The 144,179-nt window shown below is 41.0% G+C and overlaps 4 protein-coding genes and 2 long non-coding RNA genes across 6 annotated transcripts; 4 read left to right on the top strand and 2 right to left on the bottom strand.

The window, feature by feature from the left end:
• Positions 1–50,151: 50,151 nt before the first annotated feature.
• Positions 50,152–53,500, bottom strand: srek1ip1 (SREK1-interacting protein 1). Its single transcript, XM_020098277.2, has 5 exons — positions 53,324–53,500; positions 52,292–52,339; positions 52,043–52,201; positions 51,726–51,786; positions 50,152–51,328 (listed from the first exon to the last, which is right to left on the bottom strand). The coding sequence occupies exons 1-5, from the start codon at positions 53,334–53,336 to the stop codon at positions 51,055–51,057; spliced, it is 555 nt and encodes a 184-aa protein (XP_019953836.2). The 5' UTR covers positions 53,337–53,500; the 3' UTR covers positions 50,152–51,054.
• Positions 53,501–62,853: 9,353 nt separating this feature from the next.
• On the top strand, positions 62,854–74,669 carry alpi.1 (alkaline phosphatase, intestinal, tandem duplicate 1). Its single transcript, XM_020098313.2, has 11 exons — positions 62,854–64,413; positions 65,169–65,294; positions 67,216–67,331; positions 68,672–68,846; positions 69,450–69,622; positions 70,572–70,706; positions 70,791–70,866; positions 71,435–71,569; positions 71,872–72,063; positions 72,325–72,441; positions 73,450–74,669. The coding sequence occupies exons 1-11, from the start codon at positions 64,320–64,322 to the stop codon at positions 73,722–73,724; spliced, it is 1,614 nt and encodes a 537-aa protein (XP_019953872.2). The 5' UTR covers positions 62,854–64,319; the 3' UTR covers positions 73,725–74,669.
• Positions 74,670–76,295: 1,626 nt separating this feature from the next.
• On the top strand, positions 76,296–82,822 carry alpi.2 (alkaline phosphatase, intestinal, tandem duplicate 2). The gene is made up of 11 exons (XM_020098348.2): positions 76,296–76,405; positions 76,968–77,084; positions 78,459–78,574; positions 79,058–79,232; positions 79,495–79,667; positions 80,130–80,255; positions 80,341–80,410; positions 80,790–80,924; positions 81,141–81,332; positions 81,469–81,585; positions 82,150–82,822. Exons 1-11 carry the CDS (start codon positions 76,327–76,329, stop codon positions 82,413–82,415), a joined length of 1,566 nt encoding a protein of 521 aa, XP_019953907.1. The 5' UTR covers positions 76,296–76,326; the 3' UTR covers positions 82,416–82,822.
• Positions 82,823–84,081: 1,259 nt separating this feature from the next.
• On the top strand, positions 84,082–92,882 carry LOC109636674 (uncharacterized). The gene is made up of 9 exons (XM_020098547.2): positions 84,082–84,509; positions 85,371–85,523; positions 86,090–86,195; positions 86,411–86,534; positions 87,042–89,510; positions 90,012–90,183; positions 90,531–90,693; positions 90,777–90,909; positions 91,429–92,882. Exons 1-9 carry the CDS (start codon positions 84,439–84,441, stop codon positions 91,593–91,595), a joined length of 3,558 nt encoding a protein of 1,185 aa, XP_019954106.2. The 5' UTR covers positions 84,082–84,438; the 3' UTR covers positions 91,596–92,882.
• Positions 92,883–96,455: 3,573 nt separating this feature from the next.
• On the bottom strand, positions 96,456–123,390 carry LOC109636546 (uncharacterized). The gene is made up of 4 exons (XR_002203207.2): positions 123,107–123,390; positions 111,713–111,849; positions 101,349–101,446; positions 96,456–98,994 (listed from the first exon to the last, which is right to left on the bottom strand). It is a non-coding gene; the product is annotated as an uncharacterized lncRNA (long non-coding RNA).
• Positions 123,391–123,516: 126 nt separating this feature from the next.
• On the top strand, positions 123,517–137,525 carry LOC138407182 (uncharacterized). The gene is made up of 2 exons (XR_011240590.1): positions 123,517–123,742; positions 135,244–137,525. It is a non-coding gene; the product is annotated as an uncharacterized lncRNA (long non-coding RNA).
• The last annotated feature ends 6,654 nt before the right edge of the window (positions 137,526–144,179 follow it).

The raw sequence follows: 144,179 nt of genomic DNA, 5'->3' as shown, positions 1-144,179 counted from the left end.
GTCAGTCAGTCATGCTTGTCTTCGTCATGTGTGTGATCCAAGAGCCTCATCAGGGCAAGTCTTAGAATATCTTCAGGATCTGCAGGCATTACAGGACGCACTAATTTGTTCCATACAACCTTCGAAGTAGGAAATTTCTCGTCAGGCTTCCAATCTGCCTTCACTTAATTCTCAGGTAGGACTCCCTGTGGCTGCTATCCACTTGAATGCAAACAGACTTTAAACAAGTCTGATAGGTGTGTGTGTGTGTGCGTGTGTGTGCAGGCTTGTGCGTTTATTTTTATTATGATTAATCAAGCAAATCAACCTTTTTTTTTTCAAAAGACATCCTGGGAATCCTGAGGACAATTTCATATTACCACATGTTTAAGTTATGATCATAACTTTTGACAGTTCAAAAGAATTATTATTTGACCTGCCAGGTTGGTGGTGGGTGACCTCATGATACCTACGAGCCTCAGCTGCCATTGTTATGGAGAAGATAGACGAAGTAGTAAAATCTGAGAATTCGCCCACAGATTTATGGAGTTCGAATCTGAATGTGAAATGGATCAAACTGCCAATTTTCAATTTTGACATTAATTGTAAGAGTTCAATCTTTTGCTGTGCATTTTTCTTTCTTGCATGTATTCATATTTTATTTATATGTTAAACATTTTTGATATAAAAAAAACCCAACATTAATCTAAATCCTTTTTCTGCCCCAAGTAAATATTTTGAATATTCTTTTTCTGATGATTAAATATGAACCACTTAATACCCATCTATGCAGTGGGAGTACTCCACAACTCAAAAGCCAGAACTGTATGTTTTCCTCTGAAACCCTGGACACAAACAATAGAACCAGTTAAGTATAAAAAGGTAAAAGAAAATGTAATATATACAACTTCAGCAGTTGTCATTGTTAAAACAAACTTCCAGCTTCCACTAGTTAATGTCTGTTTCTATACTAGCCATTGAGCCAGGGTGATAACGTATGTCATTGGACCCTGAGGCAGATTTTCTGAAGGTGAAATATATTAAACTAAAATGGCGCATATATGAAATCTATTTCCCTCACATATGGAATCAACATGTTTCTCAATATGCATTTCATTCACACTCAGGTAACAGATCTATTTTAAGGCTCAGTTATAATCACACCCAGCCTTTCCCTGCATTACCTGCCCCCTCTGACATTTAACTCTTTATCAAGAAAAAATATTGCCCAACTCACGAGGCAGAAATGGCGACAAAGGAAACTAAATTATACCAAATGTGTACTTTAGATATGGATACTAACAGGAGATGACATGTCTAGGTGATGTCTACATATCGGGTTCCTGCTGTGGCAAGATGTAGGAGTCAACCCAAAGCTTGGCTGTAGGTTATATTTGCTTTCTGTGGTCATGAATAGGCCCTTTATTTTGTGTCTGTTCCATGGCAATCTTCACTCCACACAAAACATAAATTTGGTAGGTTTGGTACATGGTGTTTATGGGGAGGTCATTCACTTGTGTGACATTAGCTCATTAATATTGCAGAGATGTTCACAAACAGTAAGTCTGCATATCTGTTTTTATTCATACCCTAACTGAAATAGCACCAATTGGGAAGTATTCTCACTCTGAAAGCGCCCGGGGATTTCCTCAACTCTCTACTCATTTCCAGCAGCCCCCCTAAAATATACAACTACTGCTCTTTGCTCATTATGTGCTCGACAAGGGGTGCCTCCTTGTTGGATTTTCCACTTCTGGTGCTGAAAAACAACCCGTACTTGCAAATGCTTGAATATTTTTGAACGAATGGGAGAGTGTAGGTCCAGGTCTGGTGGCATTTGACAGGCTTCCACTGCTCTGTGTTTACATGTTCCAGTGGCACTTACTTTAGATAAGGGAGGGCTGGGTAAAAGAGGGAAAAAAGACACCCACACTGCAGTTTGTTAAATGTTAGCATTCTTTCCACGCACCTTCGTGCAGTGTTTGGCTCATACCTGCCATTTGTTTATGATAGAGTCAGCAGTTTAGTTCATTTAACAGGGGATTCCGTTTCCCCCTGCAAATGGTTTCTGTTAAACTGTGTTTGCACTTTGGACAGTTGTTATTTAGTCCAGCGGGGTTTCCCACGATTTGCATGCAAGGAACCGAAATTTGCATGGAAATCAAAATGCACAGTGTTTTCCTTACCTGATATGACGCACAACTCCACATAAAGACTTTTTGTCATAAAGCTGTGTAGAATTTGCGTATCAAACAGGCTGCAGAGTAACACATGCAGTGACCTGACGTTCACATTGCCCCCGACTCAGCTCTGCAACGTAAGTGTGAATGCCAGTGGTAGAGCCGGTGTAGGATTTCTTATATTTCCTTGTCAGCAGTGAATAAAATAAACATAATGGCTATCGAACTTGGCAGCTTTTAGCCGGCATTGACTTCAGCTGCTGTAGAGCATGGTGGCTTTCTGATGAAGCTCTAACCTGACGTATTGGTTTTTATCAGTTTGCTGCCCGCCAGCTGTGGAAGCCTCTTTGTCTCAACCCCGGTCTTTAATGAGCAACAGTGGCATTGAGGAAACAATGAATCATGCTTTTAATTGATGTCTTTTATGGAGGACTGAAATGCGTGTTTCTTTATTGGTTCAGCGCACAGAAACCGTTGAAATGAATCGTCTGTACATAGACATACACTGTACATTTGTGGGGAAAACATAGGACACAGTCATTTTCGTGCTTGGGTCACTCACTATAACCACAAGATATTTTAACAACAAAAAATAGGTTCTGAATAACAAATACCGACAAGGCAAATTCCCCTTGGTGTGAAGTCTGTAGTGCTTTTTAATTGATACCAGTACTTTCTTTCTTAATAACCCATCTGAGATTAGAAGCAGCCTTGATGGAATCACCCTTTGGCTTCCAAGGGAAAGAATTTGCTGGTTTGAAATCTGTTTTTGATACGGGAAGACAAATAATCAGGTCATTAACAGTAACCATAAAGTGTGTCGGAAATTTGAGCAAAACACATGGAAAAAGCTGATTGTTGTAAGACTGGAGGTAGCTGTGTGGCAAAGAAGCTCTTAAAACAAATTAAGCTTCTATAAATAGTGTAAGGTTGAAAACAGAAAAAAGGTAGAAAAACAAGTATAGTAGGTTTATTTTCTTGAAGTTGAATTTCAAGATATACATTGAATATGTCACAGTGATCACAAAATGTAATATTTTTTTAATTCTACCTTGTTGCTTTCAGCTATTTCTGGACCTGATTGAGTGAGTAACAGACACAATGTGACAGGGGTTTGGTTTCTCCTGCCCTTTGTTCAGCTTGTATCTTTAAGATTGCAGCATGGCAGGTCACGATAAAGGCTCTGAATAAGTTGATCCTCCCTTGTGCTCATTATTCCTCCATCCATAGCACAAAGTCTCAGAAGGTCCCGGGTGTGAACAGACTCGGCGAGAGGACAAAGCTCTAATGGGCCACAAGGTTGTTATCTGCTTGAGCCACTTCCTTCAGACTCACAAGGTCGTCTGTTGTTTAGCTTTCAACCCCAATATCCTGTTAAAAGGATTTGGTGACTGAGCATTACTACTTCTTGTGACGACACACAGGAGCCATTTTTGTTATGATTTTTTGGGGGGTAAATAAGCAGTGGTTCGTCATTTCCACTCCTGAACCACAGGGTTTCAAAAAACAAAATTAGATTTTCTTTAAATGAAATATCCTCCATCGGGGACAAGTTGCCATCTGTCGTTACAAAAATGATGATAGCAACATACAGATTGCTTTACCTCATTTTGCAGTCGGATCCAATGTATTTTAGAGAAACCACACTCGTAAATCTTCAGCAAAATGGATACGAATGGCAGTTTGGAATACATCCCTGCAATATCTTCTGATAGGATCCTGTGCCTGAACAAAAAAAAGGAAAGAAAAAGAAAAAACAACACATATGCACATTATCAGGACATGATAGCATCAGGCATCTGCTGACTGTGTTACTGAATGGAACCTATTACCATCTAAGAAAAAGAGTTCCATTGATTAACTATGGATTACACAACAGATAGTTACAGCCAAGCTATCTGAGTTTTCACATCCACATTAAAGACTGTTTTTGTTTTGAAGACACAAACAGGCAAATACAAGCAGAAGGAACAACATTTTTCTGTTAAGTGATCATTTATTAGATAATAATGATAGAATGAAAAAAACTATTGTAACTGTAAAGGTCATGTGTCTGATTCATGCAGCCCACATCCACATGTGCATGTTGCTTGATTTCCTACCATCACAGCCTCTTTCATAGGCTACTGGAACAAACTTTCAAGGATCAATAAAGGCTTTAGTGCATATGTATTGTGTATTTAGAAAGCAGACCACCACTGTTATAACACACTGATCCAACAGGCGGTCCAAAAGGGACTTTAAATACAGCCCCAGAAATACCCACTAAATCTGGCATCATATAGTTTAACAGTAGGCAAAGCATTTCTTTCCTCATGGGGAGGATTTTAACAGACCTTTATTAAACTGATAAAACTCAGACACCACTTCATTATGGCCACTTGAAGTCTGCTCTGTTTGCAGTGAAGGAGGCACGCACACATTATGCTGTTAAAATTAATTTACCAAAACATTTGAATGTGATCTGGGTTAATTTCCTTTTAAGAAAGGGTTCTCCCTGCTGTGGCATTTGCCACTTTTTAAATCAAAACCATTGTACCTGTAAAACTCTGAGACTTCTCTGGTCGTGGTTTTCACAGTGAGTTGTTATAGTGTTGGTTGATGTGCTAATGCACAGGAAAAAGGGGAGTCCTGGGCAGGTTTTCAAGCAGTTACGGGGTAAGTTTCCATTTGGATTCCAGGAGGCGACTGTTTATGGTGGTGTTTCCTTGTGAGCCTGTAGTACTGCCGCACCACTTGTTTTGTTTTGTTTTTGTTCTGGATATTGGAAAGAGTGTGTTTCCAACATAGACGAGCCATGCCAAAGACCCCTTGATGATGCCTTGTCCTGCAAAACCACTCCCAGATGCTTAGCGAGTTTTACGAATATACACTTTTCCTCATTATTTGGGCCTTAACTTGTTTGGCACAACACCGGCTATGTTCACTAAAGTACATAAATGAGTACGTTTTAATTATATAATGTGGGAAAGTCAGAACCTTCAGATATTGGCTCCACTTCAAAGATTGTGAACAGAACAATGTCATACAGAGCGTATGTGAAATGAGTGATGCTAGTAAAGGAAAACAATACATGTTAGTACCATTCTAAGTGGAAATTGCACACACTCCTAGACATCGGCTGCCTTACTATGGGATATGGGTTAAAATGTGAAAAAATGTCACAAAGTTAAAGAAGGCGCCGTGGGTTCTTGGCCCATGAAATCCGTTCTGTAGTTTTGGATAAATCCTGCTGACGAACAAACAAACAAACACAGACAGACGAGGAAAAACATAACCTTAAACATACCACCTTCTCTTTTTTTTATGAAAACAAACACATTTCAGCATTTCTGTATAATTAAGGATGCCTTTCCACAAATCACAGTATCTCACTCACCAAATTAGAGTGAATTTAAAGTGATCAGTTTGGGAAAGTGAAAGTGTGTTTTTTGCCTCAGGCAGCAGTTTTTTTTAAATGATTTGTGACGGTAATAAAAGTGATTTTCATTCTGTCACTAACATGTTTTTATGGGTGCATATCCAGCAGCCTCTTTATGTTTCATTCTCTCTTTAAATCACATACACTGTAATACTTTAGCCTGCACTTGTACAGCTTTTTGTCGTCATTGTGCCCCTAATGTTTGTCATTTAAGAATGCAGTGTTCAGACTTTCAGCTGAAAAGCCTCTGATAACCAGATTCTATGATATATGTCATTTTAAAACTGTATCTTCCGGAATTCAGGTCTCAGACAAACAAAATCATCAATACCATTGTGTAAGTCCTCATGTTTTCTATTTCTGTATGTACTGTCTCAAATTAGGGTCAATACGAGAGGTCAAATAAATCTGCATGGGAAATCAAAGCTGTGATTGTGTAGAGTTTTTGTATTTGTTGTTGAAGTTACACTTAAAAGTTATTTTGAGACCTGTATTCAGGTTTAATTGATGAGGCTATGGACAATAATGTTATACATTTAATGTGTATGTATTCTTGCCATTGCCCAATCGGCTTTTCATCTGTAACCTCAAACTCAGTATCTTTGCAGAACCTCAACAGTGTATTCAAACTGCCTTTTTTGTTGGTACAGATACAAATATATATTTTTTACAGGTTTATAAAGACAGATTCTAACTACAAACCTTAGAATTATTTGCGAATATCACTTTTCAAGTTCAAAATCCTTCTCAACATGATTTGAGCTCATAGTCATAAACAAATCTTTCAAATAAAATTCAGATACATTTTCTATTGCGCTATAATGATAAGCAAATGTTGTGCATGTGAAATATTACACGATGTTAAGTCTGAAAACAAAATCAGCCTTTTTGTGTTTGTGCAAAAACCTGTTGGGTGCAGTTTCTGCCGTTTAGAAACCATCTTTGTGATAACTTGTTCAAGGTGGAGTCAGTTCAGCTCAAGCTCTCCATCATGGCCCGCATCATTACGCTGTTTGATCTCACCTCTAATGCGGCGCTGTGTTGTGTGTCTCCCGACATGTACGGGGAACTGGGACCTTCACAACAAACAGGTGATTAGCATCGGAGGGGAAACAAATAGCGGACCTGATTCAGAACCAGCGCTCCTGCCTTATGGGGAAGATTACTGGCATGTGGGGCCAATTGGCTGACAATGGCCCAGTCCAGGGTTTGAAGGGCAGATGATTGCTGACAGATGGGAGCCTCTGAGTCCAAGAAGAAAGCAATCAGGTGGGAGAGGAGGACGGGGATGTGGGGGGTCGATGGGAGGAGGGCAGCACCGTGGTTGCTACCGGGTGGATGAAAGTATGGTATGATGTCAGCCTGACTCAGCGTACACATCCACACTTACCGAGGCCTTAAGCTAGGCTGATGTAATGTGGGGCAGGGTTATGTTGAGCTGTGGGGGGTGTAAGGGTCACGAGGAGCAACTGAACTGGATAACTGTAGACGGGCGCCACCAGAAGCTGCCTAGCTTAAAGGGTAAGCATGCTATCAGGTGAGGCCATCTTTTAGAGCTTCCTTCTGGTGGTGCTGCAACATCTGTTGCCTGTTGTTTACTTTGATCACTGTTTTCCTCAATTTATTTACTCTTTTTCAAGCAGAAAAGGTTACTTCATTTGGACAAATGTCTGGGTTTAGTGTCGGCTTGTTTACCCAGTCAGTCAGGATCGTACACTTCTGATAACCCACAGCTGCAGTACTATCTGTGAACATGATCCTGTTTACATGTGTCCTTCATCAGACGTTTTAAAAAAAAAGAATAAATACAACAAGAACCCGACAAGTTTTTACAATGTCATGTGAATTAAAGTTTTCAAGTTTAGTTTTTCTTGAAAAGTGATTGGCAAAAGGAGAATTATAGGAATATGGTCTAGTGCAATCATGACACAGAAGAGATTATAAAAAAAAAAGTGACAAAATAAAAGAGTAATTACACTCATATGTCAGCTTGTATAAATATTTATTAGAGTAACTAAATGTAGGAGGATTGGGGTTGGGATGAGTTTTGTCGGATTAAATCTCTGACCACTAAACCCAGAATCAAGATCTCTGACCGACCAGTGGCACCAAATGACTAAAAGGAGGCAAAATATGGCTCCGTGGTTTGTTAGTATTGTTGAGGAGCATCAGTGAGAAAAGGTTTCAAGACCTGTTGAGATTTAATGTGGCTGAAAGTTCTATTATATAAGTGAACTACTTAGTGTGACTGTTCATTTGTTTTAGATCAGAAACATGGACTGATGGGAATGCTGACATTTGACTGATGTGGTTTCTTGTCGGGATGTGGAATGTGACGACCCATTACAGCAAGGTTTTTTATCATATGGACCTCACTGCTTTCTACCACATGGCACTGACGCATGAATGTGTTAATTCCGGACATGAGGAAGACTCCAAACAGACAAGCTGTTGTCTAAAAGAGGGCGTTTGTTGTAGTTGTCCCCTTGCCTGAGTAAGTTATCACCAGGTCCTTTGGTTTCCTCCCACAGTCCAAACACATCCAGCTTAGCTAATTGTAAACTGTAAAAAGGAGACTTGTGAGCGAATGTCTGTGACAGACTACCGACCTGTCCTGAGTTTACCTTGCTGCTGGGATTGGCTCCAGCCCACCAACCCTGTAAGGATAAGGAATAAAGATAATGGATGGATGAAGATTTGGTTTAAATTCTCTCAACACTTTGGGGATTTTTTTTCATTCTGACACATGAGAACAACAACTGACCACATGCTTACGATGCCCAGTCAACAGTGACGAAACATGGAGCTTCTGGGAAATGCGACATGGAAGCAAATGCAATTACAGTTTGAGATGCAGCTATAATTAAACATTTCCAAGGGAGTGGCCGTACACCTGGAATGCCTCCCGAGTGGAAGTAACACTGAGCGTCTCATCAGCATGGCGCCATAATGATTTTAACACTGGCCTTTATTCCGGCTGTTACCATAGCAGAGTCTGGATCCATACAGCTGGCAATTACTTTAGAGACAGAGACAGACCAGAATAGATAGAGTGCGAGAGACGGAGAGAAAGTGAGATAGCTTGATAGAGGACGTGACACACAGGAAGGCAGTGGAGAGAGAGACAGGCAGTCTAACCAACCTTCAGGTGTCAGGATATGGATTCCTGCCAGGGGTGGAAACAGTAATGACTATTTTCTATTCAAGAAAATGAGCTTTAATTTGTAAAATATTGTGTAAGTAATTTAAAAGCTGCTGCGTTAGTGTTTAACCAAAGACACACATGATTACATAATTACAGGATTTCAATTTGACAATGATGGAGAGTTTCAGCTAAAGCCCACTGATTAAATAGTATAAAATAAACTTAATAAACCTCATTCAATTCTTATACTGGCTCACTTATCTAATGGGTGGTTGAACCTCCCTGTCCACTCAATTTAAAATGTATCATGTTGATGTAAAACAATATTTTATTTAAACATATAAAACAAGTAAATACCGATGACACAACGTATTGATCCTGAACATTGAAAGATATACTACAAAAGTATTTGTACTCATTCACTTAGTTATTCCACATAGAATCATTTTTGCATCATTCTGCTCTGTTGCTCAGAACACAAGGAAAAGATGAAGTCATTTCACACAGTTACTCCAGCATAAACATGTGCTGTGATTTTCAGGTGTTCTCTATCAGACAAACTTCAACCATTGATCATTTTAACAGTTAATTTTCCCATAATGCCACTCTGATCTTTAAAAAGATAAAAAAATTCCACCAAAATGGCCGAAAAAAGAAAATCTTTTTGTTAGTGTTACGACACAAAAATAGTCATATACAGTGAAGTATGGCCCACTTCCCTCCACCATTTCCTTCGGCGCCACCACTTTCATTTATCAAAAAACCAGAAGATGTCCAACAGCAATAATTTGAGAGATTCACATAAATGTATTTTTAGAACATGATTATGGCAGTTGGTACACATTTTCCACCGAGTGAAGGGGGTCTGCACTTTGCAAAATGTTTCTTTTTCTTTGCACAAAAATGTGACCGTATTCCAACTGCCTCGCACAGGACTCGCTGGCCCTGCTGTTCTGTAGCTGAGCAACATGCAAACACACAAAGCTTCATTTGTAAAGCAGACGGATCAGTTATATGATACCCTTCCACTTCAGTCATGGTCTGGGCTCCTGGTTTTCTTATGCATTGCAGTGGGGAAAAAAATGGAAAATATGAATTCAATTTACTGTATTTTTCAGCTTTTCTGCATCTGAAAATAACTTTCCATTCATCGTGCCACCATATTTTTAGCATCTAGTTGTCACTTTCCAATTAATTCTCAGCTGGAATTGAACAAACCATAGAAATGTGCCTCCCCATTTCAGTTTAGGCTGATGTAATTCACAAATTTAATGGGCAGAACCACTGGTTTTAACATTTTACATGCACGTGTGAATCAGGTAAAGTGGTTTTCCTGTATTATATTGGCTGCGTGATCAGCTTTCAGTCAAATATGGTCAGCTGTACAACAATAGCCTCATTTTTTTTAAAAACAACTCTAATTTTCATAATGATAACATTTATCAAAGGTTATGCCAGAGGAAAATTAGAAAACAAAAACAAAAAAATCTTTTTTTTACCTTGCACAGGTAGGAAACAGGTATTTATGGTTATGATAGATGGATAGATTATATGTGAGAGTGCTCAAGAAAGGCAGACTGAATGTACAGTGATACTTGATTTGGAACCTGCAGCAAATGATTCATGTAAATGGTTTTACAGCTATATCTACAGCGCAACTGCAAATTTGAAAGGATTAATTTTATCATCAGCTGAGGCATTTTAAAGACAGAGCAGTGACAAGAGAGACAAAAAAATTGCTTCTTGGAAAAACACTATAGACCCCAAAGAAGCATTGATACTTTCATTCTATCATTGTACTTATTGAAAGCAAAATTATTTTTTTTTAAAGATGTCAGGATGTCGGGAGGTTGTGCACATTATCCAAGCGGCCGTGCACTTGCAGTAGTGTTTGATCTTTTGAGGAAAGGAAACATTACCTCAGTCATTCAGCAGAAAAAATACAGACTCTGGTCAGTTGTTTACATTTGATTTTTCACTGAAAAGGTGAAGAAAAGAGAGAGAGAGAGAGATTGTGGTTGAAAGAAAATGTGGAAGGGGGCTCAGATGAACTAATATTTCAGTAAATGTAAAATCAGCTGGGTTTATTTTAAAGCAGCCCTCTATTTTTGTAGTAATTTGCGCTGCTCATTTCATAATGTTAGTCTTGGAGCCGGCTCGGTGAGAGAGCAGAGCCGTGTTAGATTAGCCATCTGCGCAGTGTAAACACAGACCCATTCCGCTCGGAGAAAATAGAGTGCAAAGATGAGATGGCGTTAGCGCTATCTTGTTAATGCCACATGTAGGATCAACCCCATTACTGTACTCCACATTCACACATCACGCTGAGAGAAGCAATAGACACAGGATGCCCTGCACGACTACCAGCGACTATAATTAAATCATATGTGCGTACCTACGTATGTCCGGGCTCGGCCACATCAAAACAGAACGAACCTTCTCTGCTATGAGAACCTGATGAGCACATGGCGAGGGCGTTGTCCGGGGAAGAAAAAACCCAGAGTTTTCTCAGAGCCTTCTGGGTTTGTAGAGCTGCGTTTTAGGTGGTCCTGCGGAAAGTCAGGCACCGGAGGGCTCTCGGGGTCTGTACAGTGTTGAACCCCCCTCCGCCCCCCGGCCCTGGTGTAAAGGCTAAATGTTATTTTTCTCTCCTTTCTCTCCCTCGTTATTCAACTTGTTTTCTCTCACAGTTCCCTTAATGAGACACCGTAGAACGCCGGGCCACGGCTGGAGCTCATGTATTGAGTCGGTGTCTTTGATGAAGTAAAAGAGTCTTTGTTGAAATTTAACATCTCTGCCGTGATGTAAGACAACGCTGCAGTAGGTTGGGTTTCGTTTTATAATGGGATTACAGCTTTGTATGTTGTACGAAGGCCTCGGGTTCCCAGCTCGGTAACCAAAGACCAAATTAGGGTGCAGCAGGGTGACTACGAGTTCAGCAAAGGTTACACATTAAGGTTTCCATTGTGGAAGTACTCTTGAGCACGACAACAGCAGACTTCCTCATTATTACATCCCTCTGGATAAGCACAAAATGTGGACATACAACAATATGAGATGGTTATCGTGAAATGTAGCAGAAAGTGCTTTAAAGTCTCCTCGTGCTCTCTCGTGTAATATGAGATGAGCGAGCAGCCATGAAAAATCTCTTCATTTCCTCTTTTCTTCCTCTCACACTCGGGGAACTTTGAAGTCTGAGTCCATCTTGCTGACACAATGTCCTTTCCAGCCAGGAAAGGGAGGGGTTTCATTGTTTCTCAGACTGTATATAAAGTTCAATATCAGAGACTGAGGTTTCCTATTTATTTTTTTACTCCAACCTATATTTTAAGAGGCACCTTGGTTAATGTATTCATACTTACATGGGAAGTCATGCATGGATGCTGATGTGCAAGTTCCATGTCGGCTCATGTTAGGGTCAATATGTCATAAAATTAGAGATATGATGCAGGTAGCATTAGAATTACTGCCCATGTAACCACACATCTGCAAATTTGTGAGGAACCTTTTTGTTTGTATAAGAGTTATCTGCTTCTCAAATATGAATGGAAGATTTACTGACTTTTCACAGGACAGTGGCTATTCTCAGATTTTTGGCACATTTTTTGTTTCCAAATTTAGAGGCTGGAGCCTTCAGAGACAAAGCCCGTCCAGTTAAACTGAACCAAAATGTATGAGAAGGTCATAGGAGTGTAATAAACATTTGAAATGTTTGACTTCATGAGAAAGTAGGAGCACCTGAGAGCAGCAGCATAGTCGATGAGGGCAGACCACTTGTGTTCTGAACTTCAGAAAATATCTGGGAATTTTGGTCCGTACGTTTTCCGGAGTTTGTCCTTCACATATGAAGAACACAGCAGGATATTGTCCACATCAGACACGTTCTCAACAGCAGGAAAATGTCCGTAACGTTCAGACGATGGTCTGGCACCTGGGTAGAGCATAAGGAAGATATAAAGCATGGTCATGTCACTGGGACAAGGAGCTCAATAAAAACAAGACGCATTGCTATGTCACAAAACAAGTCACTATGGTGTTTTATTTATTATCATGACATAATTTAGACAAACCTTCCTGAGTCATTGCGTACTTAATCTAAAAATGTGGTCATGTTTAACAGGATTTAATTTTTCATCACAAGCATACATCACTTTCTCTGTATTTGCATGGACTGCGAAGCACTTGCCAGAAACCTACACAGCGGAGTAGACAACATCATTCTTCCACTCTGGAAGAATATGATTATTTGATTTCATGTAGCAAACACATTGCAGAAAATTTGCCATATCATGTTTCTCCTTGACTGCACTTTCCTCCTAAACAGGTTAAGTCATTTCATTTGTTTGTGTCCATAGATCATCTTTATGCTGTGTTACTAGAGTGCACTGATTTTCTTTCACTCTGCCAGTTCCCCATGAGCTCATTCTAAGCTTGTTAAAAAGAGATGTTCCTTGTAAATAGTCTCTGAATATTTCCACTGTGGAATGACCCCACCAGAGATCACTGTGATCACACAGTGAGAGGACACCCAGTCAGGGGTTGGCCTGGTGACACAAACAGAGGAGAGGATTTGGTTTGCGCATAGAAAACTTTTTTTTATTATTATTATTTTGTGGATGCTGGTTAGCAACAGCGAGCAACAGTTTTCCTGGTTGGGTTCTTGTATACTGTTTCTAATATTTGTGCTGTGATGAGCTCAAGGGAGGAAACTGCGGGTAATTATCAATACAAGGTTGAATAATCACTGATAGTAAATTAAACCACAGCATTTGTTTTAAAGATTATACTGTGGATGACGTCTACAGTCGTCCAAGTCTTTAGTTACATAATGACTGATTTACTGATGATCTGTTTCACAGACTGAAAACATTGATTATTTACTTGGGGTTAACGTCACAGTATCACAGCCCATATCAGAAATAGACTGATGAGTTATCTCTGCTCATAGAAAATTGTGTTTTAAATACAGTAATATAATGACAAAAAATATATGCAGATTATCATCTTTAATAATAAATATATAAGTATCTTTTTATGTACATGATGAGAATTAAAAAAGTTAATCCCAAAGAAGTCCAAATGAGCTGTCTGTTTCTTCCAGTGTCTTCTTGATAGCTTTCCTGTGTTTTGTCATTATATTTGCCTGCAAGAAATTATTCATCCCCCTTTGGGCTTTTACTGATTGCAATCCATTGACACTACTTTTTCCATACTGTGTCTCACCACACCAAAGTGACACAAAAACACATAAAACAGTGGGGAAGAGTAAAGAAAAGGAGGGCGGTAAGAACAGAAAACAGAAAAGGATGGAACGATGGTGTCACACAGCCGATGGGACCCGTGGAGAGGCTTTCCTTCATCGCAGAGGCTGAATAATGACTCCGGCTGGTTCTTTTCATCACTTAATTACAGCCATTAACATCAGATTAATCATCATCATTCCTTTCAACACGAGGGAGACTATAGATGAAGATTAGCTGAATGTCATCTCATCACTGATGAAGTCTGACTAGTTTGTGGCAATGCTTCTCCTTCAAGTTCATTCTCTTGTATTTGATTCTTTTAGCTTCACTCATTTTAGAGAGAAGGGCAGGTTCAGGGAATGTCCACAACTAACACATGATTGAGATCTCACGTCTTCTTTTATTATTATTATTATTATTGTTATTATTATATATTGTTCATAAATTTTCTTCCAAGAAGGTTATGCTTTCACATGTGTCTATTGGTTATTTGTAGGACAATTAAGCTAAAACTACTTAACTGATTTCCAACCGATTGGTGTATGCTGGAATTTCTTTTCTTTCTTAACTATTTTTATAAATGACATATAAATGATAAAAGTTGTCAGACCTCTTCCCTTTTCTTTTATATTTCTACTGTAAGAACTAGAGAACCATGTCTAGGATTGTTCTGCATTGACAGAGGTGCATTATCTATAGAGTGCCAATCTATTTCTTCTTTAGTCAATGAGAACTAATCTTGAGTATTAGGTTTCACCTCTTGCATCATGTCCTGTAGTTTCTGAAAAACCCCATGTTCTTTCATCCTTCCTTACTGATTTCCTCTTTGCATGTGACCCAGGTATCTCATACTAACACAGTTGCCAGGGTGACACAGGTGACCGTAAAGGACAGCAGGACATCTTTCTGCTACTTGTGCATGCAAAAGCACTTGTGCATCCTCTCTCACCAGGTCAGTTTGGGCCACATTTCATTCTGTCTGGAGTCAAACCCTACATTCCGAGCCGTAGCCATTGTAAATCAAACCTTGACTATTTTGTAGAAAGGCTTTGTCCTCTCCATGTAAGACGTTTACCTTAACCTTATGCACTGAAAAAAAGAGACAGTGTAGGTGGCTCAGATATGACTCCACTTCTGGAAACGCAGCTGCAGTTTAAAGGGAGACAAGGAACTGTTAGCAAAATGGGAAACACTTACGTACCATCATGTGGCTGCTGGTGCAAGATCTGAGAGTCACTGCTTCAGCCTCCTCCACTTAAGTATACTGAAGTGCTGCAGCACATTCAAAGAGAGATTTGTGTAAGGGATCATATTCTGGAGATTGACATCGAACTGCATCATATGAAGGTGCAAGTTGCTTTTCGTTGTAAACCTCATTCGTGTGAATGAGCATAAATGCAACGGTAATGTTACTGTCACACACTTGAGGGTCTCCCTCTCTGCAAATAGTAGTGAATGGAAATGGAGCACCAGTGAAAGGAGCATGCATAATTAGCCTATTTACATAAATGTTCATATTTGTTTTTTCAGTGTGATTATGTAAGACTCCCATCTCAGCAAAGTTTAGTTGTCCACTTAACCTTCTTAGCCTCAGGCAACCCCTCATCCAAATTTGATATGACGTTGCTGTTTCTTACTCAAACACCTGTCGACTGTATTTTATAATATCACAGCAGACATGAGGTGTTACATCAAAAATGTTATATTTTTCACCAGACTGAGGACGCTTTCACAAATCATCTGACAAATGATCTGATGATGTGAGAGATGTCTCTGCCAACCCATGCAAAACCTTAGGTGTGTACACTGGGATCTGTTACACACCACCCGTGAACCCCAGATGCACAAACACAGACACAGTAATGTGATCCGCCATCTTTTCCCCACTAGGCGGATTTATGCACATAAATCATTTCCTACCCTGTGTTTTGGGGGATTTATAGCAATAATAGGCCATCTCTGCCATTCCCATCCTGTTCCCTCAGTGTAGTCCCTGGGAAAAACCTCACAGGTCTTAACTTTTGGTCACATTGGGTTCTCACTTGCAACGTTACCTTTTCTTAACCTCATGGCCCCCAAACCTAATCTATGTGTCTATGAAGTTACCTGACTAATCTAATCTCAGAGAGCTTTGAAACTGCGGCAGGCCCGTGTAACAATGTTTTGGAACATGTCCATATGACCCCTTTCTGCTGTTTGATCGTGTTGGTTTTACTGAGAGGGCCGGCTGGTAAAACATGGAGACTGCTTGTACAATAATATCGCCACTGTCACATTTAATAGATTTCTTGGTTGTGTGTCTCAATTGCAGCTGTGTGGTTCATCACTGATTTGTCTATGGTAGAGGAACTAGGGATGTGTAATGTGGCAGTTTCAAACAATAATGATGAAAAGATTTTGCAGTTTTTTCTGATTTTCAGTCAGATTATGAAAATACCATGCCATGTTGATTTGTTAATGCATGGTGCTACTACTACTTCTACTACTACTACTAATAATAATAATAATATTATAATCACTCCAACATTTAATGGGTTCTTCCTTGGGTCATGCCCCACCCCTCTGCAAGATTTCACAGTATTTTTTGTGTAATCCTGCAAAGTAACACTCATTGTCATCGTTGTAGGTAATAGTAATAATCTTTATTTATAGAGCACTTTTAAATGCTTCACTAAGCAACAATCAAGAAAGTTATATTTGTTCAAAAGACTGCTCAAAGAAAACAAATATTAAAAAGTAAGACAAAGGTAAAATCACTAAATCAAAATTTGGTAAAATCATGAGAGGCTTTAAATGTGTGTCTGTGAAGGGACCCTGAGATGATTATTCCAGGGTTTCCATTGTTCCAGTGACTCTGGGTCCTGACTGCAAATGCACTGGCACTCTGGATTTCAAGGTACAACCTGGTGGGTAAGGTACTAAAAAGGTCACATGTACACATTATGGAGATAGGCCTCGAACAGCCCTTAATGTAATCAATAAATCTAAAATCTAAAAGTCTGGCAGCTGAGTTCTGTAAAGTTTGGAGTCACTCAATATATTTTGGTTCAGGCAGGGCAGCTAATGTAGTGTGTTGAACATCTATCATACAAACTGCTGTTACAAAATGACTTGAGCAAAGGGCAATTGTCTCATTTAATTTAACTTTTGAGCTGAACATTTGTTAAATAAAGCTGCATTTTTTTCAGTGTGCTTGGACATCTGCTGAAATGTGTGTTGTTCTTGAATAAAACACACACAGTTTCTGAGAAGTAGCTTTGTAAAAGCAGCCACACTTTTAATATAATTAGGTAAAAGTACCTTAGACAGAAAACAGATCAGCCACAGGTTTTCAGTTGTAAATAATCCATTTTTGAACATGGTTTACTACACAAACGCATTTTTATAAGCATGAGATTGAATTTACTTCTGAAGTGATGTGAAAGTACATACTCTTACAAGAAACAGACACCTTGATTTGATGAACCTATTATTGTGACGCACAACTTAACCGATGCTGGTCATCGGCTGGGACGTTAGTCAGCCACTGCTGCACATTCCCACTGGTTCGAGACGTCAAACTCAAATTTCATTCTTGACAACAAAACTTTCCCAAAGACAGTGAACAGTAACTGTCCATGCAACATATAAAGCTGTTTAAACATTCATACATCAACAATACTTTACTCTGTCAAATCTCAAACCATTGAACACCTCAGCATATTTACAAATGGTTATTTACAGTATACCCTCAGCTCACCAAGTGCAAGTACAACACCTTTGTAGATTGTTAACTGTAGTTGTTGATTTATGTGCATGGTGGCGCACACCAGAATTTACATAATTACCGTTGGTGCATGCCATTGCTTTGGCTGGTCGTGCAGTTAACTTTTTTTTTCTGCCATCTTTTCTGTCCATCTTCACATACATCTCTAGGACCCCTCAATGATAAAGCATGGAGATTTGCAGATTGCTCCTGGAGGGAGAGTGCAGACCATGGAAAAACCTCTGAGTCAAGAGAAACACACAAGAGAAACACTGTTGACTTTTCCCGATGGTGCAGTTGTATTTTCCTCAGAGGTGACACCTATCATTTTGGAGATGAGTGTAGTTATGACAGGAGAAGGCCTCATGCTAACATGTTGGGGCATGCAATGACCAATCTGTCGAGCATATCAGTGGTTAAAGTCAAGAACAACCTGTACTTGGGAAAGACAAATAAGGAACAATGTCTAAATTGTGGCCTTGTAGCTCTGTGTATCTTATTCAAATTATCTAATTACATTCATTCAATTGCTCAGGTTTTTAGTGATGCTAGCCAGTCAGGTACAGGAACAGGTACTCCGTGGTGCAGAGTTTGTCTGAATCTGCCTGTAATAAATGTAATTTTACTCTAAATGTACTGTTTGGTTGACCTGCCGAACTTAGTGAACCGAACTCCTATTTCTTAGTGCCTCGAACCTGACTTTATTTAGCTGACATTCGAATTTAATCTCCAAACTATGGCTGGTGCTCAGTGACTTGCTTGGATGCATGTGGCTGTGGATGGACTCATTGACATTAGTAGGGAGCAAACATGAACTCCTTGGCATTAGGTCACCCTGCTCCCTGACGTGGGGAAGACGCAGCCGTCTGAGCCATAAATATGGTAATGATGGATAACATCATCCTCGAGAGGTGGAGCCCATCAGGGTTCACTCCTTTTTATGACCATCATAAATGGATACTGCATACTCATTTCCCATGAAGCACCTGTATATTAGGTCTTGTGGAGCTGTGCTGGTCTAATATCATATGGCATTTTTTTCTTAGTTTGTCCTGGGGAAAGGTTTTTGCTGAGCAAGCAATAACTTCCGCAGCACTTTTGATTGCTTCATAGTCATACCTGCACACTCTTTGGGGCACTAAGGAACTAGTACAGTGCCCAACGACGATGAAGAAAGGTGTTTGTTTTCCCCAAACTTAGCTGAAATGTCCAAGTGAGGGTCTCAATTAGTACAAGTGTGGATATCCAAACCTTGAATAAGAATCCTCTTTTCAGTAATTTACCCCCATCATCAAATACATTTGCTCCCATTCACAACTGCAACAGTAGTTGTGTAGGGAAAAGCTTTGACTAGACAAGAATTATTGAGTGTGGATGATGATGGACTGTAAGAAACAACTCACATGGGACACAGGTTGGTCGTCCTTGTGCAGAGTACATCAATATATTTCAGAAAAAAGCATAGGTGTGCGTCAAGAACCATGCATCTTGTGTTTTAATAGCATCAAGTGTTTATGGGTCTGCTGGATTTGTGCCCAGCTCAGGTGTGAGATAATTTATTATATATGTATTTGGCCAGAAATGTGGTAATTAATCTGTTAATTTCACTCCTCTCTTGAGATAAATGATGATTGTTGAACATGATTGTTGAATTCAAGCCAGTGGATGTATAACTCTTTCTGCACCTAGCTAGGTGAGTCTTTTTACAGTAGCATAAAAGGATAGAAGCAGGTCTGTGTGCTGCAGATAATCTCTCGCTGATTGATGCTGTGCTTTTGTTTAGGAACAGGATTCACTTTGATTAAACACACTTCATGATACTTACAAACACCATAGTGCAGTGTGTGCTGTCAGAGATCCAGATGATGATGTGCACCTGATTACTTCTTTGTCCTTGTGAGTTATGGTACCATCTGTTTTGAATGTCAGTGAGACCTTTTATATACGATGATCCATGAAACTAGAAGACAAAAAAATGGGTTTTGGCTTGCCGTTCCTTCTCCACAGCAAAACAGAATAGACATTGCCGTGCCCTTCTGAAGTGAGGAGCTATCACCAAAGTAGTTGGAGAGGTATTTTGGTTTAGCCACTCAATGACATCATCGAGGAGTGCACCCTCGTTAGCAAAAGTGAGGGAGAGCAATTAGCCAGTGCAATTAACCTTTAAAAGGCTGCCTATGTGGAATGAGCAAGGATGAATAATAGTCAAGTCCCAGGTATAAATCCAAGGCATTGCCATCCAAAGATCCTCCCCAGAGACGGCTGAGGTAAATGGGTGCAAGGGCATCATGCAGGAGCCTGGTGAGTCAGGAGTAGGAGAGATTGCTAACTCATACTTTGGCATGAGCAAAATTAGCATAGATAATTGCCTTTCCTCCTCTCCTTCTCTGTCTGTTCAAGTGATGCACTTCTATTACACCTTGCAGTTCTGTATAAGCGGGAGAGCATTGGGGGTATTGTCTTAAAGCCAACAGTGGAGGTAGTCACAGTGCTGAAATTATTTCTGTGCATTAACACACGTAACACTGATTCTGATTAAATGTGCACAGAGTTAGCATTGTATCGGCTTGTATGACAATTGGTCTTCTTAGAAGTAACATAGCAGGAACTCTGTATAAATGGAGCTTTAGTTTTCTGTGACAGGTCTAGTTTGGATTTCCTTACAATCAACACAGAGCTGTCATTAATTAGACAATTACTTTGAGAGTGATCGAAGGTTAGCATTCACCGTCCGAGGAATACTCCATGAAGTTGTTCAGTGGGAAAACAATCGAATATCTTTCTCTGAGACAAATTCAAATTCCATCTTAATATATGTAAAATGTGGTATTAAAAAGTGTCAGATGAACCACCCACCTTTAATAACACTTTGTGAAATGAATTGTCTGAAGATTCAGAAAAGGTGTTGTCCCCAGAGAGCATACATCACTCCCACAATGCCTTGCACTGACAAATGGGACAGTGGTATGCCGTCACAGTGACGTCAAAGAGGTTCTGCTTGTGTGGAGAGTGCAGAGCCTGTGTGTGTTTTGTGTATGATAAGGGTCACTGTGCATTGTTGGTCAGGCATTAACCTCCCACATCCATGTCAGCTGCTGCCACCCACCTGCTTGATTACTCAAGGACAAAGGATGGATGTATGTAAATATGTGAGGCTTTAGTCTGCGAGGATAAGCTGGGATACAATGAGGATTCCCTTATTTCTTTAATTTATATTGTTTGTGGATTTTTTGTTACAACATTACAATAACACAATAGTTTAACCATATGTTTCCTACTTGAGGCATATCTTACCTTTTATCTCGCAAGAGATTAAATAAAAAATACATCTAATACTTTTTTTAAAGTGTAGGTATAGATCGATGAGGATCATGCAAACCAAAGCCGACATTTCAATCCACGTCATATATATAGTGCCACAATTGCTATAATGGATGTGTGATTGCACTTTATACAGGAATCAATAATGCAAATTTAAGAGCTGCATATATATTATTGTATATACTTGCAGCAGACTACAGCGGCACGTCTTCAACAGAGCTACCAGAAAATATTACTACAGCCCAATCACATTGCCGTGTGAGGAGGTGTGAAGGAAAGAACAATAACTCAAATTATTCTCGATGATTGGTTTTGCATGCGTTGGCATCCACCGAGACAAACTATTGTTCCTGTTTGAGGGCAGGCTGGCTGCGGTACACGTAAGTGTCTATTTATAAGTATGATGAAATGCAAATGACCCACAGCGAAGATCTCCTGTTTAAAAGTGACTTTGCCTTCCCACACACACACCTTCACAAAGTAGCACATGAAACTTTCCTGCTGAAATTTCACACAAATTTGTAGCTACACAAAGTTTTACGGTGTGTTGACTGAAACCTGGAGTGTGTCCTCAGATGTCATGCTGTACTATATTTCACACTGTTAGGGCATAAACCGTTTTCCACGAGAAAGTCTAATGTTTAACAGTTGTGCTGCGGCCGCCAAGTTCCTGGTTTGGTTTAATGACTTTTGGATGGGGCGACTGCATTTTTGGAAGGTGCAAAGGTGTGAATTACTGATTGGAACATCCATTTGCTTCTATCTGATGATGGTGATGCTCAAAGCTAATGGAGACAGACATAAATATCTTGATGTAATGGGTTGCTCATAAATGCCATGAACATTAAGTATGATGATTTATTTGTTTTTAATTGAAGATACTGGTAAACCAAACAGGTGCCTGTCAACACGTTAGCACAAATCAACGTGGAGACTTTGTTTTGTCTGTCATTAAAGGACGCTGGCTGCAGAAATGAAAAAAAACAAATGAGACTTCTCTTTCACTGGGCATTTTAGTATTTTTTAGATCTGTACATGCTCATGTGCTACGTGAGTGTGTGCGGGTGCTTTTATTGAGTTGCAGTTTGTGTGTGTCTGAGCTGTTTTTGAGTGATCCATACAAGATTTTCCTTTTCTTCCTAATCAACCTTAAGTGCTCCTCATCAAATCTGTTTTCAGAATTGCAAGCTCTGCCAAAAGAGATGCGGGATAACGCACGTACCATAATCTTTTCAAAAACAACAGTGAAATGCCTTAATCTCCTCTGCAGTGTTAAAGCAACAACTACAGACGTTATCGACACTGTTTGATTTCCTGCCAGTTAGTATGAAACCCCAGCTGAAGCAAGTGTATCCCCTCAGACAGAAAATAGTCGATGAAGATAGCGGCAGTCTAGAGGCCACACACTCTCTTTCTCCTCTGTAGATATTGGCTTATGCTTAAGTATGCAACTAGATTGTAGTGAATAATATTGTGAAATATTAATAATAGTTGAAACTTGTAAGTCGGAGCTTGAGAAAACACAACACCGACCAGATGCCAGGAGTGGCTGTAGGTAAAGCTTCAGTTACTCACATTAGTAGATGACTTTTGAGGGGTACATGTTTTGAAGTCTGCTTCAAACAGATGCAAGCCATTACGGCACAACTGGTACACTGATTACCCCACAACACACACTCTCCACACTCACACACAAACAAAAAACACACACACACACACACACACACATTCTGACCTCCCTTGTTTCTTTAAAACACCATTATGAAACCACCTCATCAGGGACCGCCTGCACCCACTGTAGATAAAGTACACTGGAGGTAAGGGTATCCTTATAGTTAGAGGACAGAGCTTGTAACTTCAGTTTAGACACTTTAAAATCAGACACGATGAATCTGAAGTATGGGATCTTCTATAACAACAATATAATACAATATACAATATGATAGACATCCGTACCACTGCTGTGGGAGGCAACAATTTGGATGCAGATGCATTATGGACAGGCTGGTTGTGGATTTAGAGGCGTTCAGAACATGCATGTATGACTCATCGTCAACAAATGACCTGACTTTGCTGCATCACTATTGTCACTGAATGAATCAGTAGGTTCTAGCTGTAGAGCTCCACTCACTGGTGACAGAGAGCACCATTGTACACTGTTGTCAAGTCAGTTTAGATAAATGCCACCAAATCATATTAGAATCCGGGATCATTTCGTGTGGTCGGTCTAGACCGTGGTCAATATTTCATAGGGTTTGTGTTGGAGGGTTGCCAAATGCAAGTTTCACATGGAAATCTAACACTGATAATAACACTTGTAACGATAATTGTAGCAGTGGGTGTTGAGCAGGATCAGGGCACTAGGTGGTTTACCATCGCAGATCCAGACTCTGCAGCTACGGAGGCAGAAAGCACAAAGCAACACTAGGAGAGAAGATGTACAGTTAGAAGTATGCATTCAATGGCTATGAATGTGCACAGATAAAAAGAAGGAGAGAGGAGCTTGGTGCATCATGTGGAGGCCTATAACAGCATAGAGAGAGAACTCTGGTGGCTCAAAACTCTGCCTCCCAATCTTATTGTTGGTACTCAAGAAACCACAAATGTTCAAGTGTCCTAGCTCTCTTCTAGATTTTACAGGGAGCCAATGTTTTGAAGCGAACATTAGACATATATGACCCAAGTCCTAGAGGTTTGGGTCATCTGAAAATAAGGAATCACAATTATTCTGCCTAAAAGAAACAAATCTTGCTGAGACAGGATGTGCTTGATTTTTGCCCAAGAAACAAAGGTGAAAAACAGTCCTTGGAGTTTGTTCTATATGGGAATGAAGAAAAATCCATAATTCATAATCCATCTGGTTTACCATCTGCATAAAGTGTTTAATATTATTTCCAAAGGCAGCGTACAGAAGGTGAAAAGAACTGGTCCAAGTACAGAACTTTGAGAAACTCTGTGTCTAACCTTTGCATTACATGAATGTACATAACAGGTACAATCAGACAAAACAGACCTAAACACTTTTGTTATTACTGCCAATTAATCTCTGGGATGGTTGAAGGTATCACATTTAGCATTGAGATCCAACAAGGAAAGTACAGAGAAAGATGATACACAGTACACTTTAGTGTTTGTTTAATATATTTGTCTCTATGTTTTCCAGGGTGTGTTCTAAATCTAAATGTGGTTCCTCTTTTAGGAATTACTTGTTATGTAATGAGCCTCCTCATTGTAAGAAAATAAAAGGTCAGAGTGTATTCAGATTGTCTTGGGTTCTGATGAAGGCCTTTGTGAATTATGATTTAGATAATGAGATAAATAGACAGACGTTTTGGTCTTTCTTCAAAAATAATTTTTCAGAAACATAATTTTTTGTGACAAGCAAGCAAACCCAAATGCTAATGCCAGAATTGATCTTTAAGCAATCAACATTAATTATGGAAATGCAACTTTTTAATTTCACAAATGAAAGGAAACTTTATTCTCTTCTCCTCTGCAAGCATTTTATTAAAGGTACCAGATGGCTGATATTTACAGCATAAGGACGACTCTGATAGCCTCAGGTATATTCTCAGTCTTGGAAAAGTATATGAAATTGACCTTTAAACATCTCTCAGTGGTTGTCTAAACTTTCCAGCTTTCATTTTACCCATATGATGATCCCTGGCCATCTGGCAGCAGATTAGACTAAACCAGAACATGGCCTGCAGTACCAAACATTGTTTACCCCAGGTCTCACAGCGGCATCCTTTCGGAAAACCTGTTTGTTGAGCTACACATATTACAAGCAAGATTTAAATGTGTTTGTATTAAATACAAATGTAAATAACTTACAAAACACAGCTTTTTTCCACTTAACCAGAAAGTACATTTTTCTTTTCAACTATAAAACTCTATAGAACTATAGTTAAGAACTTTTAAATGTATATCTTAGTGACTGCTATCTTTAAACAATGCAGGGACAGCATGCGGTAGGTGATAAAATATTTGTCACATGGACAGGCAAGCGAACAGAGAGAGCGGCACAGGGCCTCTCGAAAGATGCATTAACAGAACAGCCCTTGAGAGCTCTAAGTGGTTTCCTTTGAAAATTGAATCCTAACTTTGTTCTTTTAGTTCTACAACTATTACTGAATTGATCTTTGACAAAAGATGTTTGATGTGGCTCCCTATGAACATGAGAAGCCTGGGTGTTCTTATGATTGTAGTCTAAAAATGATAAGGGGTTTTGTCACCTGTAACCAGGAGGACGGGACGTGTTGTTGGTAGCTCGGCTGCTGTTGATTGAGAGTGAAATCACTCAGATCTTTGAGGACGATTGCGGCAAGAGATGAAGAGAGAGTAAAAGAGGTGCACAGGGACGGAGCTAGCAAGAGTACACCAGTGACCCTTGGCTGAGCTCTCCTACCCACAACTTGCACCGGCGGAAATGGGGGAGGGTGGGGGTGCAGTCACAAAAACTGCAGTAACGCTGAAGAGGGGAAGAGAGGGGAAGAGAGGGGAACAGAGTGAAAGCGAGCGAGAAGCCACAGGCAGGGGAAATAGAAACAGAAGGGAGGGGTGGAAACAGAGAGAGCAGGAGCGATTAGGGGTTCAGGTTTACCAAAACATGACTTAAGCAATTAACTGTGAACAGCGTAGTCAAGGTCATCGACAAAGGGCTAAAGAGCGGTTCCTGACGGCAAAGCCACTGCAAATTAATTTAAGACACTGCATCCGATTGGCTCACTGTGTGTTCCAGGTGCCACATTTGCCTCGCTAAAAATGTTCAAATCTTTGGCGGCAGCCCTGTGAAAGAATTCTTAAAGAGGAAGTGTGGAAAGTATGAGATCATGGCGCGCTATCCTTCGTCTTTCCTCTCAATGGCAGAATGAATGCATTTTCCTTCAGTTCCTTAGAGTGCTCAGAGTCCAGACCTACAGCGATAATCTGAGAGTTCTAAGCCAATCTGATCCTATCTGCCCAGATTTTAATTGGTTTACATTTGTTAAATTTGTTTTTTCTTTCTTAGCTCTCCACTTTTTCTTCTTGGGCGCTTATTAAATATCCAGCAGCTACAAGTACAGTTAGCGTCATAGTTAACCAATAAAGCCTAATGGACAATACATATGTAATTGGTATATGATATTTTCAAGAAATGCTTTCATATAGTTTCACACTATATAGTAAACGTATGTTTAAGTCTGTTATTTTACCGTTTAAGATTCATCACAACCTCCGCTCCCCCGAGATATCGACATGTGTTGCACCCACGTTGCACGCTTCCATCTCGTCAGTGCATGAGAGGCACATAGTGTTTGCATCATTTTCTCCATGATGTAAAATGCCCAGTTTTATTTTCCAACACTGCATGTCTGTCTTTAAGTGGGTCACTGATTGATTTTTATAAGATGACATCTTCAGTTACTTTCATCTCGTGTTCAAGTGCCAGCCAGTATACAGCAATTTTACACTAGTCCCTCTAAACCACCAGAGGTACTCCTGGGAATCCCATCAGGAGCGCAAAGTATATATGACCTGCGTGACTCAGGCCACTTTTACAAATGACATCAAGATTGCATTTTCTTTCTCTACCCTCATGATCACTCAAGTTGTATGATTGACAGGCAAATGAAATGTAAATGTAAACTCTGGGTAAATCCAACAGCCCAAATCATTCTCCTCTTTTAACGAAGTAGTGGTTCGTCACTGTCAGACTCCATTTGAACCTCTGGTAAACAGATTTCAAGTGTCCATGTGAGCGTGGATTAACTTTACATATGAGTCAAGGCGGAAAAAGGGTCGGGAAAGCTTTGTTTCACTTGGCCCTACCCGTCTGTCCCAACAGGTATTGGGACAGCCTACCACTACACGTGAACAACAAAACGAAGGTGAAGGGGTAGGCCCAAGGGGTGAAATGCGATTGGGCCTTAATCTCCTCCAGAAGAAACAGAATTTTGAGTTTGAGGTGGACTCCCAATAACTTATGACATAATCAGTATTCATAATGCTGTAATGAAGAATTCAAGATGACATATAAAATCTAATTCAAATCGAACAGCCTGTGATGGGAAATTTTAACATGTTTGCAGCAGCGGTGTCTGTTCAAAGTGAAAACTTTACTGCCTTTCCACATCACACATTTTTGTCAAATGTCTCTTTTTTAACACTTTGACTTAAACTAGACCCTCCACTAGTTTTAGAAGGTGCTGTCAGTAACGTGCCATCATTCATTGTGCTACAGTTCAGTTAGAACCATGATTTGTGTCATAACATCTGTCAGTGTCACTTTGTGCTCCCTTCAGAAATAAGTGTTTGAGCCATTCTTCATGATGAGAGATGAGATTTCTCCCACTGTACATTTCAGTATCACCTGCTGCACTGCCTTGAAAGGGGAGCTCCTGCCACTTGTTAGTGTGATGTCAACATGGACCGAGGCATGGAAAGTATAACTGCACGGATTTACGTGATTAATTTAACCTCAAGGCAGCCGCCATTTTACCATGATGGTCAGACAGAGATAAAATATGAATTACTAATGTTACTAAAGCTCTATGAATACTTGGGTTGCCCAGATCACATGTGACTTTGTCGACATATTTAACCTCAGTGTTTATGTGATGGGAACTCAACATTATCAGAAATGAATAGAAGAGGAGTTAACGCTCATATTTGACTTCCGTACCAACAGGTTGTCTTGCTCCTGCAGTGCTGCATCTGGACTCCATTATCACAGGATTGTTTAGTAAATTGTTTAACACATCATTAAAGCAATGGCTGTAAAAATATGACGCGCTGACCTTCTCTCTATGCTTTCATTTTTTCCACGTTCAACCTATTTAAAATGCCATCAGAGCATTTAATTTTCTTTCTTTTTGTCCAAGTGGTGTTAAAAACTTAACAAAATAATTATTTGCCTGAATGTCAACAAGTTTTTTATAGTTTGATTAACATATAGTAAAATTAAACCATTGTGCTCAACCCAGTAAACTACCATGTTAATTGAACTTGTATAGCAACTGATGTCACAGATGGAAATGTAAAATCAGATCTCGAGGTTTTATCGTCTGAAGTTAACATATTTCACCCAGGTCAGTTCATTCACGTCCTGGGTCTGTGTGAATCATTATGTGTCGACGGGTCATACCTTCACGCTGAAAAAGCCAGATGTATTTTTTATTTTTCTTAGGGAAGTAAAGCAGCATAATAACAGGTTCATGTGTACAATAAACAAAAGCTTTCCAAGCGTGAAAAGACAGAGAGGGAGAAAGACGGAAAAAAGGCCTTTGAATCAGTGATCGATGAGGTGGCTTTATTTGACTTCAAAGACTTCCAGACCCGTTCAGGCCGAGTTTTGGCCGTCTTTTTGCTCTTTCAGTGGTTGAAGCGAAGCACGTGATGTGCCTCCGTCCTCGCTGGAAGCCTCCCCCTGCTGTTGCGAACAAAACAATCCAAACAATGCTACTTTCTCTCAGTCTGGCGCAACGTGTCAGTGGCTATTTCTCCCCATTCTCTGCATTTTCCCCCTTTTCCCTTCCTTTTTGGCATTCATTTTTATTGGCCGCCTTGTTTTGTACCCTGTGCCCAGCGGTCCTCAAGTAAAAGAAGCTGGGATTCTTTCCCCCGTTTCCTTTTGTGAAGAGGTGCGTGCTGGGAATATCTATGGCTACTCATATCAGAGGTCGAGCAAACCCTGCCTTTCCACTGCGTGGTTTTGGCATTTTTCTTTGTTGTTGGTCTGAGTGATGTGGAACATTGTGACTCAATCATGCAGCACCTAATTTGATCATGGAGCCTAACCTAGTTTTCATGTGCAAAAGTTCACTCTCTATAAGCACGTGGAAAAGGTGGAAGAGTGGGTTCCACCTCTAATTATGGCCGACCACTGCTAATAACCAGACGTGCTTTATGGGAGTGACAGATGAGAGCCCCGACTTATTAGTTAAACACTGACAACTGTGGGAATCTTTTTTGTTTTTTTGACTTACTGAGCTCATAGACACTTGACGGTGGGCATGGCTGATACTTGGTGGTATAGCATGATCCTTATAACGACAACCACCAGTCACAGTTTCCCACTCGGAACATGCAACATGGCTGACTTTTGTGCGAACATGTGAAGTGAAGTGAATAAACACATACCAGCCATCCCTACTTCCTCTTTCCAGGCTCACATCTACATTTGATATCTATTGCAGCCTATTTGTAACGTGACTCGATTGGACATACAGTGCATGGTCTGCTGCTCGACAAGTTTAGCTTTTCTCAACTTCTGCCTCACACAGAGCAAGAATCAGAATCCCAATGCATTGCAGTGCAAAGTGCTCTGTTACTGCTGAATCTCGGCCTGGAGGCTGAAATGTCCAGCAATGCAACACCTGACCCCTGCAGGAGGCTGCTGTAGAGGGAGAATTGTCAGTTTGAGCTTAAAAGGAGCCTCTGAGTACATATTGTGTGTCTAAGTTTACAGTGAGCAGTACACTGAGCCTCTATCACTGAGGTCAGTGTTGTGGCAGAGCCTGAACTCTCACATCGCTGTGGACCGGGCAGGACAAACACTTTCCCTGCAGGTATCAATCCAGTGCTGTATATTCACTATGCACCTTACACTTAACCTGCACTCTCCATCTCATCTTAACTGACAGGCTACATAATGCTGCAGTCATTTGTTCACACGTGTGTACATGCTGTTTATATTTGAGGCTATTTATTTCCATTGTATATATAATTTGTATTTATTTAATTATTAATCAATGTGATGATCATATAAGTGGATTTTTTCACACATCTCAAAATCACATCCGAAAGGTGTATGTTGAAGTAGGAGACGCTCTTTACTGCACTTTGCCCTAATACAAGGTCACTGACGAGAGAGCATCTGAATGAATTCAAGCAGAAATCTTAATGATAAACAGTAATAATGTTTTATTTTATTAAACTGAGTGACTTTTATCTAATGATTCCTGGGCAAAAATGATGAGCCATAACATAACAGCATAACATAATATAAAATAACTAGCAATATAGGTCTATTATTATTATCCTCCAATAAATAAACTTGTCCACATCTTAAATCACATAAGTCTTCTTCTTACTATGATACCACCTAAATGAATAAAGATAAAGACCTTGAGATCTCACTTCCTATTGATGGTTATCCTCTGATTACTCACTCCAGGGGGGTGTGTTACTGTTTTCCACGATGATTCACTGAACTGTGACCATTCAGGAACTGGGAGTGGCGTTACTTTAAGCAGTCTTCCTTGAAGTGATGAATTCAGGTAAAACAAACTTCATCATTCTTAAGTGTAAACAATGTGGACAATCCCCCGACCATCCTTTTCCTTTGACGATAAAAGAACATAATGAAACACAGTAATGCCGTCATTGCATCTGCAGACCCCAGTGACTAATGTTGCAGCAGCATTATTTGAGGGTTTTACATCACAAGCATGTTGTCAGGTTGAAATCTTAACTAACATCTCTTCAGTATGTTGTTTGCTTTTTAATGCAACAAAAAACGTCTTTGAATGGTTTAAATCAACATGTAACTCGTCTGGAACTTTCCCTTTTCACTTGTAGATTCCTTTGGTTAGTGGGAGAATTGTGTGTGTGTGTGTGTGTGTGTGTGTGTGTGTGTGTGTGTGTGTGTGTGTGTGTGTGTGTGTGTATGTGCGCACACCCCCTCTTCAGATGAGGAAATCTAGGGTGTTTTTTGGGTGCATATTTCACACTTAAAGGCTTTACAGAGGGGAATGCTAATTTCCCTGGCAACCTGAAGCCCGGGGCAGCAGTTCTGAGCACCATGCAGTAAGTGTGTGACTCAAAGCATACAGTATATAGCCTGCCTACAATATACGAAGCACTGTATGAATATATGTATAGTAATTATTGCATCCTAAGCACAGGTCCAAGATTTTACCCCTCAGAGCGTTTTGGAGCAAACAACTCAACTGGCATGTCAGGAATTGTCTTCCCCTGGGAATATTTCTTAATACTCTTTCTTATTCCATATGCTGCAAATCCAGGTAGTATGTGGACGAATGAAGCATTGATTTTATAAGGCCTGACAATCAACTGGGTATGACTGGTATTGTAAAGCTTTGACGATAACAAGAGTGGATATGCCTGTCTTTTTGTGTAGCCTATCAACACCCCCCCCACAGGCTGCATCGGAGTGGAGAGGTGGCGGGCAGCGGTCACAGTTCACTGGGTAACTGCAAACTTGCTGCTAGGCGTGGAGAGCCTTCAGAAGAGTCACAGAGATGATCCAAAGATTACAGGGACAACCGGTGTTGACGCCGCTGTCACCAAAACATAAAGAAGTAGCTGATAAACCTGCGACAAATGTTTCATCACTGTGCACATAACAACACACAGGTTGGTGTGTGAGCGTGTGTGTGTGTGTGTGTGTGTGTGCAGGTTTAAGTTTAAAGAACTGTTTTACAAATCAAGGTTGTGGAAAAAGTTGGCCTCACAAATGGAAAAGGAACCAGTTTTAAAATAGAACGTGGCCTGTATTTTATTTTATTTTTTGATGGCAATCAAAACAAATGCATGCTGATGGGCGGAATGTATGAGGTACCAGTCTGCTCTAGTATTTCACTATTTTGCTCTGACTCAAGTATCTCCTGCTATGGATACAGCATGGGCCAACTGAGCGCATATGGCATTGTATTGCAGTTCAGTGCAGTGAAGCTTAATATCATTCAACATCATTTTGACCCAAATCATTGGGAGAATTTTATCATACAAAATAGTGTTGGCACTGTTTCAGTAATGTGTCATTGAAATTATCATATTTTGTGCCACCTACATCATATTTTTGATAAACCATAATACCCAAATTAAAGGAAATGACTCATAAACTGTTTAATCACACCAATGGAATATATTAAACTCCAACCGACAACACGGAAATCAACTCTTCTCGAGGGCCTTCTCGACTCATCGACCAGTAGGGGATAACCCATCCGTCGTTTGCATTGTGGACGATGACACATAAAGGGTGGAGACAGGAAGCCCTAATGGGTGCAGCACACTTAAACAGGGATTTGTTTCCTGTCTTATTATTATCTGCACAGATGAGGCACACAGGAGTTCATAGAAGAATAGGGTTTTAGTTTGTGCTCAAACTGCTGCTTCTTCCCATTTTATTTTTTCCCTTTGCAAGTTATAGAGATTTGACGTTTTCTAATTAGTGTTCTGTTCGTCTCTTGTTGCTTCACTTCAGAGACCACAGGTGGCAGTTTAGTCTCAATAAATCAACCACACATCAACAACTTGTCAGGATGAAGTCATCATTTATTAGGTGAAAAATCTGTATCTGGGTATGAGGTTGGCACATACTGAGGGCTGTGGTTATAGAACACTTTCAGGGAGCAAAGTTCCTTCACTGTTCCCACAGCCTTGACGAGTGGGGCAGATTGCTTTGGTGTGGCTCACCATATGACATTTAGAAGCCTGTGCAGATATGAGAAGATTATTTTGTTTGGATTTACTTTCCTGCATTTCTTCTGCCACCCCTGACTTTCCACGGTGTCTCCTCCCTTCCTCATAAGGTTTCTCACTTCAAACTCCAATCGGCAGTCATTAATTTGACTTACGAGGGAATTATAGTTCAGCCAATTTTCTCAGACATTCCATGGAGCACGTGGCTGTTTGTCTGGCAGATGGTCTACATTTCCTCTTCTCTATTATATCACTTTTTATGCTGCACATTATCAGAGATTCATCCTCTACCATTGTTTATCTAGTGGTGGTGACACACTTTTCATTTCTGTTTCTGCACACAGCATTTGTTCTTCTGTCTGAGATACTGCAGTAACATGTTCTTAGGCTGACATTCCTCGTGGGGTGAAGCTGCACTGTCAGTGTATCATTTTAATGTTGATTTAAAGTCTGTCTTACGATGCTACACAGATGAACTCTCTGCACGGTATCTTGCCAAGTGCTGTTATTCAACCATACAAAGACAAGGTTAGCATCAACATTGTATGTGTCCTGAGGCCATTTCTTTGTCACTTCATGCACAAGAAATAACAATTAACTTGCAATAAACATACTGTATTCCCCCGTTTATTTTGTTATAGATAAATGCACCACGATGTAATTATACCTGGCAGAGAAATAGTGCAAAGAACAAGTTGTCCTCATTGTGGGCGGCGCCTCGTTGTGGTTTTTGATAGGTGTTCAATTTATCTGATGGTAAGAGACCAGCTTTTATATTTTTTAATCTGCTATTATTCTCGGCAGGTAAAGACGCGCCTGACAGGTTTACTGTTCATACATCAAAGTAAACGGTGTTACAAGGTCTTATCTCTGCATCTCAGTAGTTACTCCATAAATCAGGTGATCTGTTATCAAAGAGATCCCACAGACTACGCTGTGTATTGAACAGTTTCTCCTCTCTTGCCACTTTTGTTTTATTCTGTTTTATTTTCTCTTGCTCAATGATGGGTATGGGAAACGTCTTGTCATTTAAAGAATAAGCAGGTAAGCCAGTTTAAGCCCCAAGCATGGAATTATATAAAGTTTATTAATCAATTGTAAGTTCAGTTAAATGCATGAAAATATTAAATTGTTTTATAAGAACTTCTTTGCAAAAACACAAAGATCCAAACAGCTATTTCACATAGTTTTAACACCACAGAATAACAATATCATATTTAGACCTTCGGACTGAGGGGACGGCTTTTTCTCCGCCTATTTAGGACATCGACCAGAGGGATTGTCCAATAGCAGGCTTGCATCAGAAACTTGGCCTCGGGCCTCAGCGCAGGACGGAGTAACTCCTCTGAAGTTCCCGTAGCTTTCGTGTTAGAGCTTGAGTTTCCAGAGTTTGAGTGGAAAATGAGGCCTTTATCATGAAAAGGAGACCACACAAGAGCCGCATAGGTATTAAACTTTCCCACTAAAAGTTTATTGAGTTATTTTGGTTGCAATATTGCAATACCCAGCCCAGTGGGCCCCCCCAAAATAGAAACCAGTGTAGTAGTTTTAACATGAGATCCCACAATAAAACCAGCTCCCTGAAGCAGCAAAATACTGGGCAGGTAGTTGGGCATCCTCGGGATGTCTCACTTTGTAAAGAGGTCTTCATCATTCAGGAAGTACAGTCGATGGTGCACTGCAGGCCTGTGCATTGGCCGTTAGGCTACTGTATTTCTGCTGTCCTCCTAAGCTTTAACAGACCGCTGAGGCTTCTTTTCATGTTAGATCATTGGTCAGTCAAACCTTTGCCTGGTGAAGGAGCTAGAGGTCCTGTAAGGGTCAAAAAGCCAATGGGACCTGTAATAGATTACAGCCATGGACACTGGGGTACTGTACAGACATACTGAAAAATGATTCCCCTTTTCATTCTGAACTTGTGTCACTCACGTGTGGATTTATGTTTGGCTAAGAGCTAGCAGGCTCATTTGATGCGGCTAATGATGGGACAGCATTTGGGAATCAGCCGTCGCTTCCGGATGACAGTCATAGTAATGCACTGCTATAATTACACAGTGAACCCTTGATGAGTGCAATGCTATAACTACATCCGTCAGACTCAACAGTCATCATAACATAACTAATAACATCACCTGTCACACAAGGGGATTTCACAAGGGCATCAGCATCATTCACTCATCAGGATGGAAATCCTGGTCATCTTCAGCTTGTAGGCTTCTTATCCTTCTCTAGTAGGATAAAGGCTGTGAGACGAAGAAGAGAGAACATTAAAACCAAAGTATTATAGCATCTAACAGTGATGGTAAATGGTCTGTATTTGTACAGTACTTTTCTAGTCCTAATGACCACTCAAAGTGTTTTACAGTCACCCATTCACACACACATGCAGTGTGGGTTCAGTATCTTGCTAAGCACACTTTGGCATGCGGAATAAGGAAGATTGGGATCGAACAGCGACCTTCTGGTTAGAGGATGACCGCTCTAACCCATGAGCCACAGCTGCCCCGGTTTATATAGACGTACAGTAGTAGTGTATACTGTATTGCATGCAGCAGGAGATAGTCTTGGTGGCATGCAGGAGGCAGGACATGATTTATAAATTCAACTGCAGAAATCACATGTTTTTGTTTACAGCACAACACCAACGTTTGCCTTTATCACTTAAAGCACTAAAATCTCATTGTCTTTCTAAGATTTCATCTTTGTTGGGGTCCTCTACATGTATGACACCTCCTTTCATCCTAAGATATTTGTAATCTTATCGTTTTTTTCAGTCATCATCACCGCACCCATTTGCTCGTTGGGAATTTTTCTGCAGATTTTCTTGCTGTATTCTCACGTGGACATTTTATTAGGTCTCTGACGGGGAAAATTCCCAGAAAATGGAGCTTTACATTACGGAGCTTTACATTTCACGCTGTGTACTGCTGATGCCATAATTATTGTGCACTCTCCCAGGGTAGTAATGGAAAAGTCTTTGTTCCTTAGTGGGTAAGGTGGAAAGCTGGACAGATGTTAATGTCATGCTGAAAACAGAGGCCCTAGGTTAGTAAGATTAGAGAATTTGTGTGTAGTGGTTGGAGTTTGGTGGCTGGGTATCGTCAGTGAAAGGGTCGCTTGGCCCAGGAAGGTGAATCCTTCGAAGCAACAGTGAATCTGACAAATACGTGTATATTTCTCATGCAGCTGGAATTTCTGGAGGCCTTATTATTGTAAAGCCTTTAATTTTTTCAGTCTATTGGCAACACGGGTAATCTAGAATATTACATTAATGTTTTCGCAACTACAGTATCAAGCAAACACTCTGCAAAAACCATTACAGAGGGAGAGGGATTAAATATGTGCAGCACTTTTCCATCATGCTGACACAATATGCAATGGCTTAATTGTGGCAAACTTTAGCCGTTCCTGTGAACATCTCTGATTCCTGCAACATAAAGCTCCATTTAAAAGGTTTAAGTAGCGTGGGAGAGAGACTGATGCAATTAACTCATCCCGCGTATAGAAATACAGTGCCTAACACGGCTGTTACTGTTTGGAAACCAAAAATCATGGAGCAATCATCCAGGAAAGGTAATTAAAGTGCAAAATCTTGTATAAAAAAGCATATTCCAAGAGCTTTGTTTAAAGGCCCCTGCACATAAAAAGTTTCAATGGAGGGGGAGGGGCGTTTCAGCTTTGGACCCCAGCCCAGGCGCTTGTGAAAAGGCTTTGACCCAACTACAGTTGCTCCAGTCAGGGCCAGAGTGGGTTTTGCTTAAGGAACCTGAAAGGAATAAAAACAACCCAAAACAAACAGTTATAGTCAACGGCATGTTGCATTTCTGGAACAATTGAGTGGTTTCTTTAAGATAAGACATTCACACCAATACTTCATATCAGTGTGGAGCATTTGTGCAGCTATTGTGTCTCATTATTGACTAAAGTTAATGTACCTCTGTGATACACCTTATGAATTTCTGTATTTTTGCCATGTAGTGATTATTTAGTATTGAAGTCAGTCTGACCAGCTCACTGTGTTTGAGTGGACAGTGTGGAGCTGTTCTTCAGCACCAGGCCTTCTCATGCACAAAGATCCTTCCTCCACCTTCCTGTTGTTTCTTTGAGAATATCTGGAAAAAAGAAAATTAGTTTTGTGAGGATATAAATAGATAAACATATAAAACAATATTGATGACTATTTTGTGGGTATCTGATCCCATTACTGCAGGGGCATGATTTCCCATTAGTTTCTCTCTACATGAAATCTTGTACCTCTAATCTCTCCTTAATACCTATGTTGCATTCAAGCTTCTGACTTTAACTTGGTCATATCAACTGATTTTGTTTATTATATTATATAAGTTTTGCATTTTTGAAGTTATCACCTGCTTGAAGCCAATTTAGTTGACATTGACGTGTCGCAGGGCAGAAGTCTGCTCCTCCCTGTGATGAAGTCATTGTTTGCAGACACAGTCTGTTTGACTTTAATGTGCCCGAGTCTCCTTCAGTCACAACTTCCTCAGATATGACTCATGCGTCTGTCTTTGAAACTGGGACGATCACACACTCCAGGTCCTCAACCGGAACTTGTGTCAAGAGTTTCGAGAGCTATTGTGAATTTCCTGTCAATTGCAGAGATTAGTGCCCGTTCATAACATATTTATCCCTTTAATACGTCAATACTTCATCCAATTATCTAATTATCATCCTTTAATGTCCACGTCACTACTGTGTTATGATATTAATAATAATAACAGATCCTATTTGCCAGATACCTGACCAGAAAATACTACACTGTCAATTCAGAGGGATCGCTATATAAATACTTTTCTGTTCTTCGAAATAAGAAATGAAAGGGGTGTTTAATTTGAGTTCAAGACTTAAGTCTTCTAAATGGGATGGACAAAATATTAGGAACACCTCTCAGTTAAACCAGTTATTAGTTCAACCGCTCCCTAAATTAAATTTTCAATAAATAAATAGCTTTTTCAGAGATTAAACAGAAACTGTAAACTACAGTTACAATTACAGACAACTGGGCTATATTTCTATTATTATTATTAATATGACACCAAAATGTGGACATTAGTAATGATGATTTGAAGACTAAAGAATATTAAGCTATTCACAAAGCGCTGTGTGACTTTGTCTCTGTTCTGTGACCACAGCTTGGTTCTTCGTGTCCTCTGTTTGAACCACTCTCTTCATACTGACACAACTGTACCTACCTCCTGAACTGAGATCAGAGATTCTGTCAAAGGCCGACCAAGTTGTGCAGGTTTTCAGTTTGCTCAGTCTCACTGCTGGGAAACGATTCCCTCACCCGACTGCTTTGAAATCTACTTCAATCTATCAAACTGGGGGTCCAAAGGAAACAGGCTTAATCTTTTTGGTTCGAGCACCCCTCACTGAATACAAAGTTATCTTCAAAGTACGAGATCAAACTTTTGCTGTGGTCAAAATAATGACATCATCAATTTAAAACTGTTTAAATTGATTTTGAAAAGACAGGAATATGGAAGAAACTCAAGGTTGCCTGCTCGGGTTTCCAATTACCGTGACCTTTCCAAACCCTGACATCTCAGAAGATTAATCAACAATATATTCTGCTTTTGGATAAAACGTCCGCTCAAAATATAATTCAATTACTGTGCTGTTGCTTTGTTTTTTGTGTTTTTTTTACGTTCAGTGCGGCCTAAAGGGCAGACGTCAAGCTGAGGAGCAATGGAGTTTGTAGAAGTGCGTCCATTTTGGTCGTGACCCTCAGAGTTCAGACGTCCAACACAGTGCGTGACAGGAGGGTGACGGTCGACCTGGTGCTACAGAGAGTCAGACATTCAGAGACACACACACACACACACACACACCCGCAGGAGCCATCAATTACGCCAGTCCTTTTATTCAACCTTGCCTCCCCCCTATTTCTCCCATTTTCTTGCTTGCTTGCACTGCGGTTCAGTCCCTGATTCTATGGCAACAGAACCAGAATAGAGAATTAGAATTACGTCACTTCATATTGTTAATGGGACATTACATAAACAGCACCTGCTACACGTACAATTAAAGCAGTAGAGCAATAAAAATGGAAATGCCATTGATAAAGCTTTGGTCACAAGAGTTTAAACCGCCTGTCCACGGTTAAATTTTCCACTTTCCCCATAAATACTGTAAAGACATAAAGACAGAGAGACACAGCAGTTGGTTTCATTCTTGTTGAGTTGTTATTTGTAGTTACACTATCAGTATAACTCCGGAGATGGAAATGTTGGCCTGTTGGTTTGCTGCTCCACCACATAGCTCAGGCTGAAATATCTCAACTACTGGATGAATTGCCTTGAAATTTGTACAGTTCCTTAATTATGTATCTGCAAATTAATTATAATGAATATTAATCACAGTAACAACCAAGAAATAATAATTTTTAACTATTAAAATTGGGTCTACTGACTAACCTTTCTTATCATCACGCCTCCAGCTAATTTTTGCTTCTGCCCAAAATATTTCAGACTAAATATTTCAATTAATTGGGTTGCGATTACATTTTGTGCAGACATTCATGCCCCCTCAGGAAGATCTGTAATAACTTTGGAGAATCCTTAATTTTCCATTTGCACCATCATCAGCCCAAATTACTTTAATTAATCTAACAAACCTTCCCATCAACCTCTATTGGATTCTGTGTTTATGTTTTTGTTTTTGCTAATTAGCAAATGTTAGCGGGCTAATGAGCACAATTAAGATGAATGTTAGCTCTGCCGATGTGAACACAAGCGCAGCCTCCAAGCTCAGTGATGTTTTTAAGTCAAGTATTTTATTGAACCTGACCAAGTCTAGCATATTTTTGATGATTTACCTAATTCGCTCCATATTATAATTGAGAATCAACAGTAAGAACATTTTGTGATATTTTTGATTGCATGAGATTTTTTATATAACCCAATATTTGAGCATTCCCAATTATTGCAGATGAGAACACAAATAAATGCAACAATGTCATTCAGTGATAAATATTGTTATTTTGTCATATATGTGAAACAGATCTTGGTTGTTATGTAAGACTTAGATTCTTCAGGAGAACGCACCAGAATTCCCAGGGACATAAATTCTGATGCAGATTTCCTTCCCAAGCGATCAGCAGCTCACACAGCCAGTAGTGGTCAGCTATTTATGGAACAGTCAACAAGTACTCAATGAAAAATGACCGGACATTGCGTATAGATGATATTGGGTATTCAGTTCTGGCTTTTTCCCAGGGAGAGAACAGCAGGCTGTATTCTGAACTACTGCATAACTCAAAACCCCCACTGATGTAATTGGCCATAGCCGGAGCAGAGAGCGACATGCCCCTCTCCAGGCCATGACCAATCTCCTGCACAGATCAATCAAAGCAGCTCAACACTGGCTCTTTCAGCGCTAGGCCCACCCTGAACTGATGAATGACCTTGGCTACAGTATACACCCCCCCTCCCCCCTACACACACACAAATCTGTAGCACCAGTCTGACAAATACCTGCAACCGCTCCCCCACCCTTCAAATCGACAAGTCCAGTCTCATCGGTTCATGCTGAAGATAAAATAAGACAATTTGGAGGATGTTTTCGTCCAAAGCATTCACACATTAGAAGTAAAGAAATCTTTTCCCTCCGACAGCTGAAGATACTGATGCTAATAAAAACTTTGCAGTGGCAGCAGGCACACAAATTTGAAAGCAACCTCTTCTATGTCACTTAGAAGAGTCAGAGCAGCCGCGTCATGCAACATCCTCTGTCTGAATTACCTGAGTGACCTACATTTATTAATCAAATTGCTCCGGTCAGGATTTTAGAAATTAAGTTTTGACGTCATCAGAGACTTTGTTATGTTTTGAATCACTTTGTTAATCACATTGTTTATATTTCATTGATTCAGTTCAACTATTCAGTAGCACTTTGATATTCCAACAGAAAATAAGGTCAAACTCTTTTTTAAAACTGTTCTCTAGGGTGCCAGATTTACTCTCTTGTATCTATTTACTATTTTGTATATTAAAATGTTTTCCAACTAAAACATATCTTCTCAAAAATCTGGGATCATCTTATAAAATACCCTGGTATGTGAAGTAGCTTCCTGTGATGCATAGCTGCATTTCATTGGGCGACCTCTCACGCCTGCAGCAAATAAGGAGGGAGTGATGCAACACAATGTAAAGACCAACAAAGTCTTTTCATGGGGTGGAGTGGCAGAGGATACATGGTGATTCAGGACATTTAAGGACCTGCTCCTCTTGACTCCAGCAGATCTCTCTTACGCTGTCCATTATCAATGTGGGTCATTTATGTGCAAGACAACCACTTAGGATAAAAACCTGAACAGAAGCTCTCCTACCGACATGTAGAACAATTAGTACTATGGTAAAGACTTAGACTCAGTTAAGGAGGTTTTTGTACAGTATGAGAGTAATTCATCAAGTACTGCAGTATGTATGTACCAGGTATTGTTCAATTTAATAAAAAAAGTTCTTACTTAAAACTCTGTATTTACTGAATCAAAACAACATCTAAAATTATTGTATTAATAGATGATTCATCTTAGTTTTGAGAAAAGAAAAGAAATGTAATCAACAGAAAAGTAAGGTGGAGATCCTGCTGCAGCTTTACCATAAGAAGTGTTGTATATTGTCCTTGGTCCTTTTTAATACAATCATGAAATTACTTCTACTACTTCTCTGCACTAGTCGTGTGTGATAATTAGTTATATATGGTATTACCAGGGAAGTATAAATCAGAAATTCAACATTTAAATTGGACCATGCTTATGTTTGTAACATGCTGTAAGTTACATAAACACCAGAAATGATTAACTACTCGTAAAGGTTATTAACGATTTCATTTCTTTTGCAGTGGATCTTTATAGTCCACATGTTGTCCCTGGAAGTTGGACCTCTTTGAGTCTCTCTCTGTGTCTCTTATTTATCATCTGATCTCTCGTTCTCATTAGTTCTTGCTCTAGTCTTTCATGTTTCTTTTCTTCTCAGCTCTCATTATTATCTCTGTCTCTTTCACTCTCCTTTTCCTTTTCTCACTGTTGCAGTGAACTGCCTCTCCCATACGCTGCAGGCGTGGTTAGATCCGAACTCAAGAGGGACTTGCTGAGAAAACATCTCTGGTTACCACCATCTCTGTGGCTATGCTTCTTACCAATTTTTACAAGCGGTTCGTTTGAAGTCATGAATGAAAAATGACAATACCCTCACTCTGACCTAAAAAGCAGGTTGGTGGGAGCTTTTCACTGGCAATTAGAAACCTCATACAAGTGTTGAATGCAAGTTCTGGGTTGTATTCGACCTTCCTACTTATTTCTCTGCTCAATAGCATCATTCAAATATTTATAAAAGCTCACAAGAAAGAGCGGGGAGAGGCCTCTCAAGAATTACACTGGTATAAAGCTGCAAAGTTAAATCTGTATTATTTATCAAGCTAAAAGGTATCATGAGTATCAAAGAAAATATTGTGTAGCAGAAAAAAGGGATGCAATAGATATGGAATCTCACAGGTTGTGATGCTATCAGGACGTCAATCCTATCTACAAATGATTGAACCAAGAATCATACGATTGAATATCGTTAGCGTTACAGTGGTTGGGTTGCCTTTAAGTTTGCGAATGATATGAAACCTAATGGTTGCATCAACAGAATAATTGCTAAAGAGCCGAGGGCAGCACCCTGGGGCACACCACATTCAGGAACACCCAAATGGACCTTGTTGTGAATATGTTTCGTGTTGTCCTCTCCTCAATGATGACGGATAATTGATCCTATGACGAGATCATTTAGTCAACTGATACTTTGCTACTAGATGACACAATGTGATCTGGTACTTGTGCTTTTTTATCCGAGTTGTTTTTCCTCACACCTGGGATGGCTGTTGCTCAGGGGGTAGAGAGGGTTGTCCACTAATCAGAAGTTTGGTGGTTTGATCCCCAGCTTTTCCAGTGCCGCCCAAAGTGTTTTGAGTCTTATTTTTTGATACGAATGCAAAAAGCACTAAATAAATAAAGGCCATTTACAGAACCTGTATAGACAGTTATGTAGATCATGAGATGTTTAGGATTCAGGTAATATTTGAGTTGTGTTCTTTTCTCTTAATATCTATTTTCCACCCTCGACAATCAGGTGGAGGATAAAACCAGCTTTCTGTTTGGACCATGAAGACGTTCCAGCAGAGCTGCTCTCTGTGATACAGCAAAGAAAAAAGCTGAATTTGCTCATTAATTCTGAGAATATTAAGTCGCATTGATGTTCCTAAATGAACGTTAAGCTCGTCAAAGGCCTGAATGAATAATTGATCCTGTGAAAATAAAATAAAAAACACATTAAACAACCACAACACAGCTACACAGGACTTCTCTCTCAGTGCAGAATAGACTTCCCTCCTCTGTCTGTCTTTGCTTCTTTTTCTCTTTTCCAGTCTTACCAACACATACACAGACTATTACAGACGTCTGCTCATTTTGCCTTGGGAAGCTTTGGCAGTTTATGGGCCAGATACTGCACTTTAGAAGAAACTATTTGGTTCAGTCATGAAAGAACAGAAAAGCCTGACCATAAAACGCTGTTCACAAGGTCTTCTACCTTCAGGCAAATGGTCAGCATCATATCTAACAGTAATATCCTGATTTTGTAAAACCTATTTTCTATGTTTATATATCTTTCTCCCAGCGGCTTAGATGCTCACTTTCATGAGTGCATTTCCTGTTCCTTCACTCTGCTATTAACTGGAAAAATATACAAATAAGAGCTCAAATCATAATAACAAAAAACTAAAAGCTTCTCAAACACCTCAAGTATTAAATGCATGTTGAGTTTTCTATGTAGCACCACCAGAGGGCTCTCTTCAGGTGATGAGAAATTAAAAGTTATTGTCGCACTTTGCTTTTACTCTTATGAACTTATGTGTTCCTTAAAGTTCTATGGAATAGGTCTGTGTGGTATTTTGTGTTTTAATTCTATGAACCCAACATTGAGGTCAATTCCCATTTCATCATAAGTGTAATAAAATACCTCTAGGTAGAGGAGGAGTTGCTGGTTTGAAACCTGTAAAATGTCCACTTTGGAGATAATCTCGGGCAAGACACTTAGAGGCTATAAGGGCTCTTGAGAACTGCTGCGGAGAAGAAATGCTGTGAAGAAGAAGGGTTTCTGTTTTGTATCCCTCTATGAGCTGGAAAACTGTCTGGGGAAAATGAGTAACATGCTCTGCTCACTTAAAAACCACAGTTAAGGTGCCGCTAAGCAAGGCACTGAACGCTGCTGCTGCTTCAGCTGGGGTCAGAGGAGCTCGCAGGCCAGAACATAAAACTGAGATCTGCTTTATAAGAATAAGGTTCAGTTCATCTTCCCCATACAAGTTCAAAAATATCAAATGAACATTAGAACACATGCGGAATGTGCAAAAAAAAACAACTAACTTAACTTGGAGCAACAAACCAACAGACTTTGAACAAACATGTCAACATCTGTAACAAAAAAAGGTGATGACGTCTGTTCCTGTTTCACTTACGCTGAAGTTTTCCATCAAAAGACCAAAAAAAATGTCCAGTGACAATTCAAGAGAAGAAAAAATAACCATCTCAATCATGTTCAAGCCGTCACGTGTCCCCTCTGGCCCTGTTTGATGTCTCTCTCAAACAAAGGGACAGAAACCCCCCACAGAACAGAACAAAGGCACCAAACACTTTCCACATAAATGTGCAGTGGAAAGAACACTAAAACCGGAGTAAGAGTGAGCAGATGTGCTTGGGTTCGAGATGACACCATGTCGCTCGTCTTTGAAAAAGCCACATGTGTCTGATGTTGGGGACATGTAAAACGTCTATCGTCATTCGAGGAGAGGAAACGGTCTGTGGTGCTGAAGCTGCCGGGCCGTTGTGCTTTTCTTGATTTCCGCTGGTGAGCTGTCAGCAGTGTCACTCCTGCCACCTTCTGGATCTCTGTGGGACGAGTGGACTGGGTCAGAAAAGGAGGAAGAAGAAACAACAGGAGTCAACAGCCTCTTTGTGTGTGTTTAGTAGAATTAAACCAAAAGGTACAAATATTTGTATCAAGTGTGAGTGAGGTGTTTTCATTTCTTTAATTTTGTAAAGAATAAATAATAACAGAAAATATTTACAACTGATGTGTTGCCAGAAAAAGAGGAAATGAATTTAAATAACTCTTTCCCAGACTTAGAAATCACTGAGAGCACTCAGAGTTATTATACATTCATACTGCGATTCAATATGCAGCTCGTGTATCTCGCCAAAGGACACTTCAAAATGTGTAATGAATGAATCAGGGATCGAACCACCGACCGCCTCGTGAGTGGACATGCTTCCCTACGTCCTGAGCCACAGGCAGCAATTTGAAGAGGTAGAAGTTAGACTGAGTCAGTAAAAAAGTGTTAAAATACAAAATAAGGACTGCTGATGAATGCCATCTTGACCATGACATTTCATTTCTTTTTAATTTTAACCAAATATCAATAACAATATATGATGTAGATTGCACCTGTGTCACAACTATATGCAACTTTGCGAGACTTGCACTAAATAGTTGCAACATTTTATGGAGATTAAAGAAACATAAACTTTGAGGAAAAGGTTATTTTGACAACTTCAGAGATCTGAAGTGACATAGAATCATTAGATAAGAACATTATAGACACATGAAGAGCCTCTGTGAAATATAGTTGTTATTTTTTACTAACTCAATCTTGCCTTGAACTGTCGCAAAGTTTGTTAGAAAAGAAAGATTCAATCTTTTCTGTTGTGTGAAGAGAGATATCTGCTGATGCACGGTGCTGAAGCAATAAAACACAATGAAATGGTTCACTCATCTGTTTCATTACAGCCTGTGTTTGATTTACTGGATAAATATCATCTAAGTGAATCATTTCTATGCAAATATATGGTAACACTTTATATTAGGGAACACATATCAACCATTAACTAGTTGCTTACTAGCATGGATATTAGAGGCATATTAGCTCATTATAAAGCACTTATTAATCCCTTGTTCTTAATGACCTTATTCTGCAACTACTCCATTGAATAACAGTTTTCCCTCAATAACCTCCTAATTACTGCTTATTGATGGTAAGTAAGGAAGTTGTTGTACATGAATTACAATCAAGTGCTTGGATATGTTTACTTTGTGTGTTCCCTAATATAAAGTGTTACCAAATAAATGTAGAACAAAAATACATCACCTTCTCTTTATCATCAAACTTTTCTCTGGCCTTAAACTGTCCTGTCTTTTTAGTTGTCTCCACACTGTTCATTATTCCTCTAGCTATAAAAAAGTGATGTCTTTCAGTAGAATAGATTCTCAATCTCATCAAGACTAATCTGGAAAATGGTGGTCGGATCACATGATTTAGAAGTTGTACAGTAAGTAGAAAGGCATCAGAAGGCCTCATGATTTACAGGATCGGGGTCGACACATCCTGGGTTCTGACTGACCCATATTCCAGAGCCAGGAAACTTGTCCTCACCACCACCAGGTCCCGGTCCAACACAGGTTAGCTGCACAGGGCCAACTGACCGTGATCCAATGCGACCCTGCGCTAATTCCCCGGTGAAAGCCACCCAGCCAGTCCAGCGATGCCTCAAAACCTCAAGGTTTATATGAACAAGCTCCACTCTGAATGGGAACCCAGGAACTAGGCCGGTAATAACAGACCTCAGGAAAAAAGCTTTCGACCAAAGAGAGAGCGGTGAACAGAGACTCACCCCATTCGCCCCCTCGTTTTCTTTCCCTGCAGGTTTTGGGTGAATGTCGAACACGTTTCCTGTAAAGCTATGTCGTATTTATTACATCCTCCGTTTTTGATGGCTGGGGTCATGTAAGCCTGCTGTCTATTTATCCTAGAAGTTATTTACTACATTATGCCTGGTTTCAGGGCCAGGAGAGGAAGAAGCGGACGAAATCTAAGATGCAGGAACTAAATTGGTAGCAAATGTATAGCCTCCAACTTGCCCCTTGGCCCTAATGCGTTTTTCAAGTGCTCTGCTCAACGTGCTCCAAGATGCGGGGACGGCTTGCCTCTGAAATAATATTTCAACAGTGGTTACAGACGCAAAACCGGCGCCATCTCTCAGCTTGGGCTGTTCCCACCAAAGTGCAGCACAAGGGATTTGCATTTTTGTTTCTGGGAAGATATTCTGCTTTGCTGTGCGATGTTGGTGGTGGCCTTAAGGCTAAGAGGTAGGTTCATGACAAAGAGGTTGCAGGTTGGAGGGGCCTTTGAGCCAAGCATTTAACTGCATCTCCATCGGAGCTGTGGTTGTACTGAGCCGCCCTCAGGTTTAAGTTCAAGTTTAAAGCGTTTATTTTCATATATACAGTTCTCTACAATGAAAATCTTTTTTTGCCTTCCACTATGAATACTGTGTAAGAAAAATATGGAAATATAAATGTACAATAAATGAATGCATCTGTGTGAATATGAAAAGTGAATAAATGAAATGTAAAAAGCAGACGTCGCTGCAGAAGAAACCAGGCGGCCTGAAACTGAGCTGCTGAAGTATATGAACAAATTAAAAAACACACCTTGTGTTGATGAGAGATCATTTACCCTTATGGTATAGTCATTCTGGTCAGCCATTTTGCAAAATGGATTTGCACTAAGTTTGAGATAAGTGCCTCAAAGATGCTTGCGTTGAGGCTAAATCTCCTCCTCGCTGCCGCTAATCTCTCTGAAAGACGACTTTGACCGTCTCATTTTCATCTAAATGGCTCAGCGGAGAACCATTTGTGCTCCGTTCTCCTGCGGCGCAACAGGCTCAATAAAAGCCAATGAGCTGGTGAAAAGAGGAAAACCTCGTTGTTGTCGTACACAAACAGCATATGGTTTGCTCAGCGCGGCTGCACATGACGGCAATCCTTCGACTTCATTTGCTCCTCTGTATCGAGTTGTCCTCTCGCCATCTGGGCAATTATGAAGTTTCACACTCTCCAAGTTTCTTTTGTCAACACTTTACAGGAGCCTGATAAAAGTGAATCGCGCATGTGCACAGTGTTGATGTGATGTGCAACATGCAGGTAATGGGTCTGTTACTTCAGTATGAAAACCATTAAACTCATATAAATATTGGCACTTTACAGTTCACATGTTAACGAGAATAAACATTTCAATGATGAACTAAAACTACTCAAGAATCATTTTTCATTTTCTGATTTGGAAACTTCTTTTGTGCTTTGTCCTAAGCGAAGCTAACGATCTTAAAGCAGGAGTTTGAAATTTACAAATATTCCAGTATTCATCTCAGGGCGCCGCATAGAGACTGAGACATCAGTCCTCTACAGCGGCCCAGGTTCGATTCCAACCTGTGACCCTTTACTCTTGTCACCAATCCCCTCACACTTAATCTGTCCTATCAAATAAAGGCAAAAAATGCCAAAGAAAATATCTTGCAAAAATATATATCTTTGTGTCCATCTCATCATAGCTCAAGGAAATAATAATAATAATAATAATAATAGACTCAGGACCTTCGTCTAAGAATATTGATTTGAGCTAGTTGACAAAGAATATTCAACTATGTTTACATGTGGCATCGTTTCCTTAGTTGCTGTAAATTGCCATTATTGCATCTGATGCTGTCGCTCACCTCAGCAGTTGCAGAGCCACTGAGTTAGTTTGCTGGGGGCCAGTAAAGATCATGATAAGTAATGAGATCTTCTTCAAACAGATCAACTGTCTGTGAAGAGTTTTGAGGTTTGATGTCGTCTCACTGTGAATCTACCATCCCAGCGGCTCCTACAGTGATCAGACGTCACAAACTGAATTAACTGCTTGAATGTCTTCACCTATCGAGTTATCAAATATTTGCAATGATTTGTTTTATTATTGCACTATTTTTCTTATCTGCACTTGTATTGCTCCTTCCTTTGGTTTGATTGTTAAGTTCCAATTGTCTGTTTCACAGCAGGATTATGCAAAAAACTATACTGAACGGATTTGTGTGAAACGTCATCACTTTCTTTAACTTTATGAGATACTGTTATGAGTGTGTGCAATTTGGTGCTGCTAATAAAATAGATCAAGTGGATTTAAAAGTGATTTAATGAGGGGGTAGGCTCCACCAGCCGCTACCAACAATATGTAGCTCAAATAATGTGGAATTATTAGGGAAGCCACAGTTTATATTCATCCATCTATCTTTTGTTTTGTTCAATAATATAAAAAGAATGATCTCCCCTCCGGACCTTGAAGATATGAAGGAGCGGGATGTGTCTTGTCATGATGCCAGGCTCTGATCGGCAGCCATGCATGTAGCTGTCAAGATGTTGCAGATGCTTTAAGAGATATCCCCTTCCCCAAGGCAAAGTGAAATTAATGGCGCTATTATAAACACCTGTCACACAGCCCAGATCCAACAAAACACAAGGGCTTCCAAAAATCCTCAGTTTGTTCAAGGCACTGAGGTTCTTTTTGCTGTTTCATGTCTTGGCGGGGATGGATCTTCATATGGGTTGTGGCTCCTGCCTGTGGGCCAGCGTTGTGCCCACAAACCTGAGCAGAGCTGCAGGTTTTCATAGGAAGGGTTGCATGTGTAGCTTGGAATCGTTTGAAGTACGGTGAATGTGGGTCAACTGGGACATGGGACATAAACTCCAGTCTGTTTTTTTCCTGTTCTAACTGAATCTGGTCAACAAGACCTTTACTGCAGGTTTAACATGGACATCACATGACTGAAATCACATGACTTCATTAACGAGAGGGGTGGGTGACAAAAAGAAGCTCCGCATTGGAATTGCATGAAAAGGTCATTTTCTTAGTAATGTTTTAATAATCCTTGAGTTTGACATCCATGAGGTCAAGTTATTTGGGCTTTTTTTATGGCTAAGTGTTTCAGATGACCAAATTTTTTGGCATAAAGGAAACTCAAAGCTTTGCGATGTCTCCTCTGAGTGTGATATCTCCATTCTGTCTGCTGGTGTGGTTAGAAAACATGTTTTATGACATTCTTGCATGTGTCTTGCACGTGTACATACAGCGTATGACCATGTGACTCTGCCTGTGAGGACGCGATATGAAACACAACCTTCAGAATAAGTGAGATTAATGCTTGACTCAGGTGCCTGTTATGAGTCAGAAAGTCTTGTTGCTCAGAGACTTCTTCTGTTCGTGTTTATCTGTAAAAATCAAACTGGTGTCAGGAGCTTTCTGTCTCTCTTCATTCCACATCATCGTCAGAGATGAAGGCAGCAATGTGAGGAGCTCAGCCTCTGAATGTTCACACTGTGACCACTAGGTGGAGTAAAGATAATTACAGTGGATTTCATCATTGTGTCAAGGTCTCGAATAACTTGTTCAAAATAATTAAGTGTGAAGAAATAAAAAGAATCATGAACTTTATTTTGCTTGATTTCATAAGACGTTTGGATTGGACAATCAACAGTTGGGATCATACGAGAATTCTCTCACAACCTAATGCAACTTCATGCTGTAGAAAGAATGACATCACACCTCAGCATCTTTGCACTGAGGATCACTGTCTTCTCAGTCAGGTTATCACAGAATGTGTGTTGCTGCCCTCTGCTGGAAATATGACTGTATCTGCTGTCTGACCATGTAACGTTGCCATCAGACTTCTCTGGTGTCCTAATAACCACAATGCCTTTCTGCCGTGTCACCATTTATAATGACACAATTACCAATAAATTCACAACTTAAATCCAATAAAAGTTTGATAGAAATATACATTTAATTGAGTTCCTGAGGAGGACCAAAAAAAGAAAGACAAATTGTGGTAGATGGTGAACAGGAAATAAACAAGCTGCATAAAGAGACTTGGGTAAAATTCCCAAAGTCACCAAGCATTAATGTTTTGGAATGAACCCTTGAAATGTCCACGTGATTACAGTGTATAGTTGCTTATATTACAACATTCATTGACATTAACAGCAGCCACCTTGTCTGAGCAGGATCGTACAGAGTTTATTTGTACTATAAAACCATCTGAGCAAAAGTAAAGTCTAAACATGTAAAAACATTATTTTACATAAAGACAAATCTCTGATCTTTTATGTCATCATTAAACTGGCGTCAAGTGGTCAGTGCTTACAAAGAAATGGGCTCAATCGTTTTAATTTTCAAAATATCAGCCAGATATTTGTCACCGCGATCCTTCGCTAGAATCCCGTCAACCATAGATGTGGGAGTGGAATTATGTTTGACCTTTTAAAATGTCTTTGTGAAATTAAAATGAAGAATAAAGCAAGACATTGAATAAGAGACTGAAATACAAAAAGAACAGCATCCACAAGCGTAGAGCTTCAGCTTGACTTATTATGACAATTGATAACGCTGAAAATACTCAGTATTAGCACAATGAGCGACGCTGCAGCAAGTCACTGAAGATGACTCTGCACAAACACTGTATAATATAAAATGACAGTGGGTCTGCCTTGGGGAAGTTTTCATTAGCATGATGCGGCTACATTTGTGTGTTTTACAGCAGTGAACAGTGTCTTCTGTGAGATGTTCAAATCCCTAAAGAGAATGTTCAAAATTGTATGGTACAAGACTGGCTGCCTTATTTACACAACATGTCCGAACACCAGACGCTGCACAGGTACGTCGTCTCAGTCACTGTCTGAGGATTCACTGGAGCTGGAGGAAGAAGAAGAGGAGGAGGAGGAGGAGGATGAGGAGGAGGAGGAAGATGACGAGATCTTTGGTTTTCTGTTCTTCTGTCTTTTCTTGTGCTGCTTCGCGTGTTCCTTCTTGTTCTTTTTGCTTTTCTTCTTGTGGTCTTTCATTTTCTTTTTCTTCCTCTTCTCCTCTTTATCAGAGGAGGAGTCGGACTGGTCGCGTTTCTTCTTCTTCTTCGTGGTCTCATCACTCGATGAAGCAGACCTTGGGAGTGAAACAAAGTTTAAAGATCACAAACCTGTGTCTAATAAAATTACAGTTAAATACTATAAAACATATATTATTTATAGTAATAAACAATGAATATCATTGCCCAAAATGAGGGACTGACAAGTATTAACATGAGTTAAGACCTGTACAAAAATATATTTTATTCCTAGTCAGATAATTCTTGATTTAAAAATCAGTCAAGTACTTTCAGTAAAATAATCATCGACTAAATGTACATCTGCTTTAAATCTGTAAAGGCAGTCACGTCAGGTTAGTGCATCCATGTTGTTTCTATTGCCAGAGGACAATACAAGTATAGAAATGTTCAATGTTCAGTTTGGCTCAATGTGGACGAACGAACAGAAAAACTGCAGGACGGAAAAACAGTTACCTTTTTCTAGACTTTCTGTTTTTGCTCTTCTTCCGCTTGTGTCTCTCGTCATCATCTGGACCTAAAATGTTAAATTTGTATTCAGATCAGTCAAGATTCTTTTTACTTAGTATCTGCTCATAAATTAAAAAAGGCAAGTAACTCAACATTGAAAACAGGTACAGTATGCCCACTAACACTGCTGATCTATGTACATTCACCAACCACCTGATGAGTCCCACAGGATCTAAGTGTTTACTTTGCCTTTTAAAAATGCACACTATGCATGGTCCATTTTTTCGTGATTAAAAAAACAATTATGGGATTGAATTTCTTACGTCTGCGATGCTGGCTACTTCTCCCTTGCTTCTCATTCCGCTGAGCTGCAGGGGCGTCCTCTTCACTCTCCTCAGTACTGGTGCTGCTCACATCCAGAACTATGTCTTTCTGAGGGTCGACTCTGACAAAATTTCGGCATTCAAACGTTAAGTGGCCCGCTGGAGAAAATCAAAGCAGAGAAGAGAATGGATGAACAGCAAAGCATTTTTTCACTTTTGATGGGACTTGTGGGTCAAAGCTTTACTTACGATATCCACATTTCTTGCAGCCAGCTCTGATGTTGTCCTTGTTAGGACCTGTAAGTAAAGACATACAAGGAGAAATGTGTTAAGTATTTCAGTGTTTGTGTACATGTACAGGGACGTCCAATAACAAGACCATTTGATCACATGGAAACATTTCAGGCACTATTTATATTCTTATCTACAACACAATACTTCTGAATGGTCCCCTATTCATCCTCAAGCATGACAATGACCCCAACATGATTCCCTGAAGAGACACTGACACAACCTGAATGCAAAGTTCTCCAACACACACAGAACAACACTACTGTTAAGAGCTGGTGATGCTTCCGAGACTGAGATCACACCGGAGTTAGCTTCAGAATTAAAGCGTCACACCATCTGGCTCCTGCATACATTAAAGATCAGACCATTAAAGATCAGACCAGCAGGAGTGTGAGGTCCTCAGATCTGTTAGCTGCTGCTCTCTGCAGGAGACTGTCCCGTTCGATCTACGTCCTTTAGACTCGTTTTAAAAATCCTATAACTGCTCTAACCTATGAGTCACTGTAAGAAACCACACACACACACACACACACACACACACACACACACACATACACACACACACATACATACATACACACACACACACACAGAGAGACAGACAGACAGACAGACAGACAGAGACTTTTCACTATGACTCTTCTTTTTTCCGTGACTTTCTTTGTGTAGCATTTGGAACCTTGTTCAGATTTGCTCTACAGATGAAGAGATCACCAGGAGCATCGTTGTTGTTGTCATGACGCTGCCTCGCGTCTCTTTGTGCTACAACACTTTAGTTAAAGACTTTCACGAAACAACAAATACACCAGGTTGGAAACTCTTTATCTTTAATACCGTAGATAAACATCTACCAGTTGTCTGGTGTGTGTTAGCATAACGTTTAGCATAACGCCACTTGAATCCTCCATCAGATTTGCAGAGTAAAACAACGAGGGCGATGAATCTGAAGCTATGGACTAAGTTACAGAAGTGAAATATACGGTGACTTACCGGGAACAGCCATTGCATTGTCCAGTTTGAAGCCGGAGTTATAAACTTAGCGCGAATCTAAAGACCGTTCAAAAGTCCGCACACAAAATACCGTCGACCGGAAACATTAGTCAAACTATTGGGTTCCGCCGTCTTTTTCCGCTCCTTTCTCTTGGCGGGAAACCGCCTCACTGGTGTTTACCGCCCCCTACTGGACTGGAGCCGAAGGTCCCTGCAGTAAAACACTTTTTCAATAACTGATCATTTATTTATGAAATGGAAAAAAAAATATATATATATATAGCTAAAATGATATTAAATCAATTTAATTAAAGTAATAACCACATGTTTTCCATTCAAAACTCGTTCGATTAAAACACAGTCCTACAAGCAAATTATCTTTCCCCCTTATTTATTGAAAATATAAAACAGCTCACAACCTAGTAATCATTTGTAAACTTCTCACAGAACATGTTATTACATCAGAAAATGTGCTTTTATTCATAAAAGATTGTAAATAAATAAATAACTTGCCGATAACAATAGGGTAGATATGGTTAAATGTCAGGCATCTAATTCAGTGAGAAACATTTTATGTCCTCAAATAAATTGAAGTGCTTTTGTTTCTTTAAGGTCCAAACCTCCCACAATGGGGAGTTTTGCTGTGGTGCAGTGATAATAGGGATAGTCAAAGTAGACAATGGTAAAAGTAATACATAGGTAAACGTGCAATATAGGAGCAAGGAAGTACAAAATATACAATTAGAATATACAAAAGTTAATATAAACAGTGGAATGCACATTAGCCATTGAATTCCACAGATGAGAGTGAGTATTAAATGGATAATAAATATTTAAAAAAATAATATCAAAGACAGAAAGTCTACAAACTTTCTTCTTGACACATTGTAATCAATGTGTGAATCACTGATCCCGCCTTTCCGCCTTTAAATACGGAGTAGAAGTCATGATGGCGCCTCCCTGTGGAGAGATGGCCGCACAGCAGCTGGTCCATCAGCAGCTCTGTCTCCAAACAAACAGCTGATCTCAGACTCTTCTCTCCAGTGAACATCCGGTGAGTCCAACAGTCACTTCACTTCTTCTTCTTCTTCTTCCTCTTGACATTTGTTTGAGAAAATGTTTCACTAGTGGAGGGAAGGCTTTGTGTGTTTTATTGTTTGGATCTTAAAGAGGGTTCACTCTGCTCAAAGTCTGAGAAACAGAATGATTTGAACTGATTAGTGTGTTGTTTGTCCCAGATGTGTTATTGTCTTGTTAGTTAGTTGATCTCTGGTTTCTTTATTGTATCATTCAGACTTTTTCTTTTCTCACTACTTTATATTGTAATTCCGTGAAAAAGAAATGTTTGTTAATTCAACATGAAACATTTCTTTGTGGTTAAAGTTGATTAAACTTTAAAGAAAAGTTTCTACAGCATCTTTACAAGTTGAAAAAGAGTCTCTGAATCACTAAGGGTCATGTTTTATATTGAAATAACACGTAGTAAATATTCTGTGATTAGGCCGACAGCCTGCTGTAACTACTCAGGATTTTAAATTTAATGAGGATTGAACCATTGTTGAACAAAGAGACTCTTGTGTTTTACATAAAGCGTTATTTCACTGTGATGCGTTCAACTTCTCTGGATTTAGACGATAAAGATTCATTTTTATGAAATGTGGAAGTAAATCAGGAAGTCACTTTTGGAGGGAACCTGCAAAGGCCTCATCTCAAGGCCTCACCTGCAAAGAAAAACTCTCTCCCTGTCAGTTCAGTGAAGTATAATGTAAGTGATGTTGTGGTGCTACAAGAATAAAATGCAATTAAATGGATTGAGTGCTTGGAGTGTGCTTATTACAACAACAACAATGCAACAGGGGAGGCCTGTCAGACCGCTGCTCGACACATGGACGTACTGTGGCCTGTCTGGCAGACCTCCCCCAGATTATCAGGTCAGATTTCTGTTATCAGGTAAACTTCAGGGTAAACCAGCCCGGTTTAAAACGGAACAAATGAACGTGAACTAGTTCCTTTTTTGGAACCGTGAACTTAGTTTAAAAATTTGCTATGAATGTGAACTAGTTCATTTTCATCTGCATGAACTGAACTGTGAACTAGTTCTTTTTGAGTGTGAGCTGGCACAACAGGGGTTAATCTAAGGGTGCCACAGTCAGACGGGGGAGATGGAAAATGTGGACAGATGTGCGTCCCCCAGACATGTTCTCATCATCGTCTGTGACTGTGGCACAGACGCACAGAAGCAGACACAAACACAATTTAAATCTCTCTGTGACCATTCTGAGTGACTGTAACTTTTTTAGTTCAGGGGAGATCTTTTAGAAACCTGGTTCAGTTCTGCTTCAGCCACTGGAAGGTGAAAGAACACTTATATGAAAGACAGAACATTGTAAGATGATTAAATTACAATTCATTTACTATCAGTTGAAATAAATAGGCTGCAGCCACTGCTACAGTACAGAGGAGAAATCAATACAAGAGAAACCAATGGGACGATAACACACGTGATTTACAGTAGGTTTCAAGGCCAAGACAGAAAACTGCATAGCTCACTCACCCAGTTAACAGCATTTATAATTACATCAGTCATTAGTCTGTCAGTGGAAGAAATTCAAACCTCCAGACTGAGAGCGATGAGGGTTCCAGCTCCAGCTGCTAATTCACTGTATATATCACATTACATTCAAAGCAGTGTAATCTCAAACTGTTATTCCAGATGTTCTTCCACAAATCTGTCATGCTGTTTTCACACACACACACACACACACACACACACACACACACACACACACACACACACACACACACACACACACACACACACACACACACACACACACACACACGTCTCTGTCAGGTATAATCATCCAACTGGAAAACAATGCTTTCATTTATTCATCTACAAGGTTTTATTTCATTTGTCTTGTTCATGTCAAAATAGTTTTGAACTGGTGGTGTTTCCCCTGGTTTAGTTGTTCAGCTGTCTGCCCGTTCACAGAAGAGGAAGAGGTATCTTATATAATCAGAATGTGAGTATTGACACTAGAATAAGAAGGGAACTGAAATACTGTTCAATGGCTGCATTGTATGTATATTACTTTAACTTAAATTATGGTGGATGGCAAAGTGACTCTGGTTCATTGCCTGTATATAAACATGGACTACACAGCTCCACGTCCTCCCATTGGAGAAAAATGCAACTAAAACATCCTGGATACGTGTGCCACCATCTTGAACTTCTGACATGTGACCAGCAACATGATCACATCCACTAACATGGAGGAGGCTGGCATTATGACCTATACTGCAGCCTGCCACTAGGCGGTGATCAAGATGGTTTGGCTTTTGTCATCCATCTTTGCATAGTGATCTATCTCGATACGTTACGACGCCTGGAAACAAATCCAAAGTTATCAGGTTAATAAGCTCTGTGATTCAAGCCTCAGAATCATTCTAAACACTAAGCTACTTATTTCTCATGTATATTTTAAAACAATTTATATTTCAAATGTATATGGTCACAAAAACAAGGATTGGGCCTTTTAGAGGGGGGCTCTTATTGGGAGCTGCTGACAGGATGTCTGCACATATCACATGAAGCTCCCTGACAATGATAAGACCATAGTAAAACATTCACCAGTTTCTCTGCTGCTGCTATTTTCAATTCATTCTTATCCGAGCCACGTCTATCTTCTATTGGACCTCATGTTCCTTGACAGAAACAACGAAGGGGAGCTGTAATATCCAAGTATATGCAGTAAAATCCACTATATATATATAAAATTCTATAACTTTGACTGTGTACCTCATGAGAGATTTTGTTTAATCTTCTGTCTAAAGCATCGTCTTCAGCATGAGTCACTGAGCTTCTTAAGGAAAACATTTATTTTGTGGTTATTTGATACTAAAATCATAATTAGTTGCATGCAAAACATTTCAAATGAAAACAATTACACTTGACAGGGAGACATTCTTCCTCAGCGACAGAAACACACACAACCACTTAGTAAGTCAGGTGTTGAAGCTGTTGAACGCCACAAAGAAAAAACACCTAAACTGCAAAAAAAAGGTTCATTAGGTAGATGTGGTTTATTCTTACTCCATGATATTTACGAAATTCTCAAAACCGAGATGAATTATGGCCTTTACACACTAAGATCAAATCCTTACAAGATGGTTTCAGTAAAGTTTTGACAATGTGCGTATGAATAAAATTGAAAACAAAAGCTGGAAACAGTCTGTTCTCCTCTGGGATGCTCCACTGTCAATGAAATACGTAATGCATCTCCCTGTTTGCAGCTCTTACAGGAATTCATCTTCATCACTCATATGTTCATGTCGCCAACAGGATGTAAACTGTGGCCTCACACCAAGTTCTCTGGTGGTTCCTCAAACCTTTTTTTCTCAGCCTCAATGTTGTTGTCACCAAGTTTTATTTTGCCCCAACAAGCACATGGAGAAGTGGGCTGAGGGCCACAGGATGTTTGGGCACGAGGGATTGTTTTTCTATTTTCCCATAGAACAAGAAAAATGTTTTTGGTGGAATGTTTTAAGATGTTGAAATCATTGATGTTCATATTTCTAATGAGAAATAAACAAGAAGTGTCTTGAAGCCAGCCAGCCCATAGCAGTTCATCCTATTGGCAATCAAGTTGTTGAGGTATATCACAAAAAAAACAAAAAAATGCAATTAAGAAAAACAATGTGGGGGGAAGTTGTAGAAATCTCACAATCCACCCCAATCAAGTTGAGATATTTCAGTATTTAACAAGAAGGTTGAGCGAACACATTATTCAAGGCAACCTTTCTGTATCTGGAGCCAAAGGTTGTCAGGGCCTCAGAAAAAGAGACAGACACTGTTTTTGGGTGAGTTAAGGGTCCTGAGACTGAAAGATTAAAGATACAGTAACGTAACGTGTCCACGGTGCACACAGTTCCCTGGGTGTCTTGCCCAAGAAATGTCAAGTGCCTGGTTTATTGGTAATCCATGCATGAGCGTGTGACCTGAATGCTCAGTGTGTAAATGTAAATGAAACCTCTCTGAAGTCCCTGAGTGAGAGAAGCACTCCATCTCCCAGCGGTTGCACTCCTTGCACTGCTGACGGACTGTGTCTGGTCAGCACCTGGCGGACACTGAGGACGCTGCAGAGGATGTTTTTGGACAGAGGCCTGCTTAGGAAAATAAACCTACGTCTGACCTCAAGCGCCAGTCTCGGAGGCTCCTTGCCTCGCCACCTGACACGATGTTCTTCCCACAAGCACGAGCATCACACTTGGGTGGCCGTGCAGGGAGAGAGAACTCTCCTTTCGGAAGGAAAAACTAAAGCTATTAGGAAGAGGAGTAAGAGTCCGTATTTGTGCGACCATACCCCTTCATTTACTACCTTTAGTCTTCTTTTCCTTCCAGTCTGCCTACAATAAAAACGAATTAAGGAGTTTTATACATTTTCCTTTGGCATATTTGGCTATTTCCTACGTTTCTGCCTGGTCCTGTCAGGTGAGGCAAAGAGCAGCTGGAATGGATTTGTTTTGAATGATACCTCTGTACGCAATAGGAGTGTGGTTGCCCTCCCCCACCCTCTGTCTGCCCCCCCCCCCCCCCCCCCCCCCCACCTCCTTCCTCCCTCCTGGCTCTCTCGTTCTCCCGCCCTGAATCTCTCCATGCATGTGCGATGGCTTCTGTAATGAGGGCTCTTTGATGTGAAGGAGATCTGGGGTAAGCAGAGTGCTTAGTTGAGTGCAAGGCGAGGAATGCCAGGCAGGTAAAACAGTTTTCTCCCATCAGGCCACGCTGGACCATCCTGAATGCATCTATGTGGATTTCCATAATCCTGTTTCTCCGCCTAAACCTGGTTTTCATGCAACATTTCACTCATGAGTTTATTTCCACATCCTTGTCTTTGTAACGTACACCCTGTACACACTTGTGTTTCTCTCTGCATTCCTTAAACCCTTTGTCCCACTTTGACTCCTCTGAAACCAATTCAGACGTTTCCTGCAGCGAACTTAAAAGGCCTCAAACCCGTGTGAGCTGCTGACAGACGAGTGTCAAAGAGAGACAAACACTTTGAGGGGATGGATTGTGGAGGAAACAGATGGGCAGCGTGGGGAGGGAACCTGGTCCTGATGCTCTGTGATTTGATGGATATTTCTGATGCAAACCTGTGCTGGTGCAGATACGTGTGCCCCCCCCCCTCTCAAACAAAAGATCGAAAATAGTAGTGGTGGAAGGAAACAAATTTTTTTTTCCATCATTCATTTATTAGCTCTCTGGATACCTTGGAGGTGAGAAACTCCACTGGAGGCTCTTGCAGAAGGTGTGTGAATTAGACTGTTAGTCCATTAGCATTTGGAGGCTCAAGAAAGCAGGAGAAGAAGACGAAGAAGCAGTGGACAAAACTGTAACCTTGTTGGGAAGCAAAAGTCTTTCAGCTGAAGAGCTTCTGAGGCAAGATGATAGTGCTGATACATTTACTTCTCCTCACTGGATATGCCGCTGCAGGTGAGTCAGAATTTTGTGTTTGCCATGTTGCTCAGACTGAGAAAGAGGGCGAAGGTTACCCCGAAAGCCATAAGCAAAGTTCTGATGTGGTCGCTATGTGCCCATGAAAGCATTTTTTTATGACATGATGTCTATTGCAATATAGTCTTCAATGCTCACAGTAAAACTGGAGCTATGAGCCTGGATATGAGTTTACTGCAATTTACTTTTTTTTTTCCATGTCACAACTTGTAGGTTTGAAGTCAGACATAACAAACCATGCACAATTATAAGACATCACAGAGAGGCAGGAAGCATGTTTGCACAGATTTATACAAACACTTATACTTCTATTTAAGTCAGACATGAAAGTCTATCTCTGGAGTTTGCTCTTCACATGCGAACAAGGCAGCAAGAGACTTTGAGGTCAGACACTTTCACAACAACAACATGACAAGACGTCTCTGGAACGTTCAGGTGACGGGGGGGGTGCAGGAGACAGGATGTAACGTACAAATCCCTCTAAGGAGATCACGTTTTCTACAGCACATCAACACCAGCATCGGCCCTCATCACCAAAAGCTCTCTTACAAATCCTCGTCCTTAGACACACTATGTTTCTATCTTTCTAATACACATGAAACGTTACTTTTCTTTCGATATGTTCTCTGCTTTTTGCTAAACCAGTCTCTATAATTTACAATTTCACACAGACACACACACACACACACACACACACACACACACACACACACACACACACACACACACACACACACACACACACACACACACACACACACACACACACACACACACACACACACACACACACACACACACACTGCAACCTAATTAGGATAAACTGGGTCTAATTAAGTACAAAGAGGGGCCACTTCTCAGCTGCCAGACTGTTTGATGTTGAGGCAGCGATCTCTCACTGAAGCCGCTGCTGTGAGTTGCTGCCTTGAGTCGAGACGTGGGTCTCTCAGTGCTTCACTTCTAATTGTCCCCCAATTGAGTTGCATTCTGCCAGTAAAAATCTTTTATGACTGCCCTTTCAATCGCTCTGAGATGGGATCTTAGTCACTAGCGCTTTACACAAAGAGGACTTACATCATTTATGGACGCTCCTTAAATTGATCTGGATATATTCTTCATGCGTCTAATGGATGTCACTTTAGTTGCCTTTAGACATGCACTGGACTTTGCAGTTTGTCTGTATTTTCTCAGGAGGAGGTGCATGTGTGAACGCAATTGTCTGAGTGAGGAGTGGGGAGTGTTGATGAAGCTTGTTTCACGTGACAGACATATTAAGAAAATAAATATCTCTCTGTGAAAAAGCAGTGACACACACATAGAAGATAAAGACAGAGATGTCAAGAGAGTTACTTGTGGGGTTAATACGTCACTTCCTGCCTGTCTGCTGCACCCAGCTGCTCCACCTCTCCCCTGAATAATGCAGAGAATTTATTGCTGTTGTGAACGCGTCTGTGCAGAGAATCTCCTACTATGTTGTGCATGTGTGAAAGGCAAACTCTGGGTAGATACTGTAGCCAATTCTCTGGATTTTGCCCGCAGGTCGTGTCTGAAAACAGCTTCTGAGTGTGTGTTTGAGGGAAGGGGGCATACATATTGATGCTGAGGCCAAAATAGATCACAGGCATCATTGCAGACTTTGTTTTTGTTGCACCAGAACTGTCTCTGTTTTTATTGTCTCTAAGATCTGGCAGTCTCTCTGTCTCGTCCCTCTTTTTTTTCTTCCCACACTCAATGTCTGATGTTTTTTCTTTAACATGCCATCTCAAGCATCCACAACTTTCACCATCAATATCCTCAGCCCCATCGGTCCGTCCTCTATCTTTGTCAAATCTGAATAAATCCTGACAAAAGCCGTGAGGAAAAGGATTTTTTCTTTGAAAATGTGGCTGTGTGGTCTGGCACCACCCACATACATATCCTGACTTTGACAACCTGAACCTAAACATTTCCCTCTGTGAGTTGTAATCTAGACCCAAAATGGTAATGACTAACCACTGTAATTCACAGTATCCATAGGTTAAAGGATGTAAGGAGAGCAGAGTGGAGGGGAATAAAGTTTGTAATTTACATTTAGAAGAGGCAATGACTCAGGATCCAGATGCTGGAAAGACGGAGTGTGTGAAGAGTTGTGGGTCTAACTGTAGAAACCAGTGTATGATGCAATAAGCTTTAAAAATAGATCTGTTTAGGTTCTTTATAAATCAACCACATACAGTAGAGCAGCTCCTGAAAGTAACTTACCCATAAGAAGTCATGATTCTACACATATATAAACATATTCCTCCATTTTTAAAGTTAACTTACCATTATTTAGGCAGTGGACATATAGACAGGTGGTGAGAGGAGAGAGATTGATAATTATAAAAAATCCAGACTCAGGTTACAATCATGAATGCAGGGGAATGGTCTGCCAAGGTAAATTACATACCATCGCTTGCTGAGTGTGGGTTAGGGTTTATAAATTTCATCATAAGTTGAACTGCACGCAAAGTCATGCTGTGGATTAGCTGTGCAAAAGGAAGAGAATATTTTATTCGCCCTGTCTCTTGCACAGAATGGAATTGGAAGTTCGCTACTGATAAGCGTATGTGTGACCCTAAAAAGAGACTGTGATGACTCTTCAATGAGGCTATTAGCATATGACTTTCTGCCATTTTTCAATTAGTTTGACTTTTTTTCCATTTGAATTCAAACAAAAACAAAAATTGTTTGGATGGATTTTCTTCTGCTTCCTGCTCTCTCATCTGCTGTATTTCAAATATCCCACCAGAGGCCAGGGGAATATGTTGGGTTTATTTCTACCAGCACTTATCTCCTTATCCCTCCTGCATAGTCACGACTGTCATGCTTGGTGGGAAGAATAGATAAAATATGTATTTGGTGTCAACAGGAAATGTACCTGAGATGCACAATTGATTGTTTTTTTAAGATCAAGTTATATTCGATTTATACCTTTATCTTATTTTTTATTGTTTAGAGTTATTCGTACTGAATGTGTCGGGACTGAAATGTGCACGTATACATTGGGATTAGGTTCCTCAAACTCTTGTTTTGCATCTCTTTGTTTGTTTCATTGTCTAAATTCCCAGGAGTTCGCTACATTCCCATGAGCATCCAGGCTTGCCATATAATCAGCCCACAAAAGCGCCTAAGCACCTCTACGTAGGATGGATGATCCACGCTGAGACCTAAAACAGCCACCAGGTGTTTACACTTGTCATGCAGGAAACTAATTTGACTTTCCCAGCAGAAGTTAGACTTTCACTCGGAGGCAAACCCATAACAAATGGACAGACAGTCATGCCTCCACAAGTTTTCCTGCCCCAGCACTTTGCTGCTGGTATTTCCAGTTCATGTGGTGTGGGCCACATCATGTGAGGCCTCTTTAACCGGATTGCTGCTATGATTTTATTGCACTCTTGATTAGGCACATGTGACTAACTGCAAACCCCTGTTGGCAACGGGTGAGTGGTTCAGCGGAAAGCAAAGGTCCTCCACAGCACCGACTGGTAACGAGATTCAGCCTCGCGGGTTCACGAGGCCAGAGCCGTTTCCCCGGGAATTTGATTCTTCTGGTCGTGTGGAGCGAAGTTGGCTCCACTCAACTTATTTCACACATTAAGTGTTGTGTTTGCGTGGAGAGACATTTTTATTCTGCAGGCGGTCTCCACTACCTCACAAAGGAAAAATGCGAACACCGCTTCACTTCCCGTGGATCAACAGCCAAGTTGAGTTGGTGAGGGAGGGAAAATATTGGGGTCCTTCAAATGCAAAAAAAAAATCTGACGGTGGGGGGAGAATGGAAATATGACCATTTTCCTGACATGAAAAGCAGAGCACATCAAGACCCAATCATGATGTTCTCAAGAATAGGTTGGACCTGGTTCCATTTCCTCCCTTGGATGGTTTTTCCAGCGGATGGGGGGGAAAGAAATGGAAAGAGGCATGGTTATGATTTGTGTGTTATGGATGCCAACACAAATTGGGCAGCCATTTTTTTCCCCCTCTCTCCCTGTTAAAGAGGCTGCTGCATAAAAAAGACCTATTATTCATCTACCACATCAAAGGGACATTTACATTTCTATGCACACGTCAGACAGAAGAGGGAGAGCTAAATTAAAGGAACCTTTTAAAACAATAAAAGGGGGGTTGTGCACTTTCAGGAGTTGAAATGAGTAGAGGGGCTGCGATGCTACAGTGCTCTTGTGTGGTCTTTCGCTCGTGTGTCTCTCCCCTCGCGGCTCTTCCTCCTTCTCTCACATTCTCTCTTCCCCTCTTTTGTGGCTCTGAGCCTATGAGCTGTCGTGGGCCCTTCCTTACTACACACCCAGCGGGGCTTTAAAAAGGAAGGACTGGAGGTCTCAGCAGCCACACACACACTCTTCGCCTGTGCCTCCTGCCTGTCGGTCTCAACGTGCTGCTGTGAAAGCCGGCTGTGTCGACCTCTCCAGCCTCCACCGGTTACAGGGATTAGAGATGCAGAAGCCACAGTGCAGGGCCCCCAATCTCACGCTCATCCTCCTGTGCCCTATCCTGCTGGCAGTGGGCCGGGCTGCTGTGCAGAGCCAAGGTGAGGAGCTGACAAGAGTTATTAACTATTGATTATTAGCGGTGTGGATATTAGTAGCACTTTTGTGGGCAGACAAATGGACGCGCAGGGGGACATGAGCATGTGACCTCAACCTGGAAAAGGGTGAGTGTTTGAGGACAGGGCTGTGCTTGAGAAACGTCCGCTGCGGTGGCCCATGAGCACGGACTCAGGTGTGTATGTGGGATGGAGAGAGAGTGTTTGCGCAGATGCACAAAAGCGTGAGTGAGTATATTTTTTCCTGTGTCTACCTTTTTATGTAAACTGTGGGATGGACTGTTTGTCTTTCCTTTTTGTTATTGCCGAAGGAATGTTCCTCTTTGACTTCCTTCGCCGTGAGCCCCTCAGTGGGCATGAACAGACAGAAACCAAAGTGTCTTCTCGGTTGTGTTTTTCATTTTGACACTTTTTTGCTTTTCTAGCCAAAGGCAAAAATATTATTCAAAGTGTCAGAGAAAGGCAAAAAAGAGATGCCTGAGTGTGCAGGCGCCTATACTGACAACACTTGAATTGAATTGAGGCTTGTGCACCGGAGCTTCATTGCACACATGCAAACACCATGCACATACTAAGCAGTGTATATCATACACCTGCCTCATTCTCTACCTGCCTCTTATTATCTCTGAGATCCACTCATATCCGCCCACTCTCTCCCACACACTCACCTCACACCTCTCTCTCTCTCTCTCTCTCTCTCTCTGTGTGTGTGTGTGTGTGTGTGTGTTTTCATGGAGCAGCACGGTATGAACTTGAGAGGGAGCCAGCGTATTGGGATGCTCAGGCGAGAGCGACACTGGATGCTGCGCTGAAGCTCCACCCTCGGAATCACCAGGCCAAGAACATCATCCTGTTCCTGGGCGACGGTAGGTCACGCTATCGTTACTGAATCTCTTCCAGCAAACCACAACACTGTTGTTCTGAGTGTGGGTGAAGTTTGGACAGAAACAGTCACTTTCCGTCGCAGTGACAGCTCAATATGCAACACCGCTCAGATGTGGTGCGTTTTCTGTGCTCAGAATAGATTGATGGAAAGTGGCTTTCACAGTGGATTGTGTTTTTCTCTAAATTTGTAAAGATCAATGAGTCAGAGATCATCATAAAACTTTGCACAGCTTTTGTAAAAGGAAACATATGATCAGTTTTTCTTGTGTTACAAGAGGGTTTTTTAGATTTTTAGGCTTTATCGAGAGGGGGGGCAAGCGCTAAAACCAAGTGTTTCAGACAGAGACTGAAAAGAGGAGCTGCAGCAATGGACAGTTTGAGTAAAGTGAGGTTTTTTTAATCACAGCATATAAACCTTTTCCTTTAAAAGGCTTCACATAATTAAGTTTACATGGATTTGATAAGAAAAGCCTTCTTTTAACCATAAAAGTAACTTTTCTTTTACCAAGTATCCTGAATTTAAAGCTGAACTTATATAATAGAGTAAATGAAAGAGTGTAATTTAAAATCACACATGATTTTTAGCTGACTCAACGATTCTTAGATCTATGAGACGTAGTTCAGTTTTATCTTTACAGGTCCCTTTGAGTGCTCTGATTAATTTCAAAAGCAGCAGGCAGCTGTTTGGAGCAAACAAGTCTTGATAAACACTGTTCACCACCTGACAAGAACCAAACAACAGACAGTCATTCAGTATAGCTGGTTAATGCAGTGGAGCTGCAGCTTAAGCTTTGTCAGATATTTCCATCGGGAGTCAGTGGATTTCAAACCAAAACTAAAAAGTGGACAAATATTGGACTCAAATGAATACTAAAGTGAAGAAGTCATTTTTGTTCAGGGTGAGAATTTGTTAATCACGGTGACAATTAAGAGCAATTAGCAAAGATGCTGACATGCTCCATTCATACGGCGTAGTCTGGTGTTCATTGACTACAAAGGGACGATTGCCAGTCAGAGAACATTTCCATTTGGATTTGACGGGAAGATATTTCACATTGAATGTCACCATGTGATATATTTACAGCTGGTGAGGCATAAAACTAATTGTTGTTGGGAGAACTGTATGAATGCAGAGGGTGTTTTTTTTCTCCCCCGTTAACCACCAGAATATCTGCTTTAAATCAAACCTTCTGACTCAGGTTTCTGGGTGGTCGAGGCTGAGTTTTCTTTGTGCATCGCTTCTGTAATAATCTGCACAGAGCCTTTTCTCAGTTTTATGTGACTGTGATGTACAGGAACGGGTTAAGTGCATGACTTTAACACAGGCTCTGTCAGAGTAAACTGTTCAAATGTTTTTCAAAGTGATCAAAAGGCATGTACTTATACTTGTAGTTAATAGATGTGGTATAGTGACATAGCTGTATCTTTGTGTATGTTTTTATGTTCTCCAAATAGTGGTCTGAATATTTGCAGAGAAGAGTCGTTGTTGGCCTGTGTGAAGTTTTTGTTTGAAAGTGTGGTTCTCCTTCAAAACAGCTGCCATAACCGTCCTGCCCGTGTCCACATTCAGTCGACGTTAATGTCCCCGCCGTTCTTTGATTTTGTTTAGTCAGAGAGTCACTGAATCAATATTGTTCCTCAGTGTGGCAGTTACAGTCTGAGCTATTCAAACAAACACGTTTCTGGTTTGGATCATTATATTCACAGACAGGACAGACAGCAGTTGTCACTGCTCTGTGGGTTCAGACAAGTACAACCTACAAAAACAAATACGCAAATAGATGCTAAAACTGTTGCATCCCTAATAAATCATGTAATATGACTGTAGATTGAGATTGCAAAGCTAAAAAAAATTAATCCAAGCATATCTGGGACCTTCACCTGTAAATAATTTTCTCCCAGGGATGGGCGTGTCCACTGTGTCGGCAGCGCGGATCCTGCGAGGTCAGATGGAGGGCGGATCAGGGGAGGAGACAATGCTGGCCATGGACACCTTCCCATATGTGGCCTTGTCTAAGGTGACAACACAACACTTACCTGCTGATCATCACAGAGCCTGTAAGGTTTCATCATATAACCTTGGTGTGTTTTGAATTCATTTACATTTTTCAGAAGGAGGAGTATTTTATAATCATCGTCCTGTAATGGCACGATCATAGACTTTATATAAAGATGGACAGTGCATCTCCCACTGAATAAAAATGTATCTTATTAAGGCAACTTAGCACAAAAAACAACACTTGTACGATCAGTGTGATAAGAACTGCCTCAAATGACAGAAACATCCCATCCACCAACATGTAGGAAGCTGGGTTTATAACTTATACTTCAGCCAGCCAGCAGGGGGAAATCAAGAGGTTTTGGCTTCATTTCTGGGCGTGTTTATGTCATGCATCTTTATGTAAAGCTTGTTCATGCATTGGGTGGACCATTTGAAGCTTTACTGCTGAAAATTGTTATTGCTTTTCTTTTTTCTACCTAAAGAGACTGGCAGTACAGTTTGTTTAACATTTTTTACACCTTTTAATAGTGAAAACTTCTTCAACCACATTTCTCTACCACTGGATTAATATTAGCTAGCAAATTTTAAAGGGACTATATAAGGATAGAAAGGATAAAGCAGTAATTCTGCAGTTTTCACATTGCTCGTCAAAATACTGAAAACTAAATGAAAGCAGAGCAAAGTAACAAAGGCTCATTTCTTTGCCTCCTCACTCTGTAACCTTGCATGTATGCATAGAAGTCTTTGGACATTTCTGTGGCTGTTTGGTAAATCAGTAAAGTGTGACACGTGGAGGTGAAGGGTTGAAGCATTGAAGCGTGTCCATCTTTCACACGCTTTTTTTTCTGAACATGTCCGATCTTGCCTCATTCCATCCCTCTCTTTTTGTCTGAAATGAGCTTCGGGGGATTTAAGTAAATCAACACTTAGACCAAAAATGCTGACATTGTGGTAGAAACAGTGAAAACAGATTTAAAGTCATATAATCGTTGTATTGGTTCTCCTGACCAAGCAGAATCCAGTGTCTTCAGTTTCTCTCTGTTCTAACCTATAATCAAACAGGATTTTACGTTTACTTCATTCAAGGGAAATGCACAAGAAAACAGTTATTTTCCAGGAATGTCCTCCATCTGTTGTATGAGACCAGTTTTACATTAAATAACGGCAACAGCAGATTCTCTGAAACAATTTAAACAATAAAATTAGAAGTAATAGTCACCCTGCCACCTATAGAGTCTCCCTAGGTGCTCATCACCAAGCAAAAAACCAGAAAATGCATTTCAGTTTATCATAAAATGAAATATTAGAAACGTTTGAAGTCACTGTCCTGTCTTGATTTGTCTTTCTACTATGCAGACCTACAGTGTAGATAAGCAGGTCGCCGACAGCGCGAGCACAGCCACGGCCTACCACTGCGGCGTGAAGGCCAACGCCAAGACTGTGGGACTCAGCGCTAATGCGGTGGCCTACGAATGCAACACCACCTTCGGCAATGAAGTCTTCTCGGTATTACGACGGGCAAAGGCACAGGGTGAGGACAATAAACGGCTCGGCTAAGTAGTGGGTGTTCTGTGTAATTGAGAGGTGAATACGTCTGAATTACATTCTTATCTCAAGATACGCACTGGAATAAAACAATGCTCTGATAAACGTGTTCTCTGCTACCTGAGGATGACCACTCATGGTTCAATGTTCAGAACAGCTGACGTGGAATTATTATTTTACACTGACCGCATCACAACACATCATTTGCATGGGTATATCGATTCCTATGTGAAGTCATGTAAATGATTCCTGTGTAAAGGCACATTAGTGTCCATTATGTGACATATTATAATCACTGCTGCAGTATTATTGTAGGTGTTATGTTTTTGCTACATTACATGTAGAACTAAATTGTATTGATTCTTGTTGGGGTCACACACCACCCCTCCACAAAACTTCACGGAAATCAGTATTGTAGTTTTTGAGTAATTCTGATGACAAACAGACAAATAAACAAACCAACAGCAATGAAAGCACAACCTCCTAGGTGGAGGTAAAGAATAGTCAAATTTAAATAAACCTATTCACATTGTGATTAATTTACTGTGGACAATTTCATTCCTGATTTAAATGTTTGTGTCCGTTCCAGGTAAATCAGTTGGTATAGTCACCACCACCCGTGTCCAGCACGCCTCGCCGGCTGCTGCCTACGCTCACTCTGTCAGCCGCAGCTGGTACAGTGATGCCGATCTTCCTTACAGTGCTCGCCGACAGGGCTGTGTGGACATCGCCACGCAAATGGTCACCAACGTTGATATTGATGTACGTAAGAACAAATCTGTTTAGCACTTTTTAATTAATGTATTGCTACTGTATCATTCCAAAACCAGACGTATCTTTATCACTTGTTTGTTTTCAGATGGACGATCAGCTGTGGGATTTTATCTGACTTTATATTGCTTGGATGTAATTGAAGTGAGCGAGGGATTATCGGAATACAATTTAATTTCCAAAGTCCATGAGGACTTTGATCTGGTTAACTAGTAAAAGACTTCACAGGGCAGCTGTAGACAGAAAAAAATATCAAACCAAAGTAGGACAGAAATGTGCCAAGGATTAATATTAGATTTAGTCCAGCAAAACTTTATATATATATATATAAATTCATGAGTGTTCATCTTCTTTACAATAGGTTGTATGCACATTCAGCTACATGATGATATTATGTTATTCAAAAATATATATATTTGACAGCAAATTTAGAGAAGTTATAAAGTTATAAATCTACTTTAAAGCCTCACTGTTACTGTCACTGTTAATATTAAATAAACATATACAATACAACATATACTACATTGAATAAAACATGTAAAGTCAGAGAAACATAATTTGTGTACTGTTTCATGAAAGGTTCACGGTGTAATATTTAGGTGAAAGGGATCTATCAGCAGAAATTAAATATAAAATAATCCTAGTGATGTTTTCACTGGTGTGTTTCATCTAAATTGTAAAATTGTTGTTTTCTTTACTCTAGAATGAGCCATTTATATTTAAATACTTTAAATTTACGTCTGCAGCGGGTCCTCTCTGCAGAGGTCGACAGTATAAACACCTTTTGAGTTTTTATGACAAATGAAGGTACCACAGGTTCTCTTTCTTGTTTGGAAGGGGAGGGTTATGTGAGGGGTATCAGCTGCAACATGCAACTTCACTTAATTCTACACACTGAACCTTTAATGCAACATTCCATTGTGTCTGGTTTCCCTTTAAGGTGATTCTGGGCGGAGGGAGGATGTACATGACACCAAAAGGCACCCCAGACCCGGAGTATCCCACCTCCAACTCTCGAAAGGGTGACCGCAAAGACAAGAGGAACCTCATAGACACGTGGCTGAAGGCTAAGCCAGTAGGGTCATTCATTACTTCTATCAGCTATCTATAGTCTAAAGATAAGCACCCATAGACTTGTGTCCTCTGCTTCGTGTTTCAGAACAAGCGCTCGCACTATGTTTGGCACAGGAAGGAGTTTGACGAGATTAATGCTAAAACTACTGATCGGCTCATGGGTGGGTACATAGATGTGTTAACACACAATCAGGAGGTTGACAGCAGGTGAAAACACTCTGATAGTGTGTGTGTGTGTGTGTGTGTGTGTGTGTGTGTGTGCGCACTCAGTCTTATCTAAGTTACGAAATCTGCTCAAGGGCTTTGAAGTAACAGGTTTCCAGTTGTCATTTTTACAAGCATGTGAAGAACTCATGAAGGTGCACTGTAAAGTTACAGGAAACTTGTACTATCACCCCTCACCACAGCGATAACAATGTACATAACACAGATGCAGTTGCTGTTGTAATTTTTTTCAACATTATATTGCTTTCTTGTTATTTTTCCTGCATTTGAAAGTGTAATAATAGGCAGCAGTTTATTGTGGTAGGCTTTAGTCATTTAAACTTGATAAAAGGTACATATGTAAGTATATTTACTTTATTTTCCTCTTGCACTTGGCTTTAAGTATTGTGTTATTGCTCAATCTGTAGTTTATCTCTGCCCATCAACATTCCTGTTTGCTGATTTGTTTTTCTTCTTAATGCAACCACCAGATCAAACCTGTTTTTTCCTTCTCCATGGGTCCAGGTCTGTTTGAGCCAAAGGACATGAGGTTTGAGGTTTTCCGGAACAGCACACGAGACCCTTCCATTGTGGAGATGACGGAGAAGGCCATACAAATCCTCAGCAAGAATCCCAAAGGATACTTCCTGTTTGTGGAAGATGAGTAACACTGCATATGTATATTCATTAGCATTCCTACAACTCATTAACAACTCATCAAGCATGACATTATCAGCATCAGTAATAATCATGGCCTCAAAATAAAGATTTATACCTTTTGAAACTTGACTTTAGTTTTATGGCTCCAATATAAAGCATAAAGAGCGGTCATCACATTAATTAATCATTATCAGACGTATACACCATTTGGCTACTGTTAAAATTAGTCAAGTGAAGTTTTGTAAAGATCAAGTGTTTGTGGCCAGGTCTAATTCACTTGCTTTACATTGTGTCATATGAACGAGGGAGAATTGATCATGGTCATCATGACGGCATTGCAAAGCTGGCCCTGACAGAGGCAGTGATGTTTGACCAAGCCATTCAACGTGCTGCACAGCTGACCAGAGAATCTGATACACTGACTGTGGTTACCGCCGACCACTCCCACGTCTTCACCTTCGGTGGCAACACACCTCGAGGAAATCCCATCTTTGGTAAACCTAGCATGTTGTTTCGGATTCATGAAAATAGCATGAAGCATACGCATAAAAAATCCAGCTCAGAATCATGAAGCTTTTAGACATTTTAAAGTTTAAACAGCCCAGAATGACAAACTTTGAGATACTCATATATGCAGATGATACTTTAATACTGTAATATTCATGATTATTTAAGTTGCATGTTTCTTAAAAATGTCCGTTTTGTGATCATTACAACTGTCATTACTCACCTGTCCTGTCATTTTTGCTGTTCAGGTCTGGCACCAAAGAAAGCAGACGACAAAATGCCTTTCACCAGCATCCTGTATGCCAACGGCCCCGGTTATGTCCATGTAAATGGAACCAGAGGAAACATCTCAATGGTGGATTACTGTAAGCAATCAAACTAATGTCTTTCAGATGCAGCATTCATCTCTGCCGACGTGTGCACAGACAGCATGAACCGATGTGGTTAAGGCTGACTCATGCCTGCGTTTTTCTTTGGAAACCAAAGATGAAATATGATGTTTATGGCACCGTGTTGTCTTCTCCTCCACACACAGGCCTCATTGTGAACATGTTACTTTTAGAGGTTATTTGTGTTTCTTTGTGGAACACTGGACAGCAACGATCTGGTTCCTCCTTCTCTTGTTCTGCACGGTTTGCTTCAGTCATTGCAGTGAGGCAGTGTAGAGGAAATATATCTGTATACACACACACACACACACACACACACACACACACACACACACACACACACACACCCTGACCTCAAAGTCCAGACTTTGGTACTTTTGATTGGACTGGCCTCGCCTCACTTTATGTTTTTGGAACCATTAGTTGTGTCTAAAAGTGCACACTCATCCTATTTGGCCCTTTAAGTAAATGTGCATAAGTGAGATACACTCACCTTTAAAACTTTATGTATTCTTTTGGAAGTAGAATGGCACTCAGTGGAGCTCATACCTCTGCCAAGGCACAACAGTCCCCTTAAATACGATCAAGCTCCACTCAAATTTCACAGACTCATAGATATTAGTTCCCTAAATGTGCCAGATTTTCTCCATCTAGATCCATTAATTATTCCCTGGAAAAATTGCGAAAATGTTGAAAAACGCAATGTTAAAGAAAGTGAAAAGAAATTCCTGCATCTGCATCAGGATTGAATGGGTTCTTCCTTCACCCATACATGGTGGAAATTTGTTTTGGTAGTTTTTGCATTTTTTTGTTGGTTCATATATATAAAAACAAATATATGATTAATACTTCCGTAACTTGTGCACTGGGTTTCAGTCACATTAACATATATGATATTATGGTTAACATATTTAAGCAGTCGTTTTGTATGTACAGTTGATGATCCAAGCAGAGAGTTGAGAGTCTACACTTGTTTCCTTCCAGACGATGAAGAGTACATGCAGCAGGCCGCTGTACCGCTGGACGCAGAGACGCACGGCGGAGAGGATGTAGCGATCTATGCCAAAGGCCCAATGGCTCACCTGTTCCACGGGGTGAAAGAGCAAAACTACGTGGCACACGTCATGGCCTATGCCGCCTGTTTGGAGCCCTACACGAACTGTCCTCCTCACCCACACAACCACACCTCAACCGGCTGTGTGAACACACCCTCGAGCTTCCTGTTTGGCTTACTTGGCCTCATCTGGTTTTTCAGATGACCCTGAAACACACACGTCAAAGCCAACTGTTAAACATGTTGTAGGTATGCAGCAATACACAATGCACTTAACATTCACACACACATTTGCTGTAGACACACAGGCTGGCAGGAGTAAATATTTACGGTATAGCACTGTATGTGATACTGAAAAATATATAGGCCTATTCCTACGCATCCAAATACATGTGTACTCTACCATACAAGCGAACTGCAAGCTTAAACATGCATGTAGCATCTCTTTCCAAGTGCATACAAACAGGTAGACATTGTAGGTGAGATTAACATGCAAAGATTATGAAAATAATCACAATGTGCTAGTATTAATGTTGATGCTTATGCAAGCATTTCTTCAAGAAACACTCCATCAGCATTTCCAGTATTCTACTTTCAGAATTGCAACATGACTACTACCTTTCACTTGCTCGTACTTTCACTTGTTCTTGTTCTATCCCATTCCTATTTTTCAGCATGATCTGCCTGCTCAGAACTGTCCAACACTTGCAAGTAGCTAAAATTTTCTATTTCCACATGAATCTGAGGCTTCACTCAGAATAACTTGAAACAAACAAGCAGACTGAGGGCTCACTGTCCAGCTTGTGGACAGTTAGTACACACTCAGCAGTTATGAGATCCATCATCCCATGCCAAGCCAAGCTGCAACACCAACAGACCTTACAAGAACTCATCAGGATACTGTACCGCTCTTAGGCGGGGAAGACATGTAGAAGAGAAGATTTTTTTAAGTTTGTATCTTGACCTCATTGGCTCCAAATAGTAAATCTGGTTTTGTTCAGATTGTCTGCCTCTTGATACAGGATATAATCTATTTGGATTGTACATGAATGTATTTTGTATGCAAATCTTGTCAATGTATTTTTATACTGTTTCTTTTTGCAAATGTTAGTTATATATATGAATAAAAAACATTTTTTATTGATGAGTATTTCATCCAGTTCATTTAATAACACCTGTCTAACTAGTTTCCAAATAAAGAAAAAAACACAAAAGGCTTTTCTCAGGTAATTTTGAAGTCGGATTGAAAGTAAGCGCCCCAAAAGTGAAGCCAAATCATCTGTATCGCCCCCTAGTGGCTGGCTGGAGTGTAGGCAATAACACCGCCTCCCTTGTGCTAGCAAACCTGTTCTCACTGCACTGATTTTTGGTGTTAAATTTTCCCATAAATTTGGTTTATATTTACTGAAAACAGGATGGAATGTCATGAGTGACAGCTGAGACTGACCTGAAAAATTGGATGCAAAAGAATCCATGTAGCATTTAATGGATCAGCACTATATCAAACATTCAAGAAAACATTCTCACAAAATTCCTCAGAATTGACCTGGAAACCTGCACATACTTGCAACACAGTCTGATTTCTAATGACATATGTTTAATTTTGTCCTGTATGAAGCTTATTTTGTCCAAATCACTCTCCACTGAGTCCGTCTGGGGCCTTTCTCTTTTCATAAAGATATTTGCTATTAAAAAATGCTGATACTGAGAAAAAAAGGATGAATAAAAAAAAAGTTGTGACCTTGTGTTGGTCTGTCTGAACCACAAGGCCGTGCAGTTACCACACTATTGAAAACACCAGACAGATGTGGAGCCAGACCCACCTGTACACACACACAGATACATGTGTTATCAATTAATGCTGCCACAAATTCAAACAAGTGTTCAGTAGTAAAACTGCTCAGACATTAGCTAAACCCTGGCCAGTTCAAATAGGAGCTCTATGAGATGTGTATGACTGTAAAGTCACATGAGCACTTCTATAAAACACTGTTATCGTCATCATCATTAAATCATATTATATGATTTATAGTCGCCTTCACACAATAGTGATAGAAGCTGCTGTCGGTTAACATTCAACTGATAGTATTCCAGCTGTGTTGGCAAAAAGATAATTGCTTCATTGAATCAAAGTTAAGATGAATTATTAACAGGCCTCACTTGCACTTGAAACATATTCAATTTCCAAATAAAGATGGTATCATTTCTGATCAAGCCATTAAAAGCAATTAAAGATAACATTTGTTGGGAAAAACATTCGCTGTCAGCAAAGGGATTGTGGAGACAATTCATATCAATTCATCATATATCCCCAAACATGATATCATGCGACTTATAACTTTAGGAACTCTTATCACATGACACCTTTTTACTGACATATTACATAGGTGAATGCTATAAAGAGAATTTAAAGACTGATGTAGAGAATATTTTATGACAGTGCAGTTTATCTCTTCTCCTGTCCACTCAGTGTCTGTCAATGCAAACTGAGGACATCTTGTGTTTTCTGATTTGTGTGTCAGTGGTTTGGGTTTAGGTAAAGTTCAGCATTAAGCAAATTGAGGTTATTGTTAAGAAATGCTACAGGAATTGGATGCAGGTCCACCTACTGTCCCCAAAAGTGACCTGTCACAACACGTGTGTGTGTGTCAGTGTGTGTGTGTGTGTGTGTGTGTGTGTGTGTGTGTGTGTGTGTGTGTGTGTCTTCTCCCTTCATCTGACCTTTGCTCCTTGGATACGACTATAAAAGGAGCTTAGAGTGCTCCTGAACTCAGTGTCCTGTTTCGTCAATTTTATGTAAAGTCAACATGCTGGCTCAGAAGCACAAGCTCCTTTTTACTGGATTATTGATTTTCATCTCAGTGCCATGGACTTGGTGTGTTTCAGGTAAGGTTCTGTTGCACATTACTGCTGTTAATCATCTTTCAGAAACTAAGAAGCGCCTCTAGATTTCACATTAGAATTACACTGCTGTATTTTAGGACAGAAACGTAATACGTGGCATATATTATCATGTCAACTTTCATTTGAAGTAATGAAAGAGTTACCTGGTACAGCTGAGCAATTAGGTCTCCTTTTTTTATATTTTATTGATTGAAACAGAAATTAAACTGAGTTGAATCTGCTTGGAAACAATAAGTGAAGACAAATATTATAGTTTACATTACAAAGCCACTTACACACAAATAATATATCATGTAATGATAGGTAGTCATGACAACTTAAATCAGGGCACTTGAAAAATGCAAACCTCCACCAAGGCCAACGTCCTAACGCCATGTTAAGGAAAGGGAAGAAATATTCCTGGATCTTTCGATTCATTTCTTTTTGTGTAATCCTGCTAACTAACAAACAAAGGAGTTAATGAGAACATAACCTCTTTGGCAGAGGTGATAAGTCATTTAAAGGTTTGATATCTTAACATATGATGTGTTTTTGCTGCTCACAGAAGAAGAGCTCCATGCCAGCTACTGGAACAACAAAGGGTGGGAGGCTCTTCAAACCGCCATTAACATTCAGCCGAATAACCACCAGGCCAAGAACATCATCCTCTTCCTGGGGGATGGTGAGTCACCCATCAATTTAACATGCGTCTTTGAGTTGAGGAACATTTTTTGCTATTAGTCCAATTGGTTTGTTCAGGTGAGAGGAAGCCAATGAAGCTTGAAAGCGCAAGCCTCATCCTCATTGTGGCTGAGTTCACCGTCAGAGAATGAGACCACATTTTAAACCGAATGCACTATATGACCCTAAAAAGCAAGGGGTTATGGGTAGAAGGAGATGAGGGTTGACATCTGATCACCAGCAGTTACTGCTGCCTGGTAAGCCACACATTAGAAAATGAACCAAGGCTAAACCACAGTCCACACAATGCCTGCACGTGTCCTTAACTGATCTGAGCACAAAATAAAGGTCCAACTGCAGGGAAGAATTCAAATAAGTTCATCAAACTCAGCTGAAGCTTCAGAAACTTGTCTTCTTACTGCTCTTGAAACTGGATTTTTAATCTACTATTGTTGCTGAAATTTTTAAACTGGCGGAAGACTTCAAATTATGAGTAGTACCCTTTATATACAGTCTATGGTAGTACCTTGATAGTGTGATTTTTCCTGTGTAAACATGCGAAAATGAACCCACTCCAGTTTGGATAAAAGATTTTATCATCAACAAAGATGAGCTGATAATTCCTGATAAGATACTTCATGTGGCCGTGACCCCCAGACCCTTGAAAAAAGATAAAGTGATCACTGCTTTGAACTTCTGCCTCTTTCCTCTGTGATTGTACCTCAACATTTGGTAACACCGCACCAGAAATGACAGTTGCTTAGAGGCACTGTGGATTTGTGGTTGCAGCAGCCAACCTCACACATGCCGAAAGCAGCTCATGTAAGATTTTATCAGTGTTTTTGGATTGATGAGTAACATTTAACAACCTCTCGTGGAATGATTATGGTAAAACAAATTACAAAGTTCTTGGTGATTAAGTTTTTACAAAATGATTCTATGGAGGAATGACTCCATACACCATAAACTATGACCACTGCCAGGGATTTGATGCCCAAACGACATTGTGTTGAAATACAGACTTTGATGACCATTGATACTTTCTATATTCTCATTTTATGTGTAGTTTCTTACACATATTTAAGGTGGACAAAGATAATACGCAAATACTGAATCCAATCTGAATCTGTCTATAGGGAGTGAAAATTGCAAAGTATAATCAGGTTTGAAGAAGAGAAAAATGTGAAATATTCCTGTATTTGGTTTGCAAATCGTCCGCCATCTTGTCGGTGTAAATAACTTGGATGTCTTTCATCGGCCTCTAACATCTGACATCAGCTGAGCCTTATGAGGTTTGCTTTGAGCACAATGGCAGCTCTGTGCGTTCCTGGTTGGACGTTATCTAACACTCAGGTGTGTTTCCACCTGCTCTCAGGTATGGGGGTGCCGACGGTGACGGCCGCTCGGATCCTCAAAGGCCAGTTGGCAGGAAAATCAGGGGAGGAGACCAGCCTGGTCATGGATACCTTTCCTTACCTGGCGCTGTCAAAGGTGAGCACACTCTGAACCACACATTCACTGCTACAGTGGAATGTGTTTTAAAATGAGGATATGTTATTATATTTAACTTTGTACTTTAAAAAATATGAAATCATACGATTTACCGACTCAAACACACACACACACATACAGAGCTGCGATACACAACACCGTCTCTATCACACACTGCCATGACAGACATAAGGGGCAATTTAGGGTTCAGCGTTTTGTCCCAGGAAACATTTGGCATTTGGACCTAGGAATTGAACCACCAACTTTCTGATTAGTGCCAGAGCTCCTGGGCCACAGCTGAAAATATATTTGTATGTTTTGTATTTATTGGTGGTGGAGTAGCCCATCAGTAAATCAAGGATGTAAATCTTTTACCTCGTCCAAAATGTACAGGCCATTTCCACTGTTTGTATGAAATACCTCCACCCAGAAACTGCCAACACAGTTCACGTTCATGTGTGTGTTTGTATTTGGCCTCTGCAGACGTACAATGTTGACCAGCAGATGCCAGACAGCGCTGGCACAGCCACAGCTTACTTATGTGGGGTGAAGGCTAACTACGGCACCCTGGGTGTCACTGCCGCCACTCCGAGGTCCAACTGTAGTGCAAGCTATGGGAATGAAGTCAAATCAGTTCTGTACCGTGCCAAGAAAGCAGGTGGGTGTAGACTGTAGTTCTACAACTTTGCATTATACCTGGACTTCATAAAGGAAATGTGCACAGACAGAACAGTATTGCTGTGTTCTTACTGGTTTGGGCATGTTATGCTGCCGTCACCTTTTTATTTAATTGTAATATAAGAGCTGTATCAGATATACTCTGAAACAGTATGATTTACAGGACAGTTAATAACTGGCTTTATTTCCAAATATGTCATTCATATACATTCATTCTGTTTTTTTGTTTTTTTGTTTTTTAGGAAAATCTGTGGGCATTGTCACAACAACTCGAGTGCAGCACGCCTCTCCTGGTGCAAACTATGCTCACACTCCTGATAGAGGGTGGTATTCTGACTCCGACCTCACCTCTGAGGCAGTCCAGAATGGATGTCGTGACATTGCATATCAGCTGATCAAGAACGTAGAAATAGATGTAAGCCTTAGTATCACGATGTTGCTGTAGTGAAACAGCAGAGGGCTTGTGCAATGAAACTAAAACTAGCAGAAATCGTAAATATCTTTAAACAAATTGAATCTTTGCTGCTTTTTTATTTTCCATAAACCTGGTTTATAGAGAATTTCCTCAAACATGTAAATTTATTCTAAAAATTACTCAGCAGCCATTATTAAGGAACAATATGATCATTAACAAAGACTATTGTACTTGATTATTAACTAGTGATACTGAATTTCTAACATCCCAAACGATTGCTATGCTGATAAATCCCTCAATCTTTATGTGATAAGATAAAAGATGTCACTCACATCCGCAGTAAACTAAGGGAGCAGACATCAGTCTGGATTAAAGAATCAGAACCAGAGATCAGAATCAAAAACAAATAACATAAATGAAGTTAGAAATAAATGTAAATTGTCATCATGTGTCACCATCCAGGTCATTCTTGGTGGAGGACGTCAGTACATGTTTCCTAATAATGTGAAAGACCCAGAGTATCCAGATTATAGAGGGGACCGACGTGACGGACAAAATCTTGTTTCTGAGTGGCTTAAGAAAAAAATGGTAAATGGCAGAATTTACTATTGTAAATTAATATAATTTTCTCTTTGGTTGAGTTATGACCAAGTTTATATAATGCTTTTTACAGAGAGCTAAATATGTTTGGAACAAAGCTCAGTTTGATGCTGTCAATCCTGCCGAAATAGACTTCCTGATGGGTAAGTGGAATGGTTTGATTCACCAGATTTGTCACAGTGTCACTCATTTTCAGTATATAATACATTCACAGTTTATCCTACAGCTCATATGAAAGGACACTGTTGTACTTTTTCAGACTTTCATTTCATGATTATGAGTTTTTGTAACTGTTTCTGTTGAGAGGTCATAGTTTACACAATTGTTTGGCTCCAATAAAGTCCAAGTAAAATTCTTGAATGTCTGTGCTACAAACCAGAGCTACACTTGGGCATTTACGGTGAATCTACTATAAGAATGTTTGGATGCTTTAGTTCTTTACAGAAAAGCTGAAATATTAAAAAAAAGCAGCCATGAGTTACATCTTAAAAGCTAGGCCTTACTCTTTCTCTCTGCATTTAGGTCTATTTGAGCCCAAAGACTGTCGCTATGAGTTGGAGCGGGATCCCACTATGGACCCATCGCTCACTGAGATGGTGGAGAAAGCAATAAAGATTCTCAGCAAGAACCCCAAGGGTTTTTTCCTCTTTGTGGAAGATAAGTGTAACTGTTTCCTGTTTATCTTTGCCAGACATGAAAAAAATCATAAAATGTCAAGTTGGTGTTGAACTGTCTAACTGTCGAATGTTCAATTGCCTCATCACTTTCACATCATAAACTAGTTGTAAAAAAATCACAGGTAAATGTTGCTTTGTCCAAATCACAGATTGGTATACAATATGTTAATTTGTCAATGACTCTTTTTGACCTTAAGTGGGAGAATTGACCATGGGCACCATGATGGGAGGGCCATAAGAGCTCTGCACGAGGCCGTGGAGCTGGACCGGGCGATTGGGCGAGCAGCTGAACTCACCAGTGAACAGGACACCCTGTCTGTGGTCACCGCTGACCACTCCCACGTCTTTGCCTTCGGAGGCTCTTCTGCCAGAGGAAACTCTGTGTTAGGTAAAAAAAAAAAAAAAATGTTGTATTGTTTGATAAAGCAAAGTTGGGGAAGGTTTTGTAATAAAAAGAGAAAATCATCTGCTGTCCCAAGTTTAAAGAAAACCATTAGATATTAACTTTGCTCTGTGATTTGCAGGTGTGTCTCGCTCATTAGGAACCGACAACAAGCACTTCACCACTGCTGTGTACGGGAACGGACCAGGATACCAGATTGTAAACGGAACTCGCCCGGATATGAATGAGTCAATTTCATGTGAGTGGACTTTGGTTGTGTTTCCAAAGGAGACAATGTGATAAAGCAGCTCCATCTTGTGGTTAAACAGGAAACCAACTGTAGACATACTGACAGTGACTCCTCACTTGTTAAAAAAAGGATTAAATGAAAAATACAGTGGACACCAGCCAGCTCTCACAACGACAATGTAACACCTGCATCTACATCCTTTGTTTTAATTGTTTATAAGGTGCATGCAGAATTTTTTTGAAAGATCCGATGACAGATATATTTTTCAGCCACACATAAAGATACCAACAAAAAGAGAGTTATATATCTAATATCTAATATTCTAATATAAGATAAGTGTTTAAAAGTATTAGTATGATCCACTGAGGGTACATATGATATTGTCTATGTTTATCTTTATTTTATCTTTATATTTTTTATATCTCTAATTTTATATATTTTTTGCACACACAAAAAAACAAAACACTGAATACTAATTTACAGGTTGTTATCACTGTAGGTTTGCATTTTGTTTATGAGCTAGAATAGTCTGATATGTCTAATCTAGTTCTCCTTTGTCCCACTACACTTCAGCGGGTAAAGATTACCGTCAGCAGGCTCCTGTCCCTCTGAAGTCAGAGACCCATGGCATAGAGGATGTAGCCATCTTTGCCAAAGGTCCCATGTCGCACCTCTTCCACGGTGTCCAGGAGCAGAGCTACATCGCCCATGTCATGGCATTCTCTGCCCGTTTGGAGCCCTACGACAACTCCAGACCACCCAACCACGCCGGAGCCATGGGCCCGAGCCTGCTGCTCCTCCTGTTGGGCCTTCTCCTCATCTCGCTCTACTCAGTCTGAGCCTGAGATGACGGCCTCTGGAGAAACTGTGCAGAAGTTGTAATAACCATGCAATCAGACATTTTTGTTGAAAAAAGAGAAAATCTTCACATTGTACTTTTTGTGAAGAACTGACTGGGGGGGGGGGGGGGGTTCTGCTTATTCTTGTGACCTTGTTAAAATGTGTTATTACTGCAAAGAGTAACAGTCATGTAACACTCCATTTATTTATATGAAAATATAATACATTTTAACATTAAAGTATGTTTGAATAAAGAAGATAGTTCCTTATTATGCTGGTTATAGATTCTTCTCATGTTTTAAGTTGATTTGAAGTCCTTTGCACTGTTGTGTACATAAGAACCAAGAATAAAACAATCTACCTGCTGTAAAAAAAGCAAATATCATGTGCCATAAACAAATAAGTCATTATCTTCTACTTCCTCCACAATTCTATAGTGTACTAACTCACTCCAATCTACATTTTCATTACCTTCATAACTACATAACCTACACCACAAACCTTCTACTTGAAAGAATCGTTGTTTTGTCTCAATTCAGGTAACTCTGTTCCTTAAAGATAGCCGAAATGCTTATCGTACAAAGGGTACAATGAGTTACATTTTATTATCTGTCACAATCCCTTACTATTTGGCTTGTCATCCATAATACACTTTTTTAGATCTACCCCTTATTGAAGGTCCCATGAAATACATCATCTCCTCTGCCATGGTGTCCTGGTCAAAATGAGTAGCAGATGAAATAAAGTTAAGTGTCATATAAAAATACAAGCAAGGAAACAAAGATGTACTAAATCACAGTGATTAGACTATACAGCACAGAACAGATAGAGCAACATGTGGGAATCAGCTGCAAAAATGAATGATGGAAGATAATGGCACACTTTAACAGCAATGACGTTATCTATGAAACTTTTTTAAACAGAGAGAGTAAAGTTTAAAATGTAATTCCAACCATGTGACCCATGGAAGAAAAAACTAAATTTACCCAGTTCTGTTCAGGCAGTCAGGAGAATTTTCTTTGAGTATTGAGATACTGGGACTGAGTATCAACAGACTATAAGTACAGAGGTAACTTGCCCAAAATGCTTAAGTTATTGTGGGGCAATGTTTTCCTTAAAGTAAAACTACAATTTAAACTAACTTAAATATGGTATGTGTTCATTTGCTGCATACTGTATTAAACATTTCATCCACTCCCCGAATAGTTTTCAGACAAAGTTTAAATCCTTAAATGCTGACGCACTTTGTAACTTTGTGAAGAAACGTGATCTATAAATAAAGTTCTTCTTCTTTACATCATTATTATTGTTACATTAGGTATCATAGCCTGACTTTACTGAGGTATGTAAAAGGGTATATAAGTACAGTTTCAGGTAGACTAGGCAATGATATCTAAAATATTATACAATATTAATAACAATAAACACTTTTCCTAACAAAGTTACAAAGACAAACAAACAAAAGAAAGAAAATCAGTTTATACAAGAGTGAATAGAATGAAGTTACACTCAAAATAAAAGTATATAGAATATACAAACAGTATCAGAACCGGTCATACACAAACGGACGCGGGTGAGCACCAATTAAAACCGCGCCTCCCTTCCTCGTAACCTGATTGGTGACACGTAAAACGATTGTCCAATGGGAGGCGTCAGTAGGCGGGACTTCCGGCTTGAGAGGGGATGTTTGTTTGTTTGGAGGGAAGTTTGACTCAAAGACTCGATCACAGCAAAACACGAGAATAAACATCCGCTGAACTTTTCTCACGGCTCGAAAACAACTTCCCTCCGAGTGCTCAGGATGCGGAAACAATGATTTGATGGTCCACTCTTGGTTCATCGTATAAAACACTAGTGCCTCGCGACCCTTAATGAGTCAATGGCGTTCACAGGATGTTTGTCGCTCTTAGCCCCGCTAGCTAACGTTAGCCTCCATTGAAAGCCTGCCACGGCTCGGCTGCACGGGTTCAGGCCGCGGGCTGAAGATGAAGGTTCGCGGTCAGAGATGGTAAACGGACCTAGATGATCATGGATCGAAGGAAGAGGAGTCTGGAGGATCAGCTGTGTAAAGCTGTGAACGATGGAGAACCCAGGTGATCATCTGACCCCCTCCTCTCTCTTTGTTATGTCCAGACATGTCTTGTGTCCAGACCAGAACAGTATTACTGTTGTTTAGAGATGTTACACTGGATAATAAAAGTCAAGCACTTAGTGGATAAAGGATTCAAATCTAGACATCGTTGGTAAAAACCACACAGAAACAGTTTTTTCTAAAAGGATTAGACTAGAAGACCCTGACCCAGTCTCACTTAAGAAGTATTGTAGACATGAGTTCTGCTCTACTTTCCAGTAAGCAGAGATGTTTTGATATCCTTTTTCACTTTTCCATACTTGAACTTTGTGTATCAATCTGAACCAGATACTAATCAATTACCAGTGCATTTAAAAGAACAATAACTTATTCTAAGAGCTGTGATTGTTGTGTAGCCCTTCTCAGGTTAAACCCTTTGGAAAATAGATGTATACAGATAATGAATGGCATAGAACTTTATAACTGAATCCAGGAATATACAACAATTATTTCCTTTATATAGTTTGAAATGTGGCCATATGGTTTTCATTTTAACTCTACACTAATGGAAATCGCTGCTTCTTCATTACTCTACAAACAGAAGGGGCCAGAAGATCTTGTGGAATGGCAAAAAATAATGCTTTCTAGGAAGAGAAAATTGCAGTTTTATCTGAGTGAAATTAGTATACTTCTTGCCTGACCTTTTATCTGTGGCGGAATAAGAGTCAACCATTACCGATGCTGCCATAAGTATCGCAACATCTCTACCAGTAACATTTGATTAAATGTCATCATACACTTGTTTGCAATAAAGCAACACTCAGTTAATGTATTCCACTATGTAGTATACCTCAGATTGTAACAGATCTCTTTTCCTGGGCAGATCTGTGCAGCTGCTTCTTTCACAAGGCGCTCGTCCCGACCTGTTGGGTTGTGAAGGGGTCACTGCGATACACTTGGCTGTTGGCAAAGAGACGGAGAAGAACACGCGTTGCTTGAAAATGATGCTGCAATATGGAGCGGACCCCAATATTAGGTATGGTTCCCTTTCATATCACATTCTTCACCTATATAACCACACAACTCATAACCATTAATGGACAAGCGCATCATCTGTAAGTGTCAATGAAGTTGAGAGATTTTTGAGCAATCCTCCAGACAAGTTTTACACCATCAATGATAAGAAAATGTTAAAATAGAGACATGAGCCACTGTTCATTCTTGAGCATACTGCTTGAGCAGTAGCTCAGATGTGGCTTGGGAACCGGAGGGTGGCCGGTTCAAGTCCAGTATGGACTAAAAAGTATGGAAGGTGGACTGGTAGCTGGAGAGGTGCCAGTTCACCTCCTGGGCACTGCTGAGGTGCCCTTGAGCAAGGCACCAAAAACCCCAATTGCTCGCAGGGTGCTTCTCCGGGGCTGCCCATCACCATTTCTCTCCATATATATTGCATGTCTATGAGCCCTTTGTGTGTGTGTGTGTGTGTGTGTGTGTGTGTAGGGTGGTGGGTTAAAAACTGCATGTATCAAAAATGAGTGTAAAAAGAATTTCCCCCAATAAACTATCTCTAATGTTTTGCGTCTTTATTTGAATTTCTCCCAGGTCGTCCGAGGGCCTGACTCCTCTTCACATTGCTGCACTGTGGGGATGTTATCAAAATCTGAAGATGCTCTTGATGAATGGAGGAGACCCAAACATCACAGACAATGTAAGAATATACTTAAGGAAAGTGTATGGGCCACTTTACAGGACACAGGACATGGGAAATTAAGATAAAGGGATTTGGGCATAAATCACCTAGAATTATCTAAAATTACTGTTTATAAATGGAGATTTATAGTATTTGTATTTATAGATAAATACAAATACTCCTTATGTCTGATTCTGTTTGGTTCATGTCTGTTGTCTTCTTTATTCGTGCAGAAAGGGAATACACCAGGGCAGCTTGCAGTGCAACAGGAGAATCGAAAATGTGGCCTTCTCCTCCAGGAATACCAGGCCAGCTCAGTAGAAACAGAGGAGGACGACTTTCCTCAATTTCAGTACTGTAAGAAAGCTTTGCTCTGTTGGTGATTACAATATTTGTTGTTTATCATTAAAAATACAATTTAAGTGCGAAAATTGTTCATCTAACTTGTAATACTTCCATAACTACATTGATAGAAAGCCATACTTCACCAGCAGTGTTACAAATGGTACTGACATATATTATGGTAACTTACCTAGTTTAAGTTTATTATTCTACGTGGTTGTCAGCAGATTGTCATATCATTATAATAAAACATGTTTTGAATTGTATACTAACAATGTCATGCAGGTCCTGATTTTGGATTTTGTATATTGTATGTCTTAGTTAACACTGGGAACAAAAACAGAAAATACTTAAGCAATAAATGCCAACAGTACCTGCTGTAACTTACTTCAACGTTTACCTGTAACATTCACTATTTTTCCAGTCAAATGAAGCAAACACAAGGCAGATTATCTGACACGATGTTTGAATTTTTTATCTTTGGTTGAAACTGTTAATTTAGAACTCCACTTTTCTCCACAGCTGTGTATTCAGACCAAACAGACACGTCCAGCTATCCTGCCTCAGACTACAGCTTCAGTTCCCACTCGTCTATGATAAGTGACTTTGGTGAAGCCCCATTAAGCAGCACAAGGCGCTCATCATTTTTTAACCTTGCTAACATGAACGGGAGGCCAAGTTGCAGAGGAGTATCACATAACAGACTTTCTAATGTGGACTCAATGAGACATCACAACCAGGACTGGAACAGTTCCTTTGCACACTGCGCAGCTGAAGGTCCCTCCATACTATCAAGCACTCGCATGTCTGCAGTGGGACTGCCGATCCTTATGGAGAATGAGTTATTTACAAATGATGATGTGTTCAAGTCAAAAGCAAATGCCCATGCTGAGGGCAGAATCTCTCCCTCTAGAAGAAACACTCTCCCAGCACTGCCCTCTAGGGGTACAAGTCGCAAGAGCGTGAGCTTCAGGGATGTCGATGAATTTTTCCCTGTTTTTAGTCCCGAATCTCCCAAACAGCAGCACCCTGTCGATGGCAACCAGTGCACCAGCAACTTAACCTTTGACCTTTCTGAGTACTCTGACTTCCTGGATTCAGAACGTATGGCCACTGTTTTACACAAGCAGGGTATTGACGTCACATCGCCGGATCATGTCTATGTTTTCTGCAGGGAGAGCAGCACGAGCACAGAAGAGGACATGGAGAAAACAGTCATCAGTCGTTGTGCTTTGGAAGGGAGTGATGATGAAGAGGAGAGGGAAACAGTAAAAGTGGCTCAAGTTAATGTAGCTGAACAGCCAGCACGGCCCTGTGGGAGCAGCAGCGGCACAGCTAGTAGTGATTACAGTAGCTGTGAGAGTGACCATTACACCAGTGCTCTGGATGCGTCTGTACAACCCAGACATGTTTTAAACCCTGCAGAGGAGGGGGCGTCTGTCGGGCGTGAATCTGCCAAAAAACCTGAGATTTCTACAGACTGTGATTCTGGATGTATGTGGCGAGCTGGGAATCTCACTCCTGTTAAACCCCACATAGATTCCGAACCTGAAACTACAGAGCATTTACAGAAAATCCTTGATAAACTGTCCATGTGTGAGATAAAATCCCCAAACAATTATGCGTTTGCATGTAATGGTCCTGTTGTGGGTACTTCAGGTGAAGGTGGTGTTGACGAGGCGGCTACAGAGCTAACGACAGATGCCAGATCTGATGATGCAGTTCAGGTTTTAGAGGAAGTAGCTGATCTCCTGTTCACGCCAAGTCCTTTCGTAACTGGCAGGACTCGCTCCAGGTTGAGTCGTTGCTCACAGAGAACAAGCAAAACGCCAGAGAGCCTCCTTCTCACATCATCTCTGTTTGAGGAGACCCTGCCTTCACCAGTTCGAACACGCCACCAGACGCCGAGGTCTCAGAGCACTAAAGACTATTACAGTTCACCACATGTGACTCATTATACGCCATCATATTTAGGGAGTAGCACAGGAGGAGACACCTTACCTGCAGATTGCAAAGACACGCAGTCCAGCACCCTGAGAGCTGGTTCAAGTGTTAGCCATAGCCAAGAGGATACCATCATCCTCCCCAAAAGTGTAACTGAATCACAGACTTTGTCAGATACAGTCCTACTGGGGGAAAACCAGGACTCTGTAATGGATGCTTATGAAAAAAACCTTGCAGAAGTTTTGCTTGCTATGCGAGGCCAAGACAGGGATGTTGCTGAAAGTTTGGATTTTATGACCGATGATTTGATGAGTACAGATGAGGCAACAACAAAGGGAAACGTAAATGATAACCTTGTAGAGGCCAGAAGCGACAGTGTAAAAAACGAAGATGTCTGGATCACTGAGGACTGCAGCTCTCAGCCAGGCTCTGTGTCATCTTCATCCAGCTCAAGTTACTTTTCCCCCAGGAGGTCCAGGGAAGACTCTGACCCGGCGAGCACCCCAGGCACAGGATGCACCCCGAGGTACAGCATGAGCAGGCTGTCGAACTGTCACAGACCACAGCACCTGGCAAACCTGTCTTACACACCCGGAGGGCGTCCGCTCATTCAGGATCTGGATGAAGCGGTGGAGTACCTGTACACTGATACAGAACAGGGCCACAAGTTGATCGAGACCCACGTCCCGCCGACTGCTAACACCTCGCTCAGCTCCAGCATAAGTACCACCACCAGCATCAGCGAGGAGACCATCCTTTATGACTGGCGCTCCATGCAGACCGAATTGATGACCAGCGGAGGCAAGGAGAATCAGAAGCCTCAGATTGTGATAAAGAAAGAGAAACACGATGAGGGGAGGAGTAATTTCTTGCCAGACACTAAAGGGATAACGGACCGGGATCTGAGAATGAGGCTCGTCGAGCTGGGGGAGAGTCCGGGTCCCATCAGCAGCCGCACCAGGCCCACCTACATGCGAAGGCTGCTCCGTCTGTTGCAGGAGTCCCAATCACCGCATCACCAGAAGCAGTCGGACCAGCCGCAAACTGGTGAGGCTTTTTTAGTTATTGATCACTATTTATTTATGTTAAGCTACTTTTAGGTAATAATAGTATATGAGCAGTTTGTGTTTGCCGATTTGTGTCAGTATAACTTTAAATTGTATTTGTTAAGTTAGTTCAAGTTATTATATAATATATTTGGTTCTGTTTGTGTTTTATGGTCTGATAAATCGTATCAGCAATTTCTTATTTCCAAATGTCAGTATCGCCATTGGCCCCAAAAATCTGTCAGGCTCTATGAATATTATCATTTAAAAATGTTTGTCCTGTGAAGTAGTGAAATATTAAGTTGTTCATTAAAATTGCTTGTAGAAGCATGAGAAAGGAAAATTAAACTCATTACTCGTTGAGCTGAGTTGTGGGTGGACTAGATCACAGCCACTGAGTGAGTGAGAGAGAAATATTATTACATTTACTGCAATCATTTGTCTTATAAGCACAGTGACTTCCACAGCCACACTCATTTTCATATGCTTTTTTTTCACCCAGTTGGTTTCGGTTATAGTCCAGAGTTGTGTCGGGCCCTGCAGACCTTCCAGCTGCCAGATTGTCAGACTGACGAGCAGGATTTATGCCACCAGTTTGATCAACCAGATCAAAACAGGAAGTGGAGGGAGGGCATCATCAAGTCCAGCTTCAACTACCTGCTGCTCGATCCAAGGTGACAGCCATGAAATGGTGTCATTTTGTTTTTATGCATCCACTGTCCGCACGTGCACTCAGCAGTGATGCATGTTTGAACTCACTTATACAAATGTGCGCTTTTCTAAATTAGATGAAAACCAAACTAAAACTCATATAGCCTGAAAAATCTGTAGAATCAAATCAACAGTAGATAGACGCACAACTAGTTTGCGTTAAAGGTTTCTTCAATGTTCAGAAATCAGTGTTCAGTTTCCACTTTGTACCTTTAGAGCCGTCTTGTTCTCATTGAGTCTTTACCACACGCAGCCTTGTGATCACTGAATAAACATAATTAAATGGATCTTTGTGTTTCTTCTCCGTCAGAGTGACGAAAAACCTCCCGTTCCGCAGTCACACCTTGACTCCACAGGAGTGTTTCCAGGCTTTTGTCAACGCCATATTTTATGTGGGGAAGGGGAAACGCTCCCGGCCTTACAGCCACCTGTATGAGGCTTTAGAGTACTACAGAGGGGACAAGACCTGCAAGGTAGGACACTGGTCACAAACTGCGAGTTAAAATAAATGAGATATGAAATAGATCAAACATAAACCTTTTCTTCTCTGTGACAGAAACTGTGCCCCAAAGTGCAGCACATCCTCCAGGTGTGGGACGCCGGGCAGGGCGTCGTCTCTCTGCATTGTTTTCAGAACGTTATTCCAGTGGAGGCTTACACAAGAGAGGCCTGCATGGTGGAGGCCATCGGTGAGTACTTCACTGGTTTGATCCCCAGCTCCTCATTGAGTTGCTTGCCAAGGTGTCCTTGGGCAAGGCATTGAACGCCAAATTGACTATGCTGACAGTGAATGGTGTGTGATAGAAACAGCATGGTGTCAGCATATAGAAGCACTGTGTGAATGGGTGAATGTAGGTTGTAGTGTTAAGAGCCTCGAGTGGTGGATAAGAGCATTGTGAGTACAGTTCATTTATCTTTTACCATATGCGATACAATGCTCTGTAGATAATTCACAGTTAGTGTTAATTTCATTGGATCTTTTGTGACATAATCACAAGACGCACATACATTTAGATTTTTCTATCTATTAGATGTTGATTTCTATAAACTGCACTTTTATTCTAACAGGTTTATTGTCAATTGATGTATAGGCCATCGCTGTTATATTTTCCTGAGGCAGTGTAACTCATTGGTTGTTCTAGCATCAATATTGATCTGGCGCTGGACCAGCCTGTCAATAACTAATCAATTCTCCAATCACATCACAGGTCTGAAGATGCTCACCAATCAGAAGCGAGGCGATTTTTATGGCGTGGTGTCCAACTGGCAGGTGAAGCGTAAAAGGGAGCTGGGCGTCCATATGCTCTCCCGGGCCATGCAGATCTTCCTGGCTGAGGGCGAGAGGCAGCTCAGACCAGCAGACATCAGACAGTAGCGACCTCTACAGGAGAGGGGTATGAACAGCAACAAAACACCAACACAGGGAAATACCACTAGGAATAAAAAAGACGGGTTTTAACCTCAGGATCCCTTTGAGCTGTTTGTTATTATTATATCTAGTTTTCCCGTCTTACATGTGACATCCTCTGGTATAAATATTTACATGCTTTGAATTTGTCATAGAAGATCATCTTGCTTATACTGTATAAAAATTAAGGGAAAACGTGGGAGTGTGGAGATGAGCATTATGATAAAATTCAGAATCATAACTGCATCTCTTTCATCAGTCAGGAAAGACATTTTAACAAAAACATTCTTCCCAGTGGGACACTTTTCATCTCATGTGCTGCAATGATACTTTTAAATTGATCCACAACCAAATTCAAATATCTTACGTAGTGTAATCAGATTAACTGGTGCTGCACTGATCTTATGTGTTCAAGTATTTTCCAAAGAGGCTTTATCATGTTATTTTTGTAGTGTAAAAAAAGCTGATGGTGAATTAATTAGAGGCCAACATTTCGTACTTACTACTTAGTTTGAACTTAAAGAAACTCGATGTCTGTAAAAAAGATTTGTTCACGTGACTGGTTTCACATTTCTTTTCTTGTATATTTCAAATGTTTTTACAGATAAGCCACTCATGATGTAGCCTTATTGGTGTTTTGTATGTGTTCAATTCTTTTAGGAATTTCAATATAATCAGACGTGTGTAGAGACAGGATGCTTTAATCTTTCGATAGTACAACAGAACTTAAAATCTTCAGATTTCCAAGTTAGTCACAGAATTAGTTAGTGTTATTTCACATGTTGTAGTGTAGAGTAGGCTATTCAAACAAACCGGTTTTTAATGGCTGTTACAACTGAATGAAAATTTGAGATTTGACATTTGTTTAAAATATGTTTTTCAAACAGGTTGGTAGGTATCAAAACTCTTAATTACCTCCTCAACGTAAAACACCGTAAAACACCGTAAAACACCCTCTACAGCATTATCACTTAATTATGAAATGAATTGCGTGCAAACAATTACCTTTATTGATTAAACTTTAAAGCTATTTTAATAGTATGTGGATTAGGATGTAGAGACACTTTATCGGATTCCAGGTAAAACATAAAAACTCCCTTCATTGTGATCAATGTTTTCTAGTTTGTCAGTTGTGTAGAAATAGTTTCCCTTGTTTCATGTTAATAACGAAAAGGAACTTCTGCTGTATTCCTTATTTTCCCCTTATTTTGCATTTATGTAAAAGAAAAAAAATACAGAAGACATAAACTTGAAGTGGTCGACTCTGGTCTTTCTGATGTCTTGTTCATTGGTGTCTCTCTAGTGGATATAAGAAGTAATTCAATCTTGAAGGAATCTTCATGCAAAAATAAGATCTTCATCCACACTGATGCATTGAAAGTGGTGTTTCATTCCTAATGTTTTTTGAGTCTTACACTTGTATTTAAACCATAAAATCTTTTTATAACTATAATTATTTTAACGTTTACTTTTTGCCAAAAACTGCTTATGGATTCATTAATCCTATAGCGTTTAGGATCCCTCTCATTTATAAAATGTATGTTTATTTATCTATTAAGAACATTGAGGTTGCTTTGCAAGATCAACTTTTTCTTCTCTTTTCGAAAGCTGCAAATCTAATTTAGGAACAATGGTCTTCAGTTACTGCTATGACTCATCCGGCTTCATAGATGGACAGCTACTAGGTAGTGGTGAGCCAATCATCTTCTTACAAGCGTCATCATGGTTTATACAATAAACAACATGCATATCCTGTGTGCATGTGTGCATGTGTGCGTGTGTGTGCGTGTGTGTGTGTGTTTGCCTAACTGACACATTAAATTACCTGACTGTGCAGAGCTGCACTTCTCATCTGAGTCATCTCTATGTGCAAATTTCAAGTTAGGATTCAGAGGCATGAAATATGACTATATCGAAAATACTTGTTGACTCTATTTCAGGGCTGTTTTTGAAAGTATAAATTTATATTTATGAGTATATGAAACTAAAAGACCATGTAGAAGAGGGGTTTTCCAGAAGCACCAGTAATGTTCTTCATTTTTGCTGGTTGAGTGCCGGCTTTTGATTCACAAGCTGAATTCTCAAGTTCACAAAACAGTGCAATTGCTTTCCTTCACACATTTTCATGGATTGAAGCAGATTTCAGAGACTGGGTATGTTAAAGTGTGTTTTATCAACACACAGCATTCACGGTCTGAAACAGATCATTTAGAAACAAATGTTAATGTCTCGCTTTAATTATTTGTATATTTCTCATACAGTGGTAAATAACCTAAGCTTAGTGGACAGTGTTAAATTATATACACATTATAATCAAAACCTGATAAAATTGTATTTTGCAGAATGTGTTTTAAATTGGGCAAGCTGGACAAGCAGCTGTATGTTGAATTTGTTTTGCAGTTTATATAAATATTTTTAAAATGATTTCATTAACATAAAGTGATAGAGAATATGAATCTTGTCCCTACATAGTAACCTAGTCACAAACTGAGGTCTATGTGAATTTATATTAACAGTGACTCAAAGGGTTGTTGGCCCATAATGGATTTTTTTATTTTAATTGTGCTGACTGCTGAGACAGCTGCTTGGGTTGTATGTGCATGTGTCACAACTGTAGAGTTGTTCATTATGTTTGGGACCTGGTCAATAATTCATATAATAAAAAAACATTTCTATAAAGATACAGTTCATAATGTGAAAGACAACTTGCACTATTTTAATAATTCCAAGTGTATTTTTACTTGATCCTCAATTTAAATAAAGCAATTCAATTGTCAATAAAAAAAATATATATTTGTAAATAGCATGACATAAAAAATAATAATTTATTATATATTTTTTTAATGTTCATTATGGTGAAAAAATTTTAATTGCTATTAAAATGTAGCTAATGAATAGTGACAATTATTTACACTAATATTTACTACTTTAAATATGCATTAGATCAATGCTGTGCTGTGTTTATTTAAAGGATTATTGTCTGAATGTTCAAACAACTTTTACTGATAAATCCAACTTCATCATTTCAACATCTTCTCTAACCAAAGTAGAGGAATCATAAGAAAAACGACAGAACTATAGTGAGCATTTATTTGTCAAAAGGGCCATAGAGCACACAGAAGTATAAGAATCAGGAAAACACTGGAAAGTTGTGTTATGAATCTTTAATGGCTCAATGAAAGAAAAACGTAGAAAATATTTTAATACACGTAATGTAAGCTTTGTTCCATAATGACACGTTTAGTGTTAATGAATCATGACATTTTAATACATTTACATCTACACTTCAGTGGCTTACCTCGTGTTCCCAGTCAGATTGGCGATAACTAAAAGGTCATTCATCAGATTAGAGAGTCTCGCTGGTTTTTGTGTCATATTTTCAACAACTAAATCATTTATCAAGCTTTAGATATGCATACCATATTTTTTATTTAAAGGTCATTTTTTCCCACTTATCTCTAGAATCTTTATTTCTCTCCCCCCTGCTGCTGTAGCCAGACTCGGACCCCTCCGCCCCCAGCCAGTGTGATCAAGATGCAATCTGAACTGCGTCTAAATTCACGCCGCCAGTGTGCGTCTGCTGTCGGTTAGAGGCAAAGGAGCAGGGGGAGGGTGACAGGAGGAGAAATAAATAACGGCATCATCAGCATATTGTGACGCTATTCCTTGTGACGGTCGGATGAAATCTGGGACACAGTTGCATTCATCGTTCAGTGAGCTCTACCACACAGTTAAACCCACCGACAGCAATGAATGTTGATTGTGACCTTTGCTGTGGTTTGGAAGTTGAGTTTTTTTTTTAGCGTTTGTTGTTGAGACAATGTTCTTCTTCGTGTGATTGTTCAAGGAGTCGTCGGCCTTGACTGCAATGCAGGTTTCTGCATGCGTTTGACTTCTTTCCTTTACCAGACACCCGTGGACAAAGGCTGGCCACAGGGCACAATCAACGGTCGATGGTTTTTTCAATTTAGATGAAACTCACCGACAGCGTTGAATGTTCACTGTTGCGAGCACAGACCTGATGGTGACCAGAGATGATGGCAGAGGGGGTAAAGTCTGTGGGCGAGGAGGCTTCACACTAAATCCCATTTTCCATTCTCTGACCAAGGACACTAAAAGGACTCATGAGCGTTAAACGTGGAACAATAATCCCCTTTGCTCTTTTTATTAGAGGTCTTACTTTTATTTTTTAATTTCCAGCTGTTGTAAAATGTATATATCCAAACACACATAATCCTTATTTCAGAAGTGATGGCCATTCACACACTGTACCTGAGGATAAGAGACAGAATAATTACACTATACATTAAATGCAATTTATTATTAAAACAACTGCTCCCTGTGCTCTCCACTAAACCATAGCCTTTGTAAAAAAGAAGCAGAACTGCCTGTGACCCACCTTCTCATAAATCGCGACAATGAATGAGCGTCGTTTGCAGTAACCTCCATGACACATGGCCATTTTGACACCACAGATGCTGCTGCTGTATGGGAACTCATTTTATTTCCGTACAAGTAGCAGTTGGAGGAGTGGGAGTCATCTTGAAACTCAAGACTCATTGCGGGTTTTAGTAAACACAGCACCTGGGTGAGGCTATCGCCAGAAGTCAGCTGCCGTTTTGAAGCACAGCTGCACAGCGTGGCCTCCAGAGAGGCGCTGGCGTGCCCCTGGGGCTTCCTGCAAGGTGGAGGATGAGGAAGATGCTGGGTATGAAACTGCAGACTCACCCCAATCAATGGCGTCTGTTGTTTTCACTATGATGTGGCACTGTGGCTTTTTTTTTCTCTCTCGCTGTGCTATTACCAGTAAAGAAACTGTCCACCATCTTGCATGAAAGATTTTATTACACCGTGCTGATTCACTGTTGCTCATGATGAGAGCGCGATGAGTAACAAAGTGTGTGAGACGCACAACAATCAAATGCCACAGGGCTGCTGCTGCTGCAATTATATAGATACGATGTGACAGTAAAGCTGTGGCAGTGAGTCAAGATGTGGCCGGATGATAAATGTGGTGTTGGGACTCTTTCAGCCGGCAGGATCAGGGGCCACTAAGACGATGTGGTGATATCTCCTGACTCTTCTCACAGAAAGCTCAGAGTTAAAAATAACACTCTGACTATAAAGCCGCATCACATTAAGTAGTAATCGCTGAAGAATTTAAAACTTTTCCACCACATAGACTGACAGCGAACAATGTGCTGCTTCTCTTTTCTCCTTTGGATCACAAGAGCCGCCTCGACTTTTCTCATTTCCTGTGTATCTCACTTAATATATCCTGTAAGCTTGTCACTAGTGAGCAAGAGCAAAAACTATATTAGAACCCCAAATACTTCACTCACAAATGAAACATTTTGCCGACTGCCGACGCATCTCCCGTGCCTGGACCGAAAAAGCACAGTCCTTGCTGCGAGGGACACCGCTAACTCAGCGGCTTGTCTCTCCCCCTCCATTCTCCCGCACGGTGATTTGAGTGACAGTGTTGGAATTGACAGAAGTGGATGAGAAGGAATGTTGCTTTATAAAGGTCTTCTGTGGCCCGCAGGAGGAGGGTGACAGTGGGAAGAAAGATCCGGGACACGCAATGCGCAGAGAGAGAAGAGCCCTGAGCTGACAATGTGGCCTTAATCTGAATGACAAGGTCTGCACATCAGCCCTCAAACCAGCCTGGGTTTGGAGGGAGGGAGGGAGGAGGGGGTGAGAGAGCTGAAGGGAGACAGGAGGGGAATGAGAAGGGAGGGGGAGGGCGGATGAGGGTGTCCTTCCTTCAAACATGTTGGCCTTAATGGCACGGACAGCTCTGACATTTAACCACTGAATCATTTTTAGATAAGTGGATGTGGTGCGGAGGGCTGTGACTTGTAAAAATTTCAGGAGGCGTTTTTCAGGCTGAAGAAAGAAAAAAAAAAAAAGCGTTGAAAAAGACCAGAACAAAACCTCCGCTGGGGATCACACAGCACAGTTCCTAATGAGAGGAGCGAGCCCCAGGTTAAGAACGAGGGCAGATTATAGGGGAGAGAAGCGAGATCCTGAAATTTATTGTTGGACTAGTTTGGAAAATTTGTACGGAAGTGAACTGATAGTTAATTTCTCTTATACAGCAACACAACCAACTTGTACAGAAGTGAATCAATGAATCTGCTCTTTTGAGTAACAGACAACAGTCCTGGTCACTTCCAGAGGAGGAATCACTATAAGCGTGATGCAGGACACTACAGGTAAAGGCCACATACGCTGAAAGAGAAAAGCTATACAAAAAAAATAAAATGCCAAAGCTGCCCCGAACAACATTCACAATAGAAAACAAGCCGGACAAGTTTGCGTAAACAGATCCTGTCAAAACAGCCTCGTAATTCCGGAGAGACATCACACAGGAGGTGATCGGATTACTCCAAAATAACAAAAGAGCCGCCTGCGCTCGATATCACAGTAGCGTGTGAATGAGTTGTTCGTCTTTAATGTCAGAGGATTTCCTTTCATCAGCGCAGGTAAAGGAGAAGGTTGGACTCAAAATGTGACGCAAGAACTTTTTTTTTCTCCCCTTCATCTCTTCCGCCTCGCTGCCCTCAGCTGAAACTTTGTGTGATTATCCCTCCATCAAGCTGGTTTTTCAAAAGGAAACCTTTGCTTGGAAAAACACACTGGATGAAACAAAATAAAAAATGACTAAAATGGGCTTAAAAATTAAAACTGAAATAGAGAACAAATTTAAAAAAACACTGAATGTCGATATGATTTTGTGATGATTACAGTTCTTATTATGTAATTAATGCACTTGTAATGCTAGACAAAGACCTGTGAGCATTATGGCTCTCAATTCAAATTTCACTGACAAAGCCTCTTATAAATATAAGTTATTAAGTATACATAAGTATACATTTTTATGAAATAAATAAAAAATCCTCACCACGTGCCTCTGAGACTTTTTTGGTCAATGAGTCTCAGTAGCAGAAATATTAAGAAATTTGTTGTGACCTTGAACCTTTAAGATCAGAAAAAAGGAAATATAGCAGCCAGGTTTTAACGTTTACTGTTTTGCGTTACAGTGGAAATCCCACTCTATGTCTTTCTCTCACCTTCACTTGGTCCCCCCCCTCCCTCTGTCTCTCAGAAGGGGGAGGAAATTCCTGGCGAGGGTGCTGAGAGTTGTTGCTCTGCGCCTGCAGGTACAAACCGGCCTCCTCTGTCTGCCTGTCTGCAGATATCATACCGCGACGTGATCTGTTTAGCTGCCTGACTTAATGCTCGTGTGCCTCCGGCTGTGTGTGTGTGTGTGTGTGTGTGTGTGTGTGTGTGTGTGTGTGTGTGTTTTGACTTCTTCCATCTTCTCACAGCTGGAATGGCGTCGCCCACTTAATCTGCTGCCCTGCGATTACAGACACACACACAGAAAGATAGACAGACTTTTACTACACTGATATTTACACATTGAAACACTATTAATCTTCTACTACACAATGTGAAGTTAACAAGAAATTACACACACACACACACATGCAGTGGCAAGATGGTTTAGGGACAATGGGGTTGATAACACTGTGGTGCATGCAGTGAAAAACTGACACAAAACATCTGAATACTTTATGAATTTATCAAAACTAACAATTCTGCTGCTCAGGACATGTCCATTTAAAATGTTTCGATGTGTTCAGGGTCTGTACATCTCACACAGAAGAGCAAGAGGTTAAATCCCCTCAGGATTCTTCCTCATCTGTTCCTATGTTGTATACTTTTCATTTTTTATCCTCAGGTTGTCAGGGCGCTGACTGATACAGGCTGACATGTACGACCACGCTCACCAGAACACAAACAGACACACTTGAGTAGGGGTCTGAGTCCAGCTGGAGGTGGTCTCCTGCCAAACATGCAGGCAGGTTGCCTGTATTCATAATCATCACACACGCGCTGATTGGAACTGACAGCACACACACACATGCAGACACAGTTGGAGAAAAAAATCCACTCGTGAGTAAATCAATATTTCAAGGGCAACCTGCTGTTCTAAAAAATTTATGAGGAGGAACTATTTTGCCTCCTCTGATGCATTATTCTGTCTCTGACTTCCTTTTCTGCCATTTCATCCACCGCCACGACCACATCCACACTGAACATTAAAAAAACAGAGAGGGAGAGCCGTTGAGAAAAGAAAAATAGAGGTGGATGTGGACGAGGAGACATCCACAACTGATGTAGACCAGCAGCGGTGAGCGATGTCGTGAGAGAGGAGCAGACTGGCGAGAAAAAGAGAGAAGTGAATAATGGCCAGTGGGCTGAGAGAGCGACAAGGAGCGAGAGAGATGGAGGAAGAGAACATCCCTCTCTCTCTCTCTCTCACACACACGTACACACACAAAACAGAGAGAGACTCCGCAGGGCGCCATATAACAACCTTCCTTGTCATTATCATCGCCCAGCCAAAACCGCTCCTCCTCCACCTCCTGTCTTCAACACAATCATTGCCCTATCGTTTACAGTGTGCTGCTAAATGGGAACATCGATAGACACATCCATTAGCAGCGCGAGTCCTTCGTCTCTGATTCTCAAGTGCTTTTACAGCCAACGCACGCTGCACCTCAGCCGACTGTTAACCAAGCTAGCCACGCGCAGGCAAACGCCAAACTGATGGAGTGTGTCATTACAGCTGGTTAGCAACACGCTCGCTGCAAGGGTGGTCCCATCAGTTAACCTGCAGCTACAAACCAAGACGATGGGGCTGCGCTCTGATTGAAGTAGCTTTCCTGCGAGCAGCGCTCCTAGAATTTCTCCTCTGGATTTATATATTTATTCCTTTGTTTTTCGCCCCATGTCTTCGATGCTGTAAACTGTCACGGTGTCATTTATTTGTATGATACAAATCTATCGCAACATTTTTTTCACTGCAGGATTTCCTTTTCTTCCCAGTTTCTTTTTTACTGCAAAGCAATATGCTCTTAAGGCATCAGGAATCCAAATCTGAAAGGTGCATAAGGTAAATATGATAGTGTTGTCATCCTGGGTGACAGTAGCCACACTCACAGGTATTTATTGGCTATTTTAAAAAAAACGTATAAATAAAAATATGAAGTTTTATGTCAAAGAGCAGGATCAATACAAAGACACTAATCATATTTATGATGGTATTAATACTTTGTAAATCTAAATTTGAACCATCGTTACTGTAGCTGTACACAAGCAGCTGTTTGACAGTTGCGAAGTTCATAATAAACGCACACAGGCAGATTGAGAAGAAGGGCAGATCAAATGGAGGGAAGGGTTTCCCACCATGCCGCCCAATACACTGTAATTTCAGCTCACATTGTTTTTTAGAGGAAGGGAGGGAGGGAGGACGCTGGGAGCGGCACTGGGTGAGTAAGAGAGGGGAGTGAGGTTGTTGGGGTTTGTGGGAAATGTGGTGCAGCTGCTGAAGTTGACTTATGAACATTGGTTTTGACTGATGGAGACAGAAAAGAAAATGGGGTAGGTTTTTGTGCACACAAACACACACACAGACAGACACTATAAATGGCATGCATGCCTGCAGACAGTTACTCCTGATGTAAAATGACACTGGAAATTAAGGTTTGTAACAAAATTGAGGCTTTGATGATTGTAGGCAACATTATTTTTTCAGATCATTAAACTGTCATTCAATTAATCAGATAATCTGAGATTGAGATTGTTTTCTCACATTCACACACACACACATTTTTCACTCCTGACTCGGTGGTCTCTGATTCTTACCGTAACAGTCATAGGTGTGTGTGGCAGGCTGGTGGTAGACCGCAGACAGACTCTAGGTGCCGCGTGTGTGTGTGCGCGTGCCTCCTTCATGTCTGGACCTGGGCAGAAACAAACAGGAAAAAAAAGCAAAAGATAAATTCAGGTGTTGTTTGGTAAACCTTGTTATTAACAAGTCATACACACACACACACACACACAGAGACACACAGTGATTTAGAAAGAAGCAAATGAATGTACACTCTAAAACACACACACAACTGTGTGACTAAAAAAGTTTATGAGTTTATGACAGTGAATGTGTCTTAAATGATTCACCAACACACTAATATGTGTGGGAGTGTTAAATACCATATGTCTGCAGTTCATCTTCTCTAAAGGACTCACACACACGATTTTATATGTACAACCAGCCCACTCACAACCCAATTCGTATGAACACTACGTGTGGTCCTGAGAAACAATGACAAGCAGTCGTTAACAGCGTGTGTACATTAACACAAGAATCATCTTTAAATAAAATACAAAAAGAAAAAGGTGGTTGGATGAGAACAATACTGTGATGCCTCGAGAAGAAGACGCTCACACAAACATTTTGAATCAGACACTTTTCAGTCTCTAAAATCAGATAAAAACAAAAGAACACGCTGGTGGTTTTGAGATGCGATGGCCATCGTGTCTATTCTTATAAAGCAGTAATGTTGCTGATGCACTTTCTTGTGGTGCCTTAAACACAACAAAGAATTGAAGCATGATGGCGTCACAGGGCTGTTATGTATTATATAGAGCTGGGTGTCTGACATGCCCGCAGTGTGATGAGGCTGGGAGGGAGCGATGTGCGCTGAGACAGAATGAATTATCAAAAAGAATTTCTGAGTACAACATCTTAGGTTGACCAGATGGAGAGGGAGAGAAAAAATATGAGTACAACCTGGAGACGCAGTGTGGGGGCGAGTGATGTAGCCTTCCTAGTATTTAACTAAACCTATTCATAATTTAATGTGTTTGGGGAAAAAAGAGACATTGGATGTGAGAATTTATCAAACACGGACAGTGTTCAGCTTTTTTCAACAAGATACAAACTGAAAATGTTCTGTGTTACTATCATTCTCTACACGAGCTGCACAGAGGAAGAGTGAACTACAGCTAATTACTCGTCTGTAAATTAATCATTTTATAGTTTGGGCTGTAAAAAGACAGAATATGGTGAAAAATTATATTTTTTTGCTGCATCAAAAAAAATCATCTTTTTTTAGACACTTAAGCTGCGTGAATAATTTCTTTGAGCTTGCTGCTGTTTGTAGATTTAAAAAGTTCCTCAGAGTCATTTAAAGTATTTCTTCTTTGGTTTAAGAGTGTCATGGCTTAATAAACACATGGAGAAGTCTAAATGTGCAGTGTGAGTACAGTGTGTCCTAGCTAGTTTCATTTGTACCACCGCCAAGGAGGTTTTGACCCCTGTCTGTTTGTTGTTTGTTCATTTTTGTGTTTGTGAGCAAGTTAACACAGAAACTACTGGACTGAATGCCATGAAACCTGATTGAAGGAAGCTGGATAGTGTGAGGATGAAATTTTGGTGTTGATCTTTATTACGAGGTGGATCCAGGATTTATTTTTTTAAATGTGTTTAACAAGAGTTCACATTTTTGGATGTTTTTGATTTTTTCTATGAAAAAATCTAATGGATCTACTTGAGAAAAACAAAATCAGACATATTTTGGGTAATTCGATGCAGTCTGGTTGAATTTAATTGGATTGTTGGGCTTTGGTGGAGGTCTGTGTTCCGCTGAGTTTCTTCTTTGGTTGCAGAACCATTTGTTCCTGAGCAAACCTAATCATGTCACGGGTTAATTAAGATATGTAGCTGTCTAACTCTGCAAAGAATATGACCTAACCCATTTTAGTTTATGTAAACATCACCAGTTTTGGACCTTAAGTCTGAAACAGAAGCCGGCTCCCAATCCTAAACTACAAATCTGTGTTGAGAGCCTGAGGTTTAAACTTGACGTTTTATTACATGTGGCAGTATTACATATTCTAAACTCACCACAATTTGACCTTTTGGCCTTTTTCCTTCATATTGTAAGTGAGTAGTCTAGACAACTCTAATGAAAGCCATGCTGGAAAAACAAAACCCCAGCTGTAATTAATGAACCCAACAGTTCACACATACAATATGAAAACCTGGTTACAAATGAAAACACATAAGAGAGAAAGAAATAAAAAAGGCTGCTGAAAGGTGGCTCTCTTAAATAAGACTTTCCAGTGAAATGTGGTTCTTGTGAATTCCTCTCTGCCGGATCTCCATCCACACACACAGAACAATGATTGACCTTGGCCGGATGAAAAATTGCCTCAATTGTTCACACTTCGCTTTGATGTTAAATACAGTTACGCAGGGCGGCACAGGAAAGCTGCTGAAGGAGAAATTAAACCCTTTTTATGCTGCCTGTAAGAAATGGCCCCCTCGTTTCTTTTTCCAAATGCACCCTTTGTTCAATTCACTGCATCTGCCAGAATACATACATGCAAGTCACTATTTCTGTCCTGCAGAGCTAATAAGTCCTTCAGTTACTGCTCTTCTCCATGGTACATCCCCTCATACATTCACTATGTTTTCCGAAACCACTTCCTACATCAATCCCCCCCCCCCCCAAACTCTCCACTTCTACCTCATTGTCCTTTCTCTCTCTCTCTCTCTCTCTCTCGCATCCCTCGCTCTGCTCCAGTAAGCAGACTTGCCGAGACCAGGGAGGGCACCTCCGCCATTCAGGTCCCGGCACGGAGTCACCAATTTATACTCTCATTAACGGATCCATGTGCTGCTCAGTACATTACAAAAAGAAAAGAAAAAAAAGCCCTGGGACCACCCATGTTTTTAGGCCCCTTCAAAACAAAATGCAACAATAAAGATCTGTGTTCCCTCTGCCAGCTAAATGAGCCAATTCACGCGAAAGGGGGAGAAAAAAAAAAGAAAGGTTCCAAATTAACAGACGTTTTGATGCTACACAGAGTGTGTATGTGTTAACGAGAAGATGCTATTAATCAGGACTGAATGCTTGAAAGGTCCTTGTTATCAGATCGACTGGCCTTGCAGGTTTTGTTCTTTTTTTCCACAAAGTGAAGGAAGCTGTGTGTAAATGACAACAAAAAGACAATTGGACGTGTTAAAACGTTTATATTGACTCCTACCGCATAAGACTAACTGATAAGAGAATGTGGAATCCTGCAACTCCAGATTCTTTCCATCGAAACTGAACCGATCTTCAAATGTGTTCATTTCATGGGAGGGATTTAGTTTGAGAGCAGCACGTCTGAAGTGGAACAGCAGTCACAAGGTGCTAAATCCTTATTTCTAGTGACCCGGGGGATATTTTTCTTCCTGCAGAGAGTGACAGAGAGGCTACAGGGTCGAGCAAATACCCCCCCGCTACAAGTTATTAATGAACATACCTCCTCGCTGTTGAAAGCAAACTCTGTACTTGTGGCCCTGCGTAGCTCAGTGGGGAGAAAACAACACAAACATTGCATAAGTGAAGAGTTCAGCTCTCTGGGCCACCCAGGGTTGAAATACACTCGAATGACTAAGAGATTTTGACTGTTTAGGGAAAAATCCTGGAGTTTTGTGTCGGGTTCTTTGAGCAAAATAGGCAAACACAGAAAATATATATTTAAAAGCACAGACAAGCACTTATGGTATTCATATATATATATATATATTTAATTTTTTTGTGATTATCTAGCTTCTTTTCAATGTTCAAATAAAAGCTTGGGTAAAAATGTTTAACACAAGGCTGAAGTTGGTTCTGTGAAAACGCACAGGGCACAGACTCACAGTCGTTCTTTGTGAAATAACGCCGTCATTTACTAATGCACCTCCATGAATGTCAGGTATGTCTGCCAAACTGTTTTAATAATATCTTTATTATTAATTCACCGTGTCCAGAGAACCGGCATGGGGACCAGGCCAGGAAACTAGTGTCATGGCTGTTTTACTTCTGTGGTCTTTATTTCGGAGCACATTATAGAATATGCTGATCTCTGTGCTTTGTCAGAATGTGCTCCCACCATATTATGCCTGTTTATAATAAAACCAGTGCAGACATGTAGAGCTAGACCACCCAGAGCCGTCACCCGTACACTCTCCTTAAAGAAAAGTCACGAGTCTTAATTATATCCATCCTCTGGGCGTGTACTTCTGCTCAAAACAGACATCTGAGCCGACCCCCCGCCCGCCCCACCACCAACATGCCGCAAACCTCACTGAAGCTGCATGGAAAGAACTTTTTTGGGCAAACACGTCAACCTTAGATGGAAATAAACCTATTCAGCACAGCGCAAAGTTGTTTTTACTGAGGTTACCGAAGCTAATCTGATTTTACGTTGTTCATTGTTGGATTATCTCCTCCTGTACCCTTGAACTCGTAAATGATCCCAGACATTAAAAAAAGAAGAAAAAAAGTGCCTGTCGAGGTTCTTTTGATGGCGAGATCCACAGGATGTGAAAATCAAGTGGGTGAATTGTTTACCATATCAAAAGAGGTGCGATGAAACAGTAATATCAAAACCTGCACTTAGATGAAAGGATGGAAACGACAAGACAGCGCGCACACACACACACACACACACACACACATCTGTGCACTGTAATAAGGAGGCATGTGCTCCAGGGAGGAGGATGTTGTGACTGCATTGTTCTTTTTCATGATCTATAATTTTCAAGCCGCCAATGTGAGGGAGCAGCCTACTGGTCTACACTCACAGCAGAGACAGAGACATGAAGGCAGAAGGAGAAAGAGAGAGAGAGAGAGAGTGAAGTGAGTCTCAGCACAGGCAGGACCCCAGCGACTACCTGCCATACAAATCCTCCTCAGGCTTTGATCCACTGCCCACTTCTCTCTCGCTGGGTTTTTCTTTTTTCTGTGTTCAAGCAGGGCAACTATGATGTTTAGCCGAAGCGCAGTGAGATTCCGAGCCCGCAAAGTAATAAAAGAAGGAACTAAAAAATCTGCTACCAAGTTGAAACGGAAATGCTAAAAAAAATAAATAAAGAAAAAAGATTTGTCGTCACTCCTGTCTACTGCTTCCTCCCTAATGCTATCAATATGATACCCTCCAGGGATCATGGGGTTAATCTACTTCGCTTGTATATTAGCCGAGATCGTATCGAAGCACATTTGTTCCAAGCAGCGAGGCTAATGACCCTGAGCCGATGCTCAACGTTTGGCTGGGAACTCGGGGGGGTTTGTGTGTGTGTGGGGGGGGCTAATGAGAGGGAATGGGAATACGAGCTACGGTCCATCATCTACTTAGGACCTAGACAGCAGTGTCGTCCTTCCCTTGGTCTAAACACTCACACAGAAAAACACACACACAGGAAAACACTACTAGGAAACACAACCATTTTTCTCCTCCTGCATCTAATTTTGCTCCTGTCTTGTTAAGTAAATGTACAACATGCAGCGTTTATCATCAACAAATCAATACTACATTAATTTTAACGGATTGGTATTATTACTGTAAACAAGGAGTTCTGTCATCGAGATGGTCGGCAGCCTCCCGCTTCGCCTTCTGATTAATAACCTACCACTTCTATTCGGTGTCTTAAATTATTAAAAGTTATTCATTCCTGTGTTAACATATGTGTGAAGCTTTACATGGGTATCTGTATATCTTTAGTGTATATCCATATTTATTGTGCATAACTTGTCATCAAGTGGGTGTGACTGGGTGTGGGAGAGCTTCTGTTTGAAAATATATGAGTGTATTTCTGCGATTTGTCTTATGTATTGAGTTTTAGTGTGAAGGACCCCCTTGAAAACAAGATAATCTATCTCAAGGGTTTTATCCTAATAATGAACGATTCAGTGTCCGCTGCTAATCTTTACTGCACAAAATACTTTGCAGCACGAAACAATACAAAGCTGCGTGAATGCACACCCAAGCATGGAAGTCAAAGGTTGCACTTATTGCAAAAATCAAACACCATTATTCCAACAAGGATATAACATTAATGTTTAAAATGCAACGAGCGCCACCATGTAAATTAATAATAATACCATTTCAGGGGTTTGTGCTGTCTTTATTGCTGCAGCAGCTACTTAAAGCAGCAGCCATACTGTATATGGACGAACACATACACAGACTTGGTATAGCCGGGTGTGGACTCCACGACTGTGTGAAGCTGAGTGAATTCTGCTGCAATGGAAAACAGCAGGGGTCCACTCTGCTGCCTTTATTCAATTCAATTCGCCTCGCTCACTTCTCTGGCATATATAAGAATATTCATGTGTGTGTGGAAGAAAAAGAATGGATAGAGGCATAAATAACCTACTGCACTGTGCATGTCTCTATAAGTAAGTGCATCTGCAGGTGTTGGGGTAATACCTCCAATGGCAGACTAATGATTGGTCTTATCGACACCCTGCAGTGAATGTGGGCCTTTGTCTCCTCTCGGGACGCATTATGGAAAGCTTAGGGGGCTGCGTTTGACTCCTTTTCATTCTCTCACCCACTGATAAAACCCAGTACACACACACACACACACACACACACACACACACACACACACACACACACACACACACACACACACACACACACACACAAAAGGCAAATGTCATACGGCTCCTGCAAAGTTGAGACAAAAGACACCCCCGAACTCCTGTCATCCTAAATTGCAAAAGTTATGCACACAGCTCACAAACTCAGAAAAGGTCCCTGGTAAAATTACATTTTGGAAAAAAAGAATTATATAGCTTAAAGTCAATATAATTCATTTACGATATACAACAAATCGGGTGAGAGGATGGAAGGGGAAAACTACAGGATGTGTGCTTTAAAGTCAGTTTCAATATTCCTTTCACATTTACTGCATATTATACAACTAAGTTATAGCCAATAGAATAAATTGTATAGTTACTTAAAACACAATTGTTCTGTCGCATTCGATTAGAGCATTTTAAGTTAATAAAAGAGATTTAAAGAAATAACATTACCACCAGTACATCTATGACGTCTCTGGACATGTGGTTACCCTAATGTAAAATATCTGGATTTATTTAGAGGCTTTTATGTGGGCAAGTACATTTTTTTCTTCTATGTTTTATGATTCATGCTCCAAGACATTTCATAGGAATCTAACAATCGTAAAATTGTCTCATTTAGAATCAAATATAAATGATATATGATGTGGATAATGGCTCCTTCATTCATGTACGTCTGCAGGTATCTAAGGAATAGTTAAGAGCAAGTTTACACCTTTTTCCAGCTTCATGGAAAAAAAAAAGCTCTGTTCCTTCCTCAGTGTTGATTTGAGGGTTAGAGGTTGGGGCAGGGTCCCTCAGTCAAGCAGTTAATGAAATGAAAATGTTTTCCTTTCTGACGATGGCGAGACGTTTTTTAAGACTTCAGCACACTCCTCTGGGAAGTGTAGCCATTTCTACGGCTGTTTCCCGCTGAGTCTATAAAATCCTCCCTCTCTATCTTTCTCCTCTGTGTGTTCTTTCACAGCCTTGTTTTCAAGTGGTTATTGTGCCAAATAGCCGTTAAGTGCATTGTAATCTCACTCTGGACTCTGTCTTTCGATTCCACCTCATACTTCCCTTTCAGTCATTCACTGTTCACTTATTTTGTTGCACAATTACTCTAAGGGGATTATTGAAGCACAGAAGATCCCTGCTCTCTCTTCTACTTTCTATTTCTCTCTCGATGATAAAGAATATTCAAACCTTCGTTGAGTTGCCCTCTCTCTCTCTCTGTGTCGCCGGGGCCAAGCTGTGAGGATTTAGGGGCCTTATTTAGTAGGCAGGTAGAGTCGAGTCTCCCCCATCCTTCCCCTCTCAGCAATTAGACCAAGGCCAGGAAGTGCCGTGTTTTATGGCCTTATAAAGACATTAGAGGTATCGCTTCATTGCCCCCCCCCCCACACACTCTATTTACCAGTTCTACTCTATCTCACCCCTTTGTGATCCTCTCTCATTCTCACTTTGAAATCCTCCCCTCCAACATCCACCTCCGTCTTTTTCATCATAACTATCAAACCTTCTTTCTCTGTTCAATTTTTCACTCCCTGCCCCGTCATGCTCATCAGTCTTTCGTCCATCCGTCCGAACGTTACCATTCTTGACACTTGCCCGTCATGTTTTTCTTCCCCTTTCCCTGCAAACACAGTGTTGTGTTTCCTCCCCTCCGCACACAATTGAAAACCGTCGTCTATCTTTTCGCCGCTCTTTTGCACGAGCATTAAACTGAAAATTACTCGCTCTGTCCACCCGTCACGCAGCGAATCAATATGACTTGACAGAGTGACTCATTTGCCTGTCATTTTCCCATATGCGATTTCTGAAATATGAAACTGAGAGACACACTGTGGCTTGAGCCTCGCCCACCTCCCTGCCTCCGCACAGACAAATGGACACCAAAGAGAGAGCTGCGCTGCGTCTTGAATCCCGGCAGCTTTTTAAAAGCCAGCTTAGACAGACTTGGCTGCTCTTGAAAGACTTTCTTCCACTGGAGCAGAGGACAGACACAATTGAGAGGAAAAAGAGGGGAGAAGAAAGAGCAGTGGCATGTCTGGATATTTGCTTACAACACCCTCCACCTTTTTCCTTCCTTTCTTCCCCCTGAGAAGTCATTTATTCCTCAAATGAGTTCAGAACCACTTCCATTCCAAAACAACTCTGTCTGACCCACCTGGGGTTATTTGGGCAGAGAATTTGGACAATTCCTTTGGAGGGTAGTTTCCCAATTCTTTACACCAGCACTCCACACGCCCATAGCCCACCCTTTACTCTATCGTTATCATCTCTGTTCATAGACCTGAGACAGCGGGTGGCCTGAGAGCAAGAACAGAAGAAAAGAGAGACGATTGCACGGCTCAGGCAGACAGAAAAAAAGGTGCATGAGACGTGGAGAGCTAGAGGTGAGAATTGAGTTTGACTGCGTTGGTTTGATGTGAAATGAGACAAGCTGAACTGGATCTTTTAGGAAAACTCAGAAACCCTGGACTGGCTCCAACAAAATCGTCTTGTTCCTGTTCCAAGAAAAAAAGAAAAAATCCCACCGCTGCTACTGTAACCTCCGAGTGGGAGGTTGAGGTGGAAGGGAGTCTCACAAGAAAGGAGGATGACAAGAACGGAGAAAAAACAACATTTTCTTTTCCTCTGGCTGCCTCCTTCCCTTTAACCATTCCTCCTATCTGTGTACGGTGGCAGCCGCTCCGGCCATGCCTGCGCGCTAGAAAATGATTTACTGCCGCTTTCAGCCTCACACAGAGAGGGAGAGCAGGGAGATTAGTGTGTGAGAGACGCTCACTGTGGGAATCGCTGAAACACAGTTAAGACAATAAGGTGGCTCTTCTCCCAGTTTCACTCATGTGTTTGGGCTTTTGGCTTCGCTGTTCTCCAAGGTAAAGATTTATTTTTTCTCTCCCTGAAACATTGAATTTTCTATATTTTAATGAATGCTGGAGAGAAAAGGTCAAATCCTTACAACGTAAAATGGAATCCCTGTATACTGACATAAAACAGGAAAGAACAAAACATCTGTGATAACCCAGGTGAAGGATAAGTAAATACTGTTAATGTCCTTTTCACACTTCACCACTTGTAAGATCATGTTTAGTACATGAAATGTAAAGATATTTTATTTTTCTGAGATATAATTTTATTCAGAGAATAATTAATGGATCTTAATGAAAAAAATACAAATCTGACATGTTTAGGGGACTGATATTTCTGAGTGTGCAATTTGGTGCAAGTCAAATCCAGATCTCGTGGGTTTAAATGTGGTTTCATAAGGGAACTGTTGGGCCTTGGCGAAGGTACGTGCTCTCTGAGTTCTAGTTTCAGATTGTGGCAGTTGAAGAGTCAGAAAACCCAACTCTTAACAAATGGCGTCACTAGTCAAAGTATGTTATTTAACAGAAGCCACAGTAATGATGAGGAAACCATTTCCCACCAACATTTTCTGAGAAACCTAATCATAAAAATCAAGAAAGAACCGTTGCTGGTCGGCTCCTCATTAGTACGGTGAAATAAACATGTGGTAAAACAGAGGAGGAGATGAAGAGATTACAGACAATGCAGAAGAGGAGGATGAGGCAGGTGAGTCAGAGCCGGTGGTACGTTCCTCACCTGGCGGCTGTGGCTCGTCGCCAGGGACACACACAAAAGCAAACAGTTGCACTCGTACACATAACAAAAAGAAAAAGAAAAAAAAAAAATGAACATGCATGGAAACACTACATCAACCCCTGGTACACATCTGACTCAGGCAACCAGGTGGAAGGGCAACAGAGGACACACAACCACACAAACGCGCCCACACACGACACTTAACCCCAGGGCACAACCGAGCTCTCTTACCTCTCTTTCATCACTCGTCTTGTTCTCATCGCGTTCCTCTCTGGAGGGGTGGCGGGGTTCTGCTTCCCTTCCTCTGCGGTGAAGCCCAACTTCTAGTTCTGTTTCCTCCTCTCATGTCAGTCAGCTCTTTCCAAGACCTGAAACAGAGGACGACAGAAAGGGGAAAACAACCATTAAGACACGGTTTGAGTAGAACTGAGATATCACTACCAGAGAGGATCCTGGTGGGATTTCACTTATTGCTTCGCGTGGCGTAGAAAATAGTGTGAGATGCAGGCGAAGAGTTTCATGACCTATAAAAGTTTTCCATCCCAAACCTCAAGTCACTATTTTAAAAAACCTTTATCTGAAATCCTGAGCGATACTGAGACATCGTGAGTGACAGCACCCAGCGTTATATTTACACCGTGCACTGATCTTAGTCAGTGTAACAAGCTGTGAGGTTCATGAAGGGGTCAGGGAGAAGTGAGAGGCAAAGAGCGGCCATAGGAATTTTATCATTATCATCATATATGGCTGCATAATACAGTTTAAATATCTGTGTTGGATTGTTACTGTGTCTATTCCTCCTCCAGCTTTTGTTTGCATAGACGAAGCTAATTGTGCTATTCAGAGGATAATTTTATCACGACCACACTGCTTTGTACACAGACAGGGTTTGTGTGTGTATATTTACATACGTGCGTGTGCATGTAGGGCTTGTCTTACAGTGCAAAGATTAAATTGCTAACAGCTGTGACAGCCGACATTGCGCCCTTTTCGCCGTCTCATTTGCCGCCTACAGCTGCACAGATAAAAAGCGAGGGTTAAGCAAATATTGTACAATGGCCAGGAAACAATGGAGCATCTCCATCCCTCCCGTCCCTCACACTCATTCACACCAACTGCAGCTCTGCTGACAGTGTGAGTGTGTGTGTGTGTGTGTGTGTGTGTGTGTGTGTGTGTGTGTGTGTGTGTGTGTGTGTGTCTGAGTGCATGTGAAAAAATGACGGGAACGGCTTGTCCTCTTTATTACTGTGAAGAGAACAGACACCCCTGCTCCCCTCCCATTCATTTTAATCTCTATTCTTATTGATAAAGCTCCTCCGTCACACTCTCTCTGCCCGTCTGTGCCAAACCCCCCCACTCTATCCGCACCCCTCAAGCCTGGTGTCGACCCTCCCCAAAAACCTGGGCGAAGTGGCAACAGTGCTCCTTTGTTTGCCCTCCTCCACCTCCTCCCCCCCTCGTCCTGCCACGGACGACGCTGGTTAGCGGGGACAGAGGCATGCCTCGACAGGAACGCCGGAGGAGAGGGAAGGGAGGGAGCGAAGGATGGGGAGGGAGGGACAGCAGAGAAATATGTAGGTGGAGGGAAGGGAAGGGAGTTGGGGTCTTAAAGTCATTTTTTTCAGCCCCACACTCTCTTTCATTTCTGCACTTTTCTGTCCATTCATCATCGCATGAGAGGGGTCTCTTAGAGTGTGTCTGTGGCGAGCAGGGACAACACCCTCACTGAACCCACCGACTCCAAAAAATGAATTTACAGTGAACGGTTTCTGGTTTGGACTAAAGGGATCTAATTTTAAACTCCGAAGTCAAGATGAAGAAAAAAAAACTCTTTGACTCTGGATTTTTATTTCTGCTCGGAAAGAACAAACACTAAAATGTAATGTGCGTGATATTCCAACAGGCGATTTATAAAAATAGCCTTAAAGTACACAACTTGTAATTTCTCACTTGCGCAGAGAAAATACTGGACCTGCCCACTGAGGTTAGTGGAGGCATAATTTTAGCCGTTTCGTTCTGCTACCACGGATAGCGTGGCAAACCCAGTTCTCTAATAGCATAAATACTGCTCTTGTAATGGAGCCTGGGGCACGTCTCATTTGGAAGTGAAGGAGGCAGCACAGTAGAGCAGTGCTTTTTCTCTCAGCCAACACACACACACGCACACAGTGGCAGCTCCGAGGCAATCGGATCATTAACCCCAACTAATCTGCAAACATTATGTTTATAGAAAATGCTTTTCCAGCTTAGGCGCACGCATAGCCGAGCCATGCTAATTCATTTTGGATGTTTTTGTGTGTGCATGTGGGACGACGTGTTTGTGAGTTATGGTGACATGTATGAGTTATGGTGGCATGTATGTGTCCGCGCTGCTGGGTGTGTCACGTCGCTCAGTATGCATGTGTCATGGCTGCCTGTGCACTCGCTGTCTGCTGTGACAGACACAGAGAGAACATGACAGACAGTGAAAGAGTGTGTGAGCGTGACTGTGAATGTGCGTGTGTTTGTGTATTTGTGTGTGACTGTGTGTTGTGACTGTGGCTGCCAGTGATGCAGCTCGCAGCCTTGATCTAGTCTCCTACCTCTCTCGGACACCCTGCTGCGCCTGCTTCATTAATCAATAGGACAGATAAAGACAGACTCCCGCTGCGCTGTGAGGAAGAATGGTTGCATGCGTGCAAGAGAACGTGCGCGCGTGTGTGTGTTGGTTCCTGTCGGGTAAGGTGGCGAGAAAACCCTCGGGGAGAATGTGGCAGACGTGATGCAAACCTTCAAGGCTTCCTGCCCACACAGAGATCATCTGCACTGGATTTGCTTTCTTGTACCACTAGAGAAAAAAGTCAGACTCCATTTGATAGATGATGATATATTTGCCGGTGTATTAACCCAAACCTCCGGCGCGCATCCTTGTCTACAAAAGATCAAAGAAGAAAAACTAATTGAGCGTTTGAATTTTTGTGTTTCGGTTGGCGCCAATTTCAATTTCATTCCTTCGATTTCTCACCTTTGAAGGACTCAGGGTTGAAGGAAGTGGTGCAACAAAATTTGGAAGCGTTTTTTAATATACGCCAAAAATCATGCCGCTTTGATGCCACAACTTTTGTTCCTCCTCTACAGCATAATACTGGGATTCTCTTTAAAAAATTTGAAAAGCAGCAAAGGAAGCAAATGCTTGTGTTGCTCGGATGAGACTCTCACCCTAAACCAGGAAAAACTAAATTACACACACAATTGAAATGACTTTGCTCCAAATTAATGTGACTATCTACATTTCTTGAAAAAATATCACAAGGGCTTGTTCAGAAAAATCTTTGTGGAAATGTATTTTATGCAAAGGCGATGTCGAGGAAACTACTTAGAAGCTAAAAAATACATAACTCAAGCAGAGAAGGCAGAAATGTCAGAGCTCTTCAGATGTTTTCATTGTTTGAAATGTTTTCTGTCAATTAAAAAGCTTGTGAGACTGAAAAACTACCACTAATAAGATGGAGCAATGCATAATGACATCAAAGTAGCTTGTGGGGCATCGTCTTTACAAATCTACCTGGTGTATTTACTCATGTGCAGAGAAGGTGGGTTCCACATATGATGGTGCACGTTATAATCAACTGTATATTGTGACAGTTTAGGACAGAAGTAGTAATGACACTGACTTGGTTTAGAAACTGAGGTCCGACTGAAAATGTTCAGATGAGTCAAAATATGATCCAGGATTCAGACGCCCAAACTTTAACGCTGGAGCTTGAAGGTGAATGTGTCCAACTTTGTTTCAATTTCTCAAAAACCTTTCTCAATATTACACAAAAACCAGAAAATGCCAGATATTGCAAAACTCAAAATCGTGCATAAAATTGCCTTTTATTTTCTATAAGTAGAAAGTCAATCATCAATCAAGAAAAGTAAATCAAGAAAGTCCCCAAAGTGCAACAAAATCAAGTCCATAATTTAATTAATATAAGATTAATTTAAAATTTAGACATAATTACTCTAAGATAATAGGGTGTGAGGTTGGGGTATATTTTGTTACTGTGAAGGAGGAATGTGTGTCATTTCCTTGTGCTCCAAGCGTCCAACTGACTTGAATGTAAAGCCACAGAAGCCGTTTATCCCACAGCGCCTAAATCCTGCAGAACTGTTATCAGTCGCTGGGAGGTTTTTCCTCCACAGTACACAGCAAGGGCGTTTTTTTTTTTTTGTTTTCAATGCAACTTCTGATATTTGGCCGGGGCTCAGTGCCCTCTTTGTTAGCCATTGTGTGACATGAATGAATCGTTCTTCCAAGTTTCATACAGAGATGCACTGTGTGAAACCATAGAAACACCTTTGAGAGCACTACACTGACCGACAGACTGTGTGTGTGACACCAGAGTTTTAACTGTTAATCTTTTAACTGTTAAAAGAAAATTCTTTCAATATCAATTATCTTTTTTAATGGATTTTAATATTTTCTATCAATGATTGAATATAATGTAAATCATTATTAACCTGGTTTCTGGATGCTTATAAATGGCTCTGAAGTAGTGAGAGGATTTTAAAAGATCTTTTTAAATTCAAAGTGAGACTGTGGAGAAAAAATTAAAGACACAGTACCTAAATGTTAAAATTAGCTATTAGGAAAAAATATCACACTAACAATCATAGATTTGCAAAAATTAGAAAAGTGCATCTCTTCCAATTCTAATTTAAACTCAAATGATGTAGATTTTTTTTTGTGCTATTTATTACAAAACCTGTTGTTTACTTGAAGATAAAATGTGTTTCTAAAATTCGGAGAATATCCTCAGACTATGTCATGAACGTTATTTACAGAATTTAAGAAAGAAATACATAATGTAGACGTGTATAATGCAGTAGCTGTTTAAATGGGTTTAAAATCAGTATGTAAGTGATTTTTTTTGATGCAATGAGCTTAAATACCCAAAATTATAACACAAAAAAAACTGTTGTAACAGTGTATAGAGTACATGACCCGTTTAAATTCTTTATCCTTTAATTTATAGAAAAAAGTAAAATCCAGACATGAAATCCTGTCAGTCCCTCACCCGAGATGCCCTGATTGCATGGCCACATTGTGTGATTTGACATTGTGCCGACGCCTGACGCTCAGACAAAGGAGCCGGTGCAGGCCTCGAGGGGGCAGATGACAAACACTCCTAAACCATGGCCAGACATAATCCCCCCCACCTCCCGCCCAGCCCCACAACAAACGCACAGCGGAGGGGGACTTATTCAGTGCATATTAGGAAGGTGAAGGAGGCCAGGCACTGAGGGACTCTCCACACTTGGCTGTCCTAATCATCCGAGACAACCCCTCCAGAGGCGGGCCCCCGCCCAATCACCGCCCCGCCTGCGAAACCCCACTCCACCCCCTGACGCATGACCCAGACACATCCAGGAGCGTTTACAAGGGCGGGCGGCCATGAAGTGGGGAAGCGGACCAAAATGAACAGCCCCCCCGGGAGCTGTAGTTTAATTGTCCATCTTCTTGGTCCAAATTAAACAAGCTCGAGCGCATTCAAATATCCACACACACACACACACACCTCTCCCACCACCATCACCCTGCTTAACAGACTGGCACGTTCCATAGAGCATGCCACTGATGCAGAATGATGAGCGAGACCCCATTGTCTCCTTGTATTGTCTTCAATTAGGCAGGAGATGATGGGAGACAATGACAGAAGCATTTGTAATCATGAGCCTCACAAACTCATGCTGGGACACAGAACTTCATTATGCCCAATGGTCCCTCATCGGCGATAAAATGCTGAATCTGTGCGGCTCATCTTCAGGAAGTTTTTGAGCAGAAATGGCTCAGAAAGTGAGTCACCAGGAAATACTGCAGGGGGTTCTGAAACTGAACACAACAACAGACCCGGGTGGGCAAGTCTTCTTTTATCTGCGCTGCAAGAAAACAGCAGGTTTCAACCTGAGTAATTGCACCCATGATCTTACTACATATGCTGTTCACTTACCTGAAATCGCATCAGACGCAAGTTTACAACGCTGGTATTTTTACAAGTCAGAATTGGGAGTGTTTTAAAAAAAGAAGGAAAAGGTGGGGGAGGATAATAAATCGCTGATAATACTTTAAGAAGAACAAGAAACTCAAAGCATTTCTGAGCTGTTTTTTCAGGGGATGAATTAACAGGCGTAAAGTGTAGTCATGATGTCTTTTCATCTCTAGCACATAAATTTTGTACAAGCTTAGTGCTGCGAACAGAAGCTCCGGCAGCACTGGTGTCAGCTCAGAGCCGTCTGTAGAAATGAGACTTCTTTAAGAGAGAGAAAGGAAAAACTTGAGAGCGCATTATCTGCATTTACCTGGAGAGCGTTCAGCTGAGGAATGACTCTAACCCGACATCTTGCCGGCTTTGTACCTCAACCCGTCATTTAGAATCACCTTCCAGCGTGGCTGTTGGGCTTTGATAGAACCATCCGACCGGACAAATACCGCTTTCATAAAATTGTGCAAATGATTTCTTTCAACTGGGATCGCAGCGTTATTGTTCCCCCATCCCTGACCCCCCCACCCCAGTCTTTCCTCTCTCCTCACGGCACAAAGAACTAATCTGAGACGAACACTCGCACCAGCTCTGACACATTGTCAAACCAAAACCAGGGTTTTTTTCCAAATCATGTAAGTGAAGCGTGAGGTAAAAGCCATCATCCACGGAGGACAACAGAGGGGTTAGAGGAATAGCTGCGCATTTTCCCCAAATACACGCCCCATGGATTATATATTATGCTCCCATTTTACCCATCTATCCCCTCAGCAAGCTCTTCCACATGTACAGTATCAAAGAGGGACTAGATAGATCCTGAGACGTGTTTGGTTTTGCCCATTTGCAGATGAAATCAGCCTGCAACGGGTGCCAGTGGGAGGGATAGCCGTCGAGTCGAGCTGCCCCGGGGCCAAACAACCTTTCCTGCAAGGCCCTGTTCCCTTATCTGATTCCAGCAGACGGGGCAAGATGATGGCCATGCCAGCCAGAGCCTTTGATTTTTTAAGTCTATCTCTCTGCCTTCACACTGCGTTATTGATCGCCGACAGACCTCATTTTGTTCCTCCCGCTAAAAAAATGCTTTGAGAATGCTCTATTTGTAACGTGATCACCCAGATGAGGATGGCAGCGAGGTGGACAGACACTAATCCTCTCTTTAGTCCCTAGCATCGTCTGCAGAGATTTTTTGGGGGGGACTTTCTCATTGCCTGAGGCCCAGATGACTCCCTTCTTCCTGACGTGAGTAGGGGTCAGGGTATAATCCACACATAAGCGTCACTTTTTAAGTAGAACAATCGCTACGGTTGTTGACCTGGGAGTTGTGGTCAAATTTGATGCCGACCACATTTAACATCCACTCAAAAAAAAGCTCCCTTTCGCAGTTAATTAAAATCATAAGCAGCCTGATCGACGCTTCCTTCATGACTGTTTTTGAGTAACTGTTAAACGTGCTCATCGACCTCCACAGACCTGACACATTCCTCCATGTTGAACGGTACAGTTCAACAGTACAGTGCAGGGAGCATCTGCCTCATCGCTCCACCCAGATGGCAGCAGAAAGTATGTAAATTGGTTCATTAACCTTACAGCGCTTTAACCAGTGGGCCATGCAGAGGTCTCGTTCCATCCGGGGTTCCTTGAATTTTATTAACGCACATTAATGGCACTGAGAAACTTTCACGAATGGCCCGAGGTGGTTCGCGGTGGTGTTATCAAACACTGTACTAATTATTCATGACATCCCTCTGATTAACACTCCTGTGATTATTGCACCATGTCAGATCATCTTTTTTTTTCCGCCCCGTTAGAAGACAGTCATCCATTTTCTTGGCGAGAACATATTTCAGAGGAAGGAAGGGGGGGGAAATGAAAGAGGCCCGATATCGTCACAACACTCCCCCCGCCCCCCCACTCCAACTAGGATCTTTAACCTCTGACAATAGAATGTAATGAGGGAAAAGAAGCAGGGTGGGGGTGAAAATGTGAAAAGGATCTGCGTTTTTCATGCAGCGTTTCCCCCGAGCGCTTGCAAACTGTGTGAAAAATTAGCTTGTGGTGTGTGTCAGCGAGCGAGCCACCAGCAGTGAGGACTTGCACCTGGAGCAAGGAGGGGCATGTGAGAGGTCAGGGGTCAGGATTGGAGTTCTCCCTCTTCCTGAGAGGGCCAGACGATCCCTGCGGCTGCGTTGCACAATATGGGCCTTTCACATCTCCCTCCTTTTTCTCATATGCACTTCCTTTTTCCTTTTCTCCTTTTGGAAACACTGCGGTAATCCATAACCCACTCAACTATCAGTGGCTCAATTATCCCTCCTGTTCTCTCATTTTCTCCCCTTGGACGGAGATTCAAAAACAATTAACCTCTTCACGGCTGGAGACTTTTCCCAGGAAAGGGCACAGTGGTAATTGAATGACTCCACCATTTACATTCCTGACCATGACTTCACTCCTTGGTTAGAGAAAATCCTAATCTGTGGCTTTGTGATTGTCCGATGTTATTATCATGGATGTTGTATAATCATGCTATAAAGACAGTATTTTACTTGAACGGGATTTAACAGGACAATTTGGTGATGTTTACATAAAACCCTGTTGACCTACTTAAACACAATAGATTTGCATCTTTCTGACTCAAACATGTTGACAGGTTAGTGATGCTTGTGAAAATGATGCCTTTGCAGAACCTTAAAATAATAATTATTCTCGTGTCAAACTGACTTTCCTGTAAAGTGGACGATTTCACACCGAGTGTCTATAAGCTTCAGCGCATCCCCCCACATCCTCAGCCTTCAATAAAATGTTCTCCTCTCCCCCTTCGTTACGGAGGGGCCTCCTATTCATCTCCAGGTAGAAAGCCTCAAAGTGTAGGAGGGCAGAACAGCTTGCTGCACCCATTGAGCTTTTTATTACTTCCCCCTTCAAAGGGTGGTGGCAGAGGAAGAGACATCCTCCGTCTCCTTGATGCCATGATACACACAAGAGTCAGCCCTCGGAGAGAAAACACTCACAAACAAGTGGTGGGATTTCGACCAGAGCCCTGTGCAAATGTTACCAACCCGTGTTCTTCAAAAACAACACATCAGAGAAGATTACATGGTTTGCGGACAAAGAGAGAACACACTCCAGCTGTTATAGGGGATAATCTTTTAACAAACAAGTCGATCAACAACGAACGCTTGAAGAAAACAACTCGGAATATGCACAAAAACGATTAACCGCGTTCAAGTAGAAACACAGAAAAACATTGCGTACAACTCCACTTCGGATTTCCACTGTTGTCAAGCAAAGACGTCCAACAAAGAGTCCACTCCAACCAGCCATTTTGCATAAAGCAAGCTAGCTTATTATCTAGCTTACCCAGCAGCAGCCAAATGATGTAATCCCCAACCAACACACATCGAGAAAACAAAGACGTGTCTTCCTCTGAAAGGAAAACACTCCCGAAGATGTCTGTCAAAAATCAAAGTCCACATATCGAAGCATTTTCACCAACTCCCACGTCTAATTAGCGCTTTCCTTCTTCAGAAGCCACCTCGCCTTAAGCCCCAACTCTAAGACGCCAACCACCAGAGTCGAGGTGCGACAGAAAGCATCCGAGGGCCTCGTTTAAAACCTCCAGCACAGTTAACATTTTCATTTTCAAGCATGATAGTGTTTATTTTTGAAGCTCAAAAGTCTCAATCTTTGCTTATTAATAATAATAATAATAATAATACAAATGTTTTATTGAACCCAATCCCAAGATTAAGTGTGAGAATTATTTTCACACTGGAAAAACTTAAAACACAAGGAAACATCAAGCTTCAGGGTCTCTTGTACAGAAGAAAAAACATCTGAGCAGTGATATAATTAGAAAGTATGTGAGAAAACCAAGTAGCACAGCACGTTTGAACAAAATGGAATAAAATAACTACAGGCACCGTGCCATACCTACAGTCGTGCCGACGCTCACAGGAAACAGCGGCGCTGAAATCTCACCCTCTCGCACACAGACACACAAAGAAGAAGAAGTCTTTGATGTTTCCTCATGAGTGTGTGTGTGTGTGTGTTGCAGCTGTGTGAGTCACCCACCCTACATGCAAGATCCATACACAGAGGAGGCAGCAATTGGAGCAGTGGCGATAACACACACACACACACACACACACACACAAACGCAACGCATGATAGTGATGATATCAGAGGAAAGAGGTAGAGAAGGGACAGGCAGGGCCGAGCCAGGCCAGCAGGAGGACAGAAAAAGAGAAGGAAGAGAACGAGAGGAAAAACTAAAGGAAAAAAAAAACTGGCCGTGCTCCAGACAGACTGAAACTTCTCTTGATCATTATGTCTAGCCTTCAGGTGACTGGGGTCGGACCGACTGTTGGCGGTTGTGAGGTTGAGGGGTGGTGGGAGGCAATGGGGGTGGGTGTGTGTGTGTGTGTGTGTGTGTGTGTGGGGGGGGGGTTATAGATAACACAGCAGCCAGACAAAGAGGGAATAAGAGGGCTGCCTACATACCACCAGCATCAAGGAAAGGGAGGGTGTGAGGCAAAAGGGGGGAGATAAAGAAAAAAAGAGAGAGGGTTATAAAAATTTGATTAGATGATCCTTTGCTGAAGTGACTTTCTGTGTCGGTTTGCTTTTCTTTCTTTTTTCTTTTTTCTCCCCCCTCTCCCTCTCTCTCTCTCCTCAGTTCCCCTCCCTTCTCGCTCCTCCAGAGCAGCGCCGCCTCAGAGAATGGGGCAGACAGATTTTATAGGTCCTAATTAAAGCCATCTGAAGCCTTTCAAAACATCAAATGGCCCCGTTCCCCACCACCACCACCCACCCCTCACGCTCTTTCCCTCTGATTGTGCAGAAATCAGGGAAAGAAAAAGGGTACCACTCACTTCTAATCAATAAAAGGGTTCAGTGAGTGACATGACCTCAAAGAGTCTCTTGTCAGACTGGAATTTGACAGGGATGCTTGTTTGCTCATTCTCTAAAAATAAAAGCATTCCCAGTACAGCCCTCTTTTTTCTCTTAGGGACATTTTCTTTTTCTTCTTTTTTTTTTGGTCATATCCTGGGTTGGAAATGACACATGGTTGTTGAAGATCCACCCTTATCCTGTCTGGCTGGTTGAAGAGAAGTGCAGCCCTGTTGGTTTCAGTGCTCCATTTTTTCTCTCCCCTCTTGTCCACCCCCCCCATCCCCCCCCCCCTCTAATTGTCCTCATTGAGCCGTGTGGACCGGTTGCACTGCCTGCCTGGGGTCAGAGGGTTTGCAGTGTGCTTCTTTTTTTTAAATCTATATTTCATGCTATGGCGCTGCGAAGAGACAAGCCACACATGCACATCCACATCCACACTGAGAGAGACGCACAGCCAGTGCGCACGGAGCTGGATGAACTCTCACATCATTGAGCACAACGTGAAAAACATATAATGCAGCGATTGAAGCGGTTTTTAAAGCTTTAATTCACATGTGAATGTAAACAAAAAGGACAAAAAGAGCGCACAGGGCGCAAAAGTGACACATGGAGCCATACATATTACACAGAACAAACTTCAAAAAGATAATAGATACGAGGTAACTACGAACTGTTAGCGATAAATAAGGGATTAAATGATACAAAAAATATAATATCGCCTACTTACGATTCATTTCAATAACTTCTGGGCGTTATTGTCTCGCCCCTGCGCCCCTCCGAGCGTTTGGACACGGAAAAAGCTGTTGTGCTCCTCCCGGCGAAGCGCGCTCATTCTCTGTGATAGCATCGGGTCAGCTTCATGCGCCGGCGGTGATAGTTTTACGGAAGAGAACCATCGGATTTCTAAATTGTGCAGAGGAGGACACCGCGGACGTCCGATTCCGCCGGTGTCAGGTCTTCAGTGATGCCCGCACTCGCCGGGATTGTGCGCTGAGAGGAGAGGGAGCGCACAGAAAGGCGTCATGTGAGCCGGGCGGGGCTGCGCCATTGGCCAGCCGCGGATCAGCGTGATGAGGCTGCTCCTGCGCGCCATTGGTCCAGAGCACCGGGAGCGGAGGCGCCTCCTTCGCTTCGGCCGTGCGCAAGAATGTGAGTGCGGCGCACTGTTCATAATTTTCAGCAGCCAGAGGAGGGGGGGTCGGTGGTGGGGAGGGGGCATTAAGTAACAAATTGTTCTAAAGATCTTCTGTCTCTTTTTTTTTTTTCGCTCGTCATCGAGTTGCACGAAAGCGCAGTGAGGAGAACGTGCACATTCTGCTTCCTCTATGAAAAACAGAGAGAGAGAGAGAGGGCTGAATGTCTGGTGAGTCCACACCAACTTTTACATGTGGCTGGCAGCCGAGGACACTTTCAAGTAAATAAGGCAAAATATGATGTGTAAGTTTCCAACACTAATAGTGAAGAGAAGTCTATTCGGGAGAATCATCTGAAAACACAACAGGTTGAATTACTGGCAGTTTGATTTCAGGCTTCATATTAATTACATCTTTTGTTACCTTCTTTCCATTAATGTTTCCAGAGGTTTGTTTTTCTATCTAAGTAGCACAGATAATAAGATTATTAGTACTTTATTGTGGAAATACTTGTGTTAACTGAGCTCACGTGTGTCTGCATTTGATGTAACAAACACAGCAGCAGTGTTATGTTTGACTTTAAGAGCAGGGATAAATCATCTCATTGTGTCTCATATGGTCCCTAACCCTAACCTTAAAGCCCACCGATGATAATGTATAAGATACCAATGCTACACATGTTCTCCTTCTAAAAAGGCCACCGGGTTTATAGTGAATGTTTCCGCACTAAGCAACGTAAGGGAACCTTTACAATGTATGTTTTGATTCTAACGAGTTCTGAAGCTTGATTCATTATTTAAAAGTTGGGCAGAGGAAGGCAAATGACAGGAAGTGATGCAACCTATTGGTCCTGCAGTGACAACAACATATCCCGTGATATTCTCTCTGACATGTAGAAAAAAGGGAGCATGACATGTTTTACATTTGTCATCTTTGTTCTTCCTCTTTTTGCATCCGCATTGATATCTTTGCAGTTGGACTTCACAGAGGACAACGCCACACAAAGCGCTGTCTCTCTCTCTCTCTCTCTCTGTCCCTCTCTCTGGTTCTCAGGTTGTGTGGTGGAGGCAGAGGAACTCAAGGTTCTGTATGGTTGGGAAATAGAGCGCAAGTAATCTGGAGCGCACATCTTCCAACCCCCACCACCCCCCCCCCCCCCGCTCGGGCTACGGCATTAAATCAATATTCCGCAAAGCTTTCTCTTGTTTTCACATTCACTTGACTGCTGCCGTGAGGCGCCGTGAGGGCCGAGCAGCCGCTCCCCTGATTTTTGTGGCACTCGGACTCCCCCCCACTTCATCCTTCTTCCTCCTCTTCCTCCTCCTCCTCCTCCCTTCACTTCATGGCAGACACCCTCGTTTGGATGGCTCCAAGGCAATGCACCCATTCCATTTGTCTCATGCGTTAATGGGGACGCGGCAGGAATAAGGCAAATGCGTTATCTAGACACAAAACATTATCTCCACCTCGCTCCCCCAACACCGTGAAACAATGATTATTAAATGCTTGAGGAGTTTGTTCAGAGGTTTCGAGTCATGTCGTCACACTTAAGGAACATGAAATGTTTCACAACACCCTCTGCACTAGATTTTAAAAAATGTTTCTCTTTGACCCAAGATGATGCTTCCTCTTTTCTTTGCTACTTGCAAGCACTTTCAGTACCGTCTTGCCTGTCGCCCCAGGGGGAGTATGGCTAACGGCTTTAAGACTGGACGTGTGACATTAGCATTTTTTTTTTCTTAACCAGAAACCAGCCCAGCACTTCTTTTTTAAGATTTTAAATCCCGTCGTGCTGCATCATCCCGGTGTACAATGCTGGTTGTACATTCACACACTCCAGTCGCTCACACTCCGTCATTATAAAAGCAAAACCCTGCATCTGCAAAATGGGTCATACACTGCAGTCACTTTATCTCAGCGAATGCATTGTGCTCGAGTGGTAGAAGTGCGCATGTGTGATTACACATCAAAGCGAAAGACTAAATATTAGAGCGAGAGTCTTCGCTGAAACAGGACTTGAGCAAGTGGAAGCGTTTGGCGTTTCCGGGGGGTTGCAAGCTTGTGTGATATTGTAACCAAAACCTAAATCTGTCTTTAATACCTTTAAACAAGAGGAAGGTGCTCTTGCTCTAGAATAAACTCCAGGAGAATCTTTTTTTCCATTCCACTGCAGTGCTCCTTTACAGCTTATATTCCAGCAATTTCAACCCATCATTTGAACACACAGGATTTGCACGGAACACAGAAAAACCATCCGTTCCTCGGGTTGTGTATGAGGATACACAGACAGGCTAATAGGAAGACTCACACACACACACACTCACACACACACACTTGCTGATATTTTCACACTGCGGAGTGATTTTGAGCTGTGGGGTTCAAAGCCTTGCCAGTCAAAGGAGGGAGACAGCTCCATGCTGCCGTCTTATAGAACCATCAGTGCGCAGGCTAATCTGCGGCGCGTTCCAGCCCTATATTTAGACCAATGTTTTGTGAACACTTAGCATAATTCGCTGAGACGAAAGGAGCTTTTGGGAGCTGTTAACCTCGTCTCTTTAAGACTCAATTGGAGTTTTTCAGACGCTCTCTCCAAAAAAGCACCTGTTCTCGCCTTTGTCGTCTCGTGAAACGCTCTCGGGTTCAATGAGTGAAATAGTTTGTGGTGAATGGAGATGGTGCTGCAGTGTGACACTGAGGACAAGTTGTAAATGTGAGGAGGTGGTGGATTCTTTCAGCTGCTCATGAGGGAAATGGTATTAAGGGAAATCAATTCCTAAAAAAACAGCATGAACGTTTGGTTTTTAAAGGTTCTCTCACTGGCTCATCACTAATCTTTATTGTCATCATCACCGTCTCATCTTCATCGTCGTGTGGCATCCCTTCCCACTGATCACGTCCTCATGAATTTAAAGGGAACATTTTCCTGGAATAACACTACACCTGGTTATAATTCAGTCCCATTTATTACTATCCAGGGAGTACAGCTGGCTAAGTCTGTGCGCGTGTGTGTGTGTGTATGTGTCTGAGAGAGAGAGTGTGTGTACCAAATGCTCTGATCAGGTCCAGGTGAGCCAGGGGGAGTTGGTCATACTAAAAGCCTGTACCTCCATCTGCTGTGTGGCCTGCACAAAACACACACACACACACACACACACACACACACACACACACACACGATGGACTGTCTGGTTCAAAAGCCTGTCCCTCAAGCATTGAACACTATACGCTCTGGCCACAGAAACACGCCACACTGGGGGCCTGCATGGCATCTGCCTCCCAGCACCCGGAGCCAAGGCATGGGGCCGAGGGAGGGGCTTGGGGCCGAGATAAGCCTTTCCTCCCCTGGTCACTGCAACGCCGTGGGGACCGGACAGGCCTGGAGCCTCAGCTGAGCACCGCTGATAATATCCACATGAGTGTGTGTGGTTGGATAGATGGGTGTGTGTTGAGAAGGAGAAGCTTGGGATGTGTGTGCGTGTAGGATGTGTTGCATGTTTGTCCAAACAGGCGTTTATCACAGCTAAGACAAAAAAGGCATGTCTCCGAAGTATTAAAAGTTGCAAAGTTTGGTGCCAAATGTTCACACAAGTGTGTACAGACGTGTTTCCTCAAGAGGAATGTCCTCGCTTTCAGGGAATCAAATGGAACAACACAAGAAAAAAATTTACATACTTGCAAATAAAATAAAATCTGACATTGTGATTATGATTAGTTATTTTCCAAAGAAACTAACCATGGACTCATCTGCCTATTTAGAGTGTTGGCGTCCTCCTGCACGAGAGACCAATAAAATTATCCAATTTCCAGATTGTCATAAGGAAATGAAATTTTACAACAACTGAGTGGGAACCCTCTGTGAGGCGGAGAAAGACAAAGCTTGTAATAAGTACAGTACATTACATTTGACAATGGCATGAAACAATGCTGCTTCCACAATGGTGCTCATTGTATTTTCTTTTTCTGTCTTCGTGTCTTCTTTTTTTCCCCCTGTACACTCACTTGCGGTGTAAGATTAATTGCTGTGCCGCTAACTGCAAATCAATCTGTTCATGTTCACTCGCTCAAATTCATTGTTTATTTAACATGAGCGTAATCTAGTCTTTTGTCGAACGACAGCAAACTGTCCTGCTTTTGTTCAGCAGCACTGACCTTATCATTTTAACTTGTCATATTGGAATAGTCATTTACTCATCATGTTAGGAGTCGCCTCACGTAACGACCCAGTGAAGCAAATTAAATTAATTCCTGGTTACTTTTAATTGTGTTGATGTTTCAAGTAACAGCACATGACAAAAAGAGGTCTGCATGAAGACAGAAACACTAATTGGTAAAAAAAAAAGTTTTTAAGATGGAATGGATGATTCTGTGTCGTACATATATTGCCTTAATATTACAACACTGGATAGGATGAGGACCTGATCTCTTTTACCTGAAGAGGCTGAGCAGTATTTCATGAACGTGTATCATTTTTACATCAGCTAATCATTAAGCATCGATTTTGAGTAAGTAAATCTACTCATTATTTTAGAAGCTTTGTGTTTTGGAGTGGAAAAATTTCTCCTTTATCCTCATAGCAAAGACTGACTGACTGAAGGTCTTTTGTGGAAGGAAGCAATTGAGTTTATTGTAAATGTGGGTTTTGAATATCAGAAACATCAGCACCAACGATACCAATGCTGTGAGGAATTAGTTAGTTCTGGACTTGTTTTAAAGGTCCAGTGTGTAAGATTTAGGTGAAAGGGAACTATTGGCAGAAATTTAATGAAGAATAATCCTCATGATGTTTTCACTAGTTCGTTTTCTTTACCCCTGAAAAGGACCTTTATTTAAATACTTTATATTACATCGAGGGCCAAAGAAGAATCCATTCGATTTTAGAGAATGAATTCATGGATTTTGATGAAAAAGAAACAGGCAAGTAAGAGGGACTGGCATTCACGAGTGTGTACAATTTAGATCTAGTGAATTTAAATGTGGTTTTACAAGGGAACTGTTGCTTCTTGGCAGATTTACTAACTCAGCTAGTCAGAGTGTCATCATGGTCGACTCTCTGGTGTCCCATTAGCCTGAGAGTCCAGGTTGTTTAATTCATTTATAGATGATTTTCATGTCTGCTCCTACTTCCTGTTGCTGGCCATTGTACTGTACGGCAAAGAAAATGAAAATAAGTCTCTCTGCTATTCCTCAGACAGACGCTTTAATGAGTGACAGATACAGACCTCACCACCATAGACCCATGGTGTTCATGGTTTGATCCTCTGTTCCTGCTTGTGGAAAAGTTCACCGCCTTCCTCAGACGTTTTTTACTTCTAATTGTGTGATGAATAGTGACTGTGCTGCAGCCTGGTTGGGAGACTTGCCATATCAAATGAAGAACTAGCGAACATGGTGTAACGTACCATAGCTTGTCGTGTGTGCAGCGCTCGGAGTAGGAGCATGTGTTTTGACAGGGGGAGAGAGAGCGAGTGGGAGAGAGACATGGACGCAGGGAGAAATACCCAGAGATCCAGGTCAGCTGTGAGGCCTCAGCTGGAGTGGAGGGCTACACCTGTCAGTGCCCGGGGGCCTCTCTCTCTCTCTCTCTCTCTCTCTCTTTCTTTCGTCTCTCACTTTCTGTCCAGCTGGACGTGCAGGAGCCTCTCCACCTCCCCCTCTTAACCCAGCCTCCTCCTCCCGGATCCAGGCCAGTTCAGCCCAGCCATGCGTGGTCATCTCTGGGAATTCATTCCGGATGCTTCCTGTTCATTGCATCCCCTCTTCTCTCTCTTCCTCTTTTTTCTATATCTGTCACTCCACCCACACAACTATATGTCTTCCTCTTTACTATGTGTCCCATCAACAAGCTCTATTTTCTCACACACATGCTGACACGCACTTCTTTTTTTGTTCCACATTTTAATGTCTGATGGCACAAATGTGGATATTTTGCAAAACATACTATCTATCGATCTATCTATTTGATCTATCTATCTGTCTATCTATCCATCTATCTATCTATCCATCTATCTATAGTATCTATCTATCTATGTATCCATCTATGTATCTATCTATCTATCTATCTATCTATGTATCCATCTATCTATCTATCTATCTATCGATATCCAAATGCTGTCGGTGACTTACCTGGGTTTACACCTGGAGTATTGTTATATCCCTAACACCAGCTACGTGTTTTTTTGTCTTCCTGTCAGACCCTGACAGAAAGGAGCAGCTTATTTTGTCTGCAAAAAGACAATGGCACGAAATCCCTGAGATTTCCTTTTGGTTCTAAAGTTTCAGCAGGAACCACTGAGACGCACACAACACATTCCTACAACACTGCAGACTCCTGCTGTGCATCCAAAGCTGCCTCTCAGCACAGGCGGTGGAGACGGCAGCTGGGAACATTAAAATGCTCCTACAAGCATCCTCTTTATTCTCATATTGTGTCTGTAGCCTATTTTCCCCCAAAGTGTATCTGCACTGTAAAATTAAAGAGCTACAGTATTCCTACAGTATTGACGTGTGCAGACAAAGCAAAATGCCACTTTATCCCTGATGTATACGATATGTTTGTCTATGCGGGACTATATTTTACTGGTATGATGTTACAGTATATTCCAGATTTACTAATAGTCTGGTGTCAAACCATTTCTGTAGTCAAGGTATTAAATAACGACAAACTAAATATTATTTTATTAGGTTTTGTGGTAATATCTGTCTGTGTCATAATAAGTGCCTGAAAAAAAATCAAAAATAGTTCTCAAGTTTGGGTCAAAAGTCAGAAAAGAAATACATGTGAACCCAATTCAGACATGGTGTTAAATATTTTATGTTTAAGTAGAGCATTTATCACAGGTCGTTTAAAATAAGTTTTAATTTATTTAAATTTCACAGTTACTATTGAGCAGTTTATACATAATGTCACCATAGCTGTTTTCAGAACAGGAGATTCTTCAGTCAGACGTGTTCACAACAACAGAAAGATTTCTGGAGCATTCAGGTGAGGAGTCGATAAAGAGATGATGTGTTGTTTTTTCACAGGAAATCAACACTGGAGCCTTGAGTTGACATCTTCCTCATCATCTTCTACGTGCATGGCACTTCTTTTTCATCCTGAGATATTTGTTGTCTTTTTGTTTAGAAATGGTTAGACATGGTTTAGAAACTAGAGTTTTTGCTTGGGGGCAACCCGGAGGAACTGCAACTGACTTAGACATTTGTGTTCTCACATACAGCCCATAATTTCAGGAGATTATCCAGAGTTCAGTGCATGTCTGAAAGCAGCAGATTTGATGCCCCGTGCAAGATTATAGCCTCTAGCTAATTCATATCTCTAGTCCCTTGGCAGGTCAGAACAGGACAATGTCAAACATTACAGAGTTCTGCAATATACAAAGTTACACACAGAAGAGCACACAACACAAATCTACACACAAAAGCCCATCACAGATGCTTGTCAAATAAAATAAAAGCAACTCGCGAGGACCATCGGGTCGATGTCAAAATCACTGAGCAGCTTTTAACAGAGTTTTAAGAAGTTTTTGAAAGTGCTGATGAAGCTGCAGCTCCTTACTTCATCAGGTCGTGTTTCATTGGTGGCAGCAGAGGGAAATAAAATCAGGGTTCAGTCAAAAGATGAAATCATTAAAGACAACCTCTGCACTGTAATGGTCATTTAATGAAAGTGAAAGAAGCAGCTGTGTCTGGTCCAACTTTCTCTCAAGAATAACAGATTCCAGGTCAGATTATACTTGAATTATATTTATTTTTGTTGAAACTCTAATTTCTTATTCAAATGTGAACTCTGTAAATGCTCAAATTGTTTTAATGGTTAACATTCATTCTTAATATTCAGCCTTGAAGGTTATGGTATGTTATTTTTCAGAAAACACTTTATTATTTATTAAGGAAGCACAGAAATTATATGCAACCTGACTTACCATTTATTTCAGGCTGTTCCAAAGTCCATAAATTCCTGCTATAAACAGAAATGCCAAAAAAGAGTGTTCTCGCTCCGTCCTTGTAGCCAGAATAGTTTTATATTTATAGCTACTCCTGCAATTTTCTTTCTCATAATTGCGAATGTGTAAAAAGATATTAGGTGCACATGATGAAACAAAAGATAACAGTAACGGGCACGGCTGAAAAGTAATAGCAGTCAACTGGTAACCTGTAATAAAGTGTGGAGCATTAAAACGTGGACATGGTTTAATGCCCTGAAGCTTGTTCCGTGATACAATTGATTGTCAGATAAATGGCCGGTGCTGGCTTTAAAAGTAAAACATTAACCGTAACGTCGGTATTTTTTCTTCTTGCTGGATACCTTAAAGATGTCCTGGGTAGTTTATGCTGCGAGGCACACGCTTGTAAAAAAAATCTGCCATTTAACCTCGCTGAATATCCATTTTGTCCTGCAGCAAGATGGTGCAGAGGGTTGAATAACAGCGAGCTTATTCTCCCGCTGCACTCACACCACATCCTATCTTACACGCAGGCTCCTGAATTATTCAACTGTTTTTACCTGTGAGGCAAGCAGGGCCGTTAAGGGCTGCCCCAGTATGATCTATAATTAAATATAATGCAACATAAAAGTGCATAAGACATGAGACTACGGTTTGGACAAGTCACTCAGACTTCCTCCTAAATCCACTCTATGTCGGTTCATATGCTGACTGCAGCTGTTTATATTTTTGACTATTTATTTTACAAGCGTTTTCAGCCTCTTCAGCTGCTGTAATGTTTTTCCTTATTTGCTTGGCTACTCTCTGACTAAGAGGTCTTGAATCTTTGCTCTCAGCAGTTGACATTTGGAGGGCAATAAGATCATGTCATGTTTGATTGTGCCATTATGGTCTTGCTGTTCTCTAAGTACACAGCATCGCACCCAATAGGGCCCCTGTCTCTTGCAGCATGTTTGCTTTGTTCCCCCTCGCAGCTCGATCATGGAGCCTCCTCGGAGCTCACACTCTGAAATAATCCAGCTGTGCATTTACAAATAAGACCAGAACAGAACCATTTACAGTCTCCCCTAAATTGACCATTCGGGAGACATAAAACCCAGCATCCGTCCATTGTTTCCAGCAAGTGTCCGACTCTCCCGGAGGAGATTATTATATTTTTTTTGCAAACAATTACCTCAACCACAGCCACACAGAAACTGACACGCTGCCCAAAGTTTAGGATAAAGGACGTGTTTACAGATATGCTTTGAATCTACTCTGAAGTCATCTTTGTGTCAGACTGTGAGTGGGAGAAAAATGTTACTTAGCAAAATCAGACGGTAATAGACTTATATGGAAATCTCAGTGACAGTTGAAGGCCTTAACCTTGCATACACACATATACACAAACACACCACAGTGGGATCCTCACATCTGTCCAAATGTGAACGGTAATATCTCCACCTTGCAGGCGGCTGTGGGGAGGGAAGGCTTAGCGGCTCGCTCACTTTCTTCCTTCACTGGCTGTGAAGTGGAGTCTGAGGTGTCAGGAGTTTTTTTTCCATCCCCCTCTATTTTGCTCCCCCCGTCCTTTCTCTCCCTCTCTCTCTCACTCTGTCTTTTCATGGCAAATATGTCTCTATAGTGGCAGAGTCTGTACTTTACAGGGAACACTGCGAGTGCCTGATAAGGGGCTGAAAGCAGATATATACATCCTGGAGTGAGCTGCAGATACGCAGTCAGGGAGAAGGTAAACAGATCACATACATTATGTTTGCAGGATTTACATGTGACACATAATACCGAGGTTTTAGCATATTAGGGTGAGTGGCTAACTTCTTTCTTTGCACCTAAAAAGCAGAGACAGGATCGTAAATTGCTTGCTATGATAAATCGCGGCAAATAAAAGGTGCAGCGTCGTGTCTCATTTTGCTCCCATACAGATTGAATTGACCCATCACTGTCGTGCCAAATTATAAAAATGAATTTCATCGACCGGCAATAGAAACAGAGAGGGTGTTTATTCCCTTCAGCCATGTTCTGGGAGTATTTAGTCGAGTTGGTTGCACCACCCCCATGACAAGCCTTTACCTCTTCCCCTTTATAAAGACCCAGCAATTACTCTGGTTTGCTGACACCCTGAATACCAACACAACAATACCTCTCCTTTCTCCGCAAGAACCCCACACCCCCCTCCAAACACACACATCTTAGTACCATCCTCCCCACCCAAACACAACCGTCACACCCCCCCTTGTTCCCCTCCTCAAATACAAAGTTGCCTAGGGTTGCTATGGCTACCAAAGGAGTTCATAAATCCAAGCGCCGAGGGACTTTTCATCGCTTGAAAATTATCAGGAGGATTTTATTTTTGGGGTGGGGGGTGATGGGTGGTGATCAACGGGACATAGGGAAGAAGGATTTGGATGAAGAAGGGAGAGAGAGCGGATGAGGGAGGGAGGCGGCCTGTCCCTCTCCTCTCACCACGTGGCCCGGTCACAGAAAACAGATGGTGGCGTGTGGCACCGCCGTGCCACAGCGGAAATCTTGTGTGCACCGCTGCCATAAGGAGGCAGGTTAGTGGGAGATTTGGGGTGACAGTGTTTGGCATGGGCTACAAAGTGAAGGTGCAGGGAGGGAAAGAGAGCTCAGTGCCTCGGGCTGACACAGGGGTAAGCTGCTGTTATGTTCCTGTCTCTGTGATTTAGTGGCCATGTGGTGCAGGAAGTGGAAAGCAATGGCTGCTCTCAGGTTCAGGGTTTCAGCACCGCGGCTCGCTGCGTCTCACTGTGCATTTTTGTTTGGATGATAAACTACAACAATCATTTTGTCCTCAGTGATCAAATACTTTGTATTCACACTTTTACTCATCGATCTATTTCTCCCCATGAACCAAAATGTAGCTTAACAAATAATTTCTTTATGTCTGTGCTCAACTCTTGAATTCTGCAGTTAAGTTTTCACCTCCACCAAAGATGTTGTTTTTAATTCGTTTTGTTGTTGTTTGATTTAAAGAAAACCTACTGAATCCATTTCCATCAAATTTTGCAGAGGGGAACACCGTAACCCAAAGATATTTCTTATTACTGCAGTTGGTAATACTTGAAAAGCTATTGCATAATTTATGCAAAACATGCAATCAATGCACGCAAACGCCTCCCCCTCATCAAAGCTATGCCCCCAAAAAACATGAACATCCACTGCCTGACAAAAGCTAGAAGCTGACTTTTCTGTGACTTGCATGCTAACTGATTATCATCCCTGCTTGAGCAGCGTATGACTCTCCAGCTGAAGGCTCCAGTCATATGCAGTGAGAGCACAGGCATGTCGGTCAGTGACAGACAGGGACACCAGCAAATCATTTAATTTGCCCAAATAAAATAATTAGTTGTGATTATTTCCTTCCTCTGAGGGCACAGACACCAGCCTTTTTTCCCCAGACAACTTTATTTATGGACAGTTTTTGAGATGTGAAGTAGACAACCAAGATAAAAAGCATCTAAAAAAACAACTTAACCTTTAACACAGGATGTTAGCTTTAACGGATGTGTGCACCCTCAGTGCTTTTCTAGTTATCAGATATGAAAACACAACTATTAGGAAGCTATTACCAAGGTGAGCATGTTTCCACTAAAAACTACGTACCACTGAATCCCATTTGATGTGCTTTACAGCACAAAGAAAACTGGTTTGTGACACAAAACAAAAACACATTTCTGATATACTTTAACTGCAGTGTTACAATATTTAATGTCAGAACTTGTTTATCCTCAATCAAGGGTTTCTAATCTGCTTTTATTCTTTTTCAGGGTCATCAAAGTAAAGCCAGGGAGCAGAGAGGAGGAGTAACAACATCGTGTTTGTGACATGAAGTGATGATTTCTTGACTCTGAGAAACACAATATGTCACATGTAGCACCTAAAAACTCCCTTGAGAACTAAAAACATTGTCTCATTACTTCGCCATAACTCAGCCGAAAATGAAAGCATAATTTGAGACTGACCCCGACCAATCATATCCATTCTGACGCCCTGCACCAGGAGATGATAGGCCAGGCTCGGTGAGAACATTGTGTGCTGGCCTAAACGTGGCGGGGTGGGGATGTGGGTGGGGTGAATGGGTTTGCTGGCGGGGCAGGGTGGAGGGATGGCGGGTTGGACCGGGGGGGTAAGCGAGGGGTCATCTACTGGAATATTACTACACACATCACGACACGCTGCATCCGTCTGTCTCCCTCCCTATTGCTGTCACATGCAATAGTCATGCACACTTTAGTCTCCATCAGCAGTCTGTGACTTCTGCACACATGTACATAAACTAACGGCATAATCACCTCGAAAAAACATGAAAGACAAAACTGAAGTCTTTGATCCACAGCCTCACACACAAACACATATATCTACGCCAGCTTTCCAGCACACCCGCACTTTATGTACCAATATACTCCTAAACATACACACAGACGCCCCAGCCTTCTCAATCCATGGCCTGGAAGAAAGGAGCCAGTGTGCAGCAGTGCAGCCGGCAGACAAGGGCAGGGCCGGGGTTCTGCAGGGGCACATGTGTGTGAGAGACAGTGTGTGTTGGGAGGGCTTGGAAATGTGGGTAGGTTTTGGGAGGGGCCCAGGCCTATATGTCTGTAATGCATTTAAGTAAATAGACAGAGTCGCAAATAGGAACTAAGGCGTTCTGGGGAGTCGTATTGTGACAAACTGGGATATCTGTGGTCGCATCTACAGTACAAAGCCCTGGAAGGATGCGAGAGTCGATGCTTACAGACCAGTTTGGGAATAAATTATTGAAATCATGACTGTCTCCGTGCTAAATATAGAAGCTTGTCTAAAAGTAGCGCTCAAAGGATTTGAGAAAAAAAAACTGCCTGGAAAATGAAAACTCTGTCATTGTCTGCTCACCTTCTTGTCAGCTGAAACTCGACTGAACTTCACAGAACCGGCAAACACAGCGAGTTAATACCCGCAGGTCTGTCTCAGCCTTAAAATATAGGAGGTGTATAATCACTGGATTTCTGGGTTCACACTGCAAACTTGAGCGTAGAACTATATAGCCGATAACCTACAAAAAATTTGAGGCACTGTATTCTTCTAGCTGTAGAAATATTAACCTGTTAATTCTATAAGAAGACTAGGAGCCTGCATGTTCTCTAATCCTAATCCTTTACCCAAGTGTAGAATGAAAATTCAGTTTGCATGAACTATGTCTTTAGAATCTCTTTTTCCCCCTCGCTCTATTTTCCAAGGTGCTTCGGAGTCAGACTCTTAACCTGTCACAGCCGTGCCTCTAAACTCCAACGTTTAACTGTGATTAAGATTATGAAACCAAATCTGACTTCACTGCGTTAGGGTTTCTTTTTCATTTTAAAGCCCTTTGGCTGACACTCCTGATCCGACCGATCCAAGTGCACAGGTAGGATGTTACAGTGTTTTTGCTCAAGGACACTTCAGCAGGACTTCACTCCCACTTTGTTTGGTCTGGACTTTGGGACTTTTCATTTTGTCTTGTGAATCAAAATCTCAGAAGTGAAAGGTGCCCCAGAACTCGGTCCAGACCAATGGACCAAAATTTTATTGGCCAAAGAGAGGTGGTCTCAGGCCGGATCAAACTGAGCCATCTTTTGCAGTGTGAAGGCATTTTTTCTTGGGTAGTTTGCACCTTTGGACCAATGCAGGAAGTTGAGACAACATCACACAATAGAGGACAAAGACAGGAATGCTTGTAGATTTTCATTTTTGCTGGTTGTAACCATAATATCACAGTGGTAACAGAAGTGAAGCGATGTATTCATTTTCTCCATTCACATGCAAAGATTAATGTTTTTCTACGCACTTTTTAAAAACTGTAGTAATTGCAATAGCCAGGTCGACAACACATCAACTTCAGATGCTTGCCCACATAGGTGAGGATGACAGGAAGTCTGTATGTGTGCCTAAAGTTTACCAGATCAAATGTGAACAATGTAACACAGACATGAACCCCGGATGAACCTTGGTTCTGAACTTGGTTCTGACTTTCCAGTGTGCAAACAGCCTCATTGTGCCTCTAACATGATTAAAATGTGATTTTACAGCAACAGCCTTATCTGACTATTCACTCTTTATTCACACTGATCTATTAATCATTATTTCAAGGTACAACAGATATGATTGATTCAGTTTAATTTGTAATGTATTAAACACAAAACCTCAACATGGCCATCAATCAAACTGAATATTTTTGTACCAGGAATTTATATCTTACATCTTCCACCCATCTGAATTCATGCATTATCGGACCAGCTGTCAGTTTATCACAGATGTTGATCCAAAGCATCTGTCAGAGGGATATTTGACAGAAAAGAAGAAGCACAGCCACACGACAATGTATTGCAACAGCTTCAAAGTTCATAGGGTTGGTACAGGTGTTTTCTGTGCACCAGCTGTATTATGTAATATAGATGGTTAAATCCACAGTACTAAACATTTTGATTTGAATCATTATTTGTGTCCACATACTGTATCTGAGCTTCAACAATATTTTCAAAAGAATGAAGACACATAAAATCCATGGAAGACAATGCTTCCTCAAAAGCAGAGGCCAGGACTGTGGGAAATAAACCCTGATTTATAAGTTGTACCAACCAGATGTTTTTTTGTGCCATCACCTCTTTTCTTGGGTGCCAGAACAGTTTGTTTTATGTAAGGACTTGACTAAAGTTCACATATGTCAGTTTGACACATATGTATCATAAAGGAAAATGAAACACAATCACTTTTTAATGTTTTTATTATTATTTTTTAATCCAGAGTAGGTTTATTATTTCTCTGTGGTTAACGTATCATCTGTCAAGGCTCTGTACTACTCAAGTTTTATGACTCTGAATCTGCACCTTTCTATGAAGGCTGATGTCAGATCAATATGCGCTGCTGCTTTCAATCATCCATTTTTCGGCCATTATTCCTCTTCGTTTCTCCCACTGCTCTTTTCTTTTCTTCCTTTTCACTCATCATGTTCCTTTCAGAGAAGCAGATGTGAATGAGTCTGTGTGTGTGCGTACAGGGTTTGTGGTTGAAAGTGTGTGTATGAGTGTGAACGAGAGAGAGAGAGAGAGAGAGAGGGAGGGCCGCAGGGAAGTTGGCCAACTAACCCTCTCTTTTGAAACCCTGGCTGACTCCAGTCTCTAACATGGCGGCTGTAAATCAGTGGGAGAAGGAGCTAAGTTAATTGCACAAGCGTTTATGAAGGAGAAAGCCTTGATTTACTCCAAAAGCTTTACATTTCCCCTGTGGATGTGGAGTGATGAAAGATGTGGCGTGAGGGAACAGAGCAGGAGAGATATGGCACTGGAGCACAGGGACACATGTGGTGTGTGAACAAAGTTCACTTGCAGCATATTAGATATGCTGATTGGTAAACTAGATTGTGGACCGATATGCATCTGATGCCTCAGGAATAATTATTAAAGTTTGATAGAAGTCAGGGTGACTTTAGTTTATGAGGGAGATTTTCATTATGGAGTCAAATATAGAAGCAGCACAAAAAACTGTAGCTAGTTTATGCAAATGATAAAAATAAATAGTAATATATATAATAATAATGTGAATACTACGAAACATTTAACAATGAGTGGATGTATCTATTCCTCTACATTCCAAAACTTTATCTTTGAATGCAAGGAAAAGTTCATCAATCACAAAAGTGGACAACACTACTAATTAATTAAATATTTATATTAATAAAGTATTAGCAAATTAAATCCACTATATTGTAGAGGGAATTAATGCACATGTTGTCAATGCATTTACCTGACTACCTTTACAATAGTCATACACCATGATGATGGGCTCTTGTAGTATAATCTAATCCAGTTTTTGGATCGACAATTGCACATAATTTTGAAATGTTTAATGCACTTTACAACGTTCTGTTAAAAGTCTATTAAGTTGTTCTGTTGTTGGTTTTTCGTTGTGACCAAAAGTCCTTATTCAGTATGCGTCAATACTGTGGGTTTGTCTTTTCCACACATTTTTGAACACTGGTGCTTCATGGTTGCTCTAAAACAAAATTTGACATCTACCTCCATTGATACATGAACAGAGCCACACTGCAGATCTATCTTGACATGGTATCACTTTGTTCATTGTATCGTATTATGACACAGCACCAAGCAACCACACATGCAGGGTTTATCACTAAATGATAATTTATACAGTGTGAATGTGTGTGTGTCTATACTGCTGTAACTTCATCTTCTCTTTCATAGCGACCTAAAGCCTACGTGTGAATATCTGGTTTGGCACAGACTGTTAATCCATCTTGGCTAATTAGTAGTGGTAATAAACTTTGGATAAGGACTTGCTGCTTTCCTGACCTCTACAGAGAAGAAGTCTGAAGAGTTCCCATGCCTGCTGAACATCTGTTTTATCCACAAAGAGACAGATTAGCACTAAACCGCAATTCTCCACTTTTCCTCCACGTTTAGCAGCGCCGGCTAGCATCTAGCTCCCCAACCACTTTCCTGTGTGACGATGCTATCAAGGTTTCGACAGCCCTTTTGGCAGCTGTGTGCTGCATACGGCCGCCCACCCAACCAACCACCCTGAAAATGCACACACACACACACACACACACACACACATGCACGCAGGAGGAGGTGGAAGCGGTAAAAAAAACCGTTGAGGCCGTGGTTTGAAGGTAGGTCTCTGTGGCTGATGATGGGAAACATTCGTTACAGTAGGGTAAGAGCTGTAGCTGTGACATAGAAAGACAGAGTAAAGGAGAAACTAAACAGACCGAGAAGAAGTGTAATAAGAAGAGTGAAAGAGATCTCTATATTTTTACCACATGTTCTGGCTTTCAGTTAACAAATGTACCTCATACTACCTTGTACTTAAACCCAAGCATTCATATCACTAGTGATTGTTTCCTGTTTGACCTGGAGCCACATGAGAAATTCATAGACTGTATATAAAGATTGACGGCATGATGCCTACCCAAAAGGAAAGCCAACGGGCCTTGATCGCCTCCTGGTGGCTTTCCATAGAATAGTTCCTAAACCCAGCCTCCTCCGTGTTGGTGAAAGGGACATAAGATCAAAGTACTTGTCAAAGTCCATTTTTCTGAAAGATGGTTTATGTTAGGTAGATCTGATCACACTGAAGTGTGTTGAAATGCACATTTTAATTAGTTATATGATGCTTTTAAAGCAAGGTGAAATGTCTTGATTGACAGCTGAGACTGACGTTTGAATGGTCAAGCCAATGTATCGGCAGGACCTCGCTACTGTGGCTCCATCCCCTGACCTCTACTGCGCAGACTCTGGCTCCAAACAATGTCTTTGGTGCAAGATGGTAGCACAACTAGTAACACCCAGGTAGGAAACATGGAGTTAGTCACATGTGTCAGTTTTACAAAGTTTCCGCAATATAATTACAGCGGAAAAAAGGTTAGAATTTAATGTTTGTCAAATTCAGCCAACAACCATGAAAGACCCAATTTAGTTGAAGGGAATAAACAGACATTCAATTAATCTCTGTGGTTTTCTCATTTTCCAGTTAACCACTGGTCTCCAGCAGTGCTGCCACACATGGCGCGTGGAAATAAAAGGCCAAATCTATCAGGAACCATTTTGTGTGTACAGACCTGTTATATATAGGAAACCTGCTGTATGTGTGAATACTTAAAGCTACTTCCTCTCTCAAGCAATTAAGACCAACAATGTTATACCAGATCCCTGTGAAGGAGAGACCTATCATTTTAAGCCCTGCATCTTGGAACGACCAGAGAAATATATACTTTACCACATACGTTTTATGAGCCTGTATAAGTAAGACATTAATTACAAGAAGAAATTTAATTTTAGTCTATTTAATATTTCAAAACATGCAGATGATTACGACTTTGTCAAGGATTGTCTTACACCTATTGTCATTTTGAATATCCCCTAAATTGTTCTCATTATGTGCAGTCCATCAGTGCATGAGAAGATTTGTCACTTTCTTCCCATGGCGAGTCTCTTCACAGGCACTGAAGCCTTTGAAAAGAGAAAAAACATTTTCCATACAGCGCTGTGACCTCAATAGAAAAGATCTACAATCCTTCCTTCTCCGCTAAGCGCCACGTGTACTCAGGTGCTTGAATCCCTTTAGTTTTACTCCAGAGGGGATTTGAACAGTATGAATATGGATGTGATGATGATGAACCCGATGGTGAAGGTAGTGCGGTCTTCCTTCAGATAAGCGCTAATCGCATTTGGAGAGCGTGGCGGCACAGCTAGGTGTAAACTTGGCCAGCAGCATTATGCGGATGGGGGGTGCAGGGTATAACTGAAGGTGCTTTTGTGTGTATGTATGTGTTTGTGTGTGTGTGTGTGTACCTGTGTGTTGATTGGTGAGGGAATCACTCCGTGCAGCCTTGAAACACTCACCCTGAAAGGAAGCACATCTCCATGGGGGTGGGCACGGTGGAGGATGTTATCTGAGCACACGTAATCCCAAACTAGGGATTGATCTTCCGACTCCTCCCTCCTCGCTTCTTTCTTTCTCGCTCCTCTTCCTGCCATCCTCCTCCTCCTCAACCTCCCCCTCCACCTCCCCCTCCACTCATCCAGGCATTTTTTGATTCCATTGAATGTCGCCTGGTGCTGACGAAGCAGTGACATGAGGGGTTATAATTAGCTCAGATACTCTTATTCATATTCAAATGTCACATCTAATCTCACCACAGATATCTAACAAGAAAACAGGATTGGCAACTAAATGTGATGGGTCGCATCACCTGAACAGAGTAACCAGGTCTCCCTCAGTCTGTTTGGTTCATTTGTTGACCATGTGGGTTTTATGTATCTGTTGATATTCCAAACTGGTAAAATCAATTTGATTTCTAATTTATATGTCCAATTTCTGGCACTATAGTTCTAAAACATGCACTGGTTCTTGGTTTAAAGGTCCAGTGTGTAAGATTTAAGTGAAATCTATTGGCAGAAATGTAATATAAAATAATCCTAGTGATGTTTTCACTAGTGTGTTTCATCTAAATTTTTACAATTGTTGTTTTCTTTACCCTAGAATGAGCCGTTTATATTTAAATACTTTATATTTACATGAGGAGCGGGTCCTCTCTATGGAGGCTGCCATGTTTTTTACAGTAGTTCAAACTGGACAAACTAAACACCTTTTGAGTTTTTATGACAACTGAAGCTACCACAGCTTCTCTTTCATGTTGGGGAGGGTAAGTGAGGGGTATTCAGCTGCAATATGCAACTCCACCACAAGATGTCACTAAACTCTACACACTGAACCTTTAAGTTGAAATTTAAATTCTCCTCTAAAGGAGCTTTATCTTAAAAATAAGAGACTTTTATGAAGACATAACACTAAAAGATGTTTCTTGTATGAATTGAGGCTAGGTAATGTTAGATTGGGGCAAGAACAATATCACATAATCTTTCTAAAATTTCTGTCCATTCATTTCATTTGGGTCAATTGTCCCAATTTAATATTTTGTAAAGTATGAACTATATTGAGAAATATACCAGATAATTTCCAAATTGTTGGAAGATGCAGTTTCTATAATCAAATATGTAGAAGTAGTTACCAACCGCAAAACAATAGAATAAGAAAATATCTATTGTAAAGATTTTCTGAACTATCAATACAAATATTGTTATTATTATCTAGGAACAACATTTGCACGCCTGAAATAAAATAATATCAACACAAACACCTCCACACATCCTGTTTATGTTTATCTTTTTAACAGTTTACCATATTCCGTGCTAATATTAGGCTGTTTTTATTCAGCACAGAGCTAACTCCTCTCTGAGGCAGGGGTTGTGTCACAAGGATGCAGTGAAGCTTACTTGACGTTTATATATAAAGTAAAAAAAAAGCTCTGCTCCACTCACCTCAGGGTGTGTGCTGCATCCATGGCGTATATGGCCTACATGCTCGCTCAAGCATAAGCCGATGTAGCCTCTGCCTCCCTGGCGCTGCAACTCAGAGTTTGTCATTTATCTCAGATGGGGTTTTATAATGTGCTGGAAGAAAATCCAATGTTTTCGGACGGAGGGTCAAACAGTGGCAGTCTCAATAGATTTCTGTATGTATAACATGTATTAGTGTTAACTGCTGCGTTATGCATTTAGATTCAAAGCCTTTAGATGAGGCTTGGAATGAGAGCAACGTTGGAACAAGTTTTATTTCCACCTCTTCAACACACAAACACAGCCACTAATGAAAGTGTGTCAGAGCCACAGCAGCCCGACACAATAGATTCAAATGATTCAACATCATGATATATCTGTGTTGCTAAAATGTTAAGAAAACAAGAGCTGTATAATTAAATTAAATATGAATGTGTTTTTTTTTTTTGTCCACTATAGGAGCAGGTGGAGGAGGAAGACATGCGAGAGAAGGATGGTAGTCAGGGGGGAGCGTAACATGAATTATTTCTCAAACAACTGAGTCCATTGGTTATGACTCTTATTTTGTGAGTGATGAAATCTAAGCAGCAAGAATTTTGAAATAAACAAGTTAAATGTTCACTTCTTTATCAGGACATACCTACAAATCAAAGCGTGCCATTGATTTTTACATATTCACTCACCAACTCTTTTTTTATGACCGTCTCTGTGAATCTGAAAATCTGTTTTCCACTTTCTGTCCCAGATATTCTTGTATTTGCAACTTACAAAATACAACTCCTCATGCTTAGCATGTCTAAACAGCACCCTTGTTTTTCTGATGTCAT

The sequence above is a fragment of the Paralichthys olivaceus genome, chromosome 3 (genome assembly GCF_024713975.1).
Source record: "Paralichthys olivaceus isolate ysfri-2021 chromosome 3, ASM2471397v2, whole genome shotgun sequence".
NCBI classification, from domain to species: Eukaryota; Metazoa; Chordata; class Actinopteri; order Pleuronectiformes; family Paralichthyidae; genus Paralichthys; species Paralichthys olivaceus.
Note: the sequence above shows the minus strand (reverse complement) of the source record. Positions and strands in the feature narration are given on the sequence as shown.

Coding starts and splice junctions, on each gene's coding strand:
- srek1ip1 (XM_020098277.2), bottom strand. Junction 51,787..52,042: donor AAGTAGCCAGCATCGCAGAC/GTAAGAAATTCA, acceptor TTAACATTTTAG/GTCCAGATGATGACGAGAGA. Junction 51,329..51,725: donor AACAGAAAGTCTAGAAAAAG/GTAACTGTTTTT, acceptor TTCACTCCCAAG/GTCTGCTTCATCGAGTGATG.
- alpi.1 (XM_020098313.2), top strand. CDS start 64,320: ATGCAGAAGCCACAGTGCAGGGCCCCCAATCTCACGCTCATCCTCCTG. Junction 65,295..67,215: donor CATCCTGTTCCTGGGCGACG/GTAGGTCACGCT, acceptor ATTTTCTCCCAG/GGATGGGCGTGTCCACTGTG. Junction 72,442..73,449: donor CATCTCAATGGTGGATTACT/GTAAGCAATCAA, acceptor GTTTCCTTCCAG/ACGATGAAGAGTACATGCAG.
- alpi.2 (XM_020098348.2), top strand. CDS start 76,327: ATGCTGGCTCAGAAGCACAAGCTCCTTTTTACTGGATTATTGATTTTC. Junction 79,668..80,129: donor TCAAGAACGTAGAAATAGAT/GTAAGCCTTAGT, acceptor GTCACCATCCAG/GTCATTCTTGGTGGAGGACG. Junction 81,333..81,468: donor CAGAGGAAACTCTGTGTTAG/GTAAAAAAAAAA, acceptor TGTGATTTGCAG/GTGTGTCTCGCTCATTAGGA.
- LOC109636674 (XM_020098547.2), top strand. CDS start 84,439: ATGATCATGGATCGAAGGAAGAGGAGTCTGGAGGATCAGCTGTGTAAA. Junction 90,184..90,530: donor TACCTGCTGCTCGATCCAAG/GTGACAGCCATG, acceptor CTTCTCCGTCAG/AGTGACGAAAAACCTCCCGT. Junction 90,694..90,776: donor GAGGGGACAAGACCTGCAAG/GTAGGACACTGG, acceptor TCTCTGTGACAG/AAACTGTGCCCCAAAGTGCA.